This window comes from Pseudomyrmex gracilis, unplaced genomic scaffold, assembly GCF_002006095.1.
Source record: "Pseudomyrmex gracilis isolate BER0280 unplaced genomic scaffold, ASM200609v1 scaffold_138, whole genome shotgun sequence".
Taxonomy (NCBI): domain Eukaryota; kingdom Metazoa; phylum Arthropoda; class Insecta; order Hymenoptera; family Formicidae; genus Pseudomyrmex; species Pseudomyrmex gracilis.
Genome location: NW_018020722.1, coordinates 315,262 through 437,373, shown reverse-complemented (window position 1 = coordinate 437,373; position 122,112 = coordinate 315,262). Strand labels below are relative to the sequence as shown.

The 122,112-nt window shown below is 36.1% G+C and overlaps 13 protein-coding genes and 2 long non-coding RNA genes across 18 annotated transcripts; all 15 read left to right on the top strand.

Moving 5' to 3' along the window:
* Positions 1-385: 385 nt before the first annotated feature.
* Positions 386-6,594, top strand: LOC109856939. 2 transcript variants are annotated; one of them, XR_002250438.1, is made up of 3 exons: positions 386-969; positions 1,627-2,596; positions 2,969-6,594. It is a non-coding gene; the product is annotated as an uncharacterized LOC109856939 (long non-coding RNA). The 2 variants fall into 2 exon arrangements; XR_002250437.1 differs by having other exon boundaries at positions 1,627-6,594.
* A 3,340-nt stretch (positions 6,595-9,934) lies between these two features.
* On the top strand, positions 9,935-11,115 carry LOC109856974 (zinc finger protein 845-like). The gene is made up of 3 exons (XM_020432768.1): positions 9,935-10,130; positions 10,608-10,730; positions 10,823-11,115. Exons 1-3 carry the CDS (start codon positions 9,935-9,937, stop codon positions 11,113-11,115), a joined length of 612 nt encoding a protein of 203 aa, XP_020288357.1.
* A 3,147-nt stretch (positions 11,116-14,262) lies between these two features.
* On the top strand, positions 14,263-17,395 carry LOC109856941. The gene is made up of 3 exons (XR_002250439.1): positions 14,263-14,733; positions 15,896-16,218; positions 16,849-17,395. It is a non-coding gene; the product is annotated as an uncharacterized LOC109856941 (long non-coding RNA).
* Positions 17,396-19,205: 1,810 nt separating this feature from the next.
* Positions 19,206-19,885, top strand: LOC109856973 (oocyte zinc finger protein XlCOF6-like). Its single transcript, XM_020432767.1, has 2 exons — positions 19,206-19,269; positions 19,608-19,885. Exons 1-2 carry the CDS (start codon positions 19,206-19,208, stop codon positions 19,883-19,885), a joined length of 342 nt encoding a protein of 113 aa, XP_020288356.1.
* Positions 19,886-19,893: 8 nt separating this feature from the next.
* On the top strand, positions 19,894-24,372 carry LOC109856978 (zinc finger and SCAN domain-containing protein 9-like). 2 transcript variants are annotated; one of them, XR_002250445.1, is made up of 2 exons: positions 19,894-23,213; positions 23,891-24,372. XR_002250445.1 is itself a non-coding variant. In XM_020432774.1 (2 exons), the coding sequence occupies exons 1-2, from the start codon at positions 22,829-22,831 to the stop codon at positions 23,963-23,965; spliced, it is 423 nt and encodes a 140-aa protein (XP_020288363.1). In that variant the 5' UTR covers positions 19,894-22,828; the 3' UTR covers positions 23,966-24,372. The 2 variants fall into 2 exon arrangements, 1 of the variants encoding a protein (XP_020288363.1); XM_020432774.1 differs by having other exon boundaries at positions 19,894-23,176.
* A 5,026-nt stretch (positions 24,373-29,398) lies between these two features.
* Positions 29,399-36,167, top strand: LOC109856972 (zinc finger protein 169-like). The gene is made up of 8 exons (XM_020432766.1): positions 29,399-29,414; positions 29,500-29,720; positions 30,341-30,401; positions 30,880-31,117; positions 31,331-31,412; positions 31,543-31,686; positions 34,898-35,105; positions 35,833-36,167. The coding sequence occupies exons 1-8, from the start codon at positions 29,399-29,401 to the stop codon at positions 36,165-36,167; spliced, it is 1,305 nt and encodes a 434-aa protein (XP_020288355.1).
* Positions 36,168-38,142: 1,975 nt separating this feature from the next.
* LOC109856971 (zinc finger protein 524-like) lies at positions 38,143-38,472 on the top strand. The gene has a single exon (XM_020432764.1). The coding sequence runs from the start codon at positions 38,143-38,145 to the stop codon at positions 38,470-38,472; it is 330 nt and encodes a 109-aa protein (XP_020288353.1).
* Positions 38,473-41,717: 3,245 nt separating this feature from the next.
* On the top strand, positions 41,718-44,529 carry LOC109856970 (zinc finger protein CKR1-like). Its single transcript, XM_020432763.1, has 4 exons — positions 41,718-41,778; positions 42,036-42,321; positions 43,141-43,382; positions 44,189-44,529. Exons 1-4 carry the CDS (start codon positions 41,718-41,720, stop codon positions 44,527-44,529), a joined length of 930 nt encoding a protein of 309 aa, XP_020288352.1.
* A 760-nt stretch (positions 44,530-45,289) lies between these two features.
* On the top strand, positions 45,290-53,089 carry LOC109856969 (zinc finger protein 629-like). Its single transcript, XM_020432762.1, has 4 exons — positions 45,290-45,485; positions 46,551-46,784; positions 48,288-48,650; positions 51,859-53,089. The coding sequence occupies exons 1-4, from the start codon at positions 45,290-45,292 to the stop codon at positions 52,158-52,160; spliced, it is 1,095 nt and encodes a 364-aa protein (XP_020288351.1). The 3' UTR covers positions 52,161-53,089.
* LOC109856967 (zinc finger X-chromosomal protein-like) lies at positions 52,852-54,662 on the top strand. The gene is made up of 2 exons (XM_020432761.1): positions 52,852-53,002; positions 54,388-54,662. The coding sequence occupies exons 1-2, from the start codon at positions 52,852-52,854 to the stop codon at positions 54,660-54,662; spliced, it is 426 nt and encodes a 141-aa protein (XP_020288350.1).
* Positions 54,663-60,816: 6,154 nt separating this feature from the next.
* Positions 60,817-66,040, top strand: LOC109856979 (zinc finger protein 408-like). 2 transcript variants are annotated; one of them, XM_020432776.1, is made up of 3 exons: positions 60,817-61,382; positions 63,375-63,640; positions 64,504-66,040. In XM_020432776.1, exons 1-3 carry the CDS (start codon positions 61,319-61,321, stop codon positions 64,555-64,557), a joined length of 384 nt encoding a protein of 127 aa, XP_020288365.1. In that variant the 5' UTR covers positions 60,817-61,318; the 3' UTR covers positions 64,558-66,040. The 2 variants fall into 2 exon arrangements, with proteins under 2 accessions (XP_020288365.1, XP_020288364.1); XM_020432775.1 differs by lacking the exon at positions 60,817-61,382 and having other exon boundaries at positions 62,814-63,640.
* Positions 66,041-66,129: 89 nt separating this feature from the next.
* Positions 66,130-67,944, top strand: LOC109856966 (zinc finger protein 236-like). The gene is made up of 4 exons (XM_020432760.1): positions 66,130-66,316; positions 66,807-67,067; positions 67,386-67,532; positions 67,661-67,944. The coding sequence occupies exons 1-4, from the start codon at positions 66,130-66,132 to the stop codon at positions 67,942-67,944; spliced, it is 879 nt and encodes a 292-aa protein (XP_020288349.1).
* Positions 67,945-69,063: 1,119 nt separating this feature from the next.
* On the top strand, positions 69,064-75,737 carry LOC109856965 (zinc finger protein 667-like). The gene is made up of 3 exons (XM_020432759.1): positions 69,064-69,094; positions 69,478-70,236; positions 75,502-75,737. The coding sequence occupies exons 1-3, from the start codon at positions 69,064-69,066 to the stop codon at positions 75,735-75,737; spliced, it is 1,026 nt and encodes a 341-aa protein (XP_020288348.1).
* Positions 75,738-76,503: 766 nt separating this feature from the next.
* Positions 76,504-77,913, top strand: LOC109856940 (MDS1 and EVI1 complex locus protein EVI1-like). Its single transcript, XM_020432720.1, has one exon. It carries the CDS (start codon positions 76,524-76,526, stop codon positions 77,034-77,036), a length of 513 nt encoding a protein of 170 aa, XP_020288309.1. The 5' UTR covers positions 76,504-76,523; the 3' UTR covers positions 77,037-77,913.
* An 18,285-nt stretch (positions 77,914-96,198) lies between these two features.
* Positions 96,199-98,366, top strand: LOC109856964 (gastrula zinc finger protein XlCGF17.1-like). The gene is made up of 3 exons (XM_020432758.1): positions 96,199-96,214; positions 96,305-96,508; positions 97,996-98,366. The coding sequence occupies exons 1-3, from the start codon at positions 96,199-96,201 to the stop codon at positions 98,364-98,366; spliced, it is 591 nt and encodes a 196-aa protein (XP_020288347.1).
* Positions 98,367-122,112: the final 23,746 nt, after the last annotated feature.

Below are 122,112 nucleotides of genomic sequence, written 5' to 3'. Positions count from 1 at the left end.
TTTGAGTTTGATTTTTATGCGTTATTTATGACATCTCTCGTAGGTGTATTACATAGTTTATAAGATGTATATATTAGCTGTCATCGCGGTGACAGGTTGTGTTCACTGATGCAACACATGAAAATGAAAATAATAATAGCGCGCGCTTGTGTTGTGCTAGTATTATAAAATATTTAAAAGTAACTGCGCGCGCTCGCAAACGCACGAGAATACAAATTAGTTTGTTCGATCGATAGTTACATCGACAACGTTAGTTTCTATGTGAAAAAGTATTTGTACATGTAATACATATTTCCATAAATTTCACGATCGACAAATTTCTTGCAATAAAGTTTCTTTATTAAAATCACTCGAAAAAGATTTTTTGTTTGTCAGCACGATTATTCTCTCTGACAATGTTTAAAAAGATCCTTATATTTTCCTCATCCACAATATATATTTACAATGTATATATAAAATTCTCTGTAAATACTTTTATAACCCACGAAGACGCGCGTATTTTTTCTCTCGCAACAGCGCGGCAAAACTAAAACGTAAGCTTGAAAGCAACTAAAAAAAATCGAAAAGTTTTATCTCAATCCTGGCAAGGCGCATGAATCTTTTTTAACAGTATTTAGACTTACAAATTTACTTATGCACACGATTATTGATTTTTTTCTTTTTTTTTGTTTACTGTATTTTATCTTGTGAAGTATGTGGTATTAATTTATATATACGTGGTGTTTTTCAGGCAAATATCCGTGCAATTACTGTTCAAGCAAATTCAAACGGAAGGGAAGTCTTGTCACGCATCTGAAATACGAATGTGGCCAACCACCGCGATTCAAATGCCCGTATTGCGACTTGATATCTAAAAAGACGTCGAATATACAGAAACACATTCGCCGAAAACATGACGGCTCTGTTGTTTATGTCATAGACATTTGTCGATTTCCAAATACGCAATATGTATAAAAGTTCAAAACTTGGGTACGTGTATATAGATAAACATATTGTATGTGAAGACGTATAAATATATGAATAGCAATATGTAGTTACATCCTAAAGAGTCCTTACATGTTTTCATTCATACTAGAGCGGTCAGATCACGATCCAGTCAAACTTGATTGTTTTTTTTTCTGAAATTCAACGTTTTATTGAATTTGCATTATTATAGAATACGACAGAATCAAGCGACGTGCTGTTGTTCTTTTTGATTTGACCGTGATCTGATTGCGCTTCGAGTACGAAGTGAGAATCGGTCTTAAGATGTGTTGCGTATGTGTGTGTGTATGTGTGCGTTTTTTAGACGGAAATTGTTACATATTGTCAGTGTTCTTCACAATTGCAAATGTAATAATTTCCAGGAACACACATGAGTCGTATGTGTGTTCCTGGAAATTATTACACTTGTAATTGTGCGGAGACGATGTTGGAGACGATTGTGCAAAGTTGAATCCATCAAACTTGACAAAACTAATTTTGAGATTCGACTTGTCTTGCTTCGATTATGTATACATGATGTTTGTATCTTATAATCTAGCAACACTGCGCTAATATAGACGGTAACGATGGAAGAACGAAGAAATATTCCAACGCGCGGAACGAGTCACGGCACACGCAACTGACATTGACTTTTGTTTTCAGGTGCTTTAGACGCGTCCCTCAGATTGACACAGAGCGGCCTCTTCAAATCCAAGGTATGTTTGTACGGTTGTACGAAATGCGACAGTGTTTACAACAGAAAGACAAATCTGATGAGGCACATGAAGTTCGAATGCGGTCAACCTCCTCGCTTCAAGTGCCCGTACTGCGAACTCGTCTCGAAGAAGACCTCGAACGTGCGGATACACATACGGAGGAAACATCGGGGCAACGACGTTTACGTTCTGAAGAATCCAAAATTCGAATATATAACGACGACGACATTTTGATGTTAGATATACGTAATTTTAAAATATAATAAATTCAGAGCTTTTTTGTAAAATAAAACTAAACCCCGAATTAAATGTCAATGAATTCACCGAAACCCTCCACTCGTCGATCGTCCGATCTTCGATCAGAAACTAGCTACCGCCGCATGCCTTATGAAACTGTCTTTTAATCTCGAACCGCCGAATTTGTAGAAATTTGATTGCCAGTCGCAGACTTTTTTTTTAATAATTTTTCAAATGTGCATTTCTCGAGTGTGTGTGCGTGTGTTTTTTTAAAACGTGCGTTGAGTCTCTTTTGGGTCATGGGACTTTGTTTGGAAGAGAAGTTGAGCTTTATCTCGATATATATCACTCGATACGTAGGTAAAAATCGCGCGCAAAAAAAAAGGTGAGAGAGCGAGTGCGATTGTTTCACGAAAAACTTGTGTTTTTCAGTTCACAGATTCGAAGAGAAAACGAGCGCGAGCGGACGGATTTTTCGCTGTCCAAATTGCAGGAGCGTGTTCCGAAAGGCGCGGGGTCTGCGGGAACACTTGAACTATTTGTGCGGCCAGGCGCCGAGATTCCAGTGCCCTTACTGTAGTCACCGATCGAAACTAATGTCGAATCTTTACAAACATGTGCGCCGTAAACACCACGGCCAGCCGGTTTGGTGTATCGACTTACTGAAGATGTAGCAAAATGTACACAAAACGCGCCTTTGGTTTTTCATCATTTCGCCATTAATGACATTCTACTTTTGTTTGAACATTAATTTCACACTAAGTAACCGTGCGAATGCATGAAGCAAAATACGTAACAATACGTTTTGTCTAATAAAATAACAATTTCTAACAATCGCAAAAGGAGATTCTTGGACGAAACGCTGTCTACATTTGGAGCAGATGTTTCTTTGCGTGTTCAACTTCACGTTATACATATTATAGATAGAAACAAGTTGTCTATTTTATTATGTTTTAACATAAGTTTTTAATATACTTTTTTCGTGACTTTGTTTTTATCGTGCGAGTACTGCGTAGCCGTTCGTGTTTTGCACTTCTTTTTTCTTCTTGCAGACACAATTTTTCCCATTGACTGTGGTTTCTTCGACAAGATGGAGACGCCACCGAGGTCGCAACTTGAAACCAAATTTCCTTGTCCGAACTGCACCAGCGTTTTCAACCGGAAGAACAACCTGCAAAAACATCTCAAGTACGAGTGCGGCCAGTCGCCGAGATTCAAGTGTCCTTATTGCAACTACCGTTCGAAGAAGACCTCGAATGTACGCGCGCACATACGCGGGATTCACAGCAGCAATGACGTCTTTGTGATCGATGTGAAAAAAGATCGATGTGAATCGAATAATGATCGGCAGTTCGGAAAACTTTGAATTGTCAAAAGTCATTTAGAGACAAGATTTGAAGGTCACATTTAAGTTTAATTAACGACAATCAAAACATACAATTGTGCATAAAGTTGGTGTTTTTATATAAGAATGTATTGCTCTTTTTTATTAAATAACTTTATAAGAACATATATATATATATATATACGTATACGTATATACATATATACGTATGTATATATACGTGAATAAACTGCGAGTTTTTTACGTTTGCATGAATGAATTTTGTTATTTACTACAGCAAGGACACATCCATGAATCCAACGTGACAAACCGAAGTCAACTCACACAACGAGATATTTTCGGGATGACAGTATCTCCCGATATCGTTACACATTCTTGATCTGTATTTGTCTCTTTCCGTCTCTTCGCAGTATCAAATTAAATGGACGCGACACCTTCCGACGAAGCTCTGACGTACGTCTTCTGAACGTTTTCTTGCAGATCTGGTGGTCGGCTCCAAGATGCTATCCGAAGCGAAGTTTACTAACATCGGGCGGTTTCCTTGCCCAAAGTGCTCGAGCATCTTCAGCCGGAAGAACAATCTCTACTCGCACGTCAAGTTCGAGTGCGGGCAGCTGCCGCGCTTCGGCTGTCCTTACTGCAACTACGCCTCGAAGAAATCGTCCAACATACGTGCTCACGTGCGCAGAAAGCACCTCGGCTGCGAAGTCCATGTGATACGCGTCTCACTAGCGAACGTCTTCTAATCATTTTTATCGAACAAGCTTACTTAGCTTAACACACGAGGCTGGTGTGTTTAAAATACTCTTGGGACATTTCCGTGTACTTAGCACTAAGTCTACGTGCACGTGAGAAGCAGTTTTATCAAACTGCTTCGTCTTTCTCTAGTGATCATTTCCGAAGTGATTACTTCGCTTTGTTCTTGTCGCGCACAGAAAGTCAATATTATATTTAGTCAATATATAATACTAGCTTTGTTATTTAGTTAGAGAATAAAATTGCATAAAAACATTCTTGCGAACATGACTTGCGAACATGACTTGCGAACATGACTCTTGTTACTTTTCGGTAGTTCCTTGTTTAAGATAACTCGCCTAACGGAAGAAAACGATCGCATGAGATCCCCACGTCACCCAGAATCACTGACGACTTGTTTTTAAGCACAGGAAGATCGTTGGCACACTCCCTTCATCATTTACCGTAAAATTGTCTGCAATTCGAAGAAAGTTTAACACACACGCACAATTTCCATTAAAAACAAAAATCACCTCTTTTTTCAACTCTTCATCTTTTTTTTCTATCCTATCTATCTGCATCGGATCACGTGTCGCGGTACAATCGAAACTTTGACGGGATCGACGCGCCTGTTTGTGTTGCAGACTGACACTGTATGATCGTCCCGTTGTCGTCCACATTTACGCACACGCGGACGTACGATTTTGACATGTCGTTTCCTTCGGCGATCGCGATCGACGATCATCGACGATGTTCGACGGGGCAGAAGCTGGCGAAGCCGTATCCGTGCGACAAGTGCAGCAGCGAGTTCAAGCGGAAGGGCGGTCTTACGTATCATCAGAAGTACGAGTGCGGCCAGCCGCCCCGATTCAAGTGCGCGTACTGTACGTATGTCGCCCGTCACATCTCGAACGCCCGCCGACACGTGCGCAAATGCCATCCAGGACAGGACATGCAGATCACCGATTTGCATCTGTCCAGTCAGACGCAGTATCAGCAACCGCGGCGCAATCTCTGAGGTCGCGCGTCGTCCGGCAAGACTGTCTCTCATCCTGAAGAACGACGATACGCGAAGACCAAAGAGAACAGCTTGCTGCACCGTGCGGTACACTCGAAACGTCGTACGAAGATGATCTGTCGTCAAAAATCAACGTCGCATCCGACAAGAACGGTAGAGATCGAAGACTTTAATCTCTTGTTCCTCAGTACATTAATCACGAGTGCGAATTGTATTACATAGATACGGGTATTTTTCTCTTTTTTTCAGTGATACGCACAGGACATCTCGGGCTTTCGTCGCCTCTTGTTTCGCGAATTCCCTCAGTTCGCTCGAAGAAATAGACTACGATAGAAGATAGACGTTGGCTGTGCCGCGAAGACAGTGTCCGCTGATACTTTTAAGAAAGACGTACCACGGAAAATAGTGCCAAAACTAGTGTTTTACGGATTGTTATATATGAATTTAGTCGTGAATCAAATTGCAAGATTTACACAGACGCAATTAGTTTTAATGTGTAAATCCAAGTGAAGAAAAAACGAACTAAAAAAGAAACTAGTGAAACGTGTTGGTGAAGCAATTTTTCAATAATCAAACCACATATGTTGGTACGTTTTTGTTCTTTAATTTTTTTATCATCGTCAGCTTTAACGAAAAGAAATGAGAATATTTCCAAATACAAAAATTATTGATTTTGAAAACAGATAGAACGTATCTTAATATGTAAATTCCACAAAAAAATCAGATGAAATATCATACTTGCTTTTCGTTAAGAAATATAATAAATTATTATCTTCTGTGATAATTTATAGTCTTTATGATTTAAGTATATGTTGTACAATAATTTTTTTTTATTTTTTTTAAGAAAAAATTTTGAAAAGCATAAATGTGATTGAAGAGCATAATTGTGATTGGTAAAAAGTATTATTTATGACAAATTTCTCAAATTGCATGGTATCGATGTAATCACAGCGTTATTACTTTGTTATCTGTTACGTGTCACTCGTCTACATTTATCTTTTCGCTCAGGCACGAGCTGGACGCACAGTTGTATCACTGTCCAGTTTCTGCCGCTCAACGTGCTTTATACACCATCGGCACGATCGATATCTGCTATTTTTTACTGTTACTGTATAATTTAGCGAATATATATTAGTAAACAAAATCACAAAGAAAAGTAAAAAATTGCTGCTTATACCAATGACATGACGATTCAGCAGCTCTCGATGCAAGATGAAAATAAGAGCCACTATAGTAGCATTTTATCTTGAACTATCGCTTAGACTCTAAGCCTTAGAGAAAAGTCACTATAGTGGCGCGCAGTATTAAATGATTAAATAAAGTTATTGTCATTGTTTCTATAAAGTTACACAAAGAATCGCGATTACTCGGTATTATTGCGAAATGCTGGCGATAGTTTATGCTTAAATTATAGTGATTTGATTTTAAGAAATTATTATTTAGTGTTGTTATATTAAGTAGAAATACCATTTGTGCACATTTCACATTTGCTACCACATTGGTGTGTTCTCTGTTGTGATACAACATCGCAAATGTATACATATGTAAAGTAATATTCGCTGAAAAAAAAAAAAAAAAAACAAAAAAACAGTAGCGTAAGATTTCACTTAATTTAAGACGTCTATTTAAAGCGTTTAATTATTACACACGCATACATCGCTTAGATTATATCGTCAAGATTTTCACAACATATCTTAAATTTCGTACGAGTGTATTATTATATACATAGATACATATAGTCGTTGTGTGTGATAGTTCAATATTGTTACTCACAATTAAGGATCAGTATTATTAAGTTTAAGATATATACTAATAGAATTTTCGAGTGTTTAGAAAATAAAGTTGTGTGTTACAATCTTTTTACAAAAGATAGTCACATTTCGTTTATTTCTTTGTCTCTTTCTCAGTGAAATTTGACATGTTATTTGCGTGAGATGCGTGCAAGAATCAGTGACAATCTTTGTTGTTTAGCAAATTATTTATACGCAGTTTTTATTGAAGGTTTTGTTTTAAGCGTGAATTATACGCGGAAACTGTAGATACACGTTACGTGTTATGTATAAGAAATAAAACGCTATTATTGAATTTTACATTTTTACTGTATTTATATATCTCCGCGAAATTTATATAATTTATTTATTATTTAGTTTTATATATTTACGTGTAATAATTTGTTACATTTTATTTTTTGTTTATAGTTATGATGCTTTTGCGGCGCATTTTAACAATTCTTTTCGCATGGCTTTCAGGTTGAAACTGCGTCTGTGCCGTTTTATATACCGATGCTTCGTGAACATTTCAGTTCGTTTCTTGACAAAGTGTGAACCAAGATATTCACGAAACGTCGAGAACTACACACATTATTTATTTATTGAAGTTTACATTAGTTATATACGTGTATGAAATCGGAAAGTATCGAAGTTGTGTGCAGTTCTTCAGCAAAGTAAAATTTTTGAATTTCTTCGAGCGCAGAATAGAATGCCAGAGTAGAAACTTTTCGATCTCAACGACAAATTTGTTTCGGCGATTTGAAAAATTTCCGTAAAGAACATTTCTTCCGCAATATTCTGATTGATTCGGATCGCATCAAAGTCTTCGCATAAGTTTTGAACTCAACTGTCGTAAAATCGTAACAATCACTGATTGAACATCTCTTTTGCTTCTGTTTCAGATAACCTGATTACCTTCGTGCCTGTTAAATCGAAGAAATATACACGTGGGTCGAGATGCCCACGCAACCAAAGTGCTTACATTGATAAGCCAAAGTTTCCCTGCCCTCGGTGTCCGAGTGTCTTCAGTCACAAGAACAATCTCTACTATCACTCGAAGTTTGAATGCGGCCAATTGCCGCGATTCAATTGTCCGTATTGCGTTTACCGCACCAAGCACGTGTCGAACGTGCGAGCACACGTGCGCAGAAAACACCCCGGTCACGAAGTGTTTGCCATCGATGTGGGCGCGTAGTAGAAAATCGAAAAATATCTGTGCACTGCGATATGAGATGTTTTTTACACTTTTGTTTTTTGTTTAACTGAGAAAAGAGTTTTTTGTAATTTTTCTGCAGATAATGTCGGAAAAAATATATAAGTGTATATTTAAAATTTGAATGAAAAAAAACGAGCAGTTACAGAAGAGCGCACCATATCGTTCCGCTCCAGGGAAAGTATTTCTCGGAAATTTCTTCTTTGGCTGCTTCTACTAGTGCGTTTTCCTTCTCAGGCCGTTGGATGGAGACCGAAGGAGTACGACGCACAGTAGTAGGAACAGCCAGAAGAGAAATTTCAGAGAAGTACTTCCTCTGGAGCGGAACAATATAATGCACTTCTCTGTACATATTTGTATACACTTGTGCGTGTGATTTACATACGTGAGCTGTGTTGACTGATCTTCTATTTTACATTCATAAAATAATTATAACTGGCCTACTTTAAGAGGGAGGAGAGTTTTTTTTTGTGAGTTTGTGTAGTTTAAATATCTAGATTTTGGTAGTATTATACCGTGTATACAATTCAAAATATTGTATTATATACATACATAATATATAATAATATTTACTACAAAAAATAAAATTAAAATAATAAACAGTAAAAAATAATTTGTTAACAATGAGCATACAAAAAAGTTTAGATTTGTTTTTCAATGTGATATTTATCTGGAAGATATTATCTGTTTTAGATAATATTTGAAAAAAAAAAGAAAACAATTACACAAATTCATACAGCAATAAACAAGTCTAGTCGAATAAATGTTAGAGTTTTGATGCGTTTATCATACGAACATTTAGACGCAAAAATGTTGCAAGTGTATTGATATTAGTAACATAATTATGATCTTAAATAAATTTATATATTTCTTTTTTTAATATAAATAATTACAACTCGACAACTGACTTGGATTTATAGGTGATAAAAATTCATAAGAAATTATTTGCCTAGATACTTTGTTTGAAATATTTAAAGAGAAAAATATATTTTTGGTTATACTTTTTATATTATATTATGTAATGCTATAATAAATGTAAGTATTATTGTGTTTTCAATATGCAAATGTCGACTTTTGGAAAGCATCTCTGTTTGCGAGCCTACGACATCCTGGGCAACACACCAGGAACACAACTATTATAATTGTATTAACGATTCGTTATCGTTTTTCGTTATTCTCTCGCAAATATTAACGCAAGCTTCGTTAATTAAAAGTTGAAGATTTTTTAAATTTTCTTGAATCTAAGTTTTATAGCTTTAATTTTATTATATCAACTAATGATCTAATGAGTCTGTTCTCAGAAAGTGTATTTTAAGAGATTGATTTTACTATTGAATTTTTTTGTATAGCATAAAATTATTCGGATTTCTTATTCAAATGTTAATAAAAAGAGACGTAACATAGAATGTAACATAGTTAATAATAACTTCAGTGTCTGGTAGCGAAAACATTTAAAAAAATAAAAAATAATAATAAATTATTAAATAATAAACTCTGGATTTTAGCGGTTTCAGCGTGAGATCAGTGTACAATATTACTAACAAGTTTTATCTTAGATAGATCGATTATTTAATTCCCACAAAATAGTAATAACACAAGTTTCGTATTTAAATATACATAAACAATAAACATGTATAAAATGATAATATAAAAATAATAATATTATTGCACTTTATTGATTTAATTAATTGTAGATTATCTTGCACCAGATTGCAAAGGCTGGGTTTTTTTCTTATTTCTTTTATTAAACATAAAAAACACTCTATTCGCACAATATTTAATAACAGTGAACGGAACTCTGCAATGTTTCGCACGATATAAAGCTTCAAGATCGCGATAATTCTGTTAAAGCCCGTGCTTCGCCTTTTCGCCTCAAATTATACGCTGTAAAATTTTCTGTTCCCAGAAATCTCACCGGCACTCTTCACCACCAACGGAATGAGGAAGAGTTATCCTTGCCACAAGTGCGGACACAGATTCACACGCAAGAACAATCTGTATCATCACCTTAAGTTCCAGTGCGGCCAGTTGCCGAGATTCAATTGTCCCTACTGCACGTATCGAACGAAACACGCGTCCAACGTGAGATCTCACGTGCGCAGGATACATCCGGATCAGCAAGTCTACGTTCTACGTATGCACCAAGAATAGGAGTCAACCGAGACGAAGAATAATATTTCCAAGTTTTACATACGCACACACGTATACGCACGTTTTAATTTAACGAGTCGTTCACATGATATACTTACATTAAGCGTTTTTACCATAGATTGACATGCAAATTTTGCAGATCCTGTGAATATTTGATATATTAGAAAAATAAATTATTGTTTATTAAAACATCCTAGCTTTATGCTGTATATACATATGTATTTCTTTTTTTATTGTTTAATACTACTTGTCTGAGCACGCGTGGTTATATAAAACTAGTAAAAACTAGAAAAAAAAAAACTAATTTTGGATGCGTTGTAATAACTTAAGAGGAAGAAAGAGTATCACACACACACACACAAGCTTTACATAGCGCGGCATCTTCCACAAGTTAATTCTTTTTTAGAGTTTCTTTTGTTTTGCGGATGTGTAAGGTGTTAAATATTTACGATATTTTTAGGTAAGAAATATCAATGCATTGAAAAGGTTTGTTATTTTGGTCGTTTTGTTTTTATTTGTCATGCGAACGCGACAGAAGATCTCACGAATCCTTATCCCGATGTTTACGCTGATTTTGACAAAAGTAGTTTGTTGAAGGTGAAAAAGTAGTGTCTTGCCAGTTTGTTCTGACTAACGACGTGAATCAATCGCTCCGTTACGAATTTTTTGTTACAGAAATCAATCCTTGCGTTATTTGGCTGCCTGCTGTCTCAGAAATCAATCGCCGCTGGATTCGCCAAAGTATTCCTACGCACAAAAAATATTGCTGCACCAACAATTGCGGGAGCGCTTTCACCCATCGCGGTTCCCTCACGAGGCATTTACGTTACGAGTGCCAGCAAGAACCGCGCTTCAAGTGCCCTTATTGCAATTGGTTTCGCTCAAGATGGACATCCGATGTCTACAAGCACGTGCGCAAGTCTCATAAAGGCTGCGCCGTGCAGTGCATCGATATTGGCATAAATTAGGAAGATGGGCGTAATTTGTTTCTTTGGAACTTATATGTTCGTGTATCTTATATTTTTGAAACAAAATAATAAATAAAAATTTACATACACCGATTCGTCGTTTTTTATATGCTCTAAGATTGATTTCCGTATACGTGTCTTCTTGATCTGTTCTCCACTTGTTACATCTTCATATGCGGGGTTCAAGTTCACAGAAAGTGTTTTGATTTATTTATCACTTTCTCATTTAAATCTGTATCGTTGAGAAAATACAGATATCGTTACGTGACATGTCAGAGAAACAAAATATGATGAAGTGAAATTGTTGAAAAGAGCGTGTCAAATACAATCACACTCATAAAATCTTACGGTTTTCCTTATCTCTGTTTCAGAGTTTTTCACGGATTAGGTCAATGCGATTCTCTCCGTCCTACGTACAACGAGTTATATGTTTACGATAGTTTAAGAAGAAAATGTAGAGAAAAACAATTACAACACGAGAAAAAACAATTAGAAATATTTATAATTACAATTAGAAACATTGGGTCATTGAGTATGAAACTTAACAAAAATATACATATATATATTTATATTTTTGTTAAATTTTCATATTTAATGGCTCGATATTTCCAAGTATTCGATATTTCTAACCGCGTTTCCATTTTGACGCGCTTAATAATCAAGCGAAATTTGTTTTTTTTTTTTTATGTTCACAGGTATCTTACGACATTTCTTTCGGGAAAAAGCGGAACGTTACGGTCGTTTGCCTGATGACAAGAAGTTTCAGTGTCCAAATTGCCCCAGCACGTTCGTGTGGAAGTGTACTCTGAAGAGACACTTGCGTAACGAGTGCGGTAAGGAGCCGCGCTTCAAGTGTCCTCACTGCGATTATCGCGGCAAGTGGAAGGCCAATGTCTGCCGGCATATTAAAAGAGTGCACAAGAATTGCAACATTTACGTGCTGACCACCGCCACTTCTACTTCTGGATGACCCCGAGCCTGCTTCAATATGCGGCGTAATTTTTGAAACGTCACATTTCGGAAAACTATTCGGTACAGCTATTGAACATATCTAAATTGTACTACTTTCCGATAACAATATATAACAAATGTTATTTTATATCTACCGAGCTACGTCACGCGCTAATTTCAAATGAAACAAAACAAAAATTGAACAATTGCGTTTGTCGCGTTAAAAAAAAGAAAGTAACGAAGAAACGATGATAAAAAAAAGGGCGTTTGAAATGACTAAAATTATTTAGGAGAAGATTAATATTAGCAGAAGTTATAATTCTGTAACTTCTACCGAATTTATAATTATTTAATATTAATAATTAGAAAAACTGTAAATAAATGAAGAGGTACACACATAATAGAATATTATTAGATAGTGTATCTCTAGATCTCTCTCTCTCTCTCTCTCTCTCTCTGTCAACCTACAACACCAATAGATTTTAGAAAGTAAACTATGCATAATATTATGACAAATCGGGAACAAACGTTATTCAGACTCTTTTATGTGTTTATTCTTTGCAGTTTGTTTTATTTCGTCGAATATAAAAAGACGATATTTTTGAATAATTTCTCACGTGATAGTTTTGTACGATTGTAATTTAATGGTGTAGGTTTCTTTTTTAAAAAAGAGTTTTTACTTTTTATTTAATCCAACGATACTTTGACGATTGAAAATTATGTGTATATAATTCTCAAAAAAGTGTAAGAATGTTAATAAAATGTGACTGCACGAAAATCTCTCTCAGATTAAATCATGTCTCTGAAGTGTCTTTTAATATTTTTACAAAGAGTTTGTGGATAAATTAGAACTAATGTTAAAATATATACGTTTAAAACTTATAATGTTGCTCTATCTCGAAGCTATGTATATAAGTATACGTATATGATATGTGATATGATTTTACTTTTAACAAGTTAAGAAATGTACGTACAGAACAATTGGCTAGTTTGGCTCACAGAAACGTTCTTATATCCCTTTCAGAGTTCTTCTCCGGAAAAGTACCTTATCGAATGGACTTGCATCAAAACAACGATGGGCAACAACGCGAACTCTACAGGTGTCCCAATCTCAATTGCGCCAAGTTTTTCAAATGGAAGGGAAATATGATAAGGCATCTGAGATACGAGTGCGGTCGTCCACCGCGTTTTAAGTGTCCCCACTGCGATTATTGCTGCAAAGTCAAAGCTGACGTGACCAAACACATTACCAGGATTCATAAAAACTCCGCTATTTATGTCGTAGACGTGTCGCAGAGGGCGACAGACAACAAATTGAAACAGATCGCAGCTAATCAAAACTTTTTTTAAATTGTTACTTGTAGGATGTATGTTTTTATATACTATAAATGAAATTTGTTTATAGCGACACTTTCGATAAAATCAAAAAATTCTAACTTAAGTGTAAATTTGGATGAGGAAGTCATTCTATCTCCCTTTTATTTTTAGACTGAAAAAATATTAAGTTATTAAGTATGAAACTTAAAAATAAATAAAAAGTTAAATGTTGAAAATGTTGTATTTTCTTTATATTTTATATTTTCTGTAGAAAATAAATTATTTTATTGAAATATTTTAACTACAAATATAAATATTTTAACATATATTTTGACATTTATTATGATTAGTTTTTTCTAAAGTGTACATAAAACTATAAATTATTGTAATCGCGCGATATATATTTTGATACAAAATATTAGAAAACTGCGTATTTTAGAAAGATAAAAAAAATAAATGTTAACATTCTTTTCTGTATGAAGTTATTGATTTCCTCATTTTCCTATTCCTCATCTCTTCCAGATTTTAATTATTGACTAATAATGATTGTTGCTTTATTGGTATAAAATATACATGTGCGTGAGATATAACATTATTTTTGTAGATAAATATTTGTGTGACGAGAGATTTAACAAAGCTTCTTTAGGTTAATTATTTAAATAATTGTTAAGTAATTGTTTGTGACCACACAGTAGTTCTTCTTTATAATTGATATGTATAAGTGCTGTAATGATATTAAATGGCCGTAAGCATTGCGCATTTTAATTTCACATTATCTTACTATGTTTAAGTAAGTCTTATTGTATTTCTTTTATTTATATCACAATTTAAAAGATAGCTTACAAATTTCGATTAATTTGATTTGATCGAACATTTCATTGTTCTGTGTTCAAAAATGATTTTGTTCGATTTTTTTTTTTTTGTTTACAGAGACGGTAATGGATTTGTAAAATATCCAAAAATATTTCTGCAGCTGTAAGAGGAACTTTGTAAGGCATTTCAATCAATCAGGCAAAATTGTCTGTTTTTACAGATATCTATCAAGATTTCTTCAGAGAGAAGATGAAATCTTATCATCGTTCGCAAGACAACCGCCTGTTTCCGTGCCCGAATTGTCTCAGCATCTTCACGTGGAAGAGCAGTTTGAACAGGCATTTACGCAGCGAATGCGGCAAGGAGCCGCGTTTCAAGTGTCCATATTGCGAGTATCGTTGCAAGTTCAAATCCGATATGAACAAACACATTCGCAGAATGCACAAGAATTCTGCTGTCTATGTCGTGAACATACCGAGCAATTCTTTCACAGAAGCAAAAGAGTAGCTCGATGTTTTCTTGTTCTTAAAAATTCTTGTAAGTATTTGTTCTTATATCATATCGCTTTTTATGCCATGGTTAACATTTTATATTAGTTGTAGAGCACACACAAAAACAATTACAACAGTCGTTTGCTAAATATAAACTTTTTTGTGTTGATATAATATTTTTACATAAATTGTTTATACTTTATATATAATATTATATACTTTATATATAATATTATCTATATTATAAGTATATGTAATGGACAATTTGTAAATATATTATAAATAAAAGAAATTTCTTTTAGTAACATTGATATTTTGATTTCACTTTCAGAGAGAGAGAGAGAGAGAGAGAGAGTGAGTGAGTGAGTGAGTGAGTGAACATCTGCATTAGCAAAAAGATACCAAAAAAATATAATTATTCTCGTTTTAAGTGTTTCAACTATTGTTGCAAGCGCAAGATGACGTATTACTCTAAGACACTGGAGTGTCAAAAAATGCGTTTGTGTAGATGTGTTTCCAGAACGAATATGGACACTACTACTGTAGCAAACACTTCGCAGCCGTGCGTCTTCTAATCATTAAATATCGAAGGATATCTTCTTTGTTATTTAAAACTTCGTAAATTTTTATATGACATATAAATATCAAACATTTTTCTTCATTTCTCATTTTCATTTGTTTGTCTAATTGTAACACTTTATTCTCGTGTATTGTTAATCGCAATATTATCAATTCAGAGTAAATTTATTACAAATCCTCATGTGATTGAAGTAATCTAATTGTGAGAAATTGTATTTTAAGATATGTTTATACTTTAATTTTTCAGAAAAAAATAATAACGTTTATAAAAAAAATTACACACAGTTTATTTGCTCTCGTGTACAGTTCAGTAAGAAAATTGCATGTTAAATACTGCATGGTAAATGTTTCTGAACACGTTTTTACCTGTGAATATAAAGTATGTTTAAAAATAAAAAAGACAATCTCGTAGGTTTCATGAAAAAAAGAACTGTCACGGAACATAGGATTATATTTGAATTAATCGGATCGTCAAAAATGTTACTTCAATGTGATAATAATAAAATAAATGTTACTTTTATGTAGTGTTGAAAACTTGGATTTGACGCGCGATTCTCGTTCATCTTCTTATTTCTTGACAATCGTTACTCAGAAACTTCTTATCACGGACGATTCATTATCTGTTTCAGATAACAGAATACGCTTCTTCAACACTATACGTTACATCAGATACAAATATCCGTGCCCTACTCCAAATTGCCGGAGCACTTTCGTGTGGAAGAGAAACCTGATAAGCCATCTTCGTTATCAGTGCGGTCAGCTGCCCAGGTTCAAGTGTCCCTACTGCGACTGCAAGTGCAAGTACAAGACCGACGTACGGAAGCACGTACGGGCTAAGCATAAGAATCGTCACGTTTTCGTGATTGACGAAGGCCAATCAGAGAAATCAACGTAGAAAGAAACATTGGTTAAAGATGATTCTAACAAATGCGATCAATAAGGATAATACAGGGTGTGTTTGATGACGTGAATGCATGTTGCGAATCAATAAGTGATGTAATAATCTGGTAATTAATATATGACGCACACGTGCTAGTTCTAAGCGACTAATATATAATATTTTCTCTCGTTTGTGACTAGAACACTACTAATAAAAAATAATAACACTTTATTTTAGTTTTATAATTCCATGTCTCCTTCGTTATAGAAGAATACTATTTTTTACGTGTATATATCCCATATGCATGTCTGATGTAAAAAAAAAAACAAGAAAACAGAACATTTAAAAACTAGTTAAAGAGATGATTTAAAGTATTTTTTGACTATCTACACGCTACAATGCGCTGACATTGTCATATAGTAATTTATATTAATTTTTGATATTCGATGCTCTTGCGGTGTGTTGTAATAATTCCGAAAAATGATTTTCGGGTTAGATCATTTTTATATCAACGTTTCGTAGAAATTTTTTACTTTATCAAGAGCAACACGCAGATGTTCTTTTTTCATAACGCTGGGTTGAGAGGAATGTGGTATAATATTATAGAATTAGATTTATTGCGAGAGCGAGAGCTGATTATTATGTTTGTTATTACATATCGTTCGTCTTGTTATCTGTGGTTTTTTATTTTTTGTGTTCCAGACGTTAAGGTATTGGGAAGACTCTATCCGCGTTTAAAACGAAAAAGAAAGAAGAAGTTCCCATGCCCTCGAGAAAATTGTGTCAGCAGTTATACAGAACAGAAAAATCTGGCAAGGCATTTGAAGTATGAGTGCGGACAAGATCCACGTTTTCAGTGTCCGTATTGCAAGTATTGTAGCAAACAGACGTCGACCATATTTCAGCATATCAGGAGATGGCACACAACTGCAAAAGTTTTTGCTATGGATATTATGTTGGGAACTTGTGTGGGCAAATATGCTTTTTCTTTGTGAGATTTTTTAAGTTTTTTGATAGATTTTTTATGTACGCGTGCTATGCTATGATAAACATAAGATCGAAAAAAATTGGGAGGATAAACGATGTGCCAGCAACTTTCGGTTACTTCCACATGTTCATTCTGTCTTGTATTATTACATGCACGGTTACTTCCACATGTTCATTCTGTCTTATATTATTACATGTACGAGCGCAGTAATACAAATGTAATAAAACTTATCGATTAAATAAAAACAATAATATAATTATAATAAGCAATAATATAATTCTTTCATTGTTTGCTATCTTTAATGTTTTAACAATTTTTTTAAATTTATATTTTTGTTGTTGCAAATACGATTGTGTAAAGATAATTGTAATTGTGTAGTTTTTTTAGATTTAATTTATAAGAAATCTATTTTTTTCCGAAAAGAAACTTGATGTTGACCCGTTAAACATTTTATTGTTCACGATTTCTGATTCTTCTCTCTCAAACTAACGAATTGGGCACGGCACTTTTGCCGATTATATGTTTCAGGACGTTCGAAATGGTATTCTAATTCTTCCCGGGGCTCGAAACCGTATCAGTGCTTGAACTGTCCCAACAGCTATTCGAGCAAGTACCATTTAAAGCGCCACGTGACAAGCGCCTGCAACGGCAAGAAGCCGCGCTACAAATGTCCTTACTGTTCGTATTGTTCGCGATATCCTTCGGACACTTACAAGCACGTGAAGCGTCTGCACGAGAGTTGCGACGTTTTCACCATCGACATAGTGGAAAGGAAGAGTTACTATCCCAAGTACTTTCCCAAGAGTACTTTCTTGTTCGATGATAGGATTTCTGAACATAAATTATTCTAAAAGTCTGAAAATACTTCAAGTTTGAAAATATTTTAGACTTTCATAAATATTATTTGTAAAATCTCTTTGAAAAGTGCGTTTACATTGGAGAATCTAGTGCAATATCTTTTATCTCAAATTTTATCTATTTATTTTATCTAAACGGTATTACAAAACTCTGTTAAATTGTTATTATATCGAGTATCTCATCAAAAATACAATAATTTATTTACTTATTTAGTTGCGATATAATGAGTTTAGGAAACTTCTAAGATTTACAAGTATTACTTGTAAGTATTAAAATATATTAGTTAACCGCTCCTCTTTTTTAAAATCCGATCCCAAGTTATATAATTTAAATCTCTTTTCAAAGATTTATGTGTGTGAAAAAACATCGTTTTTACTTAAAAAAACATACTTGCATTTGAAAAGAGAAATCTGTTAGTGCAATTCGTTAAAAGTAAATTTATGTATGTAAGTGATTTTTTATACATTTATGTATCTATATAATATATATGTACATGCGTAACCTGTAAATAAACGTCACTTGTAAATAAATATAAATGTACGAGCTGTTTTTAATTAGACGTTGAACGTTTATATCCAAATGTAATTTACTTTGCATGTTTGATATTTTGGTTTAAAAAAAATGTATAAAAAATTTCTAGTTTAATTACGTAATGTGTTTTTACATTCTTTTTTTACACAGGATGACTGAAAACGTTGGATCGCGCGCGACGACTTCAATTAAACACGCTATTTTTAAGAACATATTCAAATCAATCTCTCAATGAGAGGCTGTGATTTATTTTCGTAATTTTAATGATCATCTTTTTACAGAGCAGTAGGATGTCCTTAAATCATAAATGATACGTGGACAAAATGACGTGAGTGTAAAAATTTCAGTTGTCCTACTAACTAACGCTATGTGCGCTTTCACACGCTCTATCTTAGTGTTCTTTTGTTCATTACACGATACGTAATCGACTATCGCGCAGTCCATTCGTATGTAGCTTAAAAATACCTTCAATTGCTTTATTTGTTTATTCTGTACTAAAAAAAAACACCGACAGATTCTTAGAATATTTTTTCCATTGGGTTAATTTGCGAATCAACGAATAAGATCCTTTCTAAGTATGTGAGATAGTTTTTGAATACGTGATTAATTTATAAAATTGCTTATTATTCCCTTTGAGTAGTTGTATCTCGTGCGTTAATCATCTGTGGCGTAATTTTAACATATGATTCTGAAACACGTCAGTCTAGCGAAGCAAGATGAGAAATGGGAAGACGAGGAGACAGAGAGTAACTGTCACACCTTAGTGATACATGATTATTCATTGCCAATAATTTTTAAAGTGATTTGGTTCTTTATGTATATTTTTATCGAATATACGAAGAAACACCTCGCAGTTTTACGTTCGAGCTCTTCGAACTGGCGAAACTTTTACAAGAAACATTTTCTCGTGCGTGGTGTGCGTGTTACATAAGAGTGTGAGAGAGAGAAAGAGAGCGAGAGAGAGAGAAAAAGAATTAGACGGATATCGCGAGCGTACCTTTGAAATTTCACTCCTCGCGATCTCGCAGAGACACAAAGATCACAAAGATCGTACTAACCGCGCACTTCCGTATTTTTTTTTCAGCGTTTCTGCAAATGTTACCGCTACCGTGGACGGAAGAGGTGTATCATCCGGGCGGCGAAAATCTGAGGAAAACGAGAACGCGCTTTCCGTGTCCGCGCTGTCGCAAGAGCTACACCACGAAGAGCGCCGTCACGGCCCACTACAAGTACGACTGCGGCAAACCGCCGCGCTTCGAGTGTCCGTACTGCGGCAAACTCAGCAAGAAAAAATTCAACGTGCAGGATCATATCAGGCACAAACATCCGTCGCGACCGATAACCTGCAACACGCTCTTCTAGAACAGATTGCGCGGCCAAAAAATCACTAAGTGTCGACTTTTGACTCGCAATTGATTCAGCTGCTTGCGCGTTTGAGCTTTGCCGCGAATAGACACACACAAGATCCGAGGAAACCGAGGAGTCTTTTGTCTTTTTCGATTTTGTCTGCGTTCTTTCGAGAGGAAGAACGTCGATAGTCTTTCGTACCTGTTTAGGCGATTATCAAATGTTATTTTTTTAGATTCAAACATTGTAGACGAAAATTGAATTTGTTGGAAAACAAAAATATATGTTTTCTAGAGTTTTTACTTTAGTTTCGATTTGCGAAAATTTTATGATCCTTATCAAATGTAGTTTCCTAAAACCGAAGTTTTAAAGGTAGAAGCTATCGATAATTGTGTATCATGTAACAAATATTTACTTATTGTTAGCATGGTACTTACGTAGCTAATTGTCTTGATTGTTTTCTTTTGTCCAATGTGTTTTATGTTACGTGTGAGATTGATGAAATTTAGATTCACTGATCAAACTTAAAAGTGCGATGTAAAATTCATTACAATAGTTACTTTTTGATGAGATGTTAAAAAAATTAAAGTGGCCAACGTATCAAAAGATAGTGACGATATTGAAGAAAAGGAATAATAGTTTAAAGTAATAATTTACTTAGTAATTCGTTCGAAAAGCATATTTTTTTCATCACAAAGAAGCAAACGTACCTATAAATATCAATTATCCGTACTGCCCGGATAGACGATCCCGATTTCTCCACTGCTGCAAACAAAGGGTCAACTTTGTGAATTTTTTTGTGACATCTTCGTGGCGAACTATTAACTGCGTTCTATCTGCGATGTGTGACGTCAAATTCGTCACACACTTTGTCAGAAGGTGTGTCTTTTGTTCCGATCGAAAAAAAAATATGTATAGCTTTTTCTCGGGAAGAAAATGTTCTGACACTCTCGTTTAATGTGACATACGTGACCCTCTGAAATTGCGGCGTTTCGAATCGAGGCGGTATTGTTGTACGTGCGAGGACGCATCTTGTTACCTGAGAATGTACTTAGTCATGTCAAAATAAAACAATAACATACGCCTGTTTTAAAATTAAAATAAAAGTTAAATAAAAAAACCTTTTTACTAGAAGAGGATTTTCCGCTCTTAAACGTCACGCGACTCGAGTTGCAATCTTGTAGAATATTGCGTCTTTGTTTTCATCCATTTTTCTGTCTTTTCTATTTTTCTCTCTATATCTGCGTTTTCTTTATATATACATATATATATATATATATACACACACACATATATTTCTCTTGTGTTTCTCTTCTGACGAATATTCTTTTTGCATGAAATTCTGATGCGTTTATCGTCGGCGAAAATATTTCCGAGACGCAGCGCACGAGCGTTTTCGATCGATGTTGACCGTGTGACGATCTTTTGTAGGTAACAGAGCGCTTTACAACAGCTTCAGTAAATACATGAAGATACGGGATTTGCGGTTCAACTCGGACACCGGCAAGTTTCACTGTCCCAATTGCAACAACGGCTACGGCAGACGAGACACCATGCTCGCTCACTACAGATACGAGTGCGGCAAAGCGCCCAGATACAAGTGCCCGTACTGCAACCTCTGCAGCAAGAAGACTTCCAACGTTTATCAGCACATCAGATCTATGCATCGCGAGAGACCGGTGACGCTCATAAAACTCTATTGAATTCCCGCAACTCAGGTTAACTATTATTGCTTTTGAAAATATCGGATAAACAACGTGAAGGAAACTAACAAGAACAAAGACGGACATAAAACGTTAAAACTCCTTCCGTTCCGCTATTTGCCGAGAAACGGACTGCATCTAACGTCTCAGGGAAATTTCACTAACACGTTTGCGTGATTCTTTGAGTTGTTTGAAAATTTTGATTTTTCAAAAATCGATTACTTCGTCACTATAGTTTTACGTTATACTATACTACGTTATAGTATATTTATCCACGGCGTTTTTGTCATTAGCGTTGTATATTCTGCGATGACGTTCTATTAGTTTTAATATTTATTTATTATTACTAAATGTAACAATTTTATACATATAGAAACATAGATCGAAGTTTATCAGATAATAAGAATCCTAATAAGTTTTTTCGTGCTTTTTGCAAGATTATTGTACATAGATCATCTATTATTATACATCATGTAAAAAATAAAGAACGCACGAAGAGAATCTCTCTATCTTTTATTTACGATAATGCTGCGTGTTACACGTGACATACATATTTGCAGATATGTTTATTATAGGTTTTTTTTTTTCTAGAGGGGTCACAATTTCTTACATTATCTCTCGTCAATTCTCATTCCGTCCTTCCCTAGAATTTTTGTCAAGGTTGGAATCACCGAGAAGTGATTTTTACTTAAAAATTGAAAAAAAAAAAACATCTTAAGAAATTAAATTTTATTTGTTTTAACATGTACAGAGGGGAGGTAAATTTCTTTCACCAAAGATCGTATCACAAAAATTAATTGTCAAATCGAGCGCCGATGTGGAACAATCGAATTGTGAATAAATCTTGTTAGATTTTTTTCAGGCGATCTATAGCTACGTGTATAGGAAGGCCTATCATTATACTAACACGACGAAGAAGTCATCGCCAGCATCAGAAACACGCTGACTACATCCGTTGTGTGGTAATTAAAACACATGTTAGGCAAACACATAAGAATTAATTCACAATATTAATATTATAATTTTAATGCCGAAAAACAGTTCTCGCGCGAGAAATATTCAGGTTACTCAAGAGAGAAACGCGCAGCTCACTCTCGTATCAACTTGCAACAGGTGCTGCTGTATTTAAGTTTTTGTCTTCTCACACACGATCCTTTTTCTTGTTTTTTTTTCTTTTGTTTTTTCATTATTAGCCGTATTATTAGTAACCGTATCAGTAGCCGTGTGCGAACGTGCCGACAATGATTAACACGAGATGACATCGGTTTCAGAATTACGGAGCGACGTACCGGCAATGGACAAGCAATCTCACAATCAGATGATGTCGCGACGATCGCAACAGCAACAGCAGCAGCAGCAGCAGCCGCAACAACGGCAGCATCGATTACGCAAGGCAGTGGAGACCGCGATGGTTTCGTCCATCCGGCATCAGTGTCCAAAGTGCGAGAAATCCTTCTCGCAAAGCTACTCGATGTACCGGCATTATAAATACGAGTGCGACTCGTTGCCGCGTTATCAGTGTCCTTATTGTGGCCACGTGAGCAAATGGTCCCACTCAATCTACAATCACATCCGGAAACTCCATCCGGGACAGCAGGTCACGGTGAACAAGCTCTATTAGTCCTGTGGCAATTGCTCGTGTATGATATTCTAATAAAATATACCAACACGCGATATTATATCAATAAAAGAAAGTGCGAGACACGTGACTTTTGTTTTCCCGAGAAAGAAATGATATTCTGGTTTTGTTTTTCTTTTTCGAACGACATTTGCTTCTCGGTGTTCTGTCGAAGGTTGATCACTCGTATTCTCGGTTTTTCTGCGAAAAGCATATTTTATATTTGATTTGAAAAAATAATGACATCTATTTGAGAGTACGCGCAATAAATATGTTTTTTGAAAATACAGTTTATTTATAATTAATTATAAATAATATTTACCACTATATATAATGTATATACGTGTTTTACTACATGTTATATAAAATACATTATTAATTATTTATTACTATAAAATGTTATTGTACCAATTTACGTTATCACTTACATTTATATTTTAATTTTATGATGTAATATTGAAAAGTTCTGATGAAACACAGAACACAGTTGCATATGACTTGGGTCTCGATCGTTTCTTACTTGTGTACGGGACAAGATCGAAGCAACCTTCGATCGCTCCCGAGAAGAAGGTATCGAGATTCTTTCGCACTAACTTGTTTTCAATTTGCTACTTTTCCCGAATGGTCTCTGTTAGGAAAAACGGTTGCGCGCAACGTTGCTTTAGTATACGACCCTCTTTTCTCTGTTTCTGTTTACAGACTTTAGGCCTATCGTTCTGGAGAAGCATCCCACGCGAAACTCCTGGCACTTGCTCAAACTTCAGACCGCCTTGAACCGGCGCGGTTTTCCATGTCCTAAGTGCGCGCGCGTTTTCCACACTTCGGGCGGTATGAGCCGTCATTACAGGCTGGAGTGCGTCGATCTGCCACGCTTCAAGTGTCCACACTGCGACATGCGTAGCAAGTACACCCAAGCAGTATACCGGCACATCCGAGTGAAACATCAGAACATGGAAAGGCGATTCGTCAAGCTATATTAAAAATACGAGGTCGAAAAGACTGAGATTCAACAAGAGATAAACATATACACTCTACATTACATCCACAGTTTACGTCACAGACTTTTATAAGATTAAAATATTAGACACAAAGAGTGCAACGATTCGCTTAAAAATCATTGAAAAATTTTACAGGCAAATACGATAAAAAATTGTAAAATAATATGTATTATTTCTGTAAAATAAAATGTGTAATATATATGTACACTTACACATATATATAAGTACTATATATATATAATATATATATATATATATATATATATGAGTACTACATACATATATATATATATAAGTACTATTTATATATATGTAAATTATAATATTGTAATTATTATTTATATATATTCTATAAACATGTTTATAAAATAGAAACTAATTTTATGTCTATATTTGATGAAGTAATTTACATAGATAATATATATATGTGTATATATATATACATATGTATATATATATATTATATCGTGATCAGTTTGTTAAAAAAAATTGCAACTTTTTTTCGAAGTTTTCTTATTATCAAAGAAAATAATCAAATAATAAAAACCTAATAATTTTGCATGAATAATACACACAAGTTTCTGTGATAAAATCGCGAATATCTGTACCGCGTTGCGCTTGTAGAATTATAAGTTAAGAGAAATAGAAAGAGATTGTTTTTCGAAAGAAAATGAAACAGATGAGATTACCGCTAAGAACATCACCAACAAAATTACGAACGCAATTATCATTTGTATCATTAACGAAGTTCATACATTTTTTATATAAAATCTGCATTAAAAAAAATTGGATTTACTTTCTGAATGTAAAATGGATAATACAGAAATATACATGATTAGAAAAAAAATTTATTTTTCTTAACCACTTCCAATTTGAAATTAAATGCTCGGCCAGCATGTTTCGCCACTGTTTCATATATTAATATGTATATTGAAATATGTATATGTGTACCATCACGCATATTCGCAATTAAACGACGATAAGAATGTTGAGTTGTTTTCTCCGAAGTTTGTTTGCACCTTTTGTCTCAGCACTACCTTTTTTTTTTCATATAAGGCGCATGAAACATTTTGTGTTGTATTTTCCCTTCTCATGGCTAATTCTTTATTCTATCACAGTGTATGTATTTTCTATTCAATTTTAAATAGATTAAAAATCGATTTATAAATAAATCCAGAAAAAAACACGGATAAATATCATGACATTTTGACAAATATAAGTTTGGTCACTCTTTCGTCTCAGATTTTTTCAATTTTCGAATCATCCTTGTAAAGCCGATTATTCTTTCGCCTCCTTCAATGACATTAAATTCGAGAGAGTAGATTTGCTTTCTGTGTTTTTTCGCTTTTGTAATATATAGTAAGTCGGTATCGACGTACAATGAAAGAGAAGATCCTTTGTAAAAATATATCATGATATGACCAGTATTATCTTTCAGGTCAAAGTGAGCCAGATATCGAAATGTCGAGGTATTTATTTACGGGAGCGCTAAAAGCGCAGAATGGGAGTGCACGCTCAATCCTTCTGATTCTGTGACAATTCTTGCAGGTGGATTCATGCTCTATAGCGACGGCTGGTCTCGTGGAACCGGCTCGACTCGCGGCATTCTGGCAAAGGATGATTCGGTGCATCGCCATCAGCGATTCCGCGGCAATCATCACGAGAGCCGTTTCCGGTGCACCTATTGCTGCTACGAGTCCAAATACAGCTCGAACGTGTACAAGCACGTGCGAAGGCGACATAAACACATGCCTTTTTTTAAACCAGATCGAGTGCAATAAAACAAGCAATCGTCGACAAGCACTTGTCGATTTACCGGTGTATACTGTTTTTTTTTTTTTTAAATTTTTTTCTTAATTTTTTTATTCAGTTTTTATTTTGTTTTGAGTCATTTATATCAAGTTTTTCCGGACTTATTAAGCCAATACTATTTGGTCAGTGGTTCAGAATATACCGAAAAAGTAAGATTATTAAAATTAAGAAAAAAAAAATACTTTTTAAGTAATCTTTTTTTTTTCTTAAGAATATACTTTTTAAGTATATTCTTAATTTTAATAATCTTACTTTTTCCTCCTTTAAAAAAAATTAAATAGAAGAGTTTATTTCATATCAGATTTTTGTCGCTTGTGTTTGTGATTGATTTTCTTTTGTTTTTAATTATAATTAAAGATCATTGGAAGTTACATTTCCAAAGCACTTTACATTCGAGAGAGAATGTATGTTTGTTTTTATTAAGTATATAGCTTGAGTTGTTACAGAATGAAATATTATAAGTGATAAGTTTACTGGTTACACATGTTTTCGACAAAACAATTATATTATACGTTGTTGCTCTGTGTGGATTTGTAATTATATCATCTCTCCGACTACAACTGAGCAATAAAAGAGTTGTTGTTTATAAATATTGATCGAATAAAAGACAACGTTTGTTTTTTTATCGTATTTCTTGTCGGTTCAATAAACATTTACGACGACTCTTACTTAAGTGGAAGATTGAAAATCATCACTCTTTTGCAGGTTCGATTCAGATCAGGAACATATTTCTTAACATATTTATTAACATTATTCTTTTTCACTTGTCGTTATTTGTATCTCGTACAGGTAAATCCTATGCGGTCGGAAAACGAGTCGGAGGCCTAATCAAAGGGTTGTCATCATCTCTTTCCGACTTCAAAGGAAGTTTCACGACTAAGTCTCTCTGAAGATACTAACTCGAGACTATCTGTCAAGTTAGAGAATTGTTACTTCGTTTCTTATATTTGTCTCATCTTTTCTTTTTTCTTTTTTTTTTTTTGGTTTGGATTTCTAGTCATTTGGAACGTCGACACAGGCACTTCTCGGCATGCTTCTTACTGATCTCGATCTCGATCTGTTTCTTTTTTGTTTTCAGTGCTCCGTTTGGATGATCAAGTTGCAGATTATCCCGAGAGATTCGTCTGTCCGAACTGCGGCGTCTCGTTCAGCCAGAGGTCCAACATGATGACACATTTTAGACACGAGTGCGGAAAGGAGCCGAGATATCAGTGTCCTTACTGCGGGAAAAAGGACAGAAAGTCGTCCAACACGTACAGGCACATCAGGCGATATCATCAAGGCAGAATTATCCACGCGATTCGACGCTTTTGAGTCACGTAAAACGCATGTTTTGCGCAGGAAGCAAATAACGGCATTTCGTCAAGATGCCGCCGTTCAACGTTCAAGCTCATAAGCTTCGCGAGTAAGTGAGATATCATGACGGCGCAACGCGAGAAGAGTTCACAGTCTAATCGCAGAAGAATCACATTCTTCTATTCTTGTCGCATCTCTGGTTGTCCGGTGCTGTTCGTCGCTGAATATATTAGACACGCACGCACGGTTAAAATAACGAAGTCGTCGATACTGTGATATTGTGTTCCCGCTTCTTCCTTTTATTTTATCTACTTGGCGAAACGATTGATCTTTACGGCCTGCTTTGTCCTCATTCTCCACCTTGTTGACTTCGTCCTTGCGTGTTTTGTGACGCGAAGACTCTTCGCTCTTTCTCTCTCTCGAGCGAGCTCCTTTTCGTTCGAGCTCTCTTCCCAAACTCGTCTCTCTCTTTCTCTCTCTTTTCGTGTTACGTTCTGTTTTCTGATCTAAGCCAAAAGCTACGTTGCGTTCGTCCCGTGTTCGGCTCCGACTAACCGCGACTTCCTTTCTTGCTTGTTTTTAGGAACATTTCTACCGTCCGGCGAAGCCCGTATACTCGACATCTTGCGGAACTACCAGAACGAGGCCAATCACGAGAAAAGACTGTCGATATTCCGGCAGCATAACAAGATCACCGAGTACCACTGTCCCAGATGCAACGCCGGTTACACCTACAAGAAGACGCTGATGACGCACATGAAGTACGATTGCGGCAAGGAGCCAAGATTTAAGTGTCCTTACTGCAACAAGAGGGACAAATGCTCGTCTAACATTTACAAACACATCAGGGTACGACACGACGGGAAACCGGTGTACGTGGACAAGTTAGAATCTCCGCGCTCTTCCAGCTCTTCCTTCTATAATTCGTCATCTGCCATCGGACAGTCATCTTAACTACATTTATGTGAAAATTTGAATTCTTCTATTGATAACGAGACTGGTGAATGAATTTATTTTATTTTGTTTTCTATATTTATAAAAGTGCAAACACAGAGTCTTTTTTTTTTTGTTTATATAACTAACGAACAAAACTTGACGCAAAGTCGGTAGTTACAAAGAAAATAACAATCTTCTCTGATGTGAAGTTTGAGTGCCAAGTTCTGTCGTAACAGACGTACGGACTTTTAACAGAAAAAAGAGAGACAAGAAATGTTGATACTTTTTTCTTAAAATGATCATCTAATAATGTAGAGTGTACATAGAGTTGATTTTATAAGAGAGATACAGTCAAATTATTATCGAAACTATAGAAAACACACATAGGACATTTTAGATATGATTTATTAAACCAATTGTATATATATCTTTTTTATGCAAAATGTACGTATGTGTAAACACGCATATATATATATATATATATATATATATATATATATGTATGTATATACATATATAGTATAAACTAATATATATAGTGTATATTATATATACGTGTGCGCGCGTGTGTGTGAATCTATAGTGTAACATATTTATTGTATGTAAATCTTTGTTTGTACACAAAACATAATTAGACATAGATTTTTTTTGAAAATAAGCAATTGCATTGCGAACTGTGCCATTTTATTGTGTGCGAATCTCTGTACAATTGACAATCTGATTCGTTAAAAGTGCTCGAAAATATGTTGTTTTATCCCCAAATAAAACAAACTCTTTATATAAAAATTCAACTTCAACTACAAGTTGTTTGCAAGAAAAGAAAAACAAACACATCTGCACCTTTACGTAGTAAACGTAGTTTTTGTGAGCGTAACGTTAGAGAAAACTGTGCGTACGGTTGACAAACGAGGACAGGGAAATTGTTTATGCAATATAAACAAATGAAAGTTTTTTTTTAACGTCACCTAAAATAGAAATAAAAACAAATTGCACATCGTTTTCATGGCGCACTTACCATCTCGGATGTTGATTCTTACACATCACAGGACACTACATCGGGACTTACTTGCGTTACGATCTTGGAAAGCATATCTTTGTGTAGGTTGATTGGTTAATGTAGTGATTGAATTAGAACGCCAAATTGGAGGTATTAATTTATCCGCCAATGTGCGTTTATGATCGTATATACTTTATACATATATCACACAGATCGCGCGATCGGCAAAAATCGCCCTTTGGTATTCGAATATTTTTATTTGCTTTCAGATGCTCAGCCGGCATCGTGGTATCCGGACGAACGGGCGAAAGCAGTGTCTACCTATGTGTGCCCGAAGTGCCACACGGGTTTTCGAAGGATGTGGGATTTAGTTAGACACAAATGCGGCAGAATACCACGTTACGGATGTCCCTACTGCGCCAAGAGGGACAATTCGTCCTCGAATGTTTACAGACATATCAGACGGTGGCACAAAAATCAAGCAATCATGGTGAACAAGTTGTTTTAAAATTTAAAGCAACTTGTTGTGAAAAATTAGAAGAAAAAAACCTATTAAAAAACGATATTATATTTAATCAATGTTTAAAACATCGTATACGGAATATGTAAAGTAATAAGAGAATTTTGATGTGCGATTGTAAACAATTTTTTTCTGTGAATCTAATGATGATATTTAAATCGTCTCAGAAATTATTTTTTATTGTTAATGTTGAAATTTGTTCGAGATTGTGTATATAATTTATTTTTTTTGTACGTTAATTTGATATTGTGAGATTAATTTTGTATTAAGTTGATAATTTATATAGCATTTATATACAATGTGTCTTCGAGAAGTAAAATGTTCATGATTTACACTTGAATTGTTTATTGGAGTTCATTCGCGGACATTTATTCTTCGCTCTGTTGACTTTACTTGCTCGAAAAGATCTCATCAGTTACATAGTTTGGATTTATCATTTAAAAATCAGAGTATGACACTCGCGTTATTGCACATTTATAATTTTTATTTGCAAGACACTTTTTTATAAAAATTATTAACAACATTCTTTGTGATCATGAAATTCACACTTAATTTTTTTTAACGAGTGTATTTTTTGTTGTGTTTCGCAGCAGCTTGATGTGATTATATTATCGAATTATTCTCCTAACTTGTTGAAGAAACTTCAACAAAGTGATTCTTCGCACGTGACGTTTATCATATTGTGGTCTGATGTGTATCACACTGTGTTTGTATATCACGTTCTTACTCGAGCTTTGAATTTTAATGCGAAATAAATCGTGTATGGCTTTTATCTACGTTGTTTTTCTGATCACAGTGTCATCACGATTTGTGTTTCACACCGTTATTATTTATTTGTTGTGACAATTCTGCAACAGATTTTTGTACTTACACCTAGGACACATCTGTTTTTTGTTGTGATAAATCAACGTCGTTCTCGCTCTTCGATTGATTAAATCTAATGGAATGTTAAATTCGTTTGTTATTTGGATTTTTCGTTTGTATCCCGCTGTTGTCGACGACGAAGGATCTTTTGCGGACTCGCGCGATCTGAAAGCGAGAACGAAAGAGCAAAAAAGCCCCAAAAATAAATAAAAATAAAAAGAATCGAAGAAGCGAATAAAACTAATCGGCTCTTCGAATTTTTCAGGTGCTCGTCAGAACGCCCGGAAGCGGCGCAAAGAGTACTCCGTGAACAAGAGTCACTACTGCCCGCGCTGCAACCGCGGCTTCACACTGAAAAAGAACATGACGCGGCATCTGCGTCACGAGTGCGGTATGGCGCCCAAGTACCAGTGCCCGTACTGCGACAAGCCTTCCAAGTTCACGCAGAACATTTACGCGCACATCCGAAAGTATCATCCCGGTCAGGAGCTGTGCTTCAGACGGTTATACTGAACGTTTCCGTGAGAACATAATGCGTATTTATTGCATCGGTATTGCAGCTCGATAATTTTTATAAGTTTCCTCGTTTCCTCTGTTAGACACTCACGAAAAGTGAAAATTTATTCCCGTCTGTGGTGAAGGGGAGATCAATAAAATAATTTCAGTGTTGAGTCAGTGGTTTTTTGTTAGTGATTTTCAATGTTTCTTCACAACAGAATAGGCTTCTTTGTCTCCTCATGGCGAAAGGTGAAAGGTGAAATGTCGAAGGATAAACCCACTTCGATAAATCAATGTCACGTATTTTGTTTCTATCGCGAACTCGATTTCTTCTTTCTCTCTTTCTTCTAATCGTGACGGTCGTTTCGATTTCAGGTGGCAAGCGCCGTCGCCGATACAACAAGCGGTTCATCTGTAAACGCTGCGACAGACGATACGTCAACAACAGGGACCTGAAGAGACACGAGAAGTACCGCTGCGGCAGATCACCGCGCTTCAAGTGTCCCTACTGCCCCAAGCGGGCGAATTATCGCTCGATCATTTACAATCACGTGCGCGGATTACATCCGAAAATGTATGTGACGACGATGGACCTCGGCAGCGACGCTTGTCCCGCATGAAAAAAGAAAAAAAACAAAACAAAACAAAACAAGAAAAAAAACGGTCCTCCGCACGCGAGGAAAGGAAATGACGGCCTGTGAAATTTTAATTTTTGCTACGAATTCTTTTGTCAGAGACAATTATGTAATTTTAACATACCATACCGATATCTCTAGTCTGTGAGAGAACTTCAATACCAAACGTGATTCAAACTTTATTCTTGAATATTATGTTTGTATAAGAAAACATTACTCATTTTTCACTGCACTTTGACAACCTTCAAAGGTGAATATACGTATATATATATACATGTAAATAAATAAACAATTTCCGCACATCTACTTTGTCGAACTTTCTCTCGTTTCTTTCCTTGTCTGTCTGTCTGTCTGTTTTCATCCTGTGCTGTTTGACTTACCGCAGTGTTCTCACGGTTTACACACGCTCTTCACATTATCTCCAATTATGTTTTTCTTTTGTCATTTTGTTCGTTTTGTCTCAAGAAAAACAAAAGTGACTTCTACCGAAAAGCGGATATAAAACGAAAAATACCAGCGCAAACATGTTTGAGAAAACAAATATAGATTCGTTGCTCCTTACTGTTCTCTTTCTCGTACGTAGCGAATACAATCGGTTTTTTCAAACTGATGAACTTCGTGTGCTTTTACAGTGATCTACTACCGCTACGACGGCGGCGCCGTAGCGTCCGTGGCCGCGAGTCGTCGCAAGCGCCGACTGACCAGGACGCGGGGAGGGATCACCACGTCGCGCGGGAACTTCATGTGCTCCACGTGCTGCAAGACGTACAAGTGGTATCGCGGTCTGCTCCGTCACCTCAAGTACGAGTGCGGCAAAGCGCCGCGCTTCAAATGCCCGCACTGCTCTTACGCCGGCAAGCACCGCTCGCACGTCTACTCGCACATTAAGAGCCACCATCACAACCAGGAGATCTACACCATCGACATCCAGCAGGGGTGAAGTAAGGATTCGCACACAATGTGTACTTGCTGTCACGAGCGAGCGAGCGAGCGAACGGGTGAAGAAATGGGGATTTGTTCCGTTAAACTAGAGTAGATTCGATCGAGTTTTATGTCGTACGAGCGAAGTGAGTGTAGAATCGGATTTCTTTTTTACGCCGACGATGTTTTAACGAGATGACAGTTTTGCATCGATGATTATATCGATGTCGCATCGAAGGTTGTTAAATCTGTGAAGTGGAAGATAAACTTTTGTTATGTAGTAACGACGAATATATTTAATTAATCTTTTACGGATGTGAACGAGAGCCCGATCACCGCTTTGTCGGATGTTGCTCGCCTTCTGACAACAAACAGGCAAATTGTTATTTTTACCTGGTTGTATACATAAATTTACATTATTGTTATTACATATTATTACGTACTACGCTGTCTGTTTTAATTTCTAATAAGCGAACTATTTATTAGGTTGCGGCGGTTTTCACAAGCTCTCATCTTAATATTTATCGTAAGCACGAAGCCAAAGCAGTTCATAAGCTAATACAATTAATTATCCTTCGATACATATTAAAATTATATACACTGTATAACTTTGTGATTGGAACACTTCGGTATAATATAAATAAACTTACTTAAAATGTTACTATTATCACTGAATATTGATGTGTATGTGTATTTTTAAAGTTGTCGATTGTGTCGAGGAAAAAGTTTCGATTTGACGGATACGTTGTTGTCACATGTGTTCTGTTGTCATCGTCACGTTCAACTTTTCTCACGTTCACCAATGTAACGTCACGATGGTTTTACAGCTGTTAGTGTTTGCGCTTTTGTTCTCTCTCGTCGGATACACTTTTTATATGTATGTAAAATATTTTCACAGCAAGATCACACGAGAGATCTTCGGATGTTCTATAAATGCTTTCACGTAACTCGTTCTCGGACGAGTTCTCGAAGGGTTGAAGAGCTTTTACTCGCTCAGAGACTAACCAGATTGAACTGTTTCTTTTCAGATTCGTTCCCGGAATGGTCTGTCCAGAACGCTTATTCTAGCGCTAACCACGATCAGCAGATAGCGCGTGGACGCCATCACTGTCCGAACTGCAGTCGCAGCTACAAGCACCGCAGCCATTTACTGCGGCATTACAGATACGAGTGCGGCATGCAGCAGCGATTCGAGTGCCCGTACTGCAAGCACCGGTTGCGACAGCGCACGCACGTGTGGACGCATATACGCGCATTTCATCCGGACAACAAGCTGTTCTGCATCGATATCGCAACCAATTCGAAATTAGTCTGGCAGGAGCCACGAAACGATATACTTAACGAAGTTTTAAGCTGTTCTCCCTCCTCCTCCTCCTCCTCTTCCTTCAATCGTTTGTAATTGTTCTCTGTCTCTCTCACTTTTAAGAATCGCAGATTCTTGTATGTGACAATACAAGAATCTTTTAATGTAACGTATATCAGATCGCGTTTCGCAAACTGTTAGTCAAAACTGAAAACAGACATCTACTTGTATTATTTCACTTTCAATGACTGTGCGTAATTGTACATACAATTATTTAACCACCGTCTTCCGTCTTTGAATTTTTTCGATCGATGTTTTTCAAAGTAAACTTTCATCAACGTACCGATCTTCTGTCACATCATCAAATATACCTGATTGTAACAAAATGTTTTTTGTTATTTACGTCGTTTTCGAGAGCTGTGATTTAGAATATGTTTGTCGTAGCGATTTAAGATTAAATAAAGAATATTGCCAACTGGTTTATTTGTAAACAATCCTTTAACCGCTCTATTTCATGTGTGTGTATGTTTTTACGTCCATTGTCATTTTATTGATTGATTTTGTTGATTATCATTGACGAATCATATCGTCGTCGTTTTTTGTTTTTTTACTTTTGTGCGGATTTTCGCTCAGCGATATGCAATAATATTGTGGATAAATAAAATTATCCATAAATATTGTGTGTCATAAATGATACATTGCGTTTATTAGCCATCTTTGTGTGTGTGTTTTTTTTTAATGCGTATGGACAAAAAACAGAAATGCCGGGACGTCGTCACACACACTGTGAAGTGCATCTTTCTCAGCTCCACGTTGGTGACCGAAGAATTTGACGACGTAACTTCAATTGAATGTCGGATGACCATCTGTCTCATCTGGACGCACGTCTGAACATATCCTTCAGCATTTTCGTCTTTATGTTTCAGGCATCCGCAAGTTATCTCCTGAACACACCTGCGTGTGCAGGACGGAAACGGGCACAGGAATCGGAGAATTTACGACATCAGAGATACATCACCTGTTTTCGGATAGAAGAAGTGGTGTTTCTTTCTTCCAAAAATACAAAGTATAAAGTGAAGCCAACCGAGCACAAAACCTACGGAATCAGATTTCTGTACTGTTATTGTGCGATAGGTAAATGATAGCGGAAGAGGAACACACGCCATCTCATGCAGACTCGCTAGACTCTCATCAGACTCTCTGTACTGCGATCGCGGAAACTGATGTTTTCCGCGAGAACCGATCGCAATTAGCGATTGATTACAACACTGTGTGTTTGCCACGTGGCCAAATATGAGCTTCAATAAAATATACAGCAGCGCTCCGCAAATTATTTGGCTTGTTTTTGGAGAACCCTTGTGTTGATCACCTTTACGGCACGAGAGTGTCGATTTCTCCGAGTATTTTATTCTAATGTTACAAAGAGATACACATTGTTACTGTGAATCGTCGCCAACTTTCTACTAAGATAGTGGCGCATTTGTTTTTATTGAGAAATAAAGATGCTGCTTATTGTTGTATAACGGAAATCTTTCTTGATATCCGCAAGATGGGTCAGTCACACTCAGATATCTCAGATTGTTGTCAATTAAGAACATCATCACGCACACACGTTTGTACGAGCGACTTATTTATGCGCGTAGAAGAAGACGGAAATGCTGAGCACGTGCAGGTTCACGTCGCGAGGAACATATCTTTTTTAGATTTAATCATTTTTTCGTTATTACACGTTGCTTGCTGGAGAATTTGATGATACCTGAAAGCCTAAAGCCGTACGGCGGACGGTCACATCGTTAGAAATTTTTCTCCCTCTCGCGTGCGCTCGAGCATGCTCTTCAGCATCTTCGTCTCCGTGTTTCAGGCCCTTCCGTGGTGCCGCCGTTCGGACCGAACATGATCTGCAAGTATCGACCGGGTACGGAGCGCAAGAACAATTCCGAGGCGTCCAGAAAATCGAAGATACGTCCGCGTAAGGTCAGCGCCGACAACATGAAGCCGTTCCAGTGCCAAAAATGCGGGCGTGGTTTCACCCTGAAGAGGAACAAGGACCGCCATGTGAACTACGAGTGCGGACACGAGCCGAGGTTTCAGTGCCCGTATTGCGGACTACGCAGCAAGCAAACCTCGCCGGTTTACGCCCACATCAGGAAGAAACATCCGGACGAAGAGGTTTTTATCTTCGACATGAAGCTCTGAGCACGAAGATCGCGCGAGTCTCCATTCCATACCTGATCTCAAACTTAAATATACATATTCCGTCTCTCCATTCCGAGCTTTACCGCGATCTTCGTACATTTATTATTGAAGACCAGTGTTTCTCAATCCCGCTTGTTATCATCTTTAATTTCGTTTTCCACGGTATATATTTTACACGCTTATTTTCTTTGAATTATTTTATATATGTTGTAAATATTTTTTTATAAATACAATATCGATGAAAAGTCTGTGATTAATGAAACTTCCAAGTTTATATCGGGAAGAATAAACTCTTGTCTTACGGTACTTAAGAGTTTTACGCGAGATGTGTATATCTTTATCTTCTGTTTTTTATTTTTTAAATTTAAGTTTGTTAATAATTGTGTTGTATATGTTTTTTAGTAGAATTTCCTACGCGAGATATACGTTTTTTTCTTTTCCCGTTATTAACCCAGTATTAGTCGCGCGCTCTCTCTTCGAATTTTAACAAAATTTAACAATACCGTGCGTCGCAGTAAGTTTTTAATATACAAGATTCAGTCGAAAAGTAAGTATAGATTTCGATCGGCAAAAAAATTTAAATTTTGACGTAAGGTTGGTTTTTTTACTGCTGATGAAGTCAAAAATAAAAACTTCGCGCGATTATTTCCGGGTTAAATTTATAACGACCGAGAAAGTGTCTTACGAACGGCTGATACCATTCGCGTTGAGAAACATTGTCTCGCATCACACACACTTGAAGACTCAAGCGAGGATTGAAGCCAAGAAGCGCCACCATCGGAAGAGATGTTTGGATAGTTAATGCCGTAATTTAAGATCCGAAGAAAATTGTTGCTTCTACTTTGTAAAAATCGCAATTCGCTTGTAACGTTGTTTTGTATAATAAAATTTTATCGCAGTTTTTATCTCATGTCTACCGCTGTGAGACGCTTGGCTTGACGCAGCGGGATAGACATTCATGCAATACTTGTTCACAATCCCCCTTTTTACACATATATGTATATATTTATATATATATGTATGTTTATATATATATACATATATATATATGTATATTCGACCAGCCGCGAAGAGAAGGATGAATCTCTCATCACCCGAAGACTGCACAACCGACATTACGTCTCCGACTTTTTAAAAAAAATAGATTTCTAGTTGAAAATAGATTTCTAGTAGATTCTCGTTAACAAATAAACACACGGTAGTGATTTAGATCTCCAAATAGTAATTCCGACACACAAGTCACACTTTGCGTCTCCATACGCATCTCGCGCGTTGCTAAACACAACAAAAGTTCGTCAGGAAGATGTTCCACGGTTCTCAAAGGTATTCTTCATTTCATTATTAACCCTTTGCGGTTTCTAGACCGAATGGAACTCCAGACGTAAAGTAACAGAAATTTCTGTACGCGTGTCAAATATGTACTTCGTATACAAATGGGTATGGTAAATGTATACAAATTGGTGACTGAGTCAGATGCTTCAATGTTCACAAAATTTTCTTTTTTTCTTGTAGTTTTACACGATTTACTAGTGGTATTGACAAAATTGCAATTACATATTCGAATGTTAATTTTAAAAGATGGAAAAATTAACATTTTGCACCGTACGAAGTATGTGAAAAAAATTCTGAATTGCAAATTTTTTTTTTTATAACTTGTATTTATGTTGTTAGATATTAAAATAAGAAAGAGCATATTTGAACGAGCCGTACCGATGATATAAAGTCAATGCATACGAATCAACTGGAAATGTCAAAGTTCCTTCGGCCCGTAAAGGGTTACTGCAATGGAGCAAAATATTATATTCCCTATAACTGTTTCGACGGGAGCAAGGTCCAAAAGTTTTTTTTTTTTGTTGGCTTTTGAACCGGCTCCCTCGAACTCTCATCCTCGTAGAACGAGGTCGCGGCCAACTAACCGGCCAACCTTGGAAATTTTCCAGGTTTCTACGCGCCGGCTCCACAGCTAGACAACTTCATGTTGTTTCTATCCAACAACTTCGAGTCCCGAATCGGAGATTCGGGATATAACTCCGAAAATAGTTACTCTCTTCAGAATAATCGCAAGAGGAACTTTTACAATGTGAAGGCTCAGCTGCGACAAGCATTTGCCTGTCCCAATTGCGATAAATCCTTCACCACCAAGGGCAACATGACTCGACACTACCAGTTAGAGTGCGGCCAGCCTCCGATGTTCAAGTGCCCGTACTGCGACTTCCGCAGCAAGCAGACGTCTAACGTGATGTCCCACGTCAGGAACAAGCATCCCGGTGAAAAGGTTACTTACATAGACCTGAGACAAAAGTGAATAAGGACAAGAACAAGATTTCCAGAGATTCCGCTTCTGAGAACAAGCAATCGTGGTTATTAATGGGAGATGAACTCACACTTTGAACTTTTAGCATATAGAGCTTTGTGCGATTATCTAAATCATTTCGTCGGGAGTTTCTCGATTCACACAATTGTCGACACGTAGATACATATTAATAATATTATCGACAATTTAAATTAATCAGTGTGAGTTGTTGCAACTCCGCGCGAAAATCTCCGCTCACGAAACGTCCCTAGTTGTTAAGAGTTGTCACGATCACGGCGCGGTTATTACGTCGCGTGCCCTTGTTATTGCACACATTTTTTTTTGTTTTTTTTTTCTATCTCATATTTCATGTAAATGCCGATGTGTAACAATCAGGAATGTGTGTGTTGGTTGCGTAGCGACGCGACGTGACAATCTCGCCGTGGGATCCCAACTGTGAAGTGAGAGAGCGCGTAACGAACGTAAAACGAGCCGTGTGAAATTCCGTAGCGGCTGGAATAGTGGGACTCAGTATTATTGCCACAGATATTCTCTCCGTCTCTTTACACGTTACGAAATATCTCCATGCTTAGCGGTTAATGTGCCGGCGCGCGGAGCCTCTCGATGTGCTCGCGAAAAGTTCGTATAAACGCCGGGCACAATTTTATTTGGATTAGAGGTGAACGCGAACAAGGCATGTAATGTTTTGTTTTTAGTATGCACAGAGATAGATTTTATTAGAGCGTTATCTAAGGTGACACGTACTGTTACTGTACATCACTGGATTTTTTTTTAAGTTTTCATTATGTAAGTCTTTTTGCGTAGTAGTTACACAATTGTTGTAACGTAGTTTTTACACAATTGTTGTTTTCAATTTTTAATAAAATATTTATTACGTAAAGTTTTTTCTGTTGCTCGTTTATGCAAGTTTAATTATATTGTAAATAAAAAACTATGTATTAACAAAAACTATCTTGTACAAGTATTCGCATTACCTAGTACGAATAATTCTGCAATATAGCGATTCAAATAAACAAAATAATTTGCTAAGAAATATCAAGTACTGTTAATATTTTATTTACTTAATTTAATTATCTTGAACGTGAGAACATTTTTATTCGAGACAATTCTAGTAATGCTCAACTCATTCAGTCAATACACAACATTCGTACGACGGTCGGGAACTAGTGCGAACCAATTGCCAGCAATTTCGACGCGATTGCGAGGTTCTCTTCGAGAATTCGCACTCTTGAGTACGCGAGAGAGCACATTCGCGGTTCCGGCATTCGCGCGCTGTCCAATAAGCAATTTCTCGATTATTAGGAGCTATACATATATATATATATAAGAGAATCGTATGTTTTTTAAAAGTAAAAAAAAAAACCACATTTAGCCGTATACGTTTAAATGATTCAGGTTGTGAGGTTGATGATGGTTGAGACGCGCGCGTAAGAAAAACGTTCGCGTGCGTCTGTAAAATGAATATCAGAATCGATCCGACCGAGCAAGAGGCCGGTGCGACCGGCTCATGTGTGTACGTCGTGTTATTATTAGCGAAGAAATTGTTGTTGATTTTGACATTTTGACGAATCGGAATTGTTACACAGAGAGACAAAGCGTTCGCGTCTCGAAGACTGAAAATTGTTGCTAACGGGAGCAGTAAGTTTTTGAGAGAACAGGGTTTTTTCAAGCGGTCGGAACAAAACGTAATTATATCTTCTGTTCTTGTTAATACGATAAAAAAAAAAACAAAAAAAAAACCAAACGTATTGTCCTTTTCTGTGATTTTATTCTCACAAGGTGCATCCACCGGAGCACTGCGATCGCGCGACGACGTAGTACGAATATACAATTCACTTCGTCAGCGTTTCTCCTGTAAGTAGATTCCAGGTGCTACTGTCTTCACGTTACAAAGGCACTGATTTTGATTTTATTTATTTATTTATTTATTTATTTATTTATTTATTAACGAAGAGTCTTCGTTTTAGAGACACACGTTTAGTGGCCGACTGTTTTCGTTGCTGTGATATAATTATTGATCGTGTAGCAATATAATAAGTTACATACATATGTAATATGTATATATATTATATATCTATATATATTTGACAATATACAGAGTGGAGTGGGACAGGTGACTTCTTGTGTAAAAACGCGATGTATTTATCAGGTAATGCAATGAATGAAACTGATGTTTTGTATAGATCGTCGTCTTTCTTGAGAGCAAAGCATTATGAGGTAGAGAGAAAACCCAACTTGTTCTACTAACTTTTCGATTTTATCTTTACACAAGGAATTAGCCTCTGCACGGATGTTGTGCCTCTCGTCCTACCTCATCCTGTATTGAATGAAAACAAAAAAAAAAAAAAAAAAAAAACGCGTGATCGTGCACAAGTGAGAGATAAAAGTGGTACCGCAAAGCTGGATGCGCACGCTGGAGCGAACGAACAGAAGGACGAAAGGACTTGGATTCTTCTCGCGTTGATCATTTCGACCGACCGTTTATCAATCGAATGTTCGCTGTTTGTTCGCCAAATAAGGCGCACCCGGCTTGAATTCATTGTAGAGAGACAATTGTTCTTCGTGCATTCCGTTAGTTATCATTGAAGTTAAGTTTTCTGTAAACTTTAGAACGTTTTCGCGCGCATTGGATCCCATCTACTCGGGGTATCCTGACGACTTAACGAGATTCAACGGAACACAACTATTACAGTAGTTCCGTGTGTCGAACTGTGTATGACAGATTATATTCAGGACACCCCGGGGGGGAGAGGGTTCACTTGGCAAATTTAGGAACGCAATATGTTTTTACCACTGTCGATTTAATCGGTAGCAATTTCCCGCGATACGTTTTATTATCGTATATCGTCGCTGTGGAATTGTAAAATAAAAAATAAATCGATGTTCGGACACCTTACCTGGCAAAATGATATGCTTCAATATTTTCCAGCTGGCCTTTTTTATTCACTTTCTTTTCGATGTCTTCTCTATAAATCGTCCTCTTGGCCCCCACAATCATTCGCAAAAACCAAGAAACGAGCACGTCGAAAACACAAAGTCTCACCTGACACCTACTTTCTCGTAACTGCACGGTAGGTGATCTAACAAACGGATGACTTCGTCCTGTTTTTTTCATCATGTTCCATCTAACTAAGACTGTGAGAAAAACTAACATCTAAGACTGTGTGCTTGAAAATTGGCCTTTCGATCGAGTTTCCTTACCTAATCAACTTATCCTTTTTTTTTACCTTATACAAATGTCCAAACTAATCATCATCAGCGCTGATAATGTTCCATCTGTAGTGTTTCCTACCGAAGGTGTTTCGACGTTTATAATGAGATCGTTCTCTTCACAGAGACAAGACGAGAGTGTAGTCTAGAATATTTTTTTTTCTTTTGATTTTGCAAATTGGCTGAATTTCTCTTTTGTTTCTTTTCTTTTTTTTGTTTTTAACAGATTGTCACTTGTTGTTGCCGATAAAAAAAAAATAAATAAGGCTTGTATCGATGTGTGTCCGAAAAGAGCAGAAGTTATCCGCGACTTTCGACTCACAGGTCAATTTTTGTTTTTTCAGATGCACACGCGATGGAATCGTCGTACCACGTGAGCTACGTAGGAAACAACAACGGGATTAACGAACGTACCAAGCAATCTCAGAAACTTCTCCACTACTGTCCCAAGTGTCTGCGCAGCTTTACCTTAAAGAGCAATCGCAATCGTCATCTCAGATACGAGTGCGGCTATGAACCTAGATTCAAGTGTCCTTATTGCGAGCTGCGTAGCAAGCAGACGTCGCACATCTACTGTCACATTAGGAAGAAACATCCTGCGGAAAAAGTTTACGTCGTTGACTTAAAGTCGTAACACATTGTGTAATCCAATAATCGATTATGACTTTGATTTCCTCTGTGCGGAAAATCTATAAAGTATATATTTCATTATATATATTTTAATCACTTTTAATAATAAATTTTTTCCTTCTAATACGTAATCTTGTCTTCAGAAATTCCGATCACACTTCTGTGAGTCACTAACACACACATACACACACACATACACATGCTTAACTTCTAGAAACTATGCTTTCAGGACTTGTAGATCGATTTTAGTAAATACCTAGTAAGTATACTTTAGAAGTATTTAGTAATATTTTAGTAAATACTTTTGTAAATACTTTTATTTATTAACTTTGGTATCAGGTAGGGATATACACGAGTACAAATTGTTTTAGAACACAAGTAAGAGAATATTTTAATGTGACGCGCAATGTGTAAGAACAAAGCATTGTTTAATTATTGAAAGTGTAACAATAAAATAGAATTAGCGAATATACTTTAAATATGAAATATTTATAATTTTAGATATTAAACAGACGTATGAGTGTGTGTGTGTGTGTGTGTGTTGCTTCTGTTCGTGAAAAAGATGCGTGTAATGTAAAGGTGCGACGAAAGGGAGCCGTTATTAAAGAAACTTGAATTTTGCATACAACACACTTAGCACCAACCGGCTTTTTACTTCGCAATTCATCAATTTTACATCTCTGAGTGTTACTTGTAAGGATTATAATTCTCGAGACTTGCCGGGGCGCGGTTCGATCAATTGTTCGCTCTCGGTTTTTCTCTCTAACTGGACTGTCATTTGCTTTCAGCGCTTCTGTACGAGACAGATTTATACGACAGGAAGTCCGGCGGGGGTTTGAGCGTGAGAGAGTTGTATCGGCGCGGCGGTGGACGTCGGGGAAGACGCGGTGGCCAAAATCACGTGTGTCCGAAATGCGGCAACGGTTACATGGTGATCAAAAGTCTTAGGCGACACATGCGCTACGAGTGCGGCCAACGTCCAAGATTCACGTGTCCGTACTGCGGCGCTCGTAGCAAGCAGCGGAATCACATCAGGCGGCACATTATGAGGAAGCACTACGGTCAATCCATCCACGTTATCGACTCGCCTTACTGATCGAGGAAATCAGTTCTGTTCGTACTTGTTCTTCCGGGAAAAAACTAAATCCCGAAGACGTCTGTGACGTCAGCGTTGCCGTGGAAGATGCCACCGCGTGACGTCACGCGGTAAAGAGGGTAATTTACTATTGATGGGAAGAGTACGACACGTACCTCTCTACCTCTCTATTGCGTGATGTTACGCTGTGGCATCTTCCACGGCAACGCTGTCTGTGACGCCTCGTGTTTCGCTGTGTGTTTTTCACTTCTCGTTTCAAGTTCATTCTGACGTCTATCTCGTGTGTGTGATGAGGAATCATGCAATGTTACGTATATCTTATCTGTATAATGAGCAGTTTGTTAACAGTGTATTGGATGAAATAAAAAACATTTCTTATACGGTATTCGCTGTTAAGTTTGTCTATTGGTTTGTCGAAGTAGTTTCGTTTTTTTTTTCTTCATACACTCTCATTGAAAGGCCTGTGCTGATGCAGCTCCTCTGAGCCAATTGGATGCACTTTACTTCAACGGCTTGCGCAAAAAAAAAACAAAAACGAAAATAAAAAATAACGAAAATTAAACAAAAGAACGGGTATTCTTGCGCGAGCTTGAGCTCTTCAGGATAAAAGGTGACGGGACGTAACTCGCGGTAACATTCGCAAAAAAGCCTCTTCACGGTCTTCTTCATTTGTATCTTTTTCTCTTTATTTTTTTTCTTCACGCTCGGTACTACACGCGCGTTTTCTCGATCGCTCTGACTAACTCTGTGTTTTGTTGATTTCTTTTTTAGACACAAAGACGATCGAGCTGGAAACCAATCTCTCGTCAATGTTGGGCATGTGCACGGTGCTGATGAAAGAGTCCGAGAGCTTCGATCACGAGGAAGAGAAGCCGCTGAGCACGAAGAGACGTCGGAGCGGAACCGACATCGAGAGGCACACGTGCTCGCGGTGTTTTAAAAGCTACGTGCACGCGTGGCATCTAAACAGGCACACAAAGTTCGAGTGTGGTCAGGAGCCGAGGGTCCAGTGTCCTTACTGCTCCGCCAAGATGAAGCAGCGCGGTCACGTTTACAGGCACATCCGTCAGTGCCATCGGGGCCAGAACGTTTACGTGATCGATCTTAACTAAAACAATGAAAAACAAAAACAAATATCGACCAATTGCGGATAGAAGATCTTTTAATTATGAAGAAGACATATTCCGAAATTGCGTAAATTTGCAATACACGGCGAGAGTAAATAAAACTAACATTATATTATGGTTTTACTTGTTTTCTATATAAATACACACACACAGTGTTGTTTATTTACCTAATTTCGGAATAATCTTGTATCGTATATTGCGATGTTTATTTTATTTTATTTTTTTTTTTACCGTTGTATTTGCTATTTTTAACGCACGGAATGGAAGTTTCTCACAAAGTTTTATCTGCCACTTGTGTCTACCGGATTACCGCAGTGCTGATGTTGAAGTATCTAGTCATCACGATCAGACTTTGGGCGCAGTACGAAGAGAAAAAAAGAAATTTGAACGGTCCGAGACCGGCAGAACAGTAAACAGCCACACTGTATCTGTAATAACGTTTTCTTCCGAAGGAACAAATAAAAGACAATATTTTCAGACATTTAAACTGCCGCAGACTCGTTTTACCTACCAAAGATAAGATTCACCGTTGTCCACTCGTAGTTAACTGCAAATTGAATAAAAAGGTGCTCGACATTGCCGTCGTTTTTTACTTGTATCTTCGTGTACACACACATTAATCAGAGACGCATCTTTTTCCGCAACTAACGCGCCCTGTTTTTTCTTCCTCTACCTTCTAGGATCGTCAAGACCGCGTATGATTTTGCCGAAACACCCGCACGTGCCGAGCTTTCTCTTCCCGATGATGCAGTCCGCGAATATGCCGTTGATGAAGGAGATGTTCTGGACGGTCAAGCAGCGGAGCGAGTTCCCGTATCGTTGCGAGAAGTGCGGCAAGGGTTATCAGCATCGCGGCACTTTGCTGAGACACACGCGACACGAGTGCGGCAAGGAGCCGCAATTTAAGTGTCCGTACTGCCTGCACAGGACGAAGCAACGCGGCAATTTGTATCAGCATATTCGCACCAATCACCCCGGAAAGAACGTTTTCTCCAATAGCGCGTAATGCTCGAACAGCATGGAAACGTGCGCGAGTTCTCAGTTCACGAGCAAATTTTTTTTCGATCATCATCCGATTGCAAATTTGTTTTACAAATCTTCCGTTTTACAAAACTAAGGCGCTATAATATCGACGTGTTAAATTAGTAGTCAGAAAGAAATTTCTGATTTGTAAGACAAAAGAGCATTTAGATTTCAGAAGTTTTGTATTTCGTATGTACCGCGGCGTATATTGTTTGAAAAGAAAAAAAAAAATTACAGTTACCAATAAGACAAATCTGTATAGCGTATTACAGACTTGCCATTTTTATGATTTTCTTCGTGTTACGTGTTGAAGATATATTTTAAGCATCAAATTGAATTTGTTTTCTCCAATTTTATTTTTGGACGTATTTTTGGTACATAGATTTTTTGCATAGCAATTAAAAAACAATTTTTACAGTAGTCGTAATCACCCATTTGATAATATATATCGTAATATATAATCCGAGAGTGGAAATGATTTGAACTGTATCGAATGTTGTTTTATTTTATGTTATGTTTTTTTTCTTTTTTAGTGAAATTTATGATGCAACATCAATATTTAACACCCGTGTGTTTTGTTATTTTATTTTTTCTTTACTGTACCTGTAATGTACAATTGTTCCGTGAATCTGTATTTGCCAAATTTTACACAATAAAGAAACTAGAACATTCTTTATGTGCTTATGCAGATTAATAACGCGATCCTACATGAATATCCAATATTATGTTTGTAACGTGAGAGAACACACGGCGCAATTCTGTGACGTATAAAAGCACCGTGAAAAACTTTTTCTCACACAGGTGATTATCCTTACTTATTTGACAATTTATGTAACAGAGATTTTTAAAAGAGTAACGAACAATGAAAAAAAAAAAGAAAAAGAAACTGATCAGTAAGCACGACGAGTCATCTTGTCGCCTGTCTTCACTTCTAGAGATTGTTTGTGATCACTTACTAACCGTCACGTTTTATCTTCTTGCAGGAATGGTAGCGTGGTTAAGTTACCAGACCCAGATGACCAATCAGCAGAAAGTCGCGTATAGTTTGAGCGCGAAAGAAGGAGCGTTTCGAAGATCGAAGTACGTCGACAGAAATCCGGGTAGCTTCAAGTGTCCGAAGTGCGGCAAGAATTATCGCTGGCTGAGAAACATGAGGAATCACTTGAGAATCGAGTGCGGCAAAGATCCGACCAAGTGTTGCCCGTACTGTCCACATCGTACGAAATACAAGAGCAGTTTGCAGAAACACATTTTCAGGATTCACTGCCGCTGATCTTGCGAACGACTTGTGTAAATTGTCAATTATTGTTACGTTAGTAGATTGTTTTAATTGTTGATTATTATTGTTGACGATTGTTTATGAATTCGCAATAGGAACTTAATTGTTCGCAGACTTTGTTAGCTAATACACATATTGAAATACTAAAGGGTTTATATTAATAATTTATTCGATGAGACGAGAGACGCGCAGCTCGATGTTTTTTACAAGCATCTTTCGCGGAACGGAGTAGAAATTACGACAAGGATAATGTGAGAAATTGTAACTCCAAGAGAAACTAATAAACACATCTAACGCTAATAATTTATTCGACTTTTGTATTCGCTGGATTTTTTTATTCATCGTATCTTTTGTTTTTTTCTAGGTATTTTGTAAACTTCTGTATTGTCTGAAAAAAAAAAAAGAAAATTTTCACGATTGTTAACTATCGTGTTTTATCGTTTCGCCTTTTCTATCTTATCATCGTTAACTGATGTCTGAAGATGTTTTCAGGGTACATCACATCTGAAGAAGAGCGAAAGAGGCTTATTGCATCAGAAAGGCGTGCGATAAATCCTCTGCGGGGTTGTCATCATCTTACTTCAAGCACAATCTGAAAAGGCTCAAATTTTGCAAGCGTAAGACGATAAAGCGAGCGCGGAATACTTGCCAACAGCCTCTTAATGCTCGATTTTATTTAGCTCCTCTTCGGTGATCAGCTATTCTTTATTGTGTGAAATAAAGTTCATATGCGCTACAACATTTGCCGCAATTATTATTGTTTAATCTTTTACCGATTCTCTCCTACACTGTTGTGTTGTCGCGCGCAACTGAATTTGTTCTCTTCGTAAATTATTCAGAACCGTTTCAGGTTGTAGCCAACGAAAAACTAATCAAAGGCAGGAGAACGGATAAGATAAGCACGTACGTAAAAAAAAAAAAAAAGAAAAACAAACAAACAAACAGAAAGAAAACAGTCGCACGTGTGTTAATGTTTCTCCCCGAGACCGAAGAAGCGCTTTTCGAGACGAAGACAAAACAATTTCTTCGCTTATCTCTTCTTGTTGTCACACAGCGATCGAGAGAACATTTGCGAAAGCAAATGAGAAATTTTTTGCAAAATTTTTGATGCGCTCGAAAAGCGCATCAGATTCCGCAGAGATGGATCGTCCCGGGGATGATTTTTCGAGGAAGATCCATTTCCGAAACCTCTTATACTTCAAGGCATGCGCTTCGATGTTATAGACACCCACATTTTGGTTGCATTTGACGCTTGCATCCCACGTGACCACGTTTACATTACGTTAATTTTGGGCCCTACGCACGCGGGAGTTCCGCGAGGGATTGGTTTTTTTTTCTTTTTGTTTAAATTTTTTACCTCGACGAGGGAAATGCGTCGAGGGGAGCCCGATGACGATCGTCTCGCGCGGCCTCCGTGATCGCGCGCTCTAACGGACCTCTCTTTACAGACGCGCCCCTCTTCCCGATCGTGAGGCCGCGACTGCACGTGTGTCCCCGCTGCGGCCAGATGTACTCGTGGGCGTCGAATCTGCGAAAGCACCTCAAGATGGGTTGTGGCATGGTTACTTTCGAGACGCATTTCTCCTGCCAGTACTGCCCGTACCGATCCCGGATCGAAGCGAGTTTCCTCAAGCACCTGCTCTCGGTGCACAACATCAAGTAAGACGCCCGTGCAACGTTCCTGTATCTCGTGATCGACGACGTCCCTCGTTCTCCCGAAGTCTTCGCAATGAGGGCTTTCTTCTAATTGCGGAAAGAAGAGCGCGCTTCGTTGCGAACCTCTCGAGACGGTCAGATAAACTTTGTATGTTTCTTGCGAAAACGTTCTTCTGTAGTTTCTCACGAATATGCCCTTATATCTGATAGGAGAGAGAGAACTGATGTGTGTCACGTTTGAGAACGAGAAGCCAATTAGTAGCGAGTGTGTAGTGTGTGTGTTGTACAGCGCGTTTATTCGAGTGAATTTTGCTTCGCAAAACCGCGGAAGTGTATCGATTCTCTTTTTCATGAAACAAAAAAACAAAAAAAAAAAAAAAAAGAACGCATAAGATGTCAAACCGTCATTTAATATGACGCGCGTCATATCAATAAACGTATGGTCTAAGTATCGTAAACTTTGTATGCTGTCGTTCAAGACTGTACGCGAGCGATCGATCTACGATTGTCTTTTTTAACTCTTAAGTCGCATTTTTCTCGTGCGACCGTTTCGCACTTGTGAGATTTTTTTTTTTTGCAGATTTACGTTCTTCATTTACTTTTAGCTCGTAAGGATGGAAATGCTACGCGTTTACTTCATTCTGAAGAAATCATTCGACATGAGTAATTCAACGTAGATGCAATCGCATAAATTGAGTGAACAAAATCTAGTCCAGAGGCTGTATCTTTCTTTTTCTGAAGTTTTTCTCTTAGGAGTTGAGACGAACACCATTTTCGATTTCGGAGGTTAATAATAACACGTGTACTCTGTTTTTTTTTTTTTATATATATATATATATATTTTACAACAAAGTGATATACATTTTTGTAGAAATTTTTGCTTAAATGTATGATAGTATATAAGTTAAATTATATGCAATTATGATTAATTAATTAAGAGCAATTTTTAAGTGTGATCGTATCAAGAGTGATCGATATTTTCTGAAGTATTTGTCGAGATGTAGCAAAACTAAAAAGACTTGATATTTTCCAATTTTAACCAAAGATTTTTGCTATTCTTGTAAAGAACGAGAACTTTTTTAAATAAAAGTGTCATTCTTCCGAGAGAGAGAAAACTTTCTATTTATAAGTTTTCTGCTCACTCTTGGTGCGATAAACAATATCCAATATATTGTTTGTTACAATTTTGTATTTTACTACATACGTTTGTGTGTGTACGTGTGTGAGAATATATGTGCGTGAAGTGTGTGGCGGAAAAGTCTGATTACCACTTAAAATCAGTAATAAAAGATCATAGGATTTTTTTTTTGTTTTTTTTTTAATCACTCGAGGTTGTTCCCGCGATATGTTCTAATGGATCACGTGTTTGCTACCTCTTCGATTTGCGATTTATATATCAAAAAAGTAATCATGTGATCTGCTACGAACGTAGTGGGGGAGGGAGGAAAACTCCGCGATCTTGTATTACTGCGAGTCTAAAACGAGATATCGATCGCGTAAAACGTAGACGTAAGTACAACCGCCGAAAGAAAAACAAAAAATGTGTTTGCAGAAACGGCGGTCATTGAAGACTATGTAATGATCCCAATGAAGTCAAATCATCATATAGGTTTAAGAACGTGCGCGAATTCTCTCAAAAGAGATCGAGAGATGGAGTCGTCGTTTTTTTAACGCGTTTTAGAGTAATGTGTCCTTGTACCGTCGATTGTTGTGCATTATAGACTGCTCGAGTATAGTGCAATTTGATTGTAAATTCATGCTAACTCCAAACAACTACACTTAGCCATGTGGTGTAGCGGACTTTAGATGGCAGTTACTTACATTTATTGACGTACTGACAAATAAGCGTATACCATACAAATACAAGCGCGTCAAGCGCGCTTAAATTTCGTTTCGCGACGATGTAATCACGGTAGAGATTAAGCATGCGTACGTGGCCTCTAACACGATTTCATCTAACGTAAGAAAAACACAACAAAAACATAAAAAAACAAAAAAAACATTGGTATATTAGAGCTTTGTACCGCACGAGATTCTAGTTTTCATTTACCGGACTGTTTTTACAACATCGTGCAATAATGAGACAACAACAAACGATACTATGGTAGATCGTAGGTGAATTATCGTCAGGTATTCGAAGCGCCATATCGTCCCATAAATCACATTAATCACTTATCAAAAAAAAAAAAAAAACAATTCGAAAGTTAAAAAACACTTCAACATTGTTTCCTATCTAGAAGACAAAAAATAAATAAATAAAACGATTATCGAATTGATTGAAATGTAACGAAGCATACGCACACGGGCTCACATTGCAGGACAGCCTCGCAAGCAGAAGAAGATACAAGTTTCGAATTTTTTTTCAAGACTCAAAATCGCGGATTGAGAGAAAAATTTCGATGTACACTATGATGAAAATTGACAGACTTCTCCGTCTGTCGAAACTCGTATCGATGCTCGTTACATAACAAATTAATTTGCAAAATTTCTCTTACGTGTAATATATGATAACTCTGATATTTGGCATACACAGTGACATAGATGATGCATCACACATCGTATGAACCACCCGTCTACGAGACATGTGTCGCTAATGTACTTTATCCTAGTAGATCGGTAGATTGAGTGACATGTCGCGCGGTCGGCTGCGTCTCAACGCAGCGATTAAGTGTTTGTGTAACGATGTCTCGCATTCGTTTGCTTTCTAAATAAATACCTGTGTACATATTTGCAGTCACGAGAATATACTTTGAACTATATCCTCTCGTCTTTGTTACACGGTTACACGAATTTATATTGCATTTTCACATTATTCTCTCCAATTTTCCGAGTTTCAGGATAAATCTTTGTCACCGACGCAGAAGAAAACATTTACATTTTATTTTACTCGCGGATATTTTTAAATCATGGTATTTTTTTAATCTGCTTTGATTACGTCATCTAATGTTTTAGTTTTTACTCTGCTCTGAATGTTCTCTGTGACGAGTGTCAGATTGGCAGCTTGAATGACGATTTTGTATTGTAATTTTTGGTTCTTACATCGCTACATTTTATACAAATTATACAACAGGATTTCAAATGTTACAAATGGACGAGATCTTCTTTCATTTATTGTTTTATAAAACAATAACAAACATTGTTTGGTAAACACGGATATATCATAATAACTTCAGTTTTTATTTAAATATATAGGATATAAATTGTGTTTCAAAGATCTCGATATTATATTCATCGCATGCCGCTTAGATGTAAATATTTTAAGTGAAACACAGATATCGGGTGTGTCAGAAACGCTCGAGCAATTGCTCATTCAATGTCTTCAACGCGTTTATGACGAACTGGCTCTTGTGTTTCAGGTCCACTCGTATGGGACAACTATCAGATAAGCAACAGGAACGTCGAACGCAAGTTCAGATTCAAACACGTGGATCACATCACGGGTAGATACAAGTGTTCGAAATGTTCCAAGTCGTATCGGTGGAAGCATCATCTGGTGGAGCACACCAAGGCATCCTGCGGCCAAACGAAGGCGCAGTGTTGCCCGTACTGCAGCTACAAGAGCAATCGCAAATGGAATCTGAAGTCACACATAAAGAGAATTCACGCGAATGCGGAAGGGACTAATTCCTGCGAGACAACAGTGTTGCACCCGATATAAATATATTATCTATCATTAGAAACGTTTCGCGCTCTAACAATAAGTGTTTCCGCATCGATGTTACAATAAAAAGCAAAACGTTTACTTCATTCCGAATGTCTCGAAACTCCAGCTTCAACTCAGGATTACTCTCGATTTGACGAGGCGGGTTTTTTTTTTTTTTTTGTTTTTTAATCATTTGTGCAGATTTCTACTGTTATTTACGGAATAAATTCTGGTTTAGATAAGAATCGTGCAGGATTTTGTCGTTGTGAATTAACAAAACGTTGCAAAGTTTATTAATTTATGTATATAGTAATATAAATGTGTACGATATACAAGAAGAATATTTTATGTTATCGATTGTGTCTTATTGCAATAAATGTATCGTTCTTTTAACATTATTAGGTTTTTGAGTATATGTGGATAGAAATCCATTTATACGTTTCGAAATACTTTATTTCTTAATTTGTACAAAAACTTTTGAAACAAGTGATGTTATCCCACTAATTTTATTATTTTTTACCGTGATATTTTGGTTACTATTTTATTTCTTTCTCTCCTTCTCACGCGGGGAGACACGACGCGCAACGTGTAAGTACGATGTGCTCTATTTGTCTTTTTGCGTGTTTCAGGACAATCTGCTTACGGGATAAGACGGAAGAAGAGACAGAGAAGGTCTCACAAGCCGGAAGTCGTGAAAAATGCCATCATGGCTGTCGAGGCCGGAATGTCCCTGAGAAAAGCCGCGCAGATATACTCCATACCTAAATCGGTTATACATCGATATATAAAAATCGGTTATATGACGCGACTAAAACACACAGGAAACGAAGGATACCCTCAGATTGTTAGTGTTCGCGGTAATGTTCGTGGAATCACCAATTGGTGATTTTTTAATTAAATGTAACAAGTTTTTTTAAGATGTTAAGAAAAATTGAGATATATTTTTCTTTAGAGAGAAATTTATTATTATTATTTATACTTAATTATACTTAAAGTATATATATTTTATGTCGATGCAAAACTGACATTGTTGCTATTTATATCTTATGGTCTGCGTATTATTAATAGGAAGGGAAAGAGGTAGTGACTATCTCTTTCTTTTTAAAAATAACAATTATGACTAAAAACCTAAGAATATATCAAGAAAAGTTGATAGATAAAATGTTTCTTTCTTTATATTGTTATACAAAGTAACGGTTTTTACTCTCTTCTCATTTTCTTTATTTTTACAGTAATCTAGGGATATTATAACAGAATGATATTATGTAAACATTATGTAAACACATTATACACAGATACAATTGTTCTCTACACACATATAAAGCAGAAATAAACGTTTTTGGTAAATAATAATATATATTACGTTACGTGTGAGAATAGTTTTTCTGTTTGTATTATTCTTCCGCTTCTTGATGGTTTATGTCTTTCAGTGATTTTAAAGTAATTTTTTGGCAATCGAAATTATTTTCGAATCAAAAAAATAATTTACTAATAATTACGAGTGTATTTTTGTTGCAGAGAAACATGCAGTATTCTCGTTACTTTGTGGTAAAACATATATTCGGAAAGAATTTCTAATGCGACGAGATACGAGAGAACCGTTTTATTACAGATGTGTATTTTATTGTGATAAAAAATAAAACTGTTTATTTTACTGTTTATGTGTATATATATACACATAGTTCGCTAAGTTTTTAATCGTTACTTGTCAGGACGTCACACAAATGCTGCTATTCGGAACAATGCTGTGTGTACGAAGGACTAAAGTGAACTTACTTATCGTGTTAAGTATCGAATTTATATTAATCACTAACTATATTCTTCTTTTGCAACAGATTGTTTTTTTTTTTTTTCATTGGCAATTTTTTCGCTGTACATATAACTTGAGAAAAAGAACTAACTGTGGTGCAATTGAAGAATAACATGTAATTTTCAAATCTATTATATAAGATTTTTTGGCATGAAACGCATTTCTCTCCTGCGAAAAACAAAATACGCTTTGTGAAAATTGTGCAGAAAGGATAGTCCCGTTTGCAACCAAAATGTGCATTTTTCCCGGACGCGTCTAAACGAGAATTTTTTTTAGACGAGCCAGACCCAGCTATAGATTCTAGACATCGTCGAAGGGTCTGTCATCTTCCTCTATCCGCACGCTATGCACGAACATTCACGAGGAAGAACCATCGTGTGTTCACGTGCAATTTTTACTAACCAGTCGTTCCTCTATGGTTCTGTTTTTCAGATACGCACGCGGTGAATTACCTGAACTGTCAGAGGGTGACTTATCCCTGCAAGAACTGCGGTAAGATCTACAACTACTACTCCAGTCTGGCGCGACATCTGAAACACGAGTGTGGCGTGGAACCAAAATTTCACTGTCCTCTGTGTCCGTACAAGACGAAGCACAAATCAAGCCTGAACACCCATTTGAACGGCAGGCACATGAAGCTCCTGAACGCCGCTGACTTGTACGCCGCGTCTAACGTCAAGTCGTCTTCGATGGATGCCAGAAATTAAATTTTCACATAAAGTTGATGAATATTTTTAACTACGTTATATTTCGATGATAATTCAGAATTTAACGCTGTTTAACTCGTGAGGAACGAGAATATTTGTTTTCTATATGTGTTTTCGATCAAATACGTTTGTGTATGAGAAATATACTAATTGCACAGTATTCCAAAAACATAGTACTTATATTACGTTGTTTGTTTATGTTTACGTTAAACTAAATACATAATTGTATAATATACGGCAATACACAATATAATTGTGTATATATAGTTACATTATATATATTACATATATACATATATATTATACTATATATTTTTTTTAATATGTGTAACATATATAAAATAATATTGCCTTACTTCTCTCATATTGTTTTATTGCATTTAATAGTGTTTCAATATTGTACAGGTCTTAAATATCACGCACAAACTTTACGTGATCATTTGATACGCGATTCTGAATTATCTAGTGATCTATCTACATCTCAACTTGTGTTTCTCAACGTGTTACATGTTTCCAACTAACTGCCAGGCACATAGACACATACGCTGTTTTCTTCACAGTATCATCCTACCTTTCTCCTCGCAAACAAAAGTAAGATTCCATGAGAGTATCGCTGACGAGCGAGTTTATTTTTCGATGACACGCACTAATAGTCTATATTTTTATAAGCATTGATAATTTTCACACGCGTCAACGACATTCCATGGGTGTAGGATGAACAAATCTCGGTGATCAACCTTGTGTGTGTGACGTTTATACATATTTGCATTTTGTAACACACATAATTGCGACATCTTCCGATATAGCGAATAGGTAGAAATATATTGTTAAACAATGCGATGTGTGAAAAGCGCTGTTTCACATTTAATACTCAAAAAAAAAACCTGCAAAGTGAACGAACAAATTTTTTCACTTAATATTTTCCGCTCTCTTTTACAACACAAAAACCGAAGATTTAAATGCCAAAGTGTGAGCTATGAAACAACACTGAGTCAGTACGTATAGAATGTTTTTTATATTAAAATATCCGTGATAAGAAAATTCCGATCGCACAAAAAATGCCTGTGTTACTTGTTAAAACTTAGGTTTATCGACGAACGTAGCGATGACGTGCGTCAAATTACACACTCGACGATAAAAAAACATCAGTGTATACATATATACACGCAGTACATTATACTCCATTTTCACAGCACGTTCGACAATAAAAAAGGCGTAGAAACATTGCACGCTTACATGAATAGTAATATATACTTTATACTGTATGTTCGTTGTAAAATGTAACAACCAATGTGTGAGCTGCGTGTGAACACACAGTATTATAGCAAATATACATCTATTTACGTCAATAAAAAAAAAATTGTCATCCGTTTCTTCTCGATGAACAATCTTTTAGAAAACCACGTTAACTGCATTTCACGTTTTACTTTAATTGTCATCTTGTAGTATCTTGTACATTACGTAACGCTGTAGCTCATGTAGACAAAAATATTTGTTTCCATTTAATTACCTACTTAAATCTCGTTCATTTGAATCATCTTGTCAGGATTGCGTGTGCGATGTGCTTGTTTTTTCTTTTGTGTCACTATAATACGCCTGTATTTTTTATCGGAGGTCTGAGAGATAAATTGTTTTATTTTGTTGCGTCAAATCTCAGAGGAAACATCGACAATATGGATGTCTCGGCAAGTAACGACGTTTGCGATTTAACACGGCGATAATTGCACGAACGAATTCCCGCATCTAACGGGCATGTAAATCCTTTCAGAGTGGCGTTTGGGAGATATCGCGGAAGAGATCGACTTTGCGACGATTACCCGGCAGCAGGACGAGCAAGACTTCCGGCGGGTCGAGTTAACGAAGGAGGGCTTCCGGTGTCCTCGTTGCAACCGATGCTACAAGATCAGGAGATCCCTGCGCCGGCACCTCATTATTGAGTGCGGCAAGGCGCCGCAGCACAAGTGTCCTTATTGCCATCGCTGCAGCAAGTACAGAGCCGACATACAGAAGCACGTCATGCACGTACACCGGGATCTGCTGCTTCGGTATCCGAGTTCTTATCTGTAGCGCGCGCGTCGCTTCGGTTCAACAAATGTTCTCTGTCGTTTCGTTTTCTGTCTCGGCTTTTTTAACCAATTCTTATCGACGAGAGAAAGATCGTCAGTTTTTAATCAATCCATCGATTCTGTACAAATGTATTTTGTGTGCAAGTATACATCACCCGAGTGTTTGTGGAAATTCATATGAACGTAGAAACGGGTGACGATGTATACACACAGACGTTCGCGCGTGCGTATATCTTATTGTTTTTATTTAACTTATTTTTTTTTATTTTATTTTTTTTTCTTTGCCAGGTTTTGTTTATGAATTGCATCTTTTTCTTGCTAGATTTAGATCCTTAGGTAGGTTTTACAGTTTGACGCCTCGCCTGTCAGTGTGCGCGTTCTGCTCGGTGTTCCGCGCTCTCTTTTCTTTTCTTTCTGTACTCTTCCTTCAACTATTTTCTGTATGTAAAACTTAACACATCACAATAAAAATATTATACGTATATTTCATTGTTTCATCGCGCTATGTACGTATCGTCGTTATTATAGGTGCTGTGTGCAACATGTTACTGTACATATTTTGAGAGATTGCGTTATTTTTGACGAATAAAACACGAAAGTGTGGAGGAATGTTGCGCAATATAAATAAACATATGAATAAAAAGTGTGTTAAAAAAAAATTGAAGCGATCAAAAATTGTGTGCGGGAACTAAATACATTAGAAAAATAGACATTTGTGTTGCAGCATCAGAATAAAAAATTATTACATTGCTCTCTAGCAATAGCTTGTATAGGCTCTTCTCAGGTTTTTTTTTGAAGAGACGATGACGAGCAAATTGTTGACGAACAATTATAAATTAAATAAATTAAAAACAATTATAGATTAAAGCGAGCAAAATGTGCGATGCAAATGAATCGAATGTCACGTTTATTTCAAGGATTCCCTGAGGTCCAAAGAGAGAGACAGATACACATTTGATAATATTACGTACAATCGTGTCTGCATGCTCTCATTCGGCACTCTTCATGTGTACAATGTTTTGTACGTTAGATACGGCTGGTTATTCGGTCACGTTAGTAATCTGTGATCTAGTAGTTCAAAACACAATGTTTTTCGTCTTTTTTCACATCTTTGGTTATTTTATTTGCTTCGAAAGACCTCGTCCGTTTTCGCGAGAAAGGATGTTCGGATCTATCGGAAGATTAACGAATCCGTTCTTTCAATCACCGAGCAATCGGGCGAGCTTCTTCCGATATTAATAAACTGTTCTCCGTGATTACAGATAACACAAAGATGTGCTATTACGTAACCCGGCAAGGACTGAAACTGCGCCGGAGTCGCGGTCAGGGTGGTTTCGCCTGCAATAACTGCGACCGCCGTTATCATCAGCTGAAGAATCTGAAGCGGCACGTGATAAACGAATGCGGCAAGCAACCGATGCATCAGTGCACCGTCTGCCCGTACAGAGCTACCTACAGGTCGTATCTTCAAGTTCACATGATGAAGCACGCTAAACAGAACACTGTTGTCACGAGGATATCCCGCTCCTTTCTTCACAGATCCACACGTCGAGATTCGTGAAAGTACGAATTTTTTTTTGGCCTGTTGCGTAACGTTGTCGATCTTTTAGCGAGTCCGTCGACGTAACGAATCGTTACCCATTCGAATCTTCACGGGAAAAAAAATTCTACGAGACCGATTCTTCACTCTTTTCATTATTTTGTGAATTCTAAGAAGTGAATGTATTCTAAAGCTATGTGTCTAGAATATGAGAATATTTCATGTATTTCTCTCTTAGTTATATCGTCGATCTGAATGAAGTAAATCGAGCGCGTTTCTTGTCCGAAACACTTACGACCTGTGTAAGATTTTATTTATACAATTTCAAGATTAGCTGCAAGGTAGAGAGACATTCGACTCTGTCACTTAGATCTAAGATAAATTTCGATTGCTGCTTGAAAAAAAAACACAAGTCTAATAAAATCTGCTATTTATTCCAAGTCCATCACATGAAACTCGTTGTGCGATTCCATCAGTTCTCTTTTCGAATCCCTTTGTTTTCTTCGTTTCCATCTTCGTTCTATTCGTAAATAACACGTAGTCTAAGTCGACGATTGAGACGATATTGTCACTTATCGATTAACAGTCACGAAAAGGTAAGTGAGATTCAATTCAGCAAAGTGGAATGTAATATGGTCTGTGAACGAATGTGGAATTTTTTATTTTTTTAATTGTTTTGTTAACTGACAATTTATCGTTTTATATTTCTGTTGACATCACTGGCTTACATATTTTATATTATACCAAATTCATCGTTGCACTAAGAGCATATAAGAGATAAATGAGGTGTTAACCGCAAGAAATGAGAGAAATGTCGCAAAAAAAAAAAAAAACAATCCGGAGATTTTCCCTTTCATCCAAAATCGCTCCCGGAAGCGACGGAGCTGCCACGTTGTTCCGAAAAACGACAAAATCGAGCCGCACTAATTGACAATGAATTTTTTTTCTGTTTCAGACATTCAGAATATAACGTATAAGCATACCTGCAATACCTGCGGCAAAGCGTATAAGCACAAGCACCACTTGAAGCGTCATCACATGTTCGAGTGCGGAATCGAACCCAAGTTCAAGTGCTCCTTCTGTCAGCACAGAACTAGGTATAAGGACAGTCTGACGAAGCACATACTGGCGCGGCATCAGCACGTTCTGAAGCAGAACCAGCAATACGGCGGCCATCAGCAGGTCTTTGAGGTGCCCGCTGACGTCGACGTGAACTTCCAAGTGCACGGCGCTACTGCGTTCAACGTTTACGATTTCGGACAAAATCTCTAATTTCAGTACACTATTTGAAATATTTCATATCACGTTACGAGTCTTGATGTAAAAATTGTTTGGAACAATCTCCCGGGTTCTTCTTGTACATAAAGTCGGCGAAGTCCGGTTTACTGATTTTCGTGCAAAATTGTCGTGTAAATATTTCCAGATAATATCAAGAAGCTTTTAATATCGTTGCAACTTCACGATGACAATACAGAGATAGTTTTATTTGTTATATAAATTACTGTTTACAGTAACATAATTTTTTTAATTATTTTTGTTCGTGATATATATTTACTTACATGTTATAGAGAAATATTAATTATTTATATGCAGCACCGAGACTTCTGTATTATATATTTTCTGACTACTTATTATTTGAGTAACAAACATTCACCATCTGCCTTTTGTGTACTACGCAATAATTTCACTTCATTTACGTAGTAATTATATTGTGGCAAATAAATTAGATGGTTTACCCTTAAATACATACTGTTAATCCTTTCGTTCACGGCCGTAATATCTGGCCTAGAAGCGTTTTCGCGACACGAACGCGTTCTCTTTGTCCTTTGTTTACGAGCTTCCTGTTCTATTCTCACATTGAACAGAATTAGTTATCAAACTTTTATGTGATGTTATTAAAAAAAAATGACATTCAATTGTATTCCATTCCAAGTAATGAAAAAAAGTATTGTATTACTGTGCGTAAACAATTTTTTTGATAATTATATAGTCACTTTTACTGTTGAAAAAAGGTTTATATAAACGTGTAAGCGTTACCTAGGCGAGTCGGATTGAATCATTGCTCAGTCTGCGCAGAGACTGCTGCAAAAAATCCCGATTCGAACTTCCAATTTTGTATTATCGAAAGCGGCTAGATTGATCACACTTTGCGGAGGTGCGCAAGGTGAAACAAAATGTTTTTTTTTTTTTTAAATCTAAATAAAATGTTTTCGAGAATTAAAACTGCTAAGATTTTACACGCTCGTGTGTACCGAGTTCGCAGATCGAGCGTAGAAAGAGAGAAAATTATTGTGAAGAGTCGAGCGCGTGATAGGCAGAAGTTATTGCGCCAAGGAGAGTTCCTTTTTTATGGACAATAGCTCCTATTACATATATTTCATTATCATTGGACACAAGAGAGATTTTTGTAATGTTGATTTAAAATTTTTACAATATAATATATATGTAATTAAAATACGTTATGAGAGAGAGAGAGAGAGAGAGAGAGAGAGAGAGAGAGAGAGAGAGAGAGAGAAATAATTTAAAAAGCTTTACATCACGATCCTCGCACAGCGTTGTTATTCAATTTTAATTAAAATGTATTTGAAAAAATACGTGTATATCGATAATATACACCTACTATTCACAATGTAAATAAAAACATTATTTAATATATTTACCAATAATAATTACCAAATAATAATTTAATATTTGATTGAACTTAAAGACAATAAAGATTTTCCTTGATTGTGCACACATGCCTTTCTCTCTTCAATCGGACAAACTATTTCATAAATAACGCGCGTTTATTTTGTACATACACCGTCTGTAATCACAAGAATACGATGCGTTATATTTACTGTTATCGAATGTTTTTCTTTCTATCGTATTCATTTTTTAATCGCTTCTCCAGATACACTAGTTGACTACCGACGTTCGCTTGTGCGAACTCAAATTTCTTCGCCATTACAGCTTTATCCTTCATCTCTGTGTCTTCTTGATTCGCAGGTACGGGATACAGCTCGGCCAATTGGACGGTCCCGACCCTGCCGTCGTCTTCGCGAATCGCCATGTACTCCAGACGGCTGCGCTCCATGACGTCGAGCGAGAGCGGTAGAATCGGATCAGGTCCTCGTAAGTATCTCTGCAACGACTGCGGCCGGACGTTTGCTCTGAAAGCTTCGTTGCTGCGGCACAAGGCGTTCGAATGCAATCAAGGCCGGCAACCGTACGAGCGTGCGTCCACGGAGGATCTGGAGAGAAAACGCACGAAGAAGAAGCACATATGCTCCAGGTGTAATCGCGTTTACGCTTTCTTCACCTCCCTCTGGCGTCACCAGAAGTACGAGTGCGGCGTGGAGCCGAAGTTCATCTGTCCCATTTGCAAAGGTCGATTCGCTCAGAAGAGCAATCTGGACCGCCACGTGCGATCGAAACATTGAACTCTCTTCTGACATCGTGAGAGCAGTATTTTTAGAAAGTTGACCTGTTTTGTTATCTTCACACATGTGACGCGTTTATTTATAATCTGTACAATAGACATGATTTTAACCACTCTTGTGTTACGCGCATATCACTTTGAAACTGCTTTGACGAAATTTGGAACACTTAGTTTGTAAGAAATAAATAAAAAAATTTAAGTTTAATCGTTAAATGATGTAAAGAGAATGGTGTAAAGAGAAAAACTAATTACTACTTTGGTTTTCGTAGTTTGTACAAATGTACATTTGTAGATGACGAACGTTTGCAGATCACTGGCGATTTTGTTCGCACATTTGCAAAAAACACAACAACGAAATTTATAATTGAATTTCACACGAGAAATCTTTCTCATATTTCAACGTGAGTTTTATATTTTGTAAAAATTATAAAATTGTTTAAAACTCTAATGGGGATATATACTAAAAGTCAGAGGTGACGGAAATTTAGGTGTGTGGTTTGCGCTAACTGAATTCATTTTACGATTTAATCAACTTCAGAAAAAATAGAAACATATGGTCATATAAGATTATATGTAAAGTAATCAGATCACGTCAAATTTTGGATCTGATTTTAAATGATCATACACAATTTTCTATATAATTATACATGATTTTATATATGATCAAATATCAAATTGCGTTAAATTTCGGACTTGATTTTACCCGATTGCATCAAATTACAATCCTACTTAAATAAAATCTTACATGATCATGCAAAACCATACCCGACTCATATATAATCCCACATAATCACATCCGTTTTCCATATTTTTTCTCGGAAAATGAGATTAAAGTGTCAGTTCTAAGCGGGGGAGAGTAAGTAAAAGAAAACATTAGGATAATGTATTATATGTTTAATTTTGTTTTTATTTTGTAAAAACTGAGAATGTGATATAATTGTAATTACACGTAAAATCAATTTTTTTTTTCATATTATTTTGTACGTATAAAAAATACCGAGATTGTGTGTTTTTATATCTATGAAATAATATATAAATGTTACATATAATTACAAATATACCACGTAATCAAAATCTAGATTAGATTAGATCTTATATCTAAAGTTATGCAAAATTATTTTTAATTTTTCTGTCTTCTGATAGCGATATAATTTTATTTATATAACATACGAGCCAAAGAAGAGAAAAGATTTCTTTACGAATGTGCGTTTTTCTTTGGTTACCTCTACTAGTGTTAAGTATTTAAACTGCGTGTGTATAGAATGATGAAAATAAATCTCTTACGTTAGAAGGTAAAAAGTCTCCAGTAATAAATCCATTTTTTGCGAAAAGCAAGTAGTTATTTTTTAATTCCGAACAAATTTACGACACTCGCGAAATCTACGCGCTCGTTATTGTTTATTACTTTCTGAATATGATAATATATGTTTCTTTGTGAATGCAACATGTGTGTATATATATATATGTGATCGGCGAAATATTAAAGAGGATATTTGAGTGTTTACACATATGTGCAAAGAAAACGTTTTTTTGAAAAATGTGCTTGTAATTTTGTCTCAGTGTTCCTCGAGGTATCTATTCCGCCCGCTAGAGGAGAGAGAACTCGGTTTCAGAGTCACGTCGTCGAATCGTGCGGAAGCACAGACGCGAATAGTCACTCTAACGCTCTTCTTTTTCGTTTGCAGGTCCCGAGACTTACGATGGGATCAAAGACGCAGACTCTCAGAGTTACTTGCCGCAGAACGCGGCTGTACATTCGCCGCTACTGAGATGTCCGCAGTGTGGACGAACGTACAAGATGAAGCGCAATCTGAGGACCCACATGAGATTCGAATGCGGGGGTCAGAAGAATTTTCGCTGTCACATATGCCCTTCCAGTTACACGCAGAACATCAGTCTGCGCCGTCATCTTATGCAGCAGCACGGCATTTATCTGCCGCCGAAGTTCTCGGTACCAAAACGCATCTTTCTGCACATATAGCTTCAACTATCTATATATTAGTAAAAAAAAGAAAAAAAAAACCAGTATCGACGTTTTTTGGCCAACGAGTTAACGCAGTACTGTAGATAGAAGTATTCCTGGCTCACATGATGATGTTGCGATGAACGAGATCACATCTCCGATATAGGAGACAAATGTCGAATAAATATTTACATGTGATACAGCATATGTGATAAAAATATGAGAAGTATTAACGGATCGAGAAGCACATATAAGAGTTTATGAAGTTAATAAAAAAAATTTTTATTATTATTTTTGTTAAATTTGATTATATTTTATTACACTAGAAATTTTTAGGATTTTTTAATAAATGTACGCAGTGTTGTATGTGTGTTTGCTGTTTTACGTAAAATAATCTGTATTTACGAGACAGTATTACGCGCGGTTGTATGCAAAACAAAAAGACTCGGGAATAATGTCAAAATTTATTCGCTTGTGCATCTCGGTTTATCAAATATAAATATATTTAATATAGAAATATGAAAAAACATTAAGGAAAATTAAAAAAAAAATAAAAATAAAAACCACATCTATACAAAATAAACGCAACGAAATATTTGACAGGTTAAGTTTTTTTTTAATTTTATAAGTTTTTTTTCTGTTCAAATGTAACATATGCGCAAATAAAATTTTGATAGATGATTGTGTACATCGTTAGCTTCCTCTTCCTTCGTCTTCGAGAGAAAAAAATTATTGCTGTCGGACACGCAGAGAGGAATACTTCTGCGAGTTGCTTCTCGATGTTGCTTAGAGACCGTGTTTGCGTTTGTCACAATTTTTACTAATTGATTATTTCTGGTTTCTTTTTGCAGAGCACCCGGAAGGTGAGGCGAACACATCGCGCCGAACAAAATACAATTTACTAGAGAACAATAGCTCCACGAGCACCGGATTTACCTGTCATCAGTGCAACAGATCGTATCAGTTGAAGCACAATCTAATGAGGCATTTGAGATTCGAATGCGGCGAACATAAGCACTTCGCGTGCTCGCTGTGCCCGCAGAGATATCGGCAGAACGTGAAGTTGCGGCAACACATGATAAACGTTCACAACATCTTCGTGCCACCGCAAACAAGTCGACGATCTTTCATATGCCAAGCGAGCTCTCTGAATCTTAATAATGACAAATGAACACGAAATGTGTACTACGCACAATCTACATATCGATTATGTATTCTCGTGTACATCACACAGAAAAAGTCTCGACGATAAAAAAACGCGACATTTGTTCGACTAACGAAGTTTAACACGAACATTAATCCCTTTATGAAACGCATGGTGTGAAATAGACATGCATATTTGTATTTCGTATGTTTCTCTGTAGGAAGATTACTGATATTGAATTTTACATGACGTTGACTAACAATAATCACTAATCTTTAGCTTTATTCGTGGCAGGATAATTGCATCTCTCAGTAACATGATCGATTACTTCTTTCTTAACCCGTTTTTTCTTTCAGTTCAACGTTATAAATTTTCTTTGTTTCCCAAAACTACGATAATTAATAAATTACATTGCTCTGTAAAAATAAAATATGTTTCTCTATACCTACTGATAGATTATTCATTCAGAATGAAAAAAATGATATTTAAGGTCTATAAAAAAAAAAAAAAACGCAAAGTGATGCGCTTACGAAGCAATTTTCGCGCGCGCTCGCGCGATTGACTTGAGGTCGATATTTAGGAATATTTTATATATTATTAAAAAAATAAATGTAACGCACGCAGTATACAATCTCGAGGTTTTCTCTTTCTCCAAAAGTAGCTTGTATTTTCTTTTCAGTATCTGTCTTGTTCGGAAAAAATCTCCGATTGCGGAATGAAAAAATGACGCACGATTACATTCTTGAACCAACACGAGGATAATTTTTTTCGCTAACGTAATTTAATACTCACGTTTAGATCTCGACGTGTAAAACGGATCTCGTTACGAAAAAGTTATGCGACAACAATTTTAAGAATCTAATCCTGCTGTCATTCGCGTTTTTATTCGACATAAACAGCTATAAAACTTCGAAATGACTCTCTCTCTCTCTTTCTCTCTTTTTCTTTGAATGAACGAAATGCAACAACGATCGTTCACGTAAGTATTGAAAGTTTCTGTGTTACACGTAAGTAACGTGTCACGCACAAAACAATCTACGAGAGACGACATTTCTATTCGAGACGGAATATAAACAGGACGGCACGATTTGCCACAGCGATCGCTTCGAGGTCTATCAACCAGACTTTATTAAACGTTGTAGAACGAGCAGAAGATCGGTGAGCAATTCTCGTTTCGCGTACGGCGTACTGATCAGCGCACGAACGTTGTTTTGTTTTCAGATTGCGAGAATCTACGTTCGCTCGAAACTCTCTACGGCCAAAAAGAAGCCACCGCGAAGATCAGAACGAGACATTCCGGCAACGCCGAAGATCAGGCCCTACAATGTTCCACATGCGGGAAGAGATACTCGCTCAAGCACAATCTCGCGAGACACGTGCGCTTCGAGTGCGGCGGTCAACGAAGATTCTGTTGTCATCTCTGTCCGAACAAGTACACGCAGAACGTCAGTCTGCGCCGACATCTGACGCATCATCACAACGTCGTCGTCCCTGTGAAGAAGAGATACAACAGCTCGAAGGTTTGCAATCGACTCGTCTACCAGTGAGAAGACAAGATGGGGCGGAGACAGCTTTCTATATTGAAGAAAACGTCGTGAAGAAGATATATGTCACGTCGTGTGGAAGATACATGTGATATATCGAAGAAGAGAGATTTCATACCAAAAACTCTTCTATTCCAAAGATTAGATTACGCAGTAGAAAATACACTTGGAGAATTTAGACTCAGACACGTGTCTCTGAGAGCCACATGTGTCTTTTCGCGAGTCTCTCGCGTTATCGCGTTATTTGTATTAGAATATTAAACTATGTAAATATTAAACTAATATCAAACTAAACTACTAATAAAAAAAAAAAGGAACAAACAGTAACTGTCTACAGAACATTTATTGCTATCGAAAACTTTCTACCTTAACAAAAAAAAACCAAAAACTTGCTTAACAATTGATGTTCGACGCGTGCCAGCACACATCATTCGAGTAACCTTATTTTTCTTTTCTCATTCGACAGGTTATACTTACACAAGAGAGAAGTTGTTCGGCTGTTCTTCTTGCGGAAGAAAGTACACAATGAAGTGCAATCTGCGCAGACACATGATGTATGAATGCGGCGGGAAACGTCTGTTCTCGTGCAAATTCTGTCGGTGGGCATTTACTCAGAAAAGTTCCCTGGTGCGGCACTTAACAAAACGTCATAATATTAACTCTTTAAATCCCAATCAGGTGAATCCATACCCGATAGCCGAGTGTGTCACTAAGCAAATTGCTGACAGTTTGCGATTTCAGATTGGCTGCAAATTCGTGCGGAAAAAAGGATAAGCTTAGATTCTCAGAAGTCAAACCTGTGTGTTTTTTTTTTTTTTCAACGGATCTGTCGATGTATTATCGACAAATTGGCAACAAATTTCAAGCAGATCTGTTCAAACGCGGATTGGCACCGAAATCATAGCAACTTTGTCCAAGCGCAAATTTGCTGTAAAATAAAAATAAAAAAGCAGTTTGCTTCTTTGGTAATCTAATCGTAGTTGGACGTTGCCTATTTATTAAAATTAGATTGTCTCTTCATTGTTGTTTTCCTTTTTTTTCCCAGACAGACATCAAGAGAAAGCGGACCAAGTAGAGTTTGCTTCGTATCATCGAGTTACTCAATCGATCATCTACCGAACGGACGAGATCCTACAGTCTCTACAGATCGCGTTTCCGACGATCTCTTATTTCAGTCCGCATGTTTTCTCAGGTTGTGGGATTTCCGAAACGTGTAGAGAGGCGTGGGTAAGGTTTCGATCGTCAAGACTCGCGTCTGGCGATCTCGATCGGTAGTGTGAGCTCGTGACTAACACGACTGTCGTCTTTGTATTGTTTCAGATAAGACACCACGCGTCCGTTCACTCCGAAAGTCGCGACACGCGATTTATGTGAGGGAGGAGGATCTCGCTTTGAAGTGTCCGCAATGTGGCCGGGGATACAAGTTCAAGAGCAGTCTGTTCAAGCACTTGAAGTACGAATGCGGCGGGCGCAGGAACTTCACCTGTCACGTGTGCAATCAGAGTTTTACGCAGAACGTCAGTTTACGTCGCCACGCGTTGCAGTATCACGGCGTCCGCGTGCCGCCGAAAATCGTTCGGAAGATCGTGAAGAAAATCGCATGAAGAAAATCGCCGTCGAAGATTGTCCCATGGTCGGAAATACATGAGAGATGTATCTTCGCAGGCGGCAAAGCAAAACTCATCGCTTCAAGAAGAGCAAACTCGAGACAGAACTCTGTTAAAACGGTGTCTTCATGAAGAGTAACTCGTTGAACACGTGTCTGTAATAATATAGACAATGAGTCTTCTCGCGAAGAGTGTTACGTAGCGAGTTCAGCGTTGAAGAACTTTAAAAACTAGCGTCTTTAGAAGATTAAGTAACTTAATTGCATAATACGTTGTTGTATCGCAAAACGCTCCGCGACTTCTGTGCACGACCCCCGAAGTTTATCATCACACACGAAGAATATCATTATTACCGTATATATATATATATGTATAGCTTAAACCGCATATGTCGAAGCGGTTCGGTCTTTAATTCGATCGGACTGTAGAGACAAATAATAAAAATTGTAGACGCTGTTAACGCACTTCGTACTTATCCTTACTCTATATGCAACATAAAACAACAAATTATAGTAAGAGGAGACGCATGCAATAAAGATCTGTTTGATCAATCATAACGAGACATCAAGATCATATGTTGCTTCCATGCCCGACAATCTTTGATACGACTACCACATTGAAGAGATAATATTTTTTTGATAATCGTTTCACTCGATATAATTATCGAAAAGATTGTAAATAATTTTTATGTATTTAAATCTTTATTCTTTAAATCTTTTTATATGCCATATATTCTTTAAATCTCTTTATATGCCATACATCGTATCTAAATAATTTTCTTTTTGACATCGTAAATATACTGGCAGCTATACGTCCTTCGTATCGCTACCAACGTGTACGTATAAAACTTATTAAAATATATCTTTTCTTTTGTTCTTCCCTTCCTTTCTTCTCCTGCTACATTCGCTATCATCGACATTTGCACATTAAATCTCTTTGACTTTCTTTCTCTCTCTCTCTTTTTCTCTCTCTTTTTTTTCGAGTTTTTACTTATCCTTTCTATACCATGCGTTGTTGAATTTTAAAAGCTATTCATGCGTTCTCACGCATGTGTTTACGTTCCGTCTATCTTTTGATTTCAGAGTTTCTTCTATTACCAATGAGGTTTCATGTACAATGGTTGCGGGTCTTCGATCGTATGAGAGTTGTAATCATAAGGAGAAGAATAGCAATCGCAAAAATGATCACTTCCGGGAATTTTGCGACTGCAACTTCTTACGACGTCATTTTTGCAACTCGCGTACGATCTACAATTTGCAATCGTTGTGGATGAAGCCTGAGGTTCTCGTTCGATTCAAATATTCATGCATATATTTCTTTAAAGTGTTTATCACACAACAAACCCATCAAGCCGTTTGCTAAAACTTCTCGGAGTTCGAGTCTTTCATACCTTTCTATCCGTTCTCGATCATTTCTTTTTCAAACCATAATAAAACATTTTTTTCTCTCTTTCTAAAGCCTTTCCCGCCTTTTCTAAAGCCCCGATCCTCCACCACGATCTTCCTTAACGCTTTTGTTTTAATTTTTCAGGTATAAACTCAGGATTCGATTATTTCAAGTCATTCACTCACTACTCTTCGCCGATCTTCCCGGTGCCGGTCTCAACTGATTTCATCATCTCTAACGAATCGGCTCGCTCCAACGCGCAAGCCAAGGTTGTCTGTTCTAAATGCGATAAAACGTTCGCGTGCGAATACTCTAGGAATCGTCACATCAATGACAATATTTGCGGCAAGATAGGAAATCTCGAATATAAGTTTGCTTGCAAATTCTGCAAAAAAAGATATAAACTTAAAGGGAGTCTAACGCGTCATCAAAATCAAGACCACAAGAAGAACAAGCCTAAGTTCAAGTGTCCCTTCGACTGCGACAAGTCATTCGGTTACCCCTTTATACTGAATAGACATATTGAAAATATACACAAGAAAAAAATGAAGAGCAACGCAGATCCGCAAACAAAAAAGACGAAGCAGGGAAAAAAGACAAAGAAGACAACAGAGACGTATCCGAATCAACAGTTGCCCTTCGAATCTGTTAGCAGATGTAGCAGTCGATCTACTTCTTTGAGCGACAAGCAGAGAGCAACCGTACATAAAACTGATTATACCGACGGAAATGGAATCGTCTCAACAACTTCTACATTGTATTCAAAATATATACCGATACCAATTTATGATAGACTAAATCCGCCGAAAGAGAAATCTGAAACGGCAGATTACAATAAGTGGTTATCATTGACAGGTGACACTACGATAATTTCTTATAAACAATACCCGAAATTGACTGATGGTGAGATTGTAAAAACGTAATTATCATTAAAAAAAAACAAAAAAAACAAAAAAAAAAATTAATTTGGTGATCGAAGGAGATTGATGAAAAAAGTGCTACTTCAAAAAAAGTAATAGTTCCTCAGATGAAAAAAAAAACTTTATCGATAAAATGAGCCTTAAGATTGATTAGGAATTGAATTTTCTTGTCTATTAGTAAGAGAGTGAAATCTTTGGACTATTTTAGAGCAGAAAGCGAGTTCTTTCTTGTAAAAAAGGTTTTGTTATGTAGTAAGTGTCTCGCACTTTTACAAACGGGTTTGTCTCAAACAATTAAAATTCGGACGGTCTTCAAGTGTGTTAATTGTTATAAAAAAAAGTCAATAGAGTCAATATATTTTTAAACTTTTTTAAACGTATTTTTCTCTTGTCTCTAACAATAACTCTTGACTTTTCTTATGACAATTAACACACTTGAGAATATCGTCCGAATGTTAATTTTTCGAGATAAACCCGTACAAGAGTTTAGATATCGAAAGACATCAGAGCTTAAATTAGATAATTACATTTCTTGAACATGAATGAAGCAATGTAACTTTGCCTCTCAGTATGGAATATAGTGTCTTCATTAGTTTGTTACGTTTAGCAGCTCTATAATTAGACTAGTTGTCATTTTATTGTTAAATTGTTTCTTTTTTCTTGTTTTACTTACTAAAAATCTTTGTTCTTAATTTTGCAACGATTTCTTTTTTCGCGTTGAAATATATTTTAAATTTTACATTTAAGAATTTTATTGACGCATTATTTTTGAATAAAATATTAGTAATTGAAAAGAATGCGTTCGCGACACACAAAATTAAAATCTAGGAGCAAATGTATAGTCTCGGTAACATGTATGTGCAGTATATAGTCTCCTCTTACGCTGAGCAAGTTGTTTCTTCTTCACAGAGAAGATATATATATATTTTTATCAACGCTGTTCTTCTTACATGTCAATGTCCATTTTCACGTTAGACAGTGCTGAAACAACGCTAGTTGGAAAGAATATAAAAAAAAACAAAAAAAACGATATTTTTCTTATTTCACTCACGTCGTCTAACTCACAAGTGGAGACTGTATATTTTTTTGTGTTGTGTACATTTAGTGTTTTCTGTTATGTGAGCAATTCTGTTCATCATTGACAGAACAGGACAAAAGCAAATGTGGCAGTCATTTCGAGAGAAAAGATACAGAATCTCAACAAAATAAAAACTTCTTGTTGTCTTCGACAAAACCTAATTAACACGAACGTGCAGAAATTCAAAATTTTCTCTTTTTTCAATCAACAGACACATAACGTCTAGACTTGTGTTAATGATGAAAGCTTGAAGATGGGATGAGAATCTCTTGAAGTCACTACGCAGAAATCGACGTTTCTCTTACGCAAAATCACGCGTTTACGTAACGTTACGAGTGTTCACTATCTATTTTGTTAGCGTTACGTTGCAAGCGAAAAACCAAAAGAGGAAAAAAATGTGAAAAGGAAGGAAAAATTTGCAAGATCGAGATAGAAGACGAAGATCAGACGAACATTTCTTAAAGTGTCTTATATGTAATGTGTAGTTGTTTGTAATGCACGCATTCCGTAAAGTGCGATACAATGATGCTATAACACGTGCTTTGCTATTGATTTTTTTTTTCAAATGTGTTATTAATGCAAGGATCACTTACGTTTGACACACAAACACACATACACACACACACATACATAATGCAGAACAAATAGAACAAGTTTTATCGCTTATAGTTTTATCTAGCTTTCTTCTTCTGTTTTTCCTGCGTTTGATGCACAGATGTGTTGGTTTGAAGAATTTTTAGAAGTAAGTCGACAATTCCGTGCGTATTTTGAGTGAGTTTTTGTTGTAACGAGGTGAGAAGTGAGGTTTTGTTGCGACAACTCTAGTAGCGGTCGCGGATTATACGCGTGTTGCTATAAAATAGCGTGAGACTAGAATACGCGCGTTTTTTCTCTTCCCGAGGAAAAATAGAAACATGTAATCACCTAAGATTACAATCAAATTGCGTCAAATTTCGGATTTGATTTTTATATGATAACATAAAATCACATCGGACTTATATAAAATCTTACATGATTATATACCATACTCGACTTTTTTTATATATAATCCCACATGACCACACGTTTTCTATTTTTTCTCGAGTTGCCATTGTTTTTTAGTGTCGGTATTAATTGCTCAGACTTTTTTTGCATTATCTACTTCATTGATATAACGGAAGGGATTTAGGTAGTTTAGAATAAGATACACGATGGTGCACTTAAGAGACTCATCAGCGTTTACGACACGAGTGCGACTGAAATTTATCGAGCGTTTATTCATTTGAGAATATGCTACATGTAGATTTTATATAATTTTCGACGAATTGGAACTTAATTAACAAATGGTTGTCTTGGCTGTGATTATTATTCGAAAATTGTGGAAAATTTTCGATCCATTTGTTATTGTATTGTAATCTTATGCGCGCAAACGCGACAAATTGTGTACTTTTTATTGACGTGTCGCATTTGATTAGGATTAACGATTAAAAAAAAGTGGGGGGAAAACCGGAACCAGTTGACACAAGTCAGTCAGTCAGTCAGTAATAAGTTAGTTTTTTTTAGTACCAAAACGTTTTATTTGGTAATTGTATATAATAATTTATTTCAATTTGTTGATTATACATTTAATCTATTTTTCTTATTAAGCGATTTTTGTTGAAGTTTACGAATGAAAGTTTCTAAACAAAAACAATTTTTTCAAGGAATTTTTCTAAATTAAAACTACCATTATAAAATAGCTATGTTACGTTTTAAAGTTTTTTCATAATATGTTGATATACACATCGAGACTTATTTAATAACTTAACAATCATTGGAATGAATAAAATTTGATAAAAGCATAAAAATTGAATGGAAGATATTTAATTTTATAAATATTTATTCCACTTTCGAAAAGTATACAAGAAAGCGCATTTGTTTTTTGGAGAATATGTTACCTTCTTCTTTGTTGAACAAATATCGAGATGTAAAAGGACAATGTGCCATCTTATCCCGGTCTTCCCTGTATAAAATATAAAATAAATATAGAGAATAAACAAGAAAAGAAAAACAATCGCGCGTCGTATTTGCATGTAGATCCAAATTTGCACAATATTCGTTTCTATAATCAATATGTTACACACACATAGTACATGTGACAAATGTATATCTTACTATAAAAAGGGAATATAATTTATGGCACTATTGTCATTGTTCTGTAAATGTTATTTGTGCATAATAAAGTCACACGGTTTTACTCACATCCAGCGTTCCGCTGTTTCATTGAGCTTCCGGGGGTTTTGATCGGACGTGTCAAGAAATGGATGCACACGACGTAAGCTGTAACACACTTCCGGGATGAAACTTCAATCTCTTCGCAGTATTCCTTACGGATGTTACTCGAACTTCCTTCGATCCAAATATCTCGACGATGGTACACGAAGACAAAGAAATCTTTGCAAGAAAACTCTCAAATTACCTTTCCAAACTACTCGGATACCAATTTTTGAATCACCTTTTTAAAATACTCAAATTGGAAATTCTGTTGATTAAAATTATATTAGAATTTTTCTCTTCATCCCGATCTATTCGCATCGCATTGTCTGCTGTACATGCAAAATGTTTCATCTCCCGCTTCGCGAGATCGAACATCTTGAGATGTATCAGGGACAGACAAAATTATTGTATCAGAAAACATAAGGAAATTGTTTTCTAGAAATGTGAATGCAAATAGGTCGGAAATATAAAAAGAAAGTCGCAAGGCTAAAGAAGAAATATGATATCGTCGAGCTCGCTTGATATATAGCAGCTTGATAAAATATAAATGCTTATTTTCCTATCCTGTGAATACGTTTATAATCTTATTTACTTGACATTTTTTGCTTACATAACGCTCTGATCGTGTTTCAGTCAAGAGACGAAAATTCTGCGACGGATTGCCACGTGACGTTTGGATACACTGCCGAAACGAGCTTTCCTGCCTAAAGTGCAACAAACGGTACAGCAACTGGCGAAGCTTACGAAGGCACATGAATTACTTCTGTCAAATGGAGCCGCTTTATCCCTGCCCACATTGTTCTCACAGAGCGAGAATACCTACTTTGCTAAAGTATCACATTGTGCGCGAACACGGGCGCTCGGTTAGAAAGAGCGGGCAACCGTAAAAACTTGAAAACAGAAACGATTTTACGAAATTGAATTGTTACATAGACAGAGTAGATGAAACAAAATATTTATAATTGGAATTATAAATAAAATAAACTGTAAAAATAAAAATATGTGACAAAAGAAAAACAGAAAGAAGAAGAAAGAAGAACATAATATGGAAATGAAAGTCTCAGAGCAGAACCCCTTTCCTTTTTCCTTTCCATAATTATATTTCTACAAATCTCTCCAAAAATGATAATTTTATATTATTTGTTCGTTCGTGCGCTTGTACATACACGTATACATACATGCGCACACACACATAATGTATTGGATGACGTGTATCAGAAGGGCTATTAAGTTTCTATTAAATATAATATACATTAAGTTTCTATTAAATATAATATACATTAAGTTTCTATTAAATATAATATACATTTCTACTGTATATATATTTATAAGTAATAATGTGTATTATATATAGATGTTTAAATTGTATAATATTTTGTCGAGAAGAAAGAAGGAAAATTATGTTTTTTATAAAATTCTTCTTTCCAGGATTTAAAACTTAAAACTTTTATTTCTTGTGCATACTATATATAATTATATGTTACACTTTCTTACACTCAAAGTGGCAAAGTATTGTTATCAAAACTGCCATTTGTTATATCAACAGTACTTTTAATCATATTTTTAGTGTGTGTAATATAAATTTAACATTAGCACTCACCGTCAATTTGCGAAAATTATTATATTGTGTACTTTCGTATTTTTAGAATATATTTTACGCTTTTAATTAGAAATCTAATTTACCAATAAAAATGTGTTAATACAAATTCTTTTTATTTTCTAGCTCCCGAATAAATATGTAATAATATTGAAAAAAATTGAAATTCGTGATTTTTTTTTTAAATATTTCGTAACATTTTTGTCGAATAAATGTACATATATATGTAATATATGTATATATATATAACATATATATATATATATAAAAATATAAATTTATGTGTAAAAGATCCCAATTGAATATTTCTGTTTAACATGCTTATGCTTATTTTGTAGGATCCGACCTGACCGTGCAGCAAGATGAAGAATTTTTGGATTCGGGAAAATCTTATTTGTGTCCAAAGTGCGGCAAAACTTATGCAAAGATGTCGGTTTTAAAACGTCATTTAAACACCGTGTGTGAGAAACCGTTCATGCTGTACTGTAACGCTTGCGGATACAAGACTCCTCGCAAGGACGTGCTTAACAGACACGTGCTTAACAGACACGTACGACACGTTCACTCATCGTGAGAGGAGTACAAGGAATATATGATATCTTCGGATGAAACATTTTCCACTTTAAAATTAAGCAAATTCTTATGCAATTATGATGCCATTATACGTCCTAAATGTATTACATTGGGTTCAATCGTAACAACGTGCAAATTACGCCAAATTTTAAATTGTATTTATAAAAAAAAAGTATGATAATAAAGATGAACAGAATAAAAAGAGTGTGCAATGTTATAATTAATTAACAGTGATATTCTTTAAATAAGAATATGCTCTCGCACATCAGAAAGAAAGAGACATTAAAATTCTATTTTACTAGCCTGTGATAATTGTTATGTTATAATTATATATTTTATAACCGATTTGTGGATGATAATATCGCAGTTCACACATAACATAAATATATTTGGTGTTTTTCTTCAATAAAAATATCATGAAGTAATTGCAGTACTACTTGGATATTACCAAAAATTTTGTTTCAACGATTTGCCAATAACCAAAGAAAAAACCTCGTTTTCTTTTTTTGACAAAAGTCATAAATTATTTCTCGTTCTCAATCTAATAACATAAATGGAGCAATTAGGGGGCGCGCTAGTTTTGCGATCAGGTCAACTTTTATAGCCGATGTTTTTATTTTTATTTAATTTTTTCTTTTTTTGCAGATACTGCGGATTCTATTTACATTTGGGAAAATTTGATTGCTATTTTTGTGTTCTCGTTCCACTTTTATTTTAAAGAGCATCAGACACGGTCTCTTTTCGAAACAAATTAATCAATATCTCGAGATAACTTGTAACACAATCGATGCGTACAATTCATCTTTTATTTATATCAGCGAATTATGGTATGTACGTAACACATGTCTACGACAATCGGACAATAGGTTTTTTCTTCTACGCGGATTGTGTTTTTGCGTGGCGAACACGGACTACATCGCAGATTTTCTCGTCTGTTTCAGACATCTCCGAATGGAACATACAAGACATTGTCGACGCGTACGATTCTTCATCCGACACGCCCAAGCAATACACGTGCCCGTTCTGTAAGAAAACCTTTGCGCCGAAGAACCAGCTGAAGAAGCATCTGCAATTCGGTTGCAAGATGAACCCGCGCGGCACGCAGTTCGCCTGTGCCTTCTGCCCGTACAAGAGCATGTACAAGGCCAACATGGAGAGACACGTTAGAAATCTTCACAGCACCGACACCGTGCAGTTCCACTGCGAACTCTGCGACTTTCACAGCAATTATTCCTTTTGCGTGCGCAGACACATGAAGACCTTTCATCGCGCGAACTTCGACGAAACTACGAAACAGTAAAAAAGAGCGAGTCTTTTCTGTACAATTATTTTTTGTTGTCTCACGACTTTGAAAAGATATGTCATTGTTCTTTTAATAATTTTTTTTTATTGCATTATTTTTTTAAGCTTAAAAATAATTAAATAGTATTTTACTATTCTTTACGCATCTACAGTCTCCTAATTATTTTTTGTAATTTAGCAGTATTTTAAAGAAGTAAAATATGACGACACATTAAGAGGTTTTTTAAATAAGTCGAATTTGAAACAACTAAGCAAAGTTTTTTTTTTATTTAAAAAAATTAGAAAAAATTAAAATATTCGAATTAGTAGTAAGGCGATCTACAAATAACGTCGAATTTTTGGAGTATCATATAATATAAGTTGTTTCAGATTTACTTAATATCCAATGTAAAATTTATTAGAAAAAATCTTATGAGATTAAGTTAATCTACAGATTTGAAAATATATTTGCATCAGTGGCCTAGTAAGGGAGGGACGAGGAGGGCAATCCACCCCGGGTGCCGTCTTAACAAGGGCGCAATGGAATAACATGTAAACGCATTTTTATTGCTTGAAGCTCAAGCGTTATTTAATTAAAAAAATTTTATTTATTATAGTTTTACTTTTCCGATTACTTGCGTAATAAAGATACGAAGTGTCTTTTTATAGAATTTGGCGTTTTTTAAATCTAATATTATTATAGTTTTTAGTATAGAATGGAAAGACTGTTTTGTTTTTTCTTACTTATTCTTAAGAGGATACTTAAAGGAACCGTCCTCTTGTATCAACATAATAGTACAATAATAGATTTTGACAATATTTAATCTTTTCGCTCCGGGACTGGTCCATATATGGACCAGCAAGAAAAGCGAACGTAATAGATGTTTATAAGGTCAATTTAATGCACTAAATTTAGGAAAAAAATTGAAAAAAATCCTGGTTATTTCTTTGACCTTCAAAATTAACTTTGAAGGGGGGGGTAGCAGGTTATTATTAACTTTTTCAGCTAAAATGCGAGGTCAATTTTAAAGGAAAAATCCCCGGAGCAAAAAGGTTAAACTGTAATTTGCAATCACAGGGATTAGCTTTTCTGTCAAAACGGCAAAACGTCTATTATACATTTTTGAAGTTAAAACTAATCAAAACTTACCTTCGTTCAACTATGAGTCAGATGCAATTAAATGGGCTTGCGGTGCTCTTTATAGAACGAGATGCAACAAAACAGATTGATTTTTCAGATGTTATTAAAGAATTTGCAAGCATCAAAGCTCGCAAACTTAAAATTTAAATATTTATATAATAAATAATATTTTGTTATTTATATTGCAATGTAGTTTATTTAAGCAATTTTCGTTTATTTTAAAACATTTAGTTTATTAAAAGAGTTTCAAATTTATTTAAAATTTAGACCTTATTGTTTATTTTTTTATATGATTTGACGTTACATATAAAACAAAGTAAAAGTGTAAAATAAAAAGATGTTGAGCAAAATAAAAAGATGTTGAGCTAACTTAAAAGAACTGTTAGTTATTTGAGTGGTCATTATCAGAATAACCTAATAAGAAAATCACGGGGAAGAAAGACCGCCCCGGACGCTGTCTTTTCTTACTACGCCACTGATTTGCATTTAGGTTTATATCAATTATAAACATATGTATATAAATATATAATTGTGTACGTTATTTGTGTAAAAATATATTATAATTGATATAGAGAAATTATATATATATATCAATAAAAATGACTGCGTTAATACAAATTCTTCTTATTTTCTAGCTCCCGAATAAATATGTAATAATATTGAATGGAAAAAAATTGAAATTCATGATTTTTCTTTGAAAAATTTTGTAACATTTTTGTCGAATAAATATACATATATATGTAATAATATACTAATATAGAATACCTGTGATTTGTCTTAAAATTACGAATGGTCTTTCAATGGGTTGTGCCCCTACTCATGTTAATAAAATAAATGAGTTAATTAAGATTCAAAATGTTAACTGGTTGATAGGATAGAAATTTGTAGTGTTTAGTTTGGATTTATGTATTGGTAAGGTGTATATTTATATATATATATAACATATATATATAAATATAAATTTATGTGTAAAAGATCCCAATTGAGTATTTCTGTTTAACATGCTTATGCTTATTTTGCAGGATTCTACCTGATCTTGAAGCTAAATGAAGAATTTTTTTTTATTCAGGGAAATCTTCTTATTTATGTTCAAAGTGTGGCAAGATTTATTCAACTATGCCGATTTTGAGACGTCATTTAAGAACTGTGTGTGAGAAACCGTTTATGCTGTACTGTAACGCTTGCAGATACAAGACTACACGCAAGGACGTGCTTAACAAACACATACGACAAGTTCACCCACCAAGAGAGGAGTACAAGGAATATATGATATCTTCGGATGAAACATTTTCCAATTTAAAATTAAGCAAATTCTTATGCTATTATACGTCTTAAATGTATTACATTGGGTTCAGTTCTGACAACGTGCAAATTACGCCGAATTTTAACTTGTATTTATAAAAAAAAGTATGATAATAAAGATGAACAGAATAAAAAGAGTGTGCAATGTTATAATTAATTAACAGTGATATTCTTTAAATAAGAATATATTCTCGCACATCAGAAAAAAAGAGACATTAAAATTCAATTTTACTAGCCTGTGATAATTGTTATGTTATAATTATATATTTCATAACCGATCTGTGGATGATAATATGTTTATTTACAATATGTTTATTTTATTATATTATGTATATTATCGCTCTTTTATATATTACGTAAACATTGCAAGTTTTATAGAAATATATATTTCAATTTTTTGTCGATATTCATATGTGTGTATAAAATTAATATACTTTAAAATATATAGTAGTATATTTTTTTTTTTTTCGCGATACTTTAAAAACACACACTCTTCTCTTTTTAAAACTGAAAATTAAGAAGATAATATATGTTTTACTATTTTTTTTAAATTAAAATTTAAAGCTTTTAAGTGTTATATACTACATATATGTGTACATATGTGTGTACAAAATATTTTTGCCAGAGCGTTAATCACTTGTAATATGAGAGAAATATTGTGTAAATATTGTATAACAAATTTGCGTACACATTTGTGGTAAAATAATCATTTGTTAACTTTTATTAACTAACTACTTGTTTAACATTGTTGTTTCAGGCTTGGCACCACTTTATGGCAGACATATTCTTTTTCTCGGAAAATGTATAACATCAAGAGCGAGAACATGTTTTTTATCTAACGAAAACAAAGTTAATACGAAAACGAATCTATTCATGCACTGATTGCATCAAATGTTATAAATGTATTGAAAATCTTCAGAACCACTAAAGATTCGAGCACACAAACAAACGTTGAAGTTCAGAAATTATTAAATTTAATTATACAAGAATATAAACAGATTGAGTCGAGAACAAGTATTCCAGAGAAAATTTGTTCGCACTAGCCGACGCAACTAATGTGCCACATTAGAACGTCACTCTCTTAATCAATCGAGTTATTCCGCTTCGAATACTCATTTATTCGAAATGACGATTTATGTGAAAATTTATATATTCCAGCAGTTTCCGTCGATGGTCCTTCAATACCAGGGCGATTCGTCAGTATCGAAATGTCGATCGATTGAGAATTGTCCGAGGCTCTCTCTCGGACACTACTTGTTCGTCGTTGTGCATATCTGTCTGAGACAGTCAGTGGCTTTTATTAATCGATCTGACGTTGATGTTTCAGTGTTTCATGCCTCGTGGTCCTTCAAACGGTCCTACGATTACGCACACTCTCAACAGCGTGACAGAGGCATGTACGCGTGCATAGTCTGTGGCAGGAGCTACAAAGTGCGAAGGTCTCTCTGGAGACATCGGAAGTACGAATGCGTGAACGCCAAGCCCGCGTACACCTGCGAGATGTGCCCGTACACAAGTCCGCACAAGTGGTGCATCGACAAGCACAGGAATAGATGGCATCGCGTTACCTATCAACATCGCGGCTAAGTCGAGCTCCGTAGTATTGACGACAACGTTCCTACAAAAATATAAACAGATTTTAATATTATTGAAAAACACGTATAATGTAGAATAAAAGGCTCATAGAGAGAGAGAGAAAAAAACTTAAGCTTAAATTTAAGCCGTAATTTACAGAAGTCTTAGTTGTTAATATTTTTTGTTGTGTGACTATACTATCTCTTTGTTTTTAATTTAAACGTAGAATATTGGAGAGAGAGCCGTAAATAAGCGCATTATGAGATTTATGATTTTTGTCAAATCTTAATAAAATGTAAACACGTTAGGTTCCAGAAACTTGATAAGTCAAATTGTTGTTATATTTTTCAGTTTTATACGTACACTATGCGAGACTAATTAAGCAAATAAAAAAGTCTGCAATATATGCGTTTTTGACAACAAATATATGTCAAATTCAATAACAGTTAGAGGAAATTGAGAGAGTACTTTTGTATATATATTTGTGGTAGTAGAATTAAGTATACACAAAAAATAATTAATATTGATTATTATTATATGATAATTAATATTAATATTGATTATCTACTAGTTTGTCACAATAAAACAAAAAAAATATCGGTAATGTTCAGCGATATTTTCATAGCGAGAGTTTAATTGTTCAAAAATATTCTGTTATAAGTTTAGAGTTGTTTTTTTATTTATATTAGAGTATATATCACGTTATATGTGTATAAAACGTTTTCTTTTTTTTTTATTAACATTACCACATTTTTACACGCATATATGTGTTTTCATTACGAGTATCTTAATTGTATGTTATTCTCAAAGTGAAATAAACATGTGAACATTTTTTGTAATAGGTTTTTGTAAATGTGAACGTTTTTTTGTAATAGGAGACAACTGGCGTGCTGATTTTCTCATTCGCTAGTTCTTTGAGAAACTTTAAACATTTTCGAATAATATTGAAAATATATATATATATATATGTATAAGAGAAGAATATTGTAGCAAGAATATTCAAGTGAAATTTTTTGCTTTAGGAAGACAAATTTTTGCCTCTTTAAATATATTTCTGGTAGTCGAATTATAGATCTCCCTTTAGAATTTGTGATGATAAGTTATTTCTATAAGGCAGAAGGTTTTTTTGTTTAGTTTAATCTGTTAAATTTGTGTGAGTTTCTCTCTTCATGTTTCACATAACAAAACCGAATTAAGTCTGTAGGATTGCGGCAAACAAAGTAATGTTTGTACATATTGTTTCAGCAACGAGTGCTTTGGTAGAAACATTGTTTGGCAGCTTGATAAGAACTGACTTTCAATATCCCTCTTATCCCAAATTAGATTCTTAGAAATTTATAGTAGTTCCTTGGAATTTATGATGTTCCTCGTGTGAATTATTATTGTATTTTCCGCGAGCTTTCGTTATTTGTCTAAAATAGCTTTCTCGAATTCTTTTTCCGAGGGACGCATCGAGCTTTCGACAAGAGCGAATTTTCAATTTTCTCGTAGCGACTTTGCGTCCGTCTGAGTTAATTGATGATAATAATCTAAGATCAGGTGATTGAGATGTAGCGTCGATAAATAAACCCAATATCTTTGATATTAAAAATAATATCAACAATTTTTAACTTTTGCGAAATTGACCAAGTATCTTTAATCTACGGACGTGTTATTTTATCAAAAAAAAAAAAAAAATTGATTGTCTAAAATTTCTTTATGTGTAATTATCTCGTCGAATCTTCGCTTGAAGATTAGCCGAGTCTGCGAATACCTGCGATACATCTCATAAAGTCGGAATTGAATTTGTTGCTCTACTACCGACACTCGCGCGAGCGCTTTTATCGTGTCCTTAACGCTGTTGTTTTTTTCGTTGTGTTCTTTCTTTTGCAAGGCTTAAAACCCAAGCGCAGCTTCACGCTTGTGAATCCACTAACCTGATCCCCTCTGTTTCCAGCTTATCGGAAGATGTATATGGGCGATCAGGTCCTCGGCTACACTTGCACCATGTGCAGCAAATTCTACAAGATGTGGAGTAACTATCTGAAGCACAAGTGCGAGCCGCCGCAGTTCAAGTGTTCGTTGTGCCCGTTCGCCGCCTTCAAAGCCTTTATCCTGCACGCCCATCAGGTCGAGCAGCACTTCAAGGTCACCTCGCCGAACACCTAGAGCCATCACCGGATTGATCGAGAAGAAGTTACTATATTGCCTTAGTCGTCGTTACGATTCCTTTGTGATTGACATATGTCGCGTGTCGGCGTGACTGTTAATCATATATCTCACAGTTTCCGATAAAAAACATCTCTGAGCGCCTCGTCTCGAGACCTCGACGACCATCTTTTCTAAGTAGTTCCGAAGTTAGAAATCCCCGAAGAAGCGTTTTCACATACATACACAAACACATACACACGCACGCACGCACGCACCACGTACCGAAAAGTATATTTTTCGTAAATTCTCACCGTGAAGAGGATGAAGAATAGTCGTTGTAGCTTGATGTATTGCGTTAATCAATAAGTTGCAATCACAGCAGCGCGTTTTGTCATTAACACACGTGGAGAAAGGAAATATCAGATCCTCACACAGAGAGATGGACACGACGGAGCATTTCGAGCAACAAAAAAAAAAAGCCGTCACACATTTTTGTAGTGTTTATATTTGTTTTCTCTATAATATTTTGTAATGTAATCACGTAAGTATGATACACCAATAACAATATGCTAACGATTCGTATTCCACTTTAGCGCGCGAAACAGCTGTGGTAGTGAATCTACAATGTGCTGTAAAGAACCCAAGACTGAATGACAATAATAAAACTTTATACGGGGACACGTTTATCTCGTTTATCTCTGTGCTTTTAAACATATTGTGAAAAAAAAAAAAAAAAAAACAGCAAGCACACGCACATTTTCACATCTGACTTTTGAGAAAGTGTTTTCGCTGTAGGCGAGATCAAAGATGAAATATCACAACAAATGAATGTCTCTGTCCATCGAAGATCGAATATCTGGGATCTGACTGATAGATAACGTTGCCACACTATCGATTTTTCACTTAGCATATCAATCTCTCGAAATGTTGTCTTAGCACAAAAAAAAAAAAAACAGTGTCAGCCGCTTACGCGAACACACGCGATCATAAAGATATATTGCATAATCCGTAGTATTTATAAACGTACATGTATTTTCGTAATACCAACAATAAAGTATTAGACAAGTGTTAAGAGTCAAAAAAAAAAAAAAAAAAACGAGTGTTATTTCGGCGAGAGTCGGCGAAATTTTACGACGGTCCTTTTTCCTCCTCAAATCACCCGACGACAGTAACCCTCTATATATCTTGAAACAAAAAACGCTTGATTTTGTAAATTCATTTACAAATATCCCCCCCGTCCACTGAAGTGTCCTTCGCGAGATGTTTGGTCAGAACGCTACTAACGACGCTGATTGAGTGATTTTTCAGAAGGACTCTCGCACAAGGATATCGGCAGAAACGATAGGATGTGTTCCGCACACGAATGCTAATGTCGATGCTAAAGCTTTTGTGGGGGCGAGAGCGAGATTGTGTTGATTGTCGCGATATGTGTCGAGATGGCTATTCAAGAACGGCTCTCTTTCTTTCCGTTTCAGGTTTCCACACGTGCTGCGAGTGCAAGAAAACGTACAGATCGCGGATGGCTCTGAATCGGCACGTGCGGGAGGAGTGCGGCAGGATCTTGTACACTTGTCCGTATTGTCACAACGTCATGCCGATGAAGTTCAATCTCTTGAATCATCTGAAGAAGGAGCACGGTTGTTAAAACAATTTTCAGAAAAGATGCTGAAAGAAAACCGGCCATTTTATTTACTTTGCACGTTACTTCTTCTAGAAAAAATTGAAAGTTTGACGACTGTAACGTGACACTTATTCGCAGAACAACGTTGTAGATAGTTAAAGATTGTTGCTTTTTTTTTTTTGTTTTTGTTTTTGTATCAAGAGAGAGAAAAGGTCAAGAGAGATTTAAAACCGTACATCTTGTATAGTCCCTGTATTTACAATATTTGTGAACTTGTATATATCTTTCAACGCGTTTTTGTAAAAAAAAAGTGAACTCTTGTATATTATTAACGTATATGTTGATAGGACATATGGTTAGTAAACAAAAAAGTGTACCGTGTTATATTATCTTTTAACGATAGAATGTTAATGAAGACCATAATGCACGTAACATGCAATTTTCTGAAATATATTGAATGTTAATCAGAACATGTGTAGATTTAGGCGTTTTTTGTGCGTTTACTCTTTTCCCTCGCAATGTGGTTTATCTCGCAAAAGATACGAAAAGAAAAAGAAGAAAAGAACGGAGCAAAATTACAAAAATTGACACATATGATTTCTGTGATTTATTTAGAGGATTATAATTTTTCTTCCGCGCGCAAATCTGATCGAAACAATATTGCGAAATCAATGACATCTTAACGCTCGAGTCAGCGCTCGAATACCAGTGCCTCGTCCGATCGGACAGTCTTACTTCGCGATTCGTATTAACATGAGCATGTGATTTCTTTTACAGATTACGGGAAACTTTTACCATCCGGCAGCGCGCACTTTTGTGCTAAGTGCGGAAAGCAGTATATGTATTACAGCTCTTTGACGAGACATATTAAGGACGAATGCGGAAAATTGCCGAAGTACCAGTGCTTGTTCTGTCCGAAGAAAACAAAGTTACGCTGCAATTTGTTGAAGCACATGCGATTGAAGCACGCCATTTGTTTGAAAAGACAAGTTTAGAGATGGTGAAAACGATTTGTATTTAAAAAAAATCCAGGTGAACACACAGTGTAAGAAAAGTGAAGGAACGGGAAGATAATTACGTTAAGTCTTTGTAAAACAACGCATATAAATATGTATGTAAACAATTCCTATAAATAAGTATATATAAATATTTTATATATAATATAATATAACGTAGAATGCAGGTTTCTTTATCTTTCTCTCTTTTTTATTATTACATATGTATATTCTTAATGTTACACGGAAGCAGAAAATTTAATATAACAATATTTAATTAATTGTCTTGTTATATTTTCCTGTGATGCATTAAGAGCGGGATATTGCGCACTCACAACAAATAATACAAGTTCAATCACAGGTTTTGTTTTATTTTTACATTGGTTTTATTAATTTGTGTAACCGCACACACATATTCATTAGTGTGTGTAAGTGTGTTTTTGTTTAAAAACTATTTTCTTCTCAGATAAATGACCGTTCTTGAAATTGCATAATCCCGCAACGTCAAGAATACAAGTTGGACGCGTGTCAGCAATTATGTAATCGGCAGAACATTCATTAGTTATGCGTGGATCGCAACACAGTCGTCGAAAGTGATTAAGTTATGTACACGGAAAAAAACACGACGCAATAAGAGAATTATAGAAACCAAAACTGAAACCCGTTCGTGCTCGTTCAAACGACATCAATGTTTCTCGCGAGATCAGACCAAAGTCTCTGACAGGTCTACGTGTTGCTTTCTTTTTCAGAGTGCAAGACGTGTCTGGCCTGTTCGAAAACGTACAAGTGGAAGAAATCGTTGCATCGGCACGTGCGCGAAAGTCCGGAGTGCTGGCCGATTCTTCTCACTAGCGGCAACAGCGAGATCATTCGACAAATTCACTACAAGATGCTGTACAACACCAAGAACTCGTGAACACAAGCGGAATTACTCGATTGTTGGAAACAATCGAATTTTTCAACCGCGCAAATCTCTGTTGTTACATTTGAAATAATCGTTTAATATCTTTTTATATTAATAAATGTTATACATATACTGCAATGAAATTCTGAATTATTATTCTCATTATTATTTGCTTTTTTGTCGACTGTCTAGATTTTTTAATAATATATATCGCTAAAGAAATACTTTTGACAAGTACCTGTTATTTTTTACATATATATATATATATATATATATATATATATTTATTTATTTTGTATGTGTGCGTCTATTATAAGATTTTTTTAAATAATAAATTAATTTATAAATAAATTTATTGTATGATATATTTATGTTGGTATTTAATTTTGATCAACAATTTATAATGCGGAAACGTGTTTATTTAATAAAATTTGATTTTCGGTTTGTTTGCGATATACAAAATACGTACGTACGCGAAGACAAACATATTGTGTTTTTATTTTACACAAAACTTTTTTTATTATAAACCTCCCACACGTGTTCTTTATCATTTTTTTTTTTTTTTTCATTTTTAATGACAATTATTTTTTACAGAGCGTTTGGCCAGAAGAATGATCGATTCTTTGAGGCGGCCATTTATAAATTATCAGAGCAGATACTAAGATTAACTTTTCGTGGTTTTATGTTTCAGATTGTCACCCACGAAAGCATCGTTTCGCAGAAAGATTCTTCATGATGTAACAATTCAGCTTCGCCAGTAACCAGAGGCCATGTCCGATTTGGCAGAAAAAAAAAATTGTGCAACAGTTCGCACAATCTTTCACACGCTCATTGCTCACGGAATAAAAACACAACAGGCGATTCCATTTGTTGTTTGTTTTTATAATTTTTTTTTTTTTTTTTTTTGTGAAGTATCGGCAAGGTACATTCCGGCGGAATTGGTAAATTGACACAAGTAGGCCGAATAAACTTTGATTGTGCCTTCGATGATTTGCCACTTTATCATTTCGCCTGTAATGGCGCTTAATTTGTGTGCATAATATACACATTATCAAATGTTTATCTCTTTTCCCCTAAATATATGTATGCTTGTTGATTTTATTGTACATATATATATATATATATATACCATTTTGCGTTATATATAAATCTTTTAATAGGTACTTAAAATAATTTTATTTTAATTACGTCAATGGTTTATTTATTCTCAATAGTTCTTCGCGAAATTGTTTTATATTGTTGCATTTATTTTTGGGGGTATTTTGGAGGGTTGGAAATTGGTGGTTTTTTTTTTTTTTTACTCGAAAAGAAAAGGCTGGATCATCAGGAAAGAGCAACAAATGAAGTGATTCATGAAAATTAACATAAACAAATGTTATTACCTGATAAATGCAGTTTATAAATTTATCAATATATTGAGTTTTTTATTTTCCGATCACAAAACGTTCGAATCTATCCTTCCATTATGCGCTAAAGAATTTTGCGTTTGTTTTTTATGTAAAATTTGATTTCGCCGACTGAGGGAAAGTCTCCTCTTTATCCGCCTTTTCCACACATCTTTACGCAATTTATATATATTTCATGCCTCTTCTCTCATACACACGTATCATTGGAAAACTCTGATCCTGGGCGCACCTATCTTCGGGGCTGTTTGGACATATTGTGTGTTGGGCTGGTTATGGGTTTTTTAATCTCACTGATTTCTTTGTCAGTTTTATATATATATGTATACATATCCACACATCGTCGGAACATCCTTGTCTTTCTCTTTTGCCGCCCCTTCTCATTTGTCCTACGTTTTTGTTGTTGTTCAGTGAAAAAAAAAACGATGCCTGTTGCAACATTTATTTATTTATTTTTTTTAAGTCAAATCATGCTTGAGGCGAAATCGTTTCACGATGTGAAATTCACAGAAAATTCGCGAGAACAAAAATTGTGTTGAGAGTTTGAGTCAAGAAAATTTTATTTCTCTCAGTGATAACACAAAATGACGCGTCCGCCTTGAGCATGATCTTGACAAGAATCAACGAAATGAAGCTCGGTTACGCGGAATCGGCGGAAGTCGTATAAAAATTCGTTCTTTGTTGCTCGAAGTATGTCGAAGTTACATCTTCCCCGATGCCGCGTGACACTTGCGGGGATTCCGTGCGACCAACTGCGAGCGAGTCAATTGTATCTCTCTTAAAGACCTAACACCTCACCATCTTCGCGCCCCCGCCGGCGCTGGGTCCCTGTTACAGGAAACATGGACGCGCTTCTGAGACTGTTACACTCCGATTCCTATAAGCAGCGTCAGCAACAGAGGCAGCTCCATCAAGAGCAACAGCAACCGCCGGCGAAGAAGAGTCGCACATCCACGTCCATGATGTTGACGCGGGCCAACATCGCTATGATGAACAGACGCAACAGTAACGTGAGTGTTGGTGGTGGCGGCACAGATAGCTACGATGACAATGGCGGCAACAATGGCAGCAGCGGCGGTAATCAAAGCGGACGAACCGCGTCCACTCGCGAGGTCGTGTTTCCAGATTCGTTCGAGGTGCTGCCGCAACCGCAGGATCTCAATGTGGTCTACATGGACGGCGTGCCGTACGAGCAGCAGCGCAAGTTCCGTTGCCGTTTCTGCGGCAAGGGCTACCGCTGGAAGAGCACGATGCGTCGCCACGAGATGGTAGAATGCGGTGGCAAACCGCCGGCCTTTCAGTGTCCGGAATGTCCGTACAAAGCGCGGCAGCGCGGCAATCTAACTGTGCATTTTAAGCGGCATCACCAAAAGAGTTACGAGGACACCGCGTAAAAAGCAACTCGCTGCTGATTCGGGGTTGAGTTCACAACAAGAGTTGGGAGCTTCTCTCTCGTTCTCTTCGAGATTCTTTAGTATGTGTGTATGTGTGTATGTATGTGTGTATATATGTGTCCTCGTAAAATTATAGGTCTTCTTTCTTTGACCCTCTTAACTAGTTATACGAAGTACATCAATATTTAGATAATTTGCATGCATTCATGAAACGGGATTTTAATGACATAGTTCTTGGGATACAAAGTACTTGAATATTTTTTTAAAGTGTAAATTAATACACATTAATTAATTCAAAATATTGTTTAGCTCTTAAAACTTAGCTCTTAAAGGCTGTATTATTAATATTATTTTTTTAATTACATTAAATACAGTCGGAAAATTTTAAAAGAAACTTTTATCGCAAGATATGAATTAGAATATAAGTTATGAATTAATTATTAAGTTTATAATAATTAATTCATTAAAAATAATTAATTATTGTCAACGTAATAATTAACTCAATTAACTTAATAATTAATTATTAAGTTAGTAATAATTAATTCATTAATTATTAAATGATAACGTAACAATTTAGTGTGGTGTAGTATTTGATTAATAAGGTATTAAGAATTGAAATATTAAGTGTCGCACAGAGCTTTAGTCTTTTTTTATTTTACAGTTACGGAAGTAATTGTATGCAAGAGGGTTAAAGATAAAGAAAAACGCTTTGTATTGATTCAACGCGATGCGAAAATGTTCATTTGTTTACGGAAGTCATTGATTACGTCTTATGATCTTGCCTCTAACTGAAGATCTGTTATTATATATCATTGTTTGTACTATTGTATGTAAACAACTTTCTGAGAATTTTACAAAACTCGTATTTCTCAAACGTATCTCTTTAAAACTTTATATAGTTTTACAATTGAGGAGGTCGACGAAGGTCTTGCGAGATATGAGTTTCAATGTTACGTGCTTTTCAAGATTGTCATATAACAAAAATTGTAATCACAGTTTTATTTAGCGTCCCAATTAGTGGCTAAATTACGTGTGACCGTCCGATACGAAGCTTTAGCATTTTTAGCACGTTAATGTTGATACGAAAGAAAAGCGCGGCGGGATATTACGTAAATTTAGTTTTGGGGTTGGTGATAAATTTGTAGTTTATAGTTCGCATAACACTACTAGTTTAATTATCGTAGGTAGCTCACATGACGAAATGTTTTACCAGTACAGCCGATCATTTTTTCTCGACAAAAGCATTCCGGAATCCGTTCATTCGAAGATCGCGAATACATTCCATATTTTATTTATAAGATTACACACGCGTTACCGATTCTTACACCTTTTTTTCGTGAAAACTTTTATTGTTAAACATGCATTGTGTGTACAAACTAAGTTCACGCATTTGAAGACACAGAAAAACTCGTATAGATTGACTGGATCAAGAATTTATCTGCTAGCAATTATTTCTGAGTAAATAAATAAAACATTTTTATTTGTAGGGAAGTATATTTTTCATCTAGCGCATATAATTTTTTGAAAACTTCTATTTTTGTAAAACTGATATTATCACAAATATGCTCACTAACATTGTTAGATAATATACAAAGAAATATTTTTGTAAAAAAAAGACAAGGGTATTTTTATGCTCCAAAACATTTTTATACGAAATATTGTACATCTTCGAAGCAGCCGGGGAATTAAAGTAGCGCGCTGTTGAAACAAAACGGAAACGTGAAATGAAGAGATAGTTTAATGCGAAAACAAAAAACTGAGCAGCGGAAAGCTATTTGATGATATTATAGGTGAAATTTAGAATTTTTTACAGAGTTTTTTTTATCGGAGTCAATGTATATTTTTCTCAAATAATCGATCAAAATATTCAAGTGCCTTTTTATGACAAATCAAAACACTAGCCAGAAATGTGAATCAAATTTGCGCATTTGCTACTTATAGAAATCGAATTGAAGAGAGGGAGAAAAAGAGAGAGAGAGAGTAAAAATGCTTTCATGCGCAATATTGTTGATAACACGCGAATTTCCTTTTTATGCTGGTGGTGACGACAATAATATATCAATTGTTTCTAACGCATGTGTGGTGCCAACAATGTTGCAAACCAGGCCTAAAATTACGAAACTCTGTCTATTTTACGTGTAAACGTATCTTATCGTTTGCAATACAATTTTATAAGCGTGTTTTGATAGGATTCGGCCAACGCAATGGCTTGTTAGAAACCATAGAAGAAAGATATCTGAGAGCAGTTTTTGAAGCGCGTTTACGAAACAGACAATAATTATCTGCTTTCTAATTTTTCGCGAATGCGGAAATCGTCTCGCGTATAAGAACAATCATGCGCCACGTCATAGATTTAATCATTGTAAATTGTAATTAAGAAAATTGAAGTAACATTCCTTATATTTTCTTTATCGACGTTCGCATTTCCGGTCAGACGAAATAATGTGTCTCGGTGATAGATCTCGCGCACAAAGAGTTATTAACTCTACTTGCACACGATGCTCATTTTTTTTAATGTAAACGCACAAGAGTAAATCAATAAATGACGCGGAACAAAATTTTTCATTGCGTGTCCGACAAAGTACAAAGATTCGTATTTCGCGTCTCTCAAAGACAGATTAGCTAACAACAACACCGAATATAAATAGATCATTATTTCGACAATGATTATATTTCTCTGTTCTCGTACACGAGAGAATCGGGAACTTCTTTCGGAGAACTCAATGATCAACACATATCACGATCGTGATTCTCGATTATTGTTATTGTACAATACAATTTTTTACAAATGCTGCCGATCTTGAGGGCGCGAGCTTGTTTAAGCGTTTCTATCTTAAGGAAACAGTTGCGATAATCGTAGAGCACGGCGGAGTTTTTAATTTTAAGGACCACTTGTACCTTTAGGCAAACGTTACAAACGCGCAAACAGGTCGATTTGACGATCCTGCGACTGGTATATACAAAATAAAAACAGAATATATACATGTATAATAACAGTATGCATATAAATATATATATATATATATGTATATATATATATATATATAACAGTATACACACGTGCATGTATATATACGTATATATATATATGTGTGTGCATATATATATATATATAATATATATGCAATATATCATATGATTTATATACATTATTTTACATATTTATATCAAGATTTGCATTTTCTATTTACATAAGTTTGGTACTTATATTTCAGCATCACTTTTCTTATATATTTATTATTTCTTTGCTCTTGAATTTTTTCGACAACACGTCATATTTTCCGATAATATTTAATTCACACAATTTGGATCGACAAAACTGACCTGGTTATTGCGGCACACAAGACCATACTCATAGATTTAAACGGTGTTTTTCCACTTTTTATATACATATAAACACGTTTATATACATACATAGCATATGTATATACATATATATATTTAGAAAAATGTTTACACAGCATGTGTGCGCGCGCGCGTGTGAAGAGATCATAGAATTATCGCAATTCTTTGTGCATTTTTGCGGGATATTTGTCATTTTTTCGAAATTTAATTCTACATAACATAGTGAGACTATACTTTTAAGGTTTTATTTAAGACATTGTTTTTAAATTTGACGGATGAGATAAATGAATGTTTTAAATATCGTAAAAACGTAACTTTTCAGAGGAATTCTTCAGAGATCGTACACGGTGATGATTATTGTATTTACAAATTACTTGTGATATTATCCAAGAGCTAACTTATTTACACACAAGATGATCGGATACTCCGCAGGTAATGGAGGAAGAATGGTGATAATTTCAGAGATATATTATATATATATATATATACAATAGGGGATACTTTGTACATGGGAGAAAGAGAGATTCTAAGGAAAGGAACGAAAGAGTTAAGAGCCGAGAATTGACGCATGTGCGAGGGTTACTAAGTACGAGCGTCAGTATTTTTTATATCAGTATTTGCGACCGCGCTCGCGTCTCTATCTGTTTGCTGATACGCCGGATATACTCGTTATATATATATTTATCTATCCATAGATCTTGCCCTCATGATCTTCATCATGGGTACCGGCCCCGACGGGTTTTCCGCTCAGCCAGTCGGCTGAGGTCGACCTCGCTCTTCCGAAACACCCTCGTTACCGAATTCTTATCGCTTAATATTTAAGTACATGTCTCCTCGCCAATTTTTCCGTCTCTCTCTTTTTGTGGTCTTTGTTTAAAATTTTTAAGCGTATCGAGCGACGAGGGGAAAATTGTCCGAGCATCGAAGTTTGTTTTCGTTCACTTTTCATTGCGTCTCGGTATACTTACGATACTTAACATTCTGTCTCCCTTTCTCTTTTCTGTTTTACTTGAAAAGGTTTTCGAGTGAGTTAAATGATACTTACCACGCGATGATTACCATTAAATAATTAATAAAAATTTATAATAATTATTATTATGAATAAAGAGACACTCTTTTATTGCGAGTTATTTTCTAAAATTAACGTGTGTGTTTTTTCACCTACCTCTTGATTTTCACCAGCGATCGCGTTTGTGTAAGTCTTTGTTAGGGAATTATGTCTGTTGAAGAAAATTATACATATATATATATATTTACAAAAGGGAAACTATATATATATATTTTGTAGAAAGAGAAATGGTAACAAAAAATATTATTGACCAATAAAAAACATAAAAGACACCTTCTCTCGTGTGTTTCTACTTCTCAATTGATTGAATAATTTACTTTAATAAATGTTCCCCAGCAATGTATCAACACTAGCACACGCACACACACATTCTTCAACAATGTTGAAAGTTAACATTTACATAAAGGAGTTTACGAAGAACTTGTTCACGAAGAGATCTTTGTAGAAAAAAATTACAAAGATCTTTTATGGAAGAAGAAAAAAACAAATGTCAATACATGTCAAAACTTTCAAGTTTCAAGAGAAATTTCTTTATGAATTAGCAAATTACATGGAACAAAATGTTTGCTGAAATGAGCAAGAACAGTTACTGTGTGATAAGCGGGAAAAATTTGCTAATGTTTTCTTTGCAAATTTTTCATGCTGTCCATATAATGTCAGAACCTTTTTTTCCGTGTACGTATGTTTTTTTTGTTTTTTACACATCTATCCCGGGTGACAGTCGACGTTTTCGAAACACCGATCTGACCGATCATTACTTGTTTCAGCGAGCGGCCTGCATTACGAGCAGATCTTCCCGTGCGATACCTGCGACAGACGGTACCGAAGAATCATCTCGTTGCAACGCCACAAGAGACTCGAGTGCGGGAAGGAGGCGAAGTTCGAGTGCATGATGTGTCACATGAAGTTCAAGCACAAGCACAGTCTGCAGAGGCATTACAACGTTCACATGTCCGACTTGAAGAACACGTTTGGATACAGCGAGGACAGCCTTGTTTGACAGGCGAAATGGCGGACATTGATAATCGCGACGTGATAGCCGAAACCTTTAGCAGTTCTTCTTATCGTTCTTCAAGTCATAAAGTGATATATACATTACTTATTTTAAAAGAAAAATACTTCTTGCTGATTTCAGTTGCAAATATATATATGTATATATATATATATCACATGATATCGGACTAAATAGTTTTCACCAACGTTACTCTCATGCATACCAATACGATGTAACTGATGTGGAGTAATCAAAGAGTATTAATTAATAAATATTAATATATATAATCGCTACGATATGACGTAATACATAGAACAGTTCCTCGAAATGATTCTCGTTATTAAGTTTCCCAGCTTGATTTATATCTATTATTATATAATCGCACATATATATTCTAATATATTTTAATATATCTTAATATATATTAATTATATCACAATGTGTTAGATAATTATGAGTTTTATATTCACTTTTCTATTAACAGTGTTGTGTTATTTCTTCTTGTTGCATATATGTAAATAGCGAACGTGTACATTCAATATTACAATCCCGATCCTGAGTAATAAAATTAAAAGTCTTGTTAAAATTTAATTATCATTACTTTTCGCACGTGCGCAACCCGAGTGGGGTCAATAAGTTTTTCGCGCGACATACTCGCTTCGAAATATCCGATTTCGAGACAGAGACAATTTTGTTAATTTGCTTTTTGTTTGCGTTGAGAACCTCTTTTGTTTATCGGGTTTCAATTTCTGGCGCATAGACTCTCGAGCAGAGCATCGAGAAACAAGATACCGCGAGAGATATTTATTGCTCTGAGGCGGTAACGTCTTCGAAGCACGAGAATGCGGAGCGCCGATGCACATTCCCGCTTTGTCTAACGATTCCGTCTTCTGTTTTGTATTTTCAGTGCTCCCGTACTACGCGGTGCAACGGAATCTCGCCTGCAACACCTGTTCGCGCACGTACAGCTCCAAGCGGGCGTTGCAGTTTCACAAGAGAGTCGAGTGCAAAAAGGAGCCGAGATTCAAGTGCGACCTGTGCAGCTATCGTGCTCTACGACGAAGCACTCTGCAAAGACACATGCTGCGTCATAGGGAACTAATTTGGGCCAATCAGTCTCTCACCTCTTTTCAGTAGAGATTTTTCTCTTGAATTTTGAACAATTTACCGAAAACAATATTATTATTTGTCCTTTGAGCGCACTGTAATAATTGATGTAAATTGTGAGGTATATGTGCAAGGAGGATAATTTCACTTTGCACATGTATATATCTGTTCAGCGAAATAAAATAAAACTTCAATGTGAGCATGATACGGAACGGAAGTAATTCCTTTAGACACACACGACTCGCCTAACGCGCAATCGTCGTAATTTTATTAACAATCGCATTTTGTTTCTCTTGTATTTCCGCAGACTATTACCACGAAGAAAGAGGTAACTCAGGTCATTCGTTCGGCTCGTTCGCGAGATACACCTGCGATTCTTGCGGCAAGTGCTACCGTACGTGGGGCTCGCTGAAGTTTCATCGGAACATGGAGTGCAGAAAGGAGCCTAGTTTTTCGTGCACCTTCTGCGGCTACAAATCGCACAGGAAGAGCAATCTGCTCAGGCACATGCGTATACATTATCGATATATTAAGTGAAGATGTGATGTACCAACGACGATGTCGTTTTTTTTTTTTTTTTTTTGCGTGTCGCGACCGAAAAATAAACACACACTGGACTGATTGATTGAGATATTATGTCACACATCCTCTCTCCATTCACGTTCTTCCATTCTCGCGCGAAATAAAAAAATTCCCGCAACGAGTCATCGAAATAAAGTGACGTGAGAGTCATTTTCACGAGAGTAACCACAACGTCATCGTTTACTCACTATGACATGCCAACAGGGAAGATGAATCAGTAAAAAATTGCTCAAATGTGTCGCGAATTTGGCAAGGGAGAGTAAGAGAAAACGTGCAAATAGATTTTACTTCAAGTTTATATATTTTTTTTGCCGATTTACTTTTGTATTAAAAACGAGACTTCTGTCTGTTTTCGATCAAAACCTTCAGAATTGTAATGTGTAATAATCCTATCGTACTTGTGTCTTTGGTGTTACGTGGAAAAAATTAAGTGAACAGTAGTTCATCTCTTTTCGCTTTTTCAGGTAAGCCGTTCGGTCGTGTCAAGACAGAATCGTCATCCCCATTGTCACGACAATGCGAAAAAAAACGCAAGGTCAATCGTCGGCATCGCAAGAAGTTCCTGTGATTGCGGTTTGAACTGAAAAAAAACGAGCGTTCTTCGGCATCCGCAAACGTTCACGGGCAATCCTTGGTTTATGAAGAATTGCAACACACGATTTGAGAAATCGATTACGATTTTTGCGTTTTGAACATGGATGAGGATTTTTTCTTTCTCAAAAAATTTATAATATTTAGATATGGAAAATTATTAAAAACAGAATCTCTCTAGAATTTTCTCAGAAATTTGTGAGATTTATACACTCTTGTATCAATTATCAATTACACGTATATATATATATACATATATATATATATCTTTATTTGATACATTTTGATATCATCGCATTGAATAATATATCGTTTGATAAGGTTTTTTTTTTTTCATTTCATTCCTGTTCCTGATTCCACTGGTAGTCTGTTACATGTAGTTTGTGTTACGAAAATATTAATAAGATCCCGTGCTCTGTCAATTTCAAATCCCTCTCACCAAGTATGTAAACAAAAAACAGTTGAAGCGAACATTATTTAAATGTTGAATATTTCAAAAATATCGAAATTTTGCGACACAATTTATGCCAATCATGATGTAAGACGTAATTGTTTTTTAAATTCACCATTCTCGATTAATTGTCGCGAATCGATCGTCAGACTTAAAAAGATAAATGTTGAAACATCGACGCGGTATTTATAAAAGTCCGCTTCCGACGCGACTTTTTAATTCTTCGATTAAGTTAAAAAAAATCCCACGGGCTTCTCCTTATCGGATCGCTCGTTGAAGGGAACAAGCACGAACAACTGTGTGTTTGTAAAGCACGGAGTCTCACGCGGGACGGTGGAACCGGCCTAAAGCTCTTCTTCTTCTTCCATTTTCAGGTATTCTGAACGAGTGCGTGATCGATGCTACGGTGGACGAGACCGTGGACATGCCCGTGCAGGCGTGGAAGGTGCACGAGAGGATGGTGTTTGCCGAGTTGAAGATACCGAAAGCGAGCAACTTCATTGGCAAATCGCACGGCCAATTCTCGTGCGACCGCTGTAGCCGATCGTATGGGCGAAAAGACTCGCTGTCACGTCATATGCAGTGGGAATGCGGCAAGGAACCGTCGTTCTACTGCTCGTTCTGTTCGCAAGGTTTCAAACGCAAGGCGCACTTGCAGCGTCACGAGCGTCGCCGACACAGTGACAAACTTAACAGCACGGAGAAATTGTTGTACTCGTACAAGCCGAAAATGGAGATCGATTGATCAGCCAAATCCGTTCGATATTAGAATACAAAAAGCAATCTTTCTTGGGTTGTAATCACGTGATAAGGAAGATCGTCAGTCAAGAAGTAACGATCTTAAGATTCGAACTAGCGTATAAGATGTATTTTGATATACGTCGTTAATATATTAATGATATTTGTTGTTAATATATTAATGATATTTTTATAGCGATTCTTTTCTCTTTATAAGTGGACGAGAGTTACAAAAAATCGTTCCGTGATGAAACAAGAAAGTATTGTGTCCGTATATGCACATATATCGTAAGCAATACTTAGGTTTCTGATTTCGAGATCAAAATCTCTTGTCAGAATCAATTTTTCGTATGATACATTACATATGATAAATGTTTTTTTGTCTTTTGTTTTTTTTTTTTTTTTGTTTCTTTTGTTTTTGAGAAATACAATATAATAACAGATATCGCGCAAGAGAAGCCACAAGCGCGACAGACATCTGAAGATATTGTTAGAGTTTTGTTAAATATAGAGTTTTTTTTTGCTTTCTAAAAGAGTGGGATATTGTGTTGAATCTTTTGTTTTTTATACTAATTTTTACTAACAAAAGGCATCAAACTTCGTCGATAATCGAAGCTTACACGTTTTATCGTACATTTGTATCTCATATACCTAAGAGACTATTTAGTTTTTAGGAATTCAAGAGATATCTTGAATACATATGATTAATAATATAATGATGACTTAAAGATGCGTGTCTTTCTATAATTTTTTTTCTTAAAAAATTGTTACGTACATCCACTCATTTTTTTGCTGTGCCGATTACTTGTAAACATCAGGATTGAAACGAGCTTTACGTTACGTATGTAGAAGACGTAGTTTCGCTAGACATAATTTGAATTTGCGAAGGTGTTTGACTGATTTTATTTAGTATTAAGAATATTATCTGTGTTGTGTTTTTTTTCTTAGGTTACAAATTGATTCGACGTTTCGGTCAAACAGAGTGATTTTATTATATTTTAAGTTTTTTTTTTTTTTTATTAAAATATCCCGCACCTTGTAATAATTTAATAGCATATTCTCTGGAGACGTTTTCGAGGTGTAATTCTAAATCTGATACGTCATATATATACATGTGCGTATACATATGTATATATGTATCATTCGGTCCGACTTCGCCATTATCTGAACGCAACATACACAAGCAAAATATTATTTATTTATATATAAAATGTATATAAGTATTATTTATATATTTCCATATATAAATAATATATATATAAATATTATATATTATTTACAAGATATATATTACTTATAGTAGTCGAAAAAATGTACAAATTATATAATTTATTTATAATTTATATTAACAAATAACACGAAGTTGACATAGAATTAAAAATTCGAAAATGTCTCTAACTAAGCTCCAGTTGTATGTACATACATGTAGTGTATGTGATGTGTGTACATATATAGTGGAACGAAATGTATGTGCCTTATTAACGTCGAAAGTATTTAAACTGTTAAAATAATAAGTGCCACTTTTACAAAGACGATCCCCTTATATATCGATAAAAATAATCAGTATTTCTCACAATTTGACGAATGAAGAAGAAGAATAGGAGAAAAAAAATACGGACAAAAAAAATCGGAAGATGAGGTGTTGCGTGAGGGGACTAGTTTTAAGTAGTGCGTGCAAAAAAAAAACGAAAAAAAATATTTTTCTACATTTGCTTAAGATACAATTATGTATTCAAGAGTGAACTCATTAAGACTGATGGCATTGCAAAATGCAACGAGCGTATACATATATGCTGTTGCAATCGATCATGTAACTTGACAGACTATCGACAATTTAAATCCGTCATATTCATTATGTTTGAAGAAAATAAAGTTGTACGAATGTGAGTGACGAATATCAGCTATCCCATCATCCATCTCATATTTTCTGACAACCACTTGAAATTTGTATTCTCATGAGTGTGATCGATTTTGTGCGCAAATTATTTCCACACAATTATACACAATTCATAAGAACAGCTATTTTGTGAAATCAATTGATTGAATCCAGAAATATTTTTCTCACATGTACTTTGCTCTCTTGCAGCTTTCAGTTATAAAAAAAAAAGAAGAAAAAAAAAAGAAAAAAAAGATTCAATTCAGTTGTAATTTAGAAAACTTTTTTTCATCTTGCATTTATTCGAATTAATTGGCGACAGAAAAACATGTACATATTTGTAGAAACAATGTAATTCCGTCAAGAAGTTTTTTTTTTACATACACACCGGCAGCTGAAATCGATAGCTGTAATTGGCACAAGTTTGCATATCGAAGAATTGTCACGAATAAATAAGTGAAGAAATTAGACGCTTGTAAAAAAAATTCAAGAATTTCCCGTGTCAAGCGCCGCCGTTCGAGTTAGAAGCAAGAATTTCTCTCCTCTGTAAATAATCAACCTTTTATCGCAGATCTTTCGGCTGGTTCAATCGCATTGCGAGCTATTTCAGTAACTGAGTTTCATCCTTCGCATTTCTCATATCTCTTTCTTCTGCCTTTCTTTACCCTAGTGCGATATCAGAGGAGCAGCATGCGCACTAACCTTCCTCGAGTTTTGTACATAGAAACGCCACTTACGTATTATTCGAACTTTCATCGCTTGCGCATCGAAGAGGAACATTCACCGATCGGATGATGACGTCTCTTTAACCATGAGCCGAATTGTCTGAATAGTAATAACGCCAGTCGCGGATCTGTGAATGTTCCTTTTTGTAACACGCAGTTACTGCTCCTTCCTCGTATGCGAAGCTCATAACTAGCTGCTTTGGGGCTCGAAAGTAAGGACACAAAGGACATGCATTTTGTTTTTCTCTATCACTTAACGAATGTGACCGACGACGATGGCAACACGTTCGTTTTTCTTTATCGATGCATCTGTGCGATCGTTGACGAGCCGTGACGAGATTCGCAGCTCTTCTCCGAGAGACAGTTTTCTTTACAGGAGAAAAACACGCCGAGAGATGCCTCCGCTCTCGACGCGACAACTTCGATCTCGATCTACTCCCCTTTCTTAAAGATTACAGAGAGAAAGAGAGTGAGAGAGAACGAAGAGAAGACGGGCGTGGAGAGAGAAAGAGAGAGAGAGAGAGAGAGAGAGAGCGCACGACGTTGAAGAGGCACGTCGAGGTACCAAAAACTCACCACCGAGCCATTAACTCCCTCCCTCTTGTCAAGAAACGCCAAACGTCCTACTCCCTTTAGCTATTAAGCTTCTGAATTTTCAAGAGCCCGAGAACGAGAAACACGAAAACGTCCGGTTGAAAATCCGTCGGCCGCGCGTTTCCCGACTCGAGCGCTTGAAGACCCGCCGGCCCTCGAAAAACCCCCGATTATTTCGTTCGTAGCGGGACACATGCTAATAAAGCCGGTAATCTTGTGTTCCAGCCGAGGACCTGAGCATCAGCGGTCTCCAGTGGGCGTCTTGGAAGCGATGGAGCGTGCCGTCGATCATGTGGCGAACCGGCGCGGGTCTGGGCAAGGGTCTGGGCTCACCGTCCAATCCGGAGGGTTTCACTTGTACGACCTGCGGCAGAGTCTACAAACTGAAGAGTAGCTTGAGAAACCATCAGAAGTGGGAGTGTAACAAGGAGCCCCAGTTCCAGTGTCCCCATTGCGTCTACAGAGCGAAGCAGAAGATGCACATCGCGCGACATATGGAGCGAATGCACAAGGAGAAGCTGTTCAAGCAGGAGCTCGCGTAAGAGAACGCGAACGTCGTGCTCGTCGTCGACGTCGATACTTCCGGTCACGGTCTTGCGCGGGTGAGATCAATCGGCGAGAAGAAAAAGAGAAGAACAAAGAGAAGATGCAGGAAAATAAATCACAGAAGAAGAAGAAGAAGAAGAAGAAGAACGAACACACGTGCGTTCTCTTTCGCGCACGACCGACGGAATTCGGTGTAAGCGTGACCTCGAAGATAACGCAGCGAGGAGAATACTCAGCGAATATAAATACATACAACGGACGTTGAGACAATGACGATTGAGAAACTGACGACGGAGAGCCTCGAGACTTCTGCTTCACGGGGGACGAGAGGGCCGCGTCCCCCCTTCGACTCGATCTTGAATTCATATTTTTTTTATCATTTTTTAAGGTTTATTATTACGAATGAATTGATTAATTAATTATTATTTTTACGTAACGAGATATATGCCGCGTATAAACAAGAGAACGCGTCGATCTCTCGCCCGGGGCGTCTTTCGTGGCTTCGATTATATTCAGTAGGACGTTTCTTTCGTCGATCTGTACTCGACAGATCGCCGATCCTCCCGTGCTCCCTTTTTTTCCGAAACACCCACATACACAGATCGACTTTTTCGTTCCCGTAACGCCAAGGGGTTCGAAACCTCTAAACAGCGGAGCCCGCCCCGGGCCGGATTGAGACCGTCCGGTAAACCGGAGCTCTTCCATAGCAACCATTCTGGTCACACTGGTTCCATATTTTTAAACGGGTGTAGCCGTGCGCGTGTGGCTCACTGGGGACGTAAAAAAACAAAAAAAAAACTTTTTGAATGAGAAAGAAGGAGGACGACATGAGAGCGAGAGAAAGAGAAAAAGAGAGAGAAAGTGAATATTTCGAGATAATCACGAGAACGCGGCCATGTCAGCAAGACGTCCTGTCGATCCGATTGTTCGTGCGCGCGCGACATATCGAATATATCATATACGACCGCAAACTGCAAAGTCACGTCAACATCAACGACGCTAAAGTCACTTAGAAGATGAGTCCTGTGTGGATGAGCCTTTCAGAAGACGAGGCTGATCCCCGGGAGCGAGCCTAAACTTCACCTCTCTCAGACCGATTTGGTCAGGCAAATAAATTATTTACTGTACTTTAAGGGCAAATGCAAATTCGAACAATATGATTCTTCTCGTATAGACTAGATAAAGCTATAAATATTGGAAATTTTTTTTTCTTTTGTTGCTATTCTAAATCTTTTATCGCGCTCTTGATTGCTGCTGATTTTTTTTTTTTATTTCATTTATTTGTAAGTTGTATTGTACACATTTACAATTGTTAGATATATATTTAGATATATATTTTTTTCTTGGTATATAAAGAATTTATTTCTAGCTTTTTTTTTCTAAATGTAATTTAGAAAGATATCTAGATGATATCTCCAAAAGTATACACACACACACATATATATATATATATATGAAATTTTTTTATTTATATAAAATGAATATTAATGATTATTTATCTAACTTGCAGGCAGGTGCTCTTGAAAGTTTATCACAAACTTAGTGAGAATAGATATTTAGAGAATAGAAAACAAAATTGTTTATTAAGAAATTGATAAAATTCTATATAACCTTTATATGAAATTTAATATAAAATTATTGTTTGGTGTACAAAAGTGTAAATACGAAATTATTTATTTCGACATTAGTTTAGAAATTTTCGCGAAAATGTTAATTAATATCTATTTTATCTACATCTGACCTCTCAGAGAGAGAATATATTTTTGAAGACAAAATTTATATATATTATAAAAAAAAAAATTGCTAAATTACATTTGTATATGCGGATCCATTTTATTATTTAAGGTAAGATTAGGTTAAATTCTTTCTATCTCGCAACTTATTCGTATTAATTGTTAAAGTAGTATTAGTCATTCGTATACACTAATTCGTGTACTGTCAGTTGTTTTATAGGTATGTATAGGAAATATCTTCTCAAAAGAAAAACAAAAAAAAATTTTAAACGCTTATGAAAGAAAAAGTACAGATTGTGCAACATTTCAGTCGCGGTTTACGGTCTGAGAGCGGTGAAGAAACTTCCGTAGTCTTGCCGAACAAGACAGCCATTACACTGTATTCCTCACTGCGAATGCAACCACAAGCAACCACAGTATTAGTTTCTGGATTCGCGCATGATACGAAACGCGCGAATTTGTCTCCTGCATTCTGTTAAGCGCTTCCTACCTACGTTTTACGAGCATATCACACGCTTTTTTTTTTGTTTTTAGCAAGGAGAGACAGAGAGACAATGTTTTAGAGAAAGACAGAAAGAGAAAAAGATATATATATCCACTATATATATAAATATATATACACGTCTATGCTACACGTGTGTGTATTTTATTTACACAAACTCGCGTGTGGGTGCGAATACGTGCATTACACATTACATATATAGGTAACACATACACACATACACATTACCGCGAGGTATTCCTACAGCATTGTGATCGTCAGACTGCCAGATACACAAACGTAGATTCCTATTACGATGCATTTAAGTATATATTTATATTATATAAAGCGTAATAATATTAACAAACTCCTTTTAATTAAGCGTCCTCGTTAAGGTCCCTCGCGTATTCCTTCACACACGAGTCTTTGTTTTTGTTTTTTTATTTTTTTATTTTTTTTTCTTCTCGCATGTTAATAATATATTTGACGCGCGCAATCGGATCGACGGGCAATATGACGATTGGCCGCAAACTCCGAGTACGACGTACTTTCGTCGCAAAGTGTATACGTTCGACACAGTTCCGGGGGATGATGATAATGACGGGAGAAAAAAACACTCCCGAACCAGACAATTGTCTCTCAAGACTTTTTGTTTCGTTTTTTAATTTCGCGACGAGAGAGTTTTGATTTTTTTTTAAGCGATACACTCGCTTCTTCACTTTGTGTCGCTTGAACAGTGACGCAAGAATCTGATTTTTTTTTTTTACTTCATTTTTTTGATAAGACACATATTTTAATTTATATTAAGTGAAAATAACACGCAGTTTTGTTCCCTTCTTTAGAAGACTTTTTAGTTTTGATCGTTCGACGAGTCAATCTGAATTACGATCGAACGAATATACGTGACGCTCAAGTACTTGTACTCGGACGCTATGTAACCTGGCACCAGGTCCCGTATTCCTACGCCACGCCAAATACGCGCGCCACGGCGCACCCGACTTTCCATACTGTAGACAATATTTATGAGACAAGGTAAACTAAATAATATTACTACTACTATTACTATTATTACTACTACTATTACTACTTGTAAAACTCATGTATACAGTTAAGTATGCGCGACGGCTGAACGCGAGCGAAGCGATAGATTTTAGGTTTTTTCCCTTCTTGTTGGGGCGCACGAGCAAAAATCGCGCGCTCTTCTCGGCGAGCGGCGCTCGCGATCGATCCTCGAAGAACAAACGCGACGAAGTCGTCTCGATCCAGCCACGGGCGGAACTTCGCCTCCAATCCAGGAGGGAAGTCCCGTCTCTCGAAATTTCCCGGATCATATACACGGAGGGTGCGAGAAAATTCTCACTGATTGAAATTTAAAGAAATTTTTTGTACAGGGTGTGGATTGTTTTTGTTTTTTTCTTGCGAAGTTTACAAAAACTGTTTAAATTTCTCTCGGCAGAATATGCTAAAAAAAAAAAAAAAAAAACAACGTGTGTTGCAAATTTTAACTTTTTTGTTTTGCATCAAATAATAATACGGTTCTGCAGTCCTTGCACTCTCCATTTCAAACGGAGGAATCCTTATAGACAATAACACGCATCCAGGAAGCACGTGTTGGTGTTTTAAACATTTTACATCTTTGATTTGTTAAGAAATAAGAGACTGTGTTTTTTGTTTCGCCTGTTTTGGTGTTTGAAACTCCGAGTGTTCAAAATCCGCAGAAACAAGAGACGTTTTTCCGAACGAAGATAATTCCGCTGCGCGTTGGTTCTTCCATATTTGCGCGAGATTCGAGGTGTCATTTCGAAAACTTTTCGTGGAGCGAAAAAAATAACTCGGAGTAACGTTTTCGAATTTTTTTATTATGTGTGCGTGACATTTTTGCGAGCTATTTGGTGACGACGTAGCGAAAAGATCCGAAGAATTCGCCGACTTCCTGGATGTGGCACCAGCTTCGCAGCTCGGAGCTAGATCGTAGGCCAGAAGGACTCGTCTTCCGTCCAAGTGCAATAACTATTTAAATAATCTATCCTTTCGGTCCCGCGCTGTCAGTACCCGACGCGATCTTCCGCGTGGGTTTTCTGCAAGCCATATATCGTCGCGTCTCGCTCTAGACTTCGTCCGATCGATCGATAGCGGCCGCGCGCTGACGCGTATCATTATGTAATAAGCGAACAAAAAAAAAAGATTAAGGCATCAGAGAAAAACATAGCAGTGAAAGAGAAACGAAGGAAAATGAGAGGTGATTTTTTAAGCGAGAGAAATGGAGAGAGAGAGAGAGAAAGAGAGAGAGGGAGACAGAAATGTGCGAAATCAGTCGACATTTATTCGTCCGCGAAAGACCGGGTTGTTTAATGAAAAGAGAAATATCTGGAATATTGAGAAGATATGACGGACGGGTACAATGTTGAGACGATGATGTTGAGATACGAGGAGGATAATGTTTATCGAGACGACGATATGATAATGTTAACGTAGTGATTAAAAAAAGAGAGAGCGCGCGGTGGTAGACGATAGGGTTAATCGATAAATACGAGTATGGATCGATGAGAGAGAGAGAGAGAGAGAGAGAAAAATAGTTTATTGAATGAAATAATTGATAATACTACTGCCTCACGAGGCCTTGATGAATGGTGGCGGTCGAGAGAAGAACGATCAGAGAGATTTGACACATACACAGTGCTCGAGAAACGAGTCTCATAAAGAAAGAAGAAACGCCAACGGACCGCCGTCATCGACGGAGATTACTAGATTATTATTAGGTATATAAGAGTAAAACTACATATTAAGTAGGTAGTGTCGTAGCTCTTAACGACTCTTTTTTCTATGTTTTTTCTAAGAGAGAAATTGAAGGGAGCGCGCGCCTAGAGCGTTTCTCTTTTTCCCCGCGAGAATCTGTGGTCGCGCCGATCCGAAGAAATGTGTAGAGAAAAAAAGTAAAGGGAGAAAAATGGAGACAGATCTCGAAGGCGAGAGCACAAAAAGACAGTCAAAGCAAAATTTTTACGTGGAAAATACACAAGTGATTACGTAACTGTGGGAATAAAATTGGGGGTATTGTATTCTGTGTGTGCGGAGAGACTGAGGGCTGCGATTAGACAAATTTCTTGGATGCGACATAACGTGGAATTACGTGCCGGCCCACTCGTGCGCGAAATCAAAATTGTTTCGAATCGCTCGGCTGATCGAGATTTTGCCAACGAAACGGTTTGGTGTTGAATTCGACGATCTAAAGAAACGCAATCGCGGACCGAATTTTCCGTAGAAAACCTCGTGTGCCTTGTTCTTATCGCTAAATTTTACGATAAAGTCACGAAAAATGCAAATTTTACGAACACTATCTCTATCGAGAAAAGAGAGAAATTTTGATTAATGTTAAATTTGTAAAATCTGGCGGCTATTTCGTCGAGAAAATTTAAAATCTTAACAAATTAAGAGAAAAAAAGAGATTTTTAGTTTTTTGTTTATAATTTTTTAAATACAAAAGTCGTACAAAATATTTGTATATCCTGAATGTAAACGTAGATTTTTTGCCAATCTGTCGTAAAAAATTCGAGTAAAAAGAAACACTCTTGTAATTCTCCGCGATTTTTTTACGCAACTAGACTCAGTGCTTTTATCAAGATTTTCCTGCTTAAATCAGATCACGATAATGATAATAATCAATTACATAGATTTTTCACATTTTCTCGCGCTAACTGAGTGTAATTCGAACGGAGTAGAAAGAGAAGATATGAAGTGATGACGGTTACTGGTCGAATCGCAAATACTCTTTCTTCGTTATATATTCTTCAGAACATTCGATCCGTTTTCTCTTCGTTTGATATGTCTGCACGCACTCACGGCGGGCTTGTGCGCATTCTCTCGCTTAGCTCTGTCTTTCAAATTTTCAAACAACAAAAAAAAAAGAAAAACTACAATGAACGACGATAACAACGACGACGAGACGAAGATGCGTAAAAAGTGACGCTACTTGTAGTCCGCGCGCTGACGAAAAATAATTTAGAACTCGTAGTACATGTGCCTTCGAAACTGACTTAAAGTGCGTGAAACCTAAGCAGAAAGAATTGATGTGAAATGAAATGTTGGGAAGAAAAAAAAAATAACGCGCGAAGCACGGCAAAGGGAGTTTCTTGTAATCGTCCGAGAGTGAGATTCGCCATCGCGGAATCCGAAGCAACTCGGCTGGCTTTCACGCAGCGAGTCACATAGAGAGTCAGATAGAGAACGAAATGTGTATCAATAAGTAATAATGATAAAACCAAAAAAAAGTAAATAAATAAATAAAACATTTGTGAAGAGAAAAAACGACGACGAAACTCTGATATACGCACGATACGCGATAGATTCGTGCCCGCTGTCGATATATACGAGAAGTATTTAAGAGAAAAAAAAGAAAAAAGTGAGAGAAAAAAACTGCGATTGTGACTATACGGAAAAAAAAGTGAACGTGAGAAAAGAGACAAAGTAAAAAAATTTTATAGAACGTGAAAGATAAATAAGCAAAAAATAAGTATATGTATACATATATAGATATATATACACAAGAGTATGTAGGTGAAGCGTCGTAAAAAAATTGCTTTTTACGAATTGGTCTTTTTGTGTTACTTATACAGCTTTTAATCAGATCTAACTCGAGTCTTGCGCGTATTACATATACATATATATATATATAAAATAATTGGGCTTAATTAATCTCTTTCTAATTAGGTTTTACATATTATTGTTGGCTATCGCGCCATAAGAAGCGAGCAGTTCCTCGCGTTTAGATATGTATGTATAATGTTTTTTTTTCTTTCTTTCTTTTGGTGTCGGTTTGGGAGATTGGGAAAAAAACTCTAACCGAAACGAAGAAAACAATTGAAAAGATAAATCGATTAGAGAAATCTTATGATTGGAGAAGAAGTGAGGCAAAACGCGATCACGACTGTTAATTTTTTATTACCATTTGTTTTTTTGATTTTTCAACAAACACACTTCTCAGGGAGTTCGCAGATTTGTCGACGTGTTAAATTGAATGTTGTCATTTTTACGACAAAATTACATTTCATTGTTTTAATTTAATTACACACGTGGACCAAAATACAAAGTTTTTTTAACGATAGAGATTATGTCATTGAAAGAGATAAAACTGTTATTTCAGTCGGTAATATTACAATATTTTTATTGCAAAAGATAATAAAACAAGTGTTTCTGAAGTTATTTTACGATATAATTGCACTTTTTTCATGTATTGTTTGTAAAAATTCGGAGATTTTTTTATTGCTTGTAATACTGTGACAATTTTGTTTTTATTATAAATGTAAACTCAAACGTATTTTTTTTTTTTTTTCCAGAAACGATAATAATCATTGTTTGACACGTCGCGTCAAAGAACTCGACACATTTGCAATGACTCAATGTTTTAATACACGCGATTACTCGACGATAGATTCACTTCGACGCACTCGATTTCGTCTTACTAGTTGAAATAATTCGATCGTCAGATTAATTTTGTCATCCGACTCGCGCGTGAAATCTTGATTGCGTTTTTCATGCTGAATCGCGACGATCTGCACGAAGAGACGTTCTATGTGTGATATTTAGACGCTAAATTTCCTTTCAGATCAATCGTCCGAGTGGTGTGGAAACCCGCGATACTTAGGATATAAACGATTCGGCATTGTAGATATAACGGAAAGATTTATTTTTTTGACTCGTAAAAAAAACGCGGCGCGTTTTTTATCGTTGAAAGAAAATTTATTTAACACTGCGTTGATCGGAAGAGTTTTACATAGAGTAATCATTGTAAGAGTAATCTCGTTTTAGAACGTAAGAAATTTTCGCGACGCTTCTCGGACGATCGGCCGGTCTTTTTTATTTTTTATTATTATTATTTTTTTTTTTTTGTACATTCTTTTCGAGAAGGAACAAAAATTTACACTAAGATGGGAAAGAGGGGGTGAAGCGAAAGATAAAGAAGAGAGAGATTTATATATGTGATCGCGGGAACGGTTACGGCAAGTGTTACACGCACGTCATCCGGGTATTTAATAGAATGTAACAGTGCTTTATTTTGTTTTTTGTAGAGAAAGAAAAAAGGTAGAAAGAATATATTGATCTAAGAGAAAAGAGAGAGTTTATAATTGTCACGCGTTTACGGGTTTTTTTCGGGAAACACGCGAGCGGACAAGTTGGCGAAAGTGGTGGGCGCGAATGGGCATCCCGGTGAGACACACATGTGATCAATTGTTTTTAACTCTTAGAACGTCAGATCTATTGACAAAAAAAAAAGAAAACAACAATTCTCAACTGCACATTGAAGTTTGGCGACCTTTAATATACTTGAAAGTTTTAATTTCAGGCAATTAGCTCGTATATTACGCTATTAATCGTACCGAGCGAACATTTGATATGATTTATGAGTTTTTGTCGAAAAACGAAAAAAAGTGTTTTTGTGAGAATTTTACTTAAACACTAATTTTTGAACTAATTTTGTTGTTAAGCAATTTGTTCGCTGTGACAGAACGGTCCTAAAACGGTTCTTTACATTTTTCTTTCTCAATAATGCAGTTCTGAAAAAAAAGAACGAAATGAAAATTTCACGAAAACAAAATCTCTTATAAACATTATTTTAGAACACCGTATTGCAACGAACGATCGCGACAACAAAACAATGTGACAGCTATTTCGATCGAATTCAGTATGTCGTTCTACAAATGCGCACGATATTTTAATAGATTTTAGTGAAGATTTATTCGCGTATAGCTTTATATATCGTAATTACTTTTTGGGAAGCCTAATATTGTTATATGTTTTAGCGAAAGCGAAAATGATATCGAAACAAAAATTAAGAAAAATATATAAGAAAGAGATATAGTGAGATAAGTGCGAAGGAAATGAGAAAAGAAAAGTAACGATAAGATTCTATATTCTAATTTGTAACATGTAGCAGATATATATATATATTATGTATATCGCGAAAATATGTGCGCGAATGCGAAAATAAATTTTATTCTGATACCTTTTTGCGATGGCAGACGCGAAGAGTGCGAATCGAGCTGGTTAGTTTCCAAGTGTGAAGTTCAGTTGTAAATTTCTCTCTAAAAAGCGATGAATGAATCTTATTTACAAGTTTCTGACAAGTGTAGATTTTGCAATGTAATTTCTCGCGCGTTTCGTTTTATTGTGATAAATGAAAGTCGTCGTCAATTGGACTTGTCAGTTAGAAACTACGTAGCTCACACGGCTTGCGAAAAGTGGCGAACAAGTAACAGCGAATTTTGCGGCTTCCCTCCTCTCCCCTCCTTACGAGAGATCACAGATTGATTTTCTTTAGCGGTCGGGATCGGCACGTAAATCTTTAGGGCAATGTGTAAATTTTGTAAAAAGAGATCGATTTTTTTATTTATTAGGGACCAGCATGTCTAAAACTTGCGGAGAGACGGGAGAAAAAGCTTTACTTGCAATGAATCTGTCGTTTCTGCGATAACAGAAGAACGACGATGACTTTGCGATTCATTAAATTGACAAAAAAGAAAGAGCTTTTATTATACATGTTTTAATTTAAGGAATTAATTAAATATTTATTGTCAGCCGCTGGATACATCCCGCGCGCAGAAGAACGATCGAATCATCCAAATTATGCAAATTCGAAGGCCGGATAAAGAAAAACAGAATGTGTATCACTGTGATATGAAAAAAAAAAAAAAACAAAAAAAAAGATTATTTGATGTTTGCGAAAATACACGTTAGTGTGTAAAAAATCTGTCAATTTGATCTTTCATGCTTCTTCTGAAACATTTGCGGGACCAAAACAAATTCGCTGTTATTGTTAAATTAATAAGAGAATAATAATATGCTGCAATTAGATTGTTATTATCGACCCGGAGTTGTATTACATCTTACAATTGTATGCGAGAAAGGAAAGGATGTCGTTGTGTGAATGAGAGGGAAACACGCAGGAGTGATGATGACGAGTGAACGACGCGAAAAATGATAATATGGCTATAGTTCGACCGCCTATCGCAGAACCCCCTTAAGAGAGCGATTTTTCGGCAATTTTGCAAAAAACAACATGAGAGAAGGAAGAAAACAATAGCGCGCGAGAGAGAAAGCGCAAATCGAGACAAGTATAGATTTTGAACCGAGAGAGCCTTGTGTTAAGTGCCTTCAAGTACGACTTAGATTTTAGGCTATGTAGAAGAAAAAAAAAAAGAACTAAACAAAAGAGGCGCTGGGCGCGTCCAGCTGTGAACGGATTTTTACGGTAATAATATATTCCGGACGTCGCCGCGTATGTGTGCGCGTGTATATGTGTGTGTGTGTATGTGTGTGTGTAAGATTGCAGCACGCGATGAAGCTGTTTGACATTGTTTTTCAAGAAGAAAAAAAGCAAAATTAATTTCTCGGTTAAAAAATGTTAACAATAAGATTCTCACGGTGTTTTTCTGCAAAACAATATTCGGAAACTTATAATTTTTTAACTTACGCGCCTTTGTTCCTTTTCTTTATTTATGACATATCAGTGTGCGTAACACCTCACTGTTCAAACGCGAACGAGAACATATTTTTTCTTGGATAGCTTTGTCGCGTGCTGAAATTTTCGGCGACGTTCCGCTTACTACGTTTCGAGACCAGTGATATTTTTTTAGAAATTATTTATTTACACCGAAGGAAGCGGAATTCAATCTCAATCACTCGCCTTTGTACTGCCAATTATATATGTATATATACATATACATATATATATATATATATATATATATATATATATATACATCCGCTAGAAGAACGTACTCATACACCTTCGTTATTGTCGATCCATTTTACACATATCGACCACAAGCCCTTCGTATGACACACATTTTTCTTCCACGACCGTCGCGACAACCGCAATATATGTGATCCCTTTTGCATATTTTTTATCTTACACTTCAGTCCCACACACATATATATATATTATATATATATATATATATTTCTATGTATAGATCGTACGTTATTTCTCGTACTTCTTACGCATTTTTGTATTGTTCTTTACACAGCGATGCATCTTCCGTTACGAGAGACGAGAGTGTGTGACTCTTTCCTCGAGTTCCTTTGCATTTGAAGGTTTTTTTTTTCGTTTGTCTTTAATTAACAGTACAATTATCTGATAATAGATACGAAATAGCGAAGTGTAAACTCTCGCGCCAACCGAGCGCGAGTAGAGAGCACCTTGAGTGCGAGGCGTCGCTTTGACTTGCGTCCGAGAATCATCTCTCTTGCTTACTCTCGCTTCGAATTTGCATCAGAACGACTGTAATAAAATTCCCGACCTTTGTCGTACGCGCTAGATCGTCTCAACGGACATTGCCACAAGCAATTTTATTTGTTTTTATACGACGGACGCTCTCGACGAGGGACGTCTCGCGCTCGATCTTTTTAGATATGATACTCTTAGTACAAGCACAGTACAGAAACTCGACTGTACAGAAAAATAGATGGAGTGAAAGAGCGAGAGAACGAATGTGAGTCAGAGTGTGAGAGAGAAAAAGAAAAAATGGAAAAAAAGAGAACGAGAGAGAAGAACACGTAAAAATGAAAAATCACAACTACAACTTCCGCTCAGCGCCTCGAACGCAAAACACACATACCTACTACTTGTAATAATCGTAACTTCTTTGTCGCCATGTATTTGCCAACGAACGATTTGATTTATTACTTTTTTTTCTTTTTGCCTTCATTTTATATTAATATTATTTAGAGAGAGAGAGAGAGAGAGAGAAAACAATTATTAACGCTATATGAATGGATAACGATAATCTTTCTAGATACTTTTTTGCTTGTTCTCTTGCGACAGATTCATAAGCGTTACACACACGTACACAGAGAAGAGACATACATACACACACCATACGTGTCATGTACACAAACGGACACTTAATTACGTGTGTGAAATATACACCTGAGAAACACACACGCATATACACGAGGATCATTCATTGTCAGCGGTGAGACGTGCTTTAGCGAAGTGCGAACTTGATCGCCACGTCGCCGTTTTTTTTTTTGGCGTTCGTTTGTATCACGTATATGAGAATGAGTCGCTTGCTTAAGGAACTCAGAGGGAACGCTGGGTCGGTCTCGAACTCGCGTCGAAGTGCTTTTCATATATCTCTCGAACGTATGTGAAAACTGAAATATATAATGAAAACAAAAAAAAATAACAAAGATTCAAACGCAAAGAGAGAGAAACTCACAAAATCCCGCGTTGATCGCGACAGACCGAACGTTCGTATCCTGGTTTTTTTTTTCTACTACCGTGCTTCCTTTTCATTTTTTTTCTGTATACACATATCATTTTTTGGACTTTTCGAACATTCCAAAACGCTTGTTTCCCTCTTTTTTTGTCAATTTGTAGAGCGCCTTGTATTCGATTTAGAGCAAAATAAAGTCTAGAAAGGCAATAAACCGTCGCGTTCTCTTCATTCCCGTGATTTTCATGTTTTTTTTGTTTTTTTTATCACAGTTTTCAACAAAGTGACAGATGAACGAGAATAACAAAACAAAACGTTCAAGGACGTCAAATAATTTTGCAATCAATATATAGTTAATTTGTATACAAATTTAAAAAACATTTAAAAAATAGTTTTTATTTTAATGAAAATATATTGTTTTTTAATCGTTTTATTTGAAAAGAAAAGCAACTTTTTTTTTTATTTTCACGCGAATCATCGTATATTAGTCGTTTGCAAAATAGACTTTGAAGTATACAAAATAAATGGTGTAACAAAAGTGTGTATTTACAGAATATTTCCGAGGACAACGGAAGACGCATCTTAAACATCTCTAAGGACGAAAAATAGAAAAATTTTAACAAAGTTTTAGAATAGTTTTGGTTACTAATTCCGCATACTGATTAGTTCAATTTTTCGCAGGTGCTGCAGTGCCGACGACGCAGTGTCAATCTTCGCATGGATCGCCTATAAGAAGATTCATTAGAAACAACAGATACAACCTAGATCAACGACAAAAGAAGTAAAACCAAAGACCCTAGAGTCGTGAAAAATTAAGAAAATTAAATTTACGAAACAACACAATGTAAAAAATATTGTTACAATTAAAAAATTACAAAAACTTGATATAAGAACATTAATATCCTAATCCCGATAATCTTTTCAATTATGTTTCGTCCAAAAAACTAATTACAATTAAATTTAATTATAAGTTTCAGATGTCAAGATAGAGCGAATAAGTCGAAGGCAGCAGTGCGTGAAGAAACTTATGTGATTTATCATCGATCGAATTACATTAATGTGCAACAAAACAGCAGGTCTCAATCTTGACATGTAAATAAAAGAGTAGTTTTAGAATCACACGACGTTTGAGAAAATTAATCCGATAAAATTGTTGATTCTAAAATGTTTCTTTTATTTCAGTTTCGAATAATCATCTATGCAAATTTGTGATACCATTTCAGCGATTACGGACGGATTTACAATGCGTCACACACGTTCGAAAGGAAAAACTCTCTCAAGTAGACAACCTGTGAGAGAGTTTCCTGCGTAGATAATTTTACATTTACCGGAGTAATCGTTTCCATTCCTCTCGCCCATCCCAGCCCGTCTGCTCGTTGTTGCTATGCTTGAGATTTTTGAATGTCTTTTTTTTTTTTGTTGGCATGGCCCGCGCCGTTGTAAAAAAGAGTTACAGTAACCAATGCGCGCGTCCCCGCACGGGGATGCCGCGCACGAGTAGCTCGCAAAACCACACGAATATTAATCGTGCCGGTTGCTCGCGTCTTTTGCAGGTTCTTTCTTCGCCGGTCTCGGCTGGAACGGCGGCGGTGGCGACGGTGGCTCGCGACGCGTCTCCAGAAGCGCCAACGGCACGGCGTCTTCGAGGGTGGCGAGCGACGTGCCGGCACCGCTGACGCCGCATCGTCGACCCCGGCTGCACTGTCCGGCGCGGCACGCGACCAGCCGTAACAACAATCATCCGAATGTCGGCGGCGTCGGCGGCGGTCAGGCGCATCTCGACCGCCGGCACAATTGCTCCAAGTGCGGCAAGAGCTACAAGAACGCGTACATCTTGAAGCGTCACTTGCAGTTCGAGTGCGGCAAAGCGCCGTCCTTCAGTTGCCCGCATTGCGGATTCAGCTCCAAGTACGAGCGCAATCTCAAGGCGCATATCAATCACCGGCACATTGATCTCACGTCGCATCCGACGCTGCCCGGGATTGCTGTCGGCCAGCTGGAAACGCGTCATCAGCACGGCAGAGAGTGACTCAGGAGTCACGTTGGTTCGCGCACAGGTCGGAACGGGAGATCTGGAAAGCGATATTTTCGACAATGATCGCGATGTCGTCGATCCCACGTAACGATCCCTCGCACGTTACGATTTCGCGATTGAGGTGGTTGGAAAAAAAAAAAAAAATAATAACAAAGACCGGGCGTAAAGAGAGTGCCAAATTTAAATTAACAATTTTACCGAAGACGTTTAAATACCTTTTGCGCGAGATGAATATTAAGAAGTTTGTGATATTTAGGAAGGAGGCGCGTCAAAGGAAATGAAATTTTTCGTGTACCTTAATTAATTAAACGACATTTATATTCTCGCGCTTCGATAAAATTTTCGTCGTTGAAGAACTCGTGCGTAGTCTTATGTTCCTCAAGCACGCGAAGCGTGCAGCAAAAACTCTTTAGTTTCGCATTGAGAGAGACATTGGTAAAAAGAGTGGTGACAAATGGTTTTCTTCTCCTGCGGGATTTTGATTCTATCTCTTCACAGGGTAATTATCTGCTTTCCATGTGTTTCCGAAGGGGCGAAGAAAATTTTTATTACGTACGGAAGTACAATCTTGCGTATGTTTATCAAAGTTTAATTTACGTTATTTATACAAAGACGTGTGTCATATTTGTGTTCTCCAGCCAAAGCGTGTGCCAAAGAAATTTAGTTCGATTTACAATATATTCTCTCTTTTCTGTTTTTTTTTATTTTTTATCTACATTCTCTTTAGTTTTTTTTTTCTTTGAGTTTATAGTTGCAATGAAGATCTCTCACTCCGCGTATTATCGTGCGTGAGTTAGCTTGACTCGAGGAAGACAAATGCTTGAGAAATCTATAATCAAGATTCTTTTTCGCACATCAGCGATGTGCATTACATAATACACATACGACAATATATACATATATATATATATTTTAGCTGCTAAAAACACTAGGATTTTTTGAAGATCCTTTTGTTCGACGTTTCATTTCTCAGAATAAACTTGCGACACACACACACACACACATACACAAAATTTTACTTATCACTATATGTATATATAGTGTGCGGTATTATACAAAGGGAAAGATAAGAAGAGAGAGATACGCGTTTTAATTAAGAAAACAAAAATAAAGTAAACGTTAAAAAAAAAAAAAGATGTTAGTAATTCGCCGTCGTGGCGCAACTCTAGCACTTGTTGAATCCCATTTAACATATATATATAAATAGATAAAAGGTCAAATATATATATATATACATATAAGGGGATATATATTGTTGAATATTTCAGACTTGCAGAGAAGTTACCAAAAAAGTGTAAAAAGAAAACAATAACGTTGTTGCTTTTTAAATCGCCAACAGTGTTTTGCGAACTATTCGCGCACGATATCTGAATATCTGTTGGCGAGCACAACGAAAACAGATTCTCATTTTGTTTTGTGAATCTCGTTTATGTTTGCGATTTTTTAAAAGCGATTAAAAACACATGCAAATTAATGTCGAAAGAAAAAACACTTTTTTGGAACATCTCCAAGTTTACGACAGATTGCTAAATTGCAATTATTTTTATACTAATTCTAAGTGAGATGCGAGAGTTGCTCTAGCAGAGTCTGGACTTGATGTTCAGTCGAGACACGAGCGAGACATTCTCGACGCAACGAAATTACCAATTACACTTAACACGCATTAAGCCAACTTTTTAGCTCTCTAGTACAGCTCTATAGTACAGCTTAGCTCATAAGAACTGTTTATCAAATCTAGTCAGACCAGAGGCTTGCATCTTATTATAAAAACAAAGTGATTTCAATTATTTATGGACTATGATGATTTTGATGATTTCCGACAGATATAAAATTTACATGCTTATTTATAAAAAAAACAACAGTTTATATACATTACATTGTTTTATCTCATTTTTTTTAACTTTGTCAAAAAATCTTTGATACGAATTTTATATTAATTTGCTTTTTGCTGTTAACGAGAGAGAATTACAATAAAACAAAGTTAAATTTATTTACGAAATGTACGTGTGCGCATGAGTAAAATTTTAAGTTAAACTTTGTTTACATTCTAATATTTTTTACAGTTTTCTAAAAAATAAAAGTTTTACGTCGGAGACATCCGTCACGATCTGAGACAAAATAATGAAAATGTTCTTTGTGTGTATAGAATCGCGCGTAGATCGCGAGCCAATAGATTCACCCCAGACAAATCTTTCCGAAAATCGAAGGATATAACTATTGTCGATTAGACTGGATAACACACAGAGATAAAATTGCGAGTTGGCGACTAATCTACACGCAATATACCTGGGAAATTTGTATCGCGTGTAGGTGTTTGTTCGCGCCTTTTGATCTGAAGTAGAAATCGTCTAGTCTAGAAAATGGCCTAAGCGGGCCGGGAGTTATTCTATAATACATTACATTATAGACATGTAAGATAGAAAATATATTTAAATTAAAAGGTATATTGTATGTATTATATTTACATACATATATAAAATTATAAGCCTTATGTGCAGTGAGGACAAAGGAAGTCTTTCCATACTTGGTCGGGACAAATACTTCACCTCTAAAGTTACCTCTGATCCACTTACACTCAAGACAATTTAAAATTTGATGTTTCTGATGACATTTTTATTTACGGTATACCGCGACAAAATTATATGTGCGCACTTGACATTTGTTTTTATTCAAAATTTGAAAGCAGAAACATTTGTTTGTAAATTCAATTAAAAAAGGATTGTTTTTGTATACATAAACAATTCTAAGATCGATAGAGACGCGCGGGACGAAAGTTTGTTTTGAAAGTAAAAAACTTGGTATTAAAACTTGATTAGCTTTCTTTGATTTTCATCTCTTAATTTAAGTGTAAACGCGCAATCGGAACGAATATATTTTGCGGATATACTTAAAAAAATAGCCACGCAAATATCGTTTCCGACATTGAAACTACGCAATTTCGACGCAAAATAATTTTTGCGTCTACTCGCGACATACGAGCTTCCTATCGAAATCCAACGAATTCGAGGAGACACTCGGTCAAGGACCAAAAACTCGATGACGAACTATCGAAGTCTTTAATAAAGCAGCGCCACGTCCCGGCCAAGAATTAACGCGAATATTCTCTCGATCTGACAGCTGTAGAAAGATCTGAGATCTCGTATATTTACTCTCTAGATCTAGAAGAATCTTTGAGTGTGTTATCTTTCTCTCTCCCACTGTGTCTCTTTCTCTTTTTTCTCCTCTCTTCGTGTCTATCTCTCTTCATCTCTTTGTCCTAGAAATTAGTACTGTTTCTAGAACTAAACTCTCCTAGATCTTGAAGAAGTCTTGAATGATAATCCTGACTTGCAATTACAGATCCGAACGTCATCGCGACGATCGATCTGTACACCTACGTATACAGTCGTCGCGTCTCGATCTGCATCTCTATCGGCACTACTGCCTCTGTAAACTAAAATTCACTCGACTGTCTGATTATCTCACACGCGATCACGATCGTTCGATCGATATTTCTGTTTAGCCTGAAACCAAAGCAACGAAACAACAAGGGTCTTTGCAAATGAAATATCGGTCGCGGTTAGTCGCGTGAGAAGAAAATAAAACAAAAGAAACTTCTCAACTTCGAACGTGCTCCTTCTCGTTGACTTTTGAAAATTTCGAAAACGACTCTTTGCACATCTCCGGGCGATCTTGCGTTCTCGCTGGCTCGTCATCTCGCATTTTTCCTTTTTCTCAGCTTTTCTCGCGAATAAAATCAAATTTATATCGATAAGGAAATTATCGTGTGTGCGTCGTCCAAATCGACTCCATGTGCCTAAAAATGTGATCAAAACACCGTTGCGAAACGCACGTCAGCGTCGAAATTTTACTGTCTAGTTTCTCGTTTACATACGCGTCAAGGATTCATTCTACATAATTGTCATATTTCCGTTTTCGGTCAAAGACAAAAACTAGTATTGCGTATGAATAATTTAGGAATAAACAGCACAATAACCCGAGATAAGATACCTGTTTCAGCAATAATCAAAACAACAACATTTAATATAAGAAAGCGAAAGTTATGTGCGTTCCGACAGCTTTTTTAAATTCTGCAGAGTGTTTTTATTATTAACATTGTTGAATCTTTCGCGCAATCAACGGGTATATATGCTCCAATTTATTGTCACATTTTATCGCGAAATTTCATCGCGAATTACGAAAATAAATAAAATCATTCGAAAATTTTACCAATTACTATTTTTGTTTTAAAAAACTAGACACTCTAGTACTTCTTATTTTTAGTACAATTTATATACTGACAAACAAATGAAAAAAAAAAAAAGAAACAAATGTTTGCTACGCATCGTCAGGTGAAATCTGACGTATTCAACAATAATTTTATCGATAAAAGAAGAGATAAAAGAATTACATTTACCTGTTACAATTTTTTTACACGTAATTGACATTAGTGTATACAGTGTTTTTCAATACAACGTAGATCTCATAACAAACGCGAAGGCGAACGGAATGTGTCTTCCAAGTTTTTCATGTTATCGAGGCAGACAAAAAAAAGAGTCAAAAATGTTACACGAGAGGGAAAAGTTCTGTTTTTCGCGCAATTTTGCGATCAAAAAATAAAAAAATAAATAGACGCATTACGACGAAAACAAAATAAACATTGGAGCGGAAAGACTGAAAAATAAAACAAAGAAATTGTGCGCGAAATGAGAAGCATGCAACTTGTTATTTAACGTGAGCACACTTAATAACGTGAACAAATGCGAAGCATTCAGTGCGATTATTACAAATGCAAAAACGACGTCATTTACATGCACTTCTCGCACGTCAACGAAAACAAACGTTATCAATTCCGACACTGTAAATAATTACATATTTTGATTGTTTTATAATTGCAGCTTAACAATTAGAAAATGTTGCAGCTCTGGATAAATATTCATTTTAGACGATCCCAGGGAGACTTTGACTGTATTGTAAAGGGCATAACTCTCCAGCGTAATCTTCAGAAGACTTTATTTCCGACCGGTAAAAAGTCTTCTGAAGAAATATAGATTTGTGATCGGTAACAACAATAAGGTCACTTAATGTCCCTAAAGTGAATATTTATTTGTTATTTTCAGAGGAAATGAACACATGCGCAACGATCCGTGATATTATTATATTGATGCAAATTATAATCGTAATTTCTGTCGTCGCGTGCGAGATGTAATATTTGTAAAAACAAATAATAAGTAACGCGCGCGCGATTATAATAAGATACACGTACGCGTTCGCATTGATTTCGGTGCCAATGTGAGAAGGAGGCCAGCTATTATTATTGCAATACTCGAGTCGTCGTGCAAGCCGGTGAAATACGGCTGTACACGAGAGATGCCTACAGAGTTATTTTGAAGTCATCTTATAAGATATACAGATATATAACAAAAAGATAAACAAAGAAAAACAATATATATACATATATATATATACAAAGAGATGAAATTATAAAAATTCTATATATATATACATATATATGTATAATGATATGTAGAAAGCTAGACAAACGTGCAACTATATATGTGTAAATATAT

Bases quoted from the DNA above. Each gene is read 5' to 3' on its own strand.
- LOC109856979 (XM_020432775.1), top strand. From the start codon at position 63,199: ATGTGCAAAGAAAACGTTTTTTTGAAAAATGTGCTTGTAATTTTGTCT. The intron at 63,641-64,503 runs GTACCAAAACGC...TTCTTTTTGCAG, and splicing joins ATCTGCCGCCGAAGTTCTCG to AGCACCCGGAAGGTGAGGCG.
- LOC109856967 (XM_020432761.1), top strand. From the start codon at position 52,852: ATGGCTGTCGAGGCCGGAATGTCCCTGAGAAAAGCCGCGCAGATATAC. The intron at 53,003-54,387 runs GTAATGTTCGTG...TCTGTTTTTCAG, and splicing joins TCAGATTGTTAGTGTTCGCG to ATACGCACGCGGTGAATTAC.
- LOC109856966 (XM_020432760.1), top strand. From the start codon at position 66,130: ATGCGGGAAGAGATACTCGCTCAAGCACAATCTCGCGAGACACGTGCG. The intron at 66,317-66,806 runs GTTTGCAATCGA...CTCATTCGACAG, and splicing joins AGAGATACAACAGCTCGAAG to GTTATACTTACACAAGAGAG. The intron at 67,533-67,660 runs GTTGTGGGATTT...GTATTGTTTCAG, and splicing joins CAGTCCGCATGTTTTCTCAG to ATAAGACACCACGCGTCCGT.
- LOC109856970 (XM_020432763.1), top strand. From the start codon at position 41,718: ATGTCCAAACTAATCATCATCAGCGCTGATAATGTTCCATCTGTAGTG. The intron at 41,779-42,035 runs GTGTTTCGACGT...TTGTTTTTTCAG, and splicing joins TGTAGTGTTTCCTACCGAAG to ATGCACACGCGATGGAATCG. The intron at 43,383-44,188 runs GTCAATCCATCC...TTTCTTTTTTAG, and splicing joins CATTATGAGGAAGCACTACG to ACACAAAGACGATCGAGCTG.
- LOC109856974 (XM_020432768.1), top strand. From the start codon at position 9,935: ATGAGGAAGAGTTATCCTTGCCACAAGTGCGGACACAGATTCACACGC. The intron at 10,131-10,607 runs GTATGCACCAAG...CGATATTTTTAG, and splicing joins TCAGCAAGTCTACGTTCTAC to GTAAGAAATATCAATGCATT. The intron at 10,731-10,822 runs GTAGTTTGTTGA...TTTTTGTTACAG, and splicing joins TTACGCTGATTTTGACAAAA to AAATCAATCCTTGCGTTATT.
- LOC109856978 (XM_020432774.1), top strand. From the start codon at position 22,829: ATGACATCGGTTTCAGAATTACGGAGCGACGTACCGGCAATGGACAAG. The intron at 23,177-23,890 runs GTGAACAAGCTC...TTCTGTTTACAG, and splicing joins ATCCGGGACAGCAGGTCACG to ACTTTAGGCCTATCGTTCTG.
- LOC109856965 (XM_020432759.1), top strand. From the start codon at position 69,064: ATGGTTGCGGGTCTTCGATCGTATGAGAGTT. The intron at 69,095-69,477 runs GTAATCATAAGG...TTAATTTTTCAG, and splicing joins TCTTCGATCGTATGAGAGTT to GTATAAACTCAGGATTCGAT. The intron at 70,237-75,501 runs GTGAGATTGTAA...CTTATTTTGTAG, and splicing joins ATACCCGAAATTGACTGATG to GATCCGACCTGACCGTGCAG.
- LOC109856971 (XM_020432764.1), top strand. From the start codon at position 38,143: ATGTTGTTTCTATCCAACAACTTCGAGTCCCGAATCGGAGATTCGGGA.
- LOC109856973 (XM_020432767.1), top strand. From the start codon at position 19,206: ATGATTCTGAAACACGTCAGTCTAGCGAAGCAAGATGAGAAATGGGAA. The intron at 19,270-19,607 runs GTAACTGTCACA...TTTTTTTTTCAG, and splicing joins GGAAGACGAGGAGACAGAGA to CGTTTCTGCAAATGTTACCG.
- LOC109856940 (XM_020432720.1), top strand. From the start codon at position 76,524: ATGCGTACAATTCATCTTTTATTTATATCAGCGAATTATGGTATGTAC.
- LOC109856972 (XM_020432766.1), top strand. The intron at 29,721-30,340 runs GTGAACAAGTTG...TGTGTTTCGCAG, and splicing joins ACAAAAATCAAGCAATCATG to CAGCTTGATGTGATTATATT. The intron at 31,413-31,542 runs GTATTTTGTTTC...ACGCTGCGACAG, and splicing joins CTTCGATAAATCAATGTCAC to ACGATACGTCAACAACAGGG.
- LOC109856969 (XM_020432762.1), top strand. From the start codon at position 45,290: ATGCAGTCCGCGAATATGCCGTTGATGAAGGAGATGTTCTGGACGGTC. The intron at 45,486-46,550 runs GCAATTTGTATC...ATCTTCTTGCAG, and splicing joins GCACAGGACGAAGCAACGCG to GAATGGTAGCGTGGTTAAGT. The intron at 48,651-51,858 runs GTATGTTTCTTG...CTTGTGTTTCAG, and splicing joins GAGACGGTCAGATAAACTTT to GTCCACTCGTATGGGACAAC.
- LOC109856964 (XM_020432758.1), top strand. The intron at 96,509-97,995 runs GTATACATTATC...TTCCATTTTCAG, and splicing joins CAATCTGCTCAGGCACATGC to GTATTCTGAACGAGTGCGTG.